This window comes from Paralichthys olivaceus, chromosome 4 (genome assembly GCF_024713975.1).
Source record: "Paralichthys olivaceus isolate ysfri-2021 chromosome 4, ASM2471397v2, whole genome shotgun sequence".
NCBI classification, from domain to species: Eukaryota; Metazoa; Chordata; class Actinopteri; order Pleuronectiformes; family Paralichthyidae; genus Paralichthys; species Paralichthys olivaceus.
The window spans coordinates 22,286,706-22,430,884 of NC_091096.1; the positions used below are offsets into that span (position 1 = coordinate 22,286,706).

At 41.2% G+C, this 144,179-nt stretch overlaps 2 protein-coding genes and 1 long non-coding RNA gene across 5 annotated transcripts; all 3 read left to right on the forward strand.

The window, feature by feature from the left end:
* Nucleotides 1-20,241: 20,241 nt before the first annotated feature.
* Nucleotides 20,242-115,662, forward strand: sema4c (sema domain, immunoglobulin domain (Ig), transmembrane domain (TM) and short cytoplasmic domain, (semaphorin) 4C). Its single transcript, XM_020094056.2, has 17 exons — nucleotides 20,242-20,765; nucleotides 50,807-50,938; nucleotides 68,287-68,486; nucleotides 85,399-85,553; nucleotides 90,093-90,155; nucleotides 92,044-92,142; nucleotides 92,547-92,643; nucleotides 93,128-93,247; nucleotides 95,438-95,589; nucleotides 98,616-98,791; nucleotides 102,280-102,424; nucleotides 102,954-103,167; nucleotides 107,149-107,264; nucleotides 108,787-108,944; nucleotides 109,519-109,610; nucleotides 109,823-112,299; nucleotides 114,395-115,662. Exons 3-16 carry the CDS (start codon nucleotides 68,372-68,374, stop codon nucleotides 110,716-110,718), a joined length of 2,598 nt encoding a protein of 865 aa, XP_019949615.2. The 5' UTR covers nucleotides 20,242-20,765; nucleotides 50,807-50,938; nucleotides 68,287-68,371; the 3' UTR covers nucleotides 110,719-112,299; nucleotides 114,395-115,662.
* A 1,842-nt stretch (nucleotides 115,663-117,504) lies between these two features.
* LOC138407510 (uncharacterized) lies at nucleotides 117,505-118,378 on the forward strand. The gene is made up of 2 exons (XR_011240945.1): nucleotides 117,505-117,617; nucleotides 117,732-118,378. It is a non-coding gene; the product is annotated as an uncharacterized lncRNA (long non-coding RNA).
* Nucleotides 118,379-119,309: 931 nt separating this feature from the next.
* Nucleotides 119,310-136,139, forward strand: cdca2 (cell division cycle associated 2). 3 transcript variants are annotated; one of them, XM_069524238.1, is made up of 15 exons: nucleotides 119,310-119,693; nucleotides 120,124-120,347; nucleotides 120,703-120,839; nucleotides 124,568-124,733; nucleotides 125,107-125,249; nucleotides 126,343-126,474; nucleotides 128,428-128,527; nucleotides 128,825-129,147; nucleotides 129,554-129,605; nucleotides 129,715-129,789; nucleotides 130,070-130,191; nucleotides 130,395-130,460; nucleotides 130,700-130,771; nucleotides 134,178-134,352; nucleotides 134,514-136,139. In XM_069524238.1, exons 2-15 carry the CDS (start codon nucleotides 120,161-120,163, stop codon nucleotides 135,455-135,457), a joined length of 2,694 nt encoding a protein of 897 aa, XP_069380339.1. In that variant the 5' UTR covers nucleotides 119,310-119,693; nucleotides 120,124-120,160; the 3' UTR covers nucleotides 135,458-136,139. The 3 variants fall into 3 exon arrangements, with proteins under 3 accessions (XP_069380339.1, XP_069380337.1, XP_069380338.1); XM_069524236.1 differs by having other exon boundaries at nucleotides 119,479-119,693; nucleotides 125,107-125,258; XM_069524237.1 differs by having other exon boundaries at nucleotides 119,479-119,693; nucleotides 125,107-125,258; nucleotides 130,398-130,460.
* The last annotated feature ends 8,040 nt before the right edge of the window (nucleotides 136,140-144,179 follow it).

The following is a 144,179-nucleotide window of genomic DNA, read 5'->3' on the forward strand; positions in this document are numbered from 1 at the left end:
GTTTCTATCTTCCATCTTTCATTCAGCCTTTTCTCTTTCTCTACCTCTTGAGCTTTTTTCCTCCTCGTATCTCCTTCTCTAAGCCTTCTTCCCATTTCTCATTCACTTTCCATCTTTCTCTCTCTCTCCTGTGGCCCCCAGTTCTCTCTCTCCATCTCACTCTGCAGACCTCAGATTCTTTTTCCTTTCTCCCTCCCTCCCTCCCTCCCTCCCTCCCTCCCTCCCTCCCTCCCTCCACACTGGATGTTTTATTCTTCCTCTCTGCGCCCTCTCTTTTCATCCCTTGTTCTCTCATTCTCTCTGTCTCTGTATCTTATATGCTCTTTCTATCTCGCTCTGCTCCCTCCGGTGTACCAGAACAGGTGGAGGACAAGCTGATAAGTCTCAGTCTGGCACTTTCTCACCGGCAGCCATCGCTTGCTCTCTAAACCTGTGTTACTTGACACACACAATTGCTGTTATCAGTGCGTGTATGTGGATCAGACCACATCTATGTATATATATGGCTGCATTACTGCACCCGCGAGAGATATATCCATCGCCTTTGAACTGTTCACACTAAGGCAGTTCTTCCTCGCCCGCCACACCAAAGGAGCAATTCAAGTCGATTTCATCCAATCCTGTCTTGGTAATTTGCATCCTTTTTCTCAGCCGCTCTCCATTTTTTCCTCCATCTTTTTCTTTCTCTCAGCTTACTGTCTTTCATCAGTGCTCATAATACCCACGCATACACAGAACTCGTGTCACAGAGACATGCTCAAGCACACACATCACACCCTCGTATCTCTGATTGCCTCGGCTGGAAAAGGTTGAGCAAGACTCGGGTAAGATCATTTAACATATTAGCGGCTCTCAGGGGTTCCTGTTTATGCCAGTTCACTCCAGAGCAGATGAGGAGGATTCCACTAGCTGCTGCGCATTAAGCAGATCTGTGTAGCTCCGGAGGGCCCCTGAGGACCTCCGCATAGAACAAATGCTCCTAGATTGAAAAATATATTGAAGATATTCACAAGTTTAGGCTGCGATGTAGACTTGCAGACTCAAGCACACTTGTGAAGGCCTGAGGCACACAAACAGAAATAAAACATGCTCATAAGTCAAAGAAACTTCCTTGGGAGGGGTAATTAAGCATAAAATCAGACCTAAATCATTAAGATTCACTTTGTGGATCAGAACTGAACCCAAAAACAATTCCATCCATTCAAAAGCTGCAGTCAATTCAAGTCAGAAACAGACATACACTTTACACTTTAACAATAAACACCATCACTGATCACATACAGGACTGATGTTTACTTTGTGTTTGTTTGAGTCGCTATAGATTTTATGAGACACATAAAATGTAACGTGACGCACAAAGTCAGGACATCAGTGTTAAAGTGAGCGGAACGATCCGGAGTCATGATCCGACAAAACCATTAACTTAATACAAGTGATTATCAGTTTGTGTGAAGAGAAACAGTGACGAGCACACATGCACTCCTGCAGACAGAAGTTCTTCCCACAGATTATGATGTAACGCTGTGTTTTTTACTACATTGAAGCAACACCCCCTTTATCCAGGAACATACAGCAGTTTTTTTATAAAGATCCATTCTATCTGTGAAAACCAGTGTGGAGAGCAGTGACCACTTCTTAGACTTACTGTTGTTCTCTGATTTTTAAATTGAAAACCTTATTTTGTAAATTACGGCACAATTATAACAGTAACAGTCAATAATATTTTAAAGCACTTTCGAAATAAAAACAGAGTTCATGTTTGTCTGACTGATTGTATTAATTGATGAAAAAGCACCCGTGTGCAGTAATATAGAAAATTGTGGTTGTGATACATTCGGACTGCTGAATCATGATCAAATCATGAGGCTAGTGAAGATGTTCACCTCTACAAAGGCCTATTTATTGTTTTGAGATCAATGACTGTGCACTTTGGTTCAGATTGTCTGACTGCTTCCTTCCTCATTTGTGTATCTTCTGTACTTTATTTCTGTCCAGTGGCTTGTGTAGATATAGAGACTGACACACATGCATACATATTTACTGCAGCGTAAGTAATATGTACATGCCTGTCTGTGCGCAAACACACACACACACACACACACACACATACACACATACAGAAACTCAGCATAGCCCCAACTTGTTACAGTAACAAGTCACATTGCTCACCACACTCGAGTCAGCAGTGCGTTCACATGCTCCTCAGTACAACAAGGTCTCTATGCTTCTGCGTCCGTTGGGAGCCAGGGTTCAAAATGTATCCAAAGGGCCCTGGCTGAGACAACAGAGTCCCGTGTTCTCCTTCTGCTGCCGCTCTGCTCCTGGCCTGGTGGAGGGGGAGTGTGCAGGGGCCGCTGATGGAGAAGAGTTTCAGGTTTCAAAAGGATTTTTTTTTTTTTTCTTCCCTTTTCTACCCAACTAGATCTGGGCAAACACAACACAAGGGTGTGTGTGCATGTGTGTGCTGGTGTGTATTTATTATAGCATTTGGAACAGAAGCTGAATTGCCCACAAAGCGCCCAGTGTGTGCGTGTTGCTCATATGCAGGTCGCCGGTGGAGAGTCGCATGCTCTGTTCTGATCACCACCTGATCCCACCAGAGTCTGTGTGAAAGCACAGCAAAGCGCTGCGTGTGTGTCTGTATCTGAACACGTGTGCTTGTGTGTACACTCTATAACGTGTATATGAGTGGAAAAAAGTCACATTGAGCCGTTATGTCACGGTTGCGGACCCGATTCGTCCCATGTGTGCCGTGTTATTCAGTCTCAACTCACTCAGCTCCGAGAGCAGCCCTCTTTTTTAAAACACCAGCACAATGTCAGTCCGTCACGTGGTGAAACTGAGTCCAGATAGGGGATACCACCCCAGGGAATGATGAAGGGGAGACTTTAGTTCAGAACCAGGAAGTGTTTCGATGAAAGCAGCACAGCCTTGGGAGGAGTTTCACTTCCCCTCCTCCTCTACTTTGCTTTCCCTGCCAGCTTAAACACATCTGTCCCTACCTGACACCCCCCCCCCCCCCCCCCCCCCCCCACCCCACCTCAGCCTCACAGCTGGAGCTGCTAGCCAATGCCCATTTTAAGTACTTGAACAGAAATGTTGAAATTGGAAGTCGAGCACACTGAGACGACACAAAGCGGTAATAAATGTGATTAGAAAATATAATGCAGAGTGCTCGGGAAAGAGTTGATGTAAGGAGGTGGAAAGCAAAGAAACCATGGCAACGACTGACAGTAAAAGTAATCTGATTCAATAGGTTCCACTAGATTCACTGTCTTAACCAAATAATTTCTGTTATTTTTCTTTATGAAGCAGAAATAAGCTGTGACCTCTGACCACTCGAAATCCACATAGGCCAAGTAAGGAGAAATTAGATTTGGCTCCAGCTCCGCCAAGAATCACAGTAACCCCACCATAGCCTCACCAATAGCTGACCAGATGTTCAACTCTGAAAATCCTGTCTGATTTTCATTCTGCTGTTTCTCCCACTGTGGTTGATGTGTCTGTAACTGCTCTGTGAAGCTGTAGCTGCTTTGACCTAAATGCTAAAGGAAGAATGCTAACCTGCTAACAACAGCCAGGCTTCCATCCAAACATAGGACACATTTTAACTTAATCTAGATTAAGATAGCTAAAGAGAATACAAATTTATATGTCATTTCATTTACTACTTTTATACAAATGTTAGACTGTGAGATGTGAAATAAAGAGTTTCACAGACCGGAATTGTCTTTGGGTCTTTAATAGAAAGCTCTGCAGAGGGTTTCACACTCAGCATGAATGCTCAGAGTGGAACAACCCCGAATAGGGAAAGAAGAAGGTTTTATACAGTCAGGTAAATAGGAAACATGAGAGACAACTGTTCCTGAGAAATAGCATGAAAAACTGAAGCCACCTGTAGACTAGTTGAAATAGGAAGCTGTCTGCTCCTACTTCTGCATGAAAGAAGAAGTTTGCTACTGCAAAGATCAGGGTCAACAAGAGGATAATCGTTAAGAAAGGACATGAAATCTGTGGTTACATCTGCCACGTGCAGTCATGGCATTGGATAGTTAAGGGTAAAAAAGTAAAAGGTGTCTGTCTGCACATACGCCAGACACTTCCTCTTATGCAAGCACAATTGTGTTTCGATTTGAGTTATTGTGGAACAAAGTTCAAGCAAAGATCATATGCAAGTTTTCCATTACAAGACACATCAAGATAAAGTTGGTGGTCCTAATTTTCTATTTGTGCCATTAAACCACTACAGAAGAAGAGGTTGCAACAACCAAACCACCATGAATACGCCTGTTTCCTCCACATTTAAGTTAGTTATGTGCAAAGCCAAAATAAAAAAATGAAAATCCACACAATGATGACTAACATGCCAGCATTTACCAGGCCCTGTTTATTTACCGAGCCAGTGTTAGCATGCTAGCATTGGGTAATTGGCATTAAAAATGTGTCTCCTGGTATTATAACAATATTTTATCTTTATCTCCTGGTGTAGATCCTACTTTGTATAAAGCCGATGTTGTTCATCCTCTGTTCACTCTTTCAAAATGTTCTGTCTGGCTTTCATATGCATCATAGTACAGAAACGGCACTTTGGAACATTTTAAATGATACAAGGATGAACTCAGATGCCGGCTTTTGTACAGTTCTTGTGCTGCTCGACTTCTCAGCTTCATTTGATTTGATTAATTAATCGGCTTGACAACTGAGTAAGCATGACTGGGACTGTGGTTTAAATCCTACTGTGTATCAATTGGGAATGCTTTCTCTAGCTTCTCAGACATCACATGCGGTGTTCCTCAAGGATTTGTTCTTGGTCCATTACTGTATTTGATATATGTGTAATCTGCAATCACAATATTTCCTTAAATTTTTATGATGACCATATATCTGTCTGTGAATCCATCAGACCTCTCCTTTCACCAAAATCACACCGATGAGTCCAGACACCTGCGAGTGGTCCTTGATTTGGACTTGAACTTCTCAAAACATTTTAGCAGTATCATCAAATCAGCTATTGGTCAAATTTGGAGTATTGCCAAAATTCTATCTTTTCTCTCATTCAGTGATGCAAAAACTTTTATTCATGCTCTTGTCTCCAGCCATCTGGATTATTGTAAATCATTATTTTCAGGACTGCCCCCAAAATCCATCAACTGCCTCCAACTTTTTCAAAATACCGCAGCTAGAGTAGAACTCGAAAGCATGAACATGTTACCCTCATACTCGCCTCATTGTACTGGTTAACTCTCATGTTCAGAACTGATTTAAAAATGTTATTTCTAGTTTTTAAATATCTTAGTGGCCTTGCCCCCTCTTATATTACTGACCTTCTAAACCCTTACATACTGCTTGTACTTTCAGATCTAGATCAGATTATGTCTTTTGTCACAGCAACACACCCTCAGGGATTTGATGCTTCCTAGACGTGGTTGCCTGAGCATACATAGATAAGCAATTTGTTCTTCAACTAGCACCAGCAAAATAATTCTCTAGCACCCTGTAGGACAATGTAGAAAACTTGAAGGCAACATAAACCTCTACAGTACCTTGCCACCTACTTACCAACTCCTACTTTCAAAATTATGCACAGCCCTCTGTTGAAAGTGGGACATTTATTTTTTAAGAGGGGGGAAATCTATCTTGAAGTGCTCCACATAAACCCGTCCTCACGGAATAACAGCTATAACAGATATAGTTTGATGAAAAGTACTATGTTTCTTCAGTTTAGAAATTGGTCAGTAGCATAGATGATAACATGTATCAAAAATGCTGTTGATCACATGCTACAAAATAGAAATAAAAATAAAAAAGTAGCAACATATGGTACTGAAAAAGATTTGAAGAAATGAAAAAAAAAGATCATTCACATTGGCCAGTACGTATTAGCACTACTTCCCTGCTTTATCTTCCCTAAAGATTACATCGCTGCACTTTAGGCTACCCCATAATTTTTGCTCATACGCACTAGGCTTAAAATCACAATATTCCTACCAGATTTGAATGCAGCATAAGTAGAGTGTCGCTGCCCAACTCCCCAAACCCCCGTCTACCCACTGCCCACCCCTCTCAGGGTCTTACTGGGAGGGTTGTTAGAGCGCTGGTAGTGTTTTCTTTGTGCGGCCAGGCTTTGCTATCACATTACTGCACACATGCTGATGCAGCAGCTCCTGCAGCCCTCGCTCCATCCCTCCACCCCGAGCCTGTCCCATGCAGCCCTTTTCATTGAGCCACCCAACAATGGAGTGAAACAAATTAGTATTTCAATTTAACTAATGCCACATTAGGGTTTCCAATCAGAGAAATAAGTTGTCACTTTAGCTATTGGCACTTCAAAATATAAGATTAAAGTTGAATTATCCAAGAAATACATCAAAACCCTCCTACTGCTCCCCCACCCCCCAAGTGACCCTGATTAATTTTCATAGAATTAGTCATCATCCCCTCGCACATCTCAGAGAGCTCAGATGAGAAATGGCAGAAAAGTTGGCTTTGCCTCCAGGAAAATTTCCCTCGACTTTGATTTTATCAAGGAACATAGAGAGGAAGGGAAATTAAGTTGAGCCCCAATGTAAGAGGATAAGGATGCAACTGACAATTTTACGGCTTTAACAGCAAGGTCATTTAGTAAAAACTACATTTCCAAAAGAGTAATGAGAAAGGTTTTCTGTTTAGCTTGAACAGAGTCCAACAAATTCTGAGTTGCATTACCTGGCATATTAATCATATTCCTCTTTGGCAGTTGCTTGGTCTTTCACAGTTAAAATCTCCAATAACTCAAGTACCTCCCTTGTCAGTGAACATTGAAAACAAACAGAGCTGGCAACCAATGTTCACTCAACAAAATTAAAGACAAAACTTATTGGTGGTGCAGAACCTGTCCCCTGGAAATTATATTTCTATACAAAAAACACAAAATATGTTTTGTAGGAAATGTAACCGTCACCTTGATTATGTATAGAAGCACTGTATTTTTTGGATTAGGAAAGCACAACATTTCTCAATGAAAGCAGCATCACCAGGATGTGGTTGGGGTGGATTCAGAACACATGACTGTCACACCAGAGGCCAGGGTTCAGATAAATAGTCCTGTGGTTAGGTAATTAAAAAAAAGCACCAAACACACTTTGGGTAAGGTTCGAGAAAGAAGTCACTGTGACCTGTTTACTTGAATAAATCAAAGGATGATCTCTTCACTATCCTTTACTTAATTCTGAGAGAAACATCACAAAGGCTGTCGTCACTACAAGTGGAAATTCCTCAAGATCAGATGTTTTGGTGGAAAACAAATAACCTTTTGTGAGTATTTTGCTGTAACCCTCATGCTCAACACATACATAAATTAACAATATATCATTACAGGAATGACAAACTGAACTCAGTTGCAATTTTGTTTGATGTAAGACATGTCTAATGTTTCAGTTTAGCTGAATTGAAACATATTTCAGGGTTGGGTGGAGAGGGTGGCTGAATCTCATGTCTAAAAAAGGTTTAATAACATTTTCTTTGGACCCAAGGAATGACTTCAGAAAAATCCTTCCTCCTAAAATATTGAAACAGTATTGACTTAATATGATTAAAGTAACTAAATGAGAAAATTTTTTTATTTCAAATGGTTATCAATAATTTGCATTACTTTTTGCAGCAACTGTCCGCTTTTTAAACAAGAGCCACTTAACACTACACCACTGGTAACTTCTCATTTAACACAAAAGTGGTTGTCTATTATGTAAAATGATTTAAAGGACATACAGGGTATAAACTGATCTTGTTAGTAACAATCCAGCCTGTTAATGGCCTAACAGCCTTTTTCTTTTTTATTTCCCCACACTGATTAATTTAGCAGTTTGCAACATGTGAAGCTGAAGTTGCATCATAGACTTTATTTGACACATTTAAATAACAGTATCTGGGCTTCCTGTCATGATGCAGAAGGGAGTAAAGGCAAAGGGGGTAAATGAATTATGCTTTGCCAGAGATAAATCTCAATCACAGATATGATCCATGTCTTTTGTTATTCAAAAGTGGCATATTGATCAAACTGGCCATTGATTTTCAGGGGAAATAAAGCTCAGTTAGAAAGTGCTCTGCAAATGGAAAAACAATCATTTTTGAACAGCCCCTGAGTACTTGGAAATGTTCTCATACAGAGTAGGTAAACTTTTCTACTTAGTGTAGAGACGCTGGATTTGCGGCAAGCTGTGAAAAAGATACCAAAGGTCTTTGCCACCTTCTGTAGTCGCAGACAAGGAAGAGCTGTTTAACTGTACAAACACATCTGAACTTGACCTTTCCACAAGATAAAGATGATGAAAGTGGATGGGACAGGAAAGCCACCAGCCCCAGTCTGGAACTGTGGCTACAGTAATGCCCTCTGTAGCACCAGACCGAAGCAAAAGCAAAAGGAAAAGACTCAGTCAGAGTGTTTATTTTTCCTCCCAGCAGTAAAGGCCTTCATTGATGGTTTTGGATATGCTGCCCCTTTGGAGACAGAGCGGTTTTGACCTGGCTTTTATTTCCTCCCCCCCTCCCCCCCCTCTCACACAGGAGCAGGAAGGGGGCTTGTAAAGTCAGCCTCCATACATTGTGCTATAAAAATAATCCAGATTTTATTGGGATGGAATTGGAGGGTGGCATGGGGGGAGTGAGGGTTAAGTGGTTATACAGCACAATTCACCTCTCTTACCAGAGAAAACTGCACTGTGCTGACTGCTCCGTGTGCACACACTGGGAGACAGAGGAGCTCTTGGAAATAACAGTGGATATTTCTTGGAGATATAGCACAAAGGCAGGAGTGTTGATGTGTGTGCGTGTGTTTCCGTGTGCGTGTGATGAAGGAGCATGTGTGAATCACTGTGTGGGGGTATTAACAACATGCTGGTATTTAAACTGCTCCTCTAACAATGGGTCTTAAGTCTCCAGCCAGTGCCCCCAGTCTGTCTGCTAACAGTACCAGTCCACTCACTTACCCAGCAGGATGGAGACACTCCAGTGACTCTACGCAGTGCCAGGAAATGCTAAATATCACTAAACAATCCTATGGAGCCCCATGTAAATGCCACATCTGCCTGTAAAGGTTTAATTTTTGTTCTCATGCTGAGTGTTTAAAAGAGATTTTCTGCAACCTGACAAGCCTTTTCTGCAGATATGCCAGATTGAACTTTGGGAACATCTCAGTCAAGGTGGTTTTGGCTAAAGGTCACCAAACAAAACGTGTCTGAGCAAGTTCAAACACTGTCCAAGGCATTTTGAGGGTGATACAATTCCAGCTGTGCACAGTTAGGCTCATATGTAGCACTCAGCTTGAAGGACAAAAGGCTCTAGAAGAAATTGATAGATTAGAAAAGGCCGCAGTCAGTCATTTGTCTTTTGTTTTGCCTATCAGTGGCCTTCAGTGTTGCTGCGTTACTGGGGACAACATTATAAAGCATGAAAGATTGCCTAGCTTATGGGCATTTATGGCAAGTGTAAGTATTTTCACTGTTTTTCACGGCTGAGCGAATTGCCCTTTAGGATTGCAAAGATGCCTTGCACAGGCATTCTGACGCCCAGACTCCAGAGAATGCGAGCTGTGGCTAGGCGTAAGGCAGTGGGCTTTGGCAGACAGAAAGAAGCTCAGTGTCTGTCATTGTCCGGACGTCTGAGGGGCCATCCGGGGCCGGAGGAGTGGAAAATTCTGTCAGTGGGATGGGCAAGGTGTGGAAGGCATTAGCGGCTGTCTCCAGAATTCAAACGCCGTCAACCCTTTAAATCTGTGTCATGCCTAACAAGATGAACCTGTAAAATTAGCCTGCTGAATGGGTAGTTGTTACAGTGACAGAGGGAGCGCCATGACAGGGGTATTTGTCAAGAATTGGATTAAAGCAGATGGCTTTCTGAAACATCAAACCAGTGTGATTAGATTTTCACCATTGAACACTGACTGAAGGATGATTGCATTAGATGACACAGGGGGGGGGTACACACACAAAAACAAACTCAATTTGAGCAATGTGGCAGGATGGTAATCCTGTCTGCCCTGTAGCAAGGCTTCTGTCAAGCCATTGTCCCCACTGATCAAGAATATTCATGCCGCATTTTATTTCATCCACTGTAAGGTGTTGTCTGCTATTGCAGCATTGCTCGAGAGATTCTAGTGTCTCTAGTCTGTCCATCACTTGAAATATTGAAGTATTTGACGGATTGCTGTGAAAACTTTTTCTTATTGGTTTATCATTTATTACATCAAGCATTAGATGTATTGTTATTTATGACACGATCATGACATCTCATATCTCAGCTCCTACTGATTTCGGTGATCCTCTGATTTTGTCTCCAGCACAATCATGGGGTTTACATTTGTGGCTTTAAATCTCAGATTGGATGAAATGTGGTTAACTGTCATAACCACTGACTGTATGTCAAGATGGCCGACATGAAGGCTCCCCTAAATGTGAAGCCAAATCATTTTGATTGCTGGTTGATGTGAATGGCATTAACCCCACCTCCTCTATAACAGCAGATGGGACAAACTAAACATTTATGTCAAAAGATGGCAGCACCCATAGCCAGGATATCTGGGCTTCATATTTGTTCAAGGTAAATGAGTCTTCCATCTTTATATACAGTATATGCTTAAAACTAATGACATAGCCACTGGCCTCAGTTTTACTTTATGTTTAGCACGAATTGGTAGCATGCTACCTCTGGCTAAGATGATGTATGTGAGCATGTTAGCACACTGATGCTAACATTTAGCTCAAGTGCAGTTTCAAAGAGCTGTCAGCGGAGCAGGAGGAATGTATAATCTGTGTCCAACTTTCGTACTGAAGTTGTGTACAGGAAACTTGAGTTGATATACAAAAGTATCTACATACTTAAACATTTTAAATAAACAATGTACACTGATACATAAGTCAAAGTGCCACTTTATAACAGCACTGCCTATTAAAAGTTAAAAGTTGACATGAAATGCTGCTGGTTTTATATTATGATTTTATTGTAGTTGTGTTTTATTGAGTATTTTGTGTACATGTATCAATCACATTTGTGTGTTTTTTCATTTAAATACTAACATTTTTGTGTATATTTAATTCTGAGACTTTTCCAGTGATCACTGTGAAACCTAAATCGATTTAGCATGTTTGGATTTGCGGCACAGCTTTAATCTTGTTGAAACTGATCGTGCATTCAATGTAAAATCCAGCCGTGAATACAAAAATTACATTCACAGCAACATATTCTGAGTACTGGTGTTTGTGGGGCTCACTGTATTCAACATTCGCCGCAGCTTTCCGCAAGCAAACAAGTGGATACGAATGATGTGCATTCATGGCTAATACCAACAAGCCCGAGGCAGAAAGTGGCCTTTAAAAAAATGTCTCCATTTTGTTGAACCGAGGATTGTTTTTATTCAGACGTTGGCCGATCTTTTGGCATCACAAATGAGAGTATCAAACTGCAGGCGAAACCAGCGCATATTCTCATATATCTTCCTGCAAGAGAACAGAAGAGTGTGGGAGTTTAGCTGCCCATGTATAATTTCTCTCGTGTTTGCCAGTGTGTTTACATATGCATAGCTGCTGAAGAAGATTCATCAGGCAGACTTTGCAGCAAGGAGAGTGATGGAGCTCAGGGGAAGTGAGGGCACTTGCTTGCTGTTTATTATTGTAAGGCAGCCAGGGGCCAGGGGTGCAGCAGGAGATGGAGAGGAGAAGAGAGGAGAGGAGAGGAGAGTTACAGGGGTCCCGGGGGCCCCAACCCTGCCTCCCACAGCAGTTTTTCCCTCTGCGCTGACAGGCGACACACGCTCACTTGGGGACTAAAGAAATCCCACTCATGCAGTTTCCAGTGGAATTTAATAAAACCCCTGAAACTGTTCCTCTTTACATAAGACAGTGGATTAGCATACTGTTATCCAATCAAGAGAGACAGAGCTGCAGAGAGGCAAACTATGCAGATATCCAAATTAAGTAAAGATCCAACGTTGATTTATCAGCTTGCAGACGTTGTGAAATTAAGTAAAAGGAACCCAAGGCTGAACCAGTGGTTTATCTCTGTCATCTAGCTGATCTATCACCCAGACTTTTAAGAAAATTAACTCCCTTCTAGTGTTGGAAAAAACGCACTCATAAAGCGAACTACCTCACCTCTGATGAAAGCAAGCCCTTCTCTTTTCTTTTCTAATCAAACAGAACAGTCCCAACTGCAGGTCAGATCAAGATCAAGATGAGGCATGTTTATAAAGCGCTAATGAAAAGCAATTCTTAGAAGATTCTCTTTTCTCCCTCCCAAAAAACCCTCTGATTAAAATCTCACTTCTCTTTTCCCATCTCCCTTTAATGAATATACAAGTTAGATGAAATAACGTCCTGTTGAGCTGTAATTTCCTTCTTTGGTGGTGGTGGGAGGAGGCAGCCACTCAAAATATGGGATATGCTTTAATACTGTCATCTCAATAGATATTAACCACCAGGTGACTGCAGAGGCAGCGAGATGTTTGGGCTATTCGTTTCCAATGAAGACAGGAGATTTCTCCACTTGGTTCCACAAATGTTTACCCATGAAACTGCAATCAGATGAAATGTGACAGATCAGCAGCGGCGTAAAGCGGTTTTCTGTCAAGAAGCTAACGTTGCGAAAAGACCTTTAGATTGATTATGACAACGTTGGTTCTTCGCCATTTAGAATCAAACTGCCACCGCTGGGCGTTGGAGCCATTCATTACTTTTCATTTCAATCTCTTGACATTCCAGATGATAGTTTGAGTATCCTAATTCTTTATAGGGTTGGTTCTGTCCACTTTAATTGTACTGATGTCTGTCAAGTAATATGATATGTATCTATTAAATGAACTGGGTAGTAACGATTGTAAGTAAGATGTAGCAGGTTCCTTCAATGTGCTGCATGTTCTGTGTCATCCACAGGTGCTAACAGACAGCCTACATTAACACACGTATCATCCACATGTTGCTAAAGCTATACATTTCTCTGTACTATTTAAAAACTCCAGCTGACAATGAAAAGGTAAGGTTAGGTAAATGAGCCAATGGCCCAGAATATCCGTTTTCCCAGTTCTAACTATTCCCCAGAATATAACTCCCAGCCAAACCAAACTTAAAGTCTCATTGCGATGGAAAAGTCCAAGTGGAGCGATGCAAAGAGAGCAGGGGCTCGTGGGAGATGACCCGTGCTCTGCCTCGTAATGAGCCTTTACCCCACTTTCTCACTGCCTGGCCTGCTTTCTACATCTGCCAGACATTTGCTAAATAATGCTCCTGTTGCTGCTTGTCTCTCACTCACATGCTTCTGGGACATGTGAGGTCTGCAGAGAGAATTTGCGGAGTCCACCAGTTGAAGATATAGCAAAGCAGTTTTTCTCTTTGTCTGTCGTGCCACAAAGCTGAAGCTCTTTAGGGTTTAGTTCCTATCAATACAGGAAAATCTCTTTCTCTGTTGTTGCCGGGGGAAGATTGACCTGAATTGTGAGTCACTGCAGTTAATCCCTCCTACGTTCACTATACGAAGAGCTGGATTTCCCGAGCCAGCCTCATACAGACCGTCGTGGATTAATCTGCATTCTGCATCAGTCTGCTTACACGCTGTGGATATTTTATGTCCTTACTTTGAGTCTGTCCTGTTGCCAAATTAAACTGTTACATGGAACAGGAACACTCAGATACACAGATGCAATGCTCTTAAAGGGTTATCTGGAGAAGTTAAGCATGAAAAAAAAGACTGAAATAAAACAGTAAATAGTACACGGACATAAATAGAAACTATAAAGTGTAATTAGACAAATAAAGTCACAAATAAAGTGAGGAGGCAATAAAGTTGCAATTAAAGTTAAATTCAAAAATTGTCCCATTGAGAATGAGAGTGGGTGTTGAGTGAAATGTTTTTGTCTGCTTAACGCGCAGTTGTTACATTGGTGGAAGCAAAGCCAACCTGTTTGAAGTGTGTGTGTCTGGTTTAGCAGAGGTTTGTCTGTGTGTGACTGACAAAGTCCAGCACATGTTTCAGTCTGACAGCAGCAGAGATAGAGACTTGTAGAAGCGCTCTTTTATACACCACTAGTGGAGGAAGTAAAACACGCTGCTAACCAGTTAGCCAGTCAGATGTTTTTCCTTCCACTGTCTCTATCGGTCACTTTTATGGATCATTGCCATTTACTGGGTAACGTGAATAAAACTTACATGACCTCATCTCTCAACATGATTTGTGCATGAGTTGCATCAGTTAGATTTTCATCAGCATTGGTGAAGACAACTCCCATGATCCCACGCTGCTCCGTAATGCCATCGAAATAGGTCATTTGATTACTGTTTTGATTGAGAGACAAAAGTTAAATATTGTACATTTATACAATATTGTACACTTTGGACGACTGTAAAAAACATGGCGGCCTCTGTAGAGGGGACCCGCACCCGATGTAAATATAAAGTATTTAAATATAAAGAGCCCCTCTAAGATAAAGAAAACAACAATTCATACATGAAACACACCAGTGAAAACATCACTAGGATTAGTTTATATTCAGTTTCTGCCAATAGATCCTTTCACCTAAATCTTACACACTGAACCTTTAAGTAAAAGTACAAATAAACAAAAACCATCCCCAATTAAAGTAGCACCATGAAGTTATTTCTAGTTGTAAAAGTAAGTACTTGCCAATTGTAGCCCATTGATATAATGGAAATACTTCATAATTATGGCTGAGTCTCGCTTCTTCCGAATCCATTTTTGTTCTTCTCTGAGCGTGCGGTGCATTTATGGTGTGGGAGCAAACAGAGAGGATTTATGTGACAGAAATGTGGGTAAAGTCTAATTTAATCCAACTGCTGAAAGTGACCTGTTTAGGATGCAATAATAAAATCTGTACATATTTATATTCAGCAGACATGTCGACATGTATGCTGAAGAATCAGTAATAGACATGTACACACAGGTAAATCAGTCACCGAGGTGTCCGTGTGTATTACTGATTCTTCAGTAATCCACAACCCCCCCACCTTCAGTAATTCCCCTCTTTTTTATCCTCTCTCAATTATTTATAATATGGTGGATTTTCAGTCTAATTATGTTAGTAATGCTAATAATCAGTTCTCTGTGAGCTCTTTATTACACCAGAGAATGTAAATTTCCTTGTAAAAAGCATTTAAGTGCTGTCAGTCACCAGAAGTTGATTCTTACATGTGGGTCCTGATGATGCAGGATGACAGCTGCCAAAATTTTCTAGTCAGTGAGTTACTGTAGCTGTCAGTTTGAACGAAGAAACGATGAGAGTGCACATGAACTGGATGTGAAAATGCACACGTTTCATTTTATTTCCCCTTGTTCCAGAGCGAGTGAACCAAACTACTACAGTACAAACCTTTGTGCACGGGCCATCTGTGTGGTTCGCACCAGTTTTACTGTTGTTGAGGTGGAAATCCGGGGATTGCATGTCTGTGCAACATGTAACTAGCGTGATTAGGGAACATTTAGTCAGCAGCAGTGGTGGAGGAAGTAGTCTAATACCTATTTTACACCAAAACTAGAATGCATATGTTTTTTTCCCATGGTGAGTCATGTTTAACGTCACAGATGCACCAGAAACCAATTCATTGGAAACCTCGCTGACTTGCCAACGTTTCATCTTGCACGATATGTGGATAAAAATGATATTGTTCCCAAGATGTAAAAAACAGTACAAGTACAAGTACACAAACGTTCGTGACATTTTACAAACCATTACCCTGAAGTTCAGTTCGCTTCATAACGTTCCAAAGAAGGTGCAGCATCAGCACAACTGCCAAAGTAAAGAAGAAGACAAAATTAACACTTTCACCTGGGTGTCATGTTTCTCTGCGGATCGGAGCCAGAGCCAATAAAAATCTATCTCCTGCAGAGCCATTTGATCCGGGAGTAAATCCTGATTCTATCTATTCCCATTGCAGACAAAAGCCAGATGTTAGTGGGTGTTATGGGTTTTTTGACCAGTGGAAAAAATTACCACATTAACTTTTCTACTTCAGTAAAAGTGAGTATAATTAGGTAAGCATTTGCTTTGAAATATACTTTAAAGTAATGAAAGTAAAAGTACTTGCTGAGTGTATCCTGTTCCCTATTGCAATGGTCTATTACGTCATGGTCTATTACATCATGGTAGATGTTACCTGCCCACTCTGATTGGATCAGCGGACCTCTCTCATTATTGATTACCTTCAAAAATATAAAAAGCAATATGTACATGTATCACAATGCTTTGTAAAAAGGTTGAAGTGGAGTAAAAGTACCCAAAATGCATATACACACAAAATTAGCTTAAGTACAGCAACTAAGTAAATGTAGTTTTTTATATCCCATCACTGGTCAGCAGCTCCTTGTTTGCATTCATTTAAAACTGTCTACTGTATCAGTGATGCACCAAACAGTGTCTGAGTCATCAGGGAAAATGGTTTCCTGTGATGTAGCTGATGTGTAGAAGTTGAGAGGAAATAGAGCATGGATGGTCCCCTGTGCTACAGACCACTGTGTTCTGCTGCTGAGGAAATAAATAGATGCACATACTAAAGAAATGTGTGATTATTTAAAGACTTTACAATCTTAAGAGGATCTTTTGAAAATAAAATGCAAATCTGTATCTTTTTATCCGCTCATATTAATTTCTGTGGTTGAAAAAAATCATACTGCTGCAATGCTGTAATTACGTGCATATCCTTGTTATTGTTTATCAGATGCTGTGAAAACCGGAGTAAGCGACAGCTCTGAGCTGCTACCTTTCTTTCCCACGCTATCAACCATTAGCCTGTAATTCATGCTTATACACTCTCAAGGCATCGCGCTCCGAGCAGTGACATGGCTGTACGGCATGAACGTTTTTGCTTTCAGTCTGTTGACAGCTGAACATTGACTAATAAACAGAAATGACGGCAAATGGAGCTCGCTCTCACGGCCACTGCAGGTGTTTGAACAATAATAAAAAGATTGCATTTTTTAAAAAGGAAGTCAAAAAGATTATTTTAGAGAGGAGTTGAAAATAAAACTCCAGCACAGTGTTGCATGAAACATGATGCATTTTGATTTTTCAGCTTTAAAAAAAAGAGTGAGACAGACTTTGACTATGCTCTCATACCCAGGATCAAAATCGGCACCAGACCATTTGGATAATTTGATCATTTTTATTTGGTGATTTATCTCTCTCATGGCAACATCATAGAATCACTTCCTCTTTAGCAATGGTCTGTAAAGTAAAAGTAAAAGCACAACATTTGCTTTGTTGACTTAATGCTTTATGTTGAGCTGAATTACAGAGCTTTCAATTGTTGGGAACTTGCGTCTGAAGATTGTGCTGGTTGCTTTGGCGACCTAGGAAAAACAATGACTACAAAACCTTGATTATAGATAAACCAGGTAGGATGAACAAAAGGTTTTCTATTTTCACTCAGCATCATTAACTGTATATGAAAAGCTCTGCACACAAACAATAAAAAGTGAAAATATATGGGCGAACAGCTGAGAATGACTCAGTAATGATAAGGAAATATTCTGAAGTAGCTCCAGAGCATCAATACAGCTAAAAAAGCTGAAGCTAAAGAATAAATTCATGGTGATATATGATCATGAAAAGACGCTGCTGCTTCTTGGAAGGATTGAAGGATTTCCAGCGTAGCAGAGTGTATAGCAGTATGGATTTGTGAATGGCTTTTAAAGGCCCGGGGGCAGTGAAAATGGCTAAGCATATAGGAAATTGACTAAAAGAGCAAGTAAAAACATCATATAAAATTGTTTGGGATCCTGAAAGTCTTATTTATTCCACGCCATCTGCTGAATGGGCGTCACAGTACATCAATAACAAACTGAACTCGAGGTCAGGCATGGAGCTTCAAACATGATTGTCTCCTCACATAATACATCTGAAGTCTATTTTATTCAACCTTGGGCGCAAATAATCCCTGCATATTAATTTTCATCACAGTCGTTTTCATAATGAAGCCTTCTTGACTGGAATAGATACTGAATATATATATATATATGGAGGGACGGTCAAGGTTTATGTGGGATTTCTTGTTCACTCTGTGTTTTATTTAAATTCCTAGACGGCCATATTTACCACACTCAGCATAAATTTCAAGCACACTTTCTCGGCAGCGTCTCTTGATGTGGCCTGAGGCCGTGCTACTTCTCCTTTTCATCCCTGAGCTGTTTCTGACACACAGCAGAATGATAGGCCGACTCCAAATTAGTGTCCTAAATCCACTCTCATTAACTCCCAAAGCAAATAAATCTGTGCCAGAGCGTCTGCAGCCTGATGTGTTCCTCAGATTATGAGCGTTATAATTCAGCCTTGTTTACTTGGTAATCTTTCTGTGCGAGGATTTAGAAAACTATCTTCACCATGGTAGGTGTGTAAATTCAGAATAGATACAGTCAGGCCAGGCTGAGAGTTGCTGGATAAATAGTCACAGTTAGGATAGTAAATAGTAGTTTAAGTACTGGGTGTAATCCTGCAATGACAGACATTACAGGTCATACATAGATGTAGATGTTTTCTTTGGGAAACAGCCGTGTGTCAGTGAATTGATTGTTGCTGGGGTTAAAAGACCCCATGGTGTCTGCAGCTTCATCAACTGAGACAAACATAATTTGTAATATTCTCTGTGCTAATGCATAGAGATTATCATTCAAATATTTGCCTTATAATCTGTGAACTTAATCTTCGGATCATAATCCACAGTCTTGTGTGTTATTACATGTTTTTGTCCTCTCTGCTCTGCTCAGGATTATGTTTCTTACTTAGCCACTATTGTAAATTCACGATCCATAAACAACCAGTTTAAAAAAAACCATTATAACGATGTTGTTGTTAGCTTTGGGTATTTTGTATTCCAGCAGTCACAGCTTCTTTATTTATTCCTTTAGAGTAAGTCGAGTTAAAATGGGTCATTTATGAGTTTATACGCGGAGGCATCGAGAGGAAAGCAGCTTTGAGAGCAATCAATGAAGTTATATCCCAGGAACAGGGAGATCCTGGTGCAGACTGCTGTCATGTTAAAAAAGATGCTTCAGGCCTCAAACCCTGCATTTAATAAAATCAGATTATTGATCTTTTCATGAGAGAAAGAAACAAAAGGAGATGAAAAGAATGGATACAAGTTACATTTAGTTAAAGTCTCCCTGAGAAAATGGATCAAAGACTTAGAAACAACAGATCATTTTTTATCCTTGGCTGCATTTTCCTCTGTTCAGTGAAATAAGAGTGAAGCTAAATGATAAAATGGATTTATTAATGCTGTATTGATCCCTTATGGAATATTCTTCTCTGCTACAGAGGGACAACATAAGGCCACTTCCATATTACTACATTTTTGTTTGATAACAGATTAACTCTGTCACAAATAGGCTACGCCTGCCGGCAACACCACTGCAGCATTTCAGTCTGTGCGGCTGAGATGTTTGGAAACAGTGACATAGACACTAACAACCACTTGCTGGCTGGGTCTTTTCGGTCACGACTTAGCCTTTGCTGATTTTTCAAGCTCCCATCGCATTGGCCTCGGCTGCCAGTGTAGAACGTAACTTAGATAATCAATTACAAACATTGCTGACCCTGTTGTGCAGGACGATTCTGCATTTTACAATGACACAACTGTTTACACATGCAGGAGACGAGCTCTTTTTTGAGCAATGTGCAACAATTCCCTTAAACGTGTCCACTGTACGCGAGTGGTCCTGATGTCTTTAGGCGTGTTTGTATGGACTGGGATCAACATTGATATGGAGCCAGAATGTTCGTCTGAACAGAGATAGTTTTATGTTGAAAATGCGCATTTTGGAACGAAAATGTTGTAGAATGGATTTAGCCTTAGTTGAGGTCTGGAGCTGGTGCCTTGCTAATTGGTAGTTCAGTAGGGCAGGAAGTGGAGGAGAACCAGACTCTCCAGTGTAACAATGGTCTCTTCCCAGGCCACCCTGCTCCACAATGTGCCTGTGGGTGCCTGTTAAAAACGACCCCTGGGTGTCTCGAGGTCAGACCCCAGGTTGGGAGGCACTTTGTTTGAAAACAGACCTCAGTTCTCTGCAGAATGAAGCTGTCTTAATCAGGCAGGGTTGTGGTGGCTGCTGGGGGCCCCTGCTCTGTCTTTGCCGGGGCCCCTTGTTCGGAGAGGCTAATGGGCGGAGACCTGTGTGTGTGCCTTTTTTGAAATCCTCCCTGGTGCCTGCTGTGATGCGTGCTGCAGGAGTAGTAGGCTGGGGGCGCACACACACACACACACGCACGCTCACATCATTTCCAGTGGAGATTGGCACAGAGACGCAGCTCCACGGCCGCTCCGCTGTGTGTGTTTGGTGCGGACCGCTGAAACTTCCTCTGCGCAGGGACACGGAGAGGCGGACAGATCCGTCCAGCTCGTCCCACATAGAGGATCGAATTCACGCTTTTTATTTTCCTTCTTTCTCTCTTCGCTTTCTCCCCCCTCTTTTCTCTCCTCCCTCCTCCTCCGGTTTCGTGTTACAAAGCCTTGGGAGGGAGTTGCGCGGAGAGCCAGTTTCTCTGTGTGGAAACTGAATGACAGGATCATATGGCTCGATTCGCCTCACAGCCGAAAAACCCGAGAAAATCATAACAGAGGCGAGAAGTGAGACACCGAGGGAGACTTAAGGAGAGACTGATGAGGATGTGGAATAATTTCTAACTCCGACTAACAGAGAACCAGCCCGAGATAACGGACAGAAGAGAAGGGTAGTGGATGTGTCGGAGAGGAGAGCGCAGGACGCTGCAATCATCACCACATCACAGTAATAATAAGGTAAGTTTGCAGCCGTCCTTTGTGCTAATGGTGCCTGCGGTGCTGCGAGGATTAAAAGTGGACTGAAGGCAGCTCGCAGACATCCTCACCCCCAGAGTCCACATCTCCAACTGTTGCCACGAAGCCGCCGGGTTTTTCTTGGAAATACACGACGCGTCGCGCTACGACGCTTTCGTCTCATCAGGGGATCCAGGTGCTGTGTGGGTTACTTCGTGTTTGTGGCGCAACTTTATCTGCGATTTAAGCGCAGTGTAAACACAGCGCAGTGCGGCCAGGAGCTGCTGGACTGGGATCAAGTCTGTGGATCTACTCCAGACTGCTGCTCCACAGTCCACTCATGATCCTGTGTTAGTGCTGCAGCCACTTCACATTTCATTATTATCCTGCATTATGTCTGTGTGTGTGTGTGTGTGCGTGTGTGTGTGTGTGTGTGTGGTGCCCTGTGGTGAACTTTAAGGCTCCTCTCTTTGTTTGATAGTGTGATATATGTGTAATATTACATGTAACTCTATACTAATTGTCTGCTCCATATAACAAGACTGTAGTACTAAGGAAATCATTCAAGCTGCATCAGACAGTGATTTAAAATGTCAGTTTAACTTCACAGGCATCAACATCAACATATTCCTAAATAACAATATAAAATATAAAAACACAAAACATAATAAGATAAGATAAACTTGATTAATGCCACCCTGGGGAAGCTCACTTGTTAGAGCAGCAGAGATCAGTTAGAACCGATAAATGGTAGAGAGCATGTGAAAGTGTAAAATATACTAAAATAGGCAGTGAAATAAAAAATAGTCCATAACTCATTCCAATATTGCATATCTTACTGTATCACTGCCAAGAGTTGATAGTTCATTCAGATGATGTGGTGACAGTATTCTGCACAAAACATTTTTTCTACAGCATATTTATGAAAACCTGTGCAGATGTTTCAAAATGTCACTTTCATATAAGTGGTTATAGATTTGAAATATAATCAAGCCATCACATCCATTTCCTGTTTCCTCAGATGACACTCAAAACTGACGCTCTTCCTCTGACAGACTTGACATATTACTTCAGAGTACGTTTCCTCCGTATCCTCTACCCCCTTTCCTTCCTTCTTTCTTTTCTCTTTTTTTGCTTTAATGAAGTAAGTATTAGCTTCAGTTGAGTGATTATTGTAATTACTGGGGAGGGAGGGAGGGGGCAGGCGTCCACACTGGACAGTGAGCACTGGCTTGTGTGAAGACGTGGTAGTTTTCGGAAGAGGAGGAGGAGTGGAGGAGGGCTGGAGGGGGTCCGGCCTGTTTTTCCTTTCCTGTGTTTTTTTTACAAGCTGGATGGTGCCACTGCCAGTTAAATAACAGACAGTACGGGGGGGAGCGTGGCCCTGCGAACTACAGTAAAGGATGTGGGTGAGATAGTGGAGGAGTCATGTTATTGCCATGTGGGGTGGAGGAGGAGGGAGGATGACTTCATATGAGAGTTGTTGCACTTAAGGATCAACTCTGTCTCTTTAGTTTGTCATAGGATTTCTGTCTCATAACTTTGTGTGTGTGTGTGTGTGTGCATGCGTGCGTGCATCACTGTGTCCTTTGCGAAGATTAATGAAAGTAATATTCTAGTAAAATTCAGCTTTAGAACTGAGCCGCAGGTTGACATTTTGCAGAGTGCTGGGGACGCAGTGGAGAAGGATCCTAATTAAGTTCAACGATACACCTTTTAATCTGTGTAGTTCACAGACCCTTAAGAATACAAACACTGCTTCACATAGACGCACAAAGTAGATTGTACAAGGATGAAGCAGGTTCCGAGGATATATGTTGTAAAAGCAATGTGTTTGTTCGGAGGAGTTATTCTGACATCTGCATTAATACAAGGCTGGAAAAAAGCCTTTAAAATCCAGGACATTTGCAACAAAGACACACACACACACACACACACACACACACACACACACACACACACACACACACTGCAGCCCTCTGGCCCCAGATGTTAATACCTCCATTGAGAGAGCCACAGGACTCCTGTCGACTCGATCTCTTTATTGTCGGACACACAATGGATTCCACATCCTGATGGCCAGCCTCCTTTCCATCCTCCCTCACACACTCCTCATGCTCCTCACGCACACGCACAATTAAGCAGCACGCAGTCAGACAGACAAAGAACTCAATGCAAACAGGCATGCTTTTACAGTCAGGCTCAGTCATACGTGTGCAGGTTCACTGTATTTTTGAGGACAAGTTAGACAGATGTCCCCTCTGGGCGTCTTGTTGTACATGTGCTCCTGCAGCTGCACACGTCACTGCAGGGCTCCGACTTGACAGCTGGATTCATAACTGATAATCTGCAGATATTTTTTTCCATCAGTCGATTCATTGTTTTTTCTAAATTCCAGAAAATATTGATAATGAAGATTCCAATATTCAAATGCCTTGTTTTTGTCCAAAGAAAGGCAGAAAATCATTATATTAAATAAGCAAAAAAAATGTATCATTATTTGAAAAATGACTCAAACAAAGAAGCAGTCATCAAAATAACTGCATTAATTATCTGATGAACTAATTCCTTCACTGTTGGTGTCAGTGTGTGTGTGTTATTGTGTGTCTGTGTGCACAAACTGTCTGTGACACGAGCTGTGCGTTTTTGACACTAAAAGGCCAACATTGCGTCATAGCTGTTACATCGTCGCTGCACCAGGTGTCTCCTGTCTGCACGGTGTGTGTGTTTGTGTGTGTGTGTGTGTGTGTGTGTGTGTGTTTGTTTAATTGACATCTTGGTGTCACATACATCACGTCAATGCAACAAACAGATCCTGTAGCCCACATGGCCAGCAGCTGAATGCGCAGTCAACTCCTGTGATAGCGGGGACGATTATGTAACTCAAAGGCTTCACATACAAGAACGCACATTTGAACCGTTCAGCCCATGTTCACGCTGGTGACGATGCTGTCAGAGCATGAAGATCTCAGAGCATGAAGATCTCAGAGCATGAAGATCTCAGAGCATGAAGATCTCAGAGCATGAAGATCTAAGTACGATTATGTGTTTTTGATGGTGGGAGAAGATTTTTCTTTTCACATCCTCCACTGAGCACCAGCTGATGTGCCAGCTTCCCACAAAAGGTTTTATTTTTCTTCAAAAACATCCTCTTCATCCCACCAACGATTTAATTCCTGTCTTTCCTTTCTTTAAAAAAAAAATCTCTTTCAGAAGCCGATTTGCTTTTGCATTAGTTTTTGTTGTTTCAAACTGGTGTGTGTGTGCTGAGGAGAGTTTTCTCTCACCGTGACCACTGTGTTCTGGCGCTGAGTGAACAAAATCGTGTTTTTTAATTTTTAATACTCCAGTGTGTGTGTGTGTGTGTGCACGTACTGAGTGCAGATATGGTTCATGGCAGGCCAGATGCAAGGTCAGAGGAGTAGAGGCAGATGGGTGTTTTGTGAGTGTGTGTGTGTGTGTGTGTGTGTGTGTCTGTGTGCTGGAGGGCGACAGCAGGAGGCAGGGCTGGGCTGCTCAGGCTGATGTTTAGGAAAGGAAGAAGCTTGTTTATAAGAACATCATGGTGAATGAATGGGCTTTGGTCGGGTGCAGGGTCAAAGTGATAGAAACCTTATGTTTTCATGCTTTCAGTTTGTACGAGCCCGCCTCAACGATGCTATTGGCTCGTTATCTGGGACAAGACAATGTGTGTGTGTTGAGAAAGACGTTGATATGTGCACAGCTGTGGACTAAAAATGACACAGCAAAACTAAATCACACACACATGTTGAACACAGAAATGTTAAGGAGTGTTACACATTAGCATGTCACTGTCACATTAGTTATGATATCTTGTGTAATTACCACAGATGACTGAGACAACTTGGTCAAATTAAAACCATAAACCTTGCTTCTTGCTCCAACCAGGATGTTGCTTCTCTTCCTTCCTCCCTCTCGTCCTGTGATGTGCCTTTATTTATCTTTTCCTTTTCCTGAAGAGGATGCGTGTGTCTGAAACCAATCCCCAACCAGCCTTTTTTTGGTTGTTTCATTGACCTTTCACCCTTTGTGCCCTACAGCACGATTTCTTTGTGCTCTAAACCAGTGCAGCAGGAAGTGGCCACGAAATGATGGGACATTTAAACACCTTATAAAGTAATACTCTTTAATTTGAAATGCATAATCAAGAGAGACATGTCGTGAGATAAAGTTGACCACGTGTCAGTAATAATGTTGGAAAGCAAGCGATTTTAATGCTATAACTCTGAAATTAGTGGCTGTGGCTCTCAGTCTACTGTTTAGTAAAAGAGACTTTAGTACGGAGGAAATGACTCAGACACTGATTTAAGATGTCACTGTCAGTTTATTATTATTATTATTTCTAGTTGCGATGAGCACCTCCATTTCCTTTGTGTGTTGCATTGTGCGACATCAACGGCTCAAAAATAGACTATTTTATAATGTACATTTGACTTAAGTAGGTTACAAACAGTGTAAAAACCTGTTCAGAGTTATGACTTATAATTTGCAGTGTTTCTGTATTTGACTGTGTTGCTGTATTTGCAGTGTGTTTCTTTAGGCTGTGTACATGTAGTAAAGTTTGTGAACATGTTTCCCAAGTTGCCCATATTCTGTTTGTCTTTGTTCTTTGGCAGCGTTGATGATGTTAGATGATGTTCCCTCATTTGCTTGTGTTTTCTTTATTTACATTTGGATTATATAAGCAGAACAAACTCCTCATATTGAACACACACATGCACACTCACACCAATCGCACACACACCACTGCACATCCTCCAGTAACCCCCCACCACCACACACACACACACACACACACACACACACACACACATACATACACATACACAGTGGCTTTAAGGCCTGTTGAGAAGTTTCCGTCAGCCTCTGAGGATGGATCCAGAGGGTTTTGGCAGCAGCTGTGATTGCAGTCATTCCGAGAGGAGAGGCTTTTGCTCTTCTGCAACTTAGCCTTCCTTTTGAGCTCTCTCTCTTTGCTTCTCTCCCTCTCATCATGTATCCGTCTCACCCGCTTTTACACACATCTTTTTTCTCCTCCGCCTCCTCCTCTCTCTCGCTCGTTTCGGCTCAATTCGACCAGCATAATGAGGTCATTTTTGCATCGCCAAAGAGTACGAACTCACCACTTATACAGCTCAACGTTAATTGAACAGACAACTGCACATTCAGCTTATTGTGAATGAAAACTCTGCCAGGATAGAGGAAAGTATAGTATAATCCTTTTGGTGGCTTTAATGCCACTACCCCAGGAGCAGCCAATACTAATCATAGTCTCAATTAATTTCAGTCAAATAAATTCTTATCAGTGTTATTGTAAAAAAAATTATATTATTGCCAATAAATGCAACACACTCAGAATATAGACTACAAAGCAGTAATATGTATTTGTCATCCTCTATGAATAATACAGCTCCCCTTTGGGGCAATCAATAAATTAATAAGCCCTGAGGGGGGAGAAGTGTTTCCAGGAAAATCAGTGATGGAAAATCCAATATGGTGCATACTGATGTTCATGGAGGCAGATCTGTGGAGCAAGAGTAACTGATTGACTAAAACCCTTTCACTCTAACAACACGGAGGAGGGTTTTGACCAGTAATTTCCCTCCTGTCGGATTGATCAGTGCATTTTCAGAATATGTCAGATTGTGGTGTTGAGAGGCTTCACCCGAATTTAATTACAGTTGTCTGAAACAAATGAATGAGCAGATGGGAAGTTTAATCCGTGCTCCCCGCCATGACGTGAAGGTGTGTTTGCTTTCTTCAGCTGCACCATCTTTCTCTGTGTGCCTTGATGAGACCCACTCGGAGAGTTGGAGGCCTTTAGAAGGAGCCTGGTGGAGCTGCTCGGGGTGACTTCAGTCCTTCTGCATTATTTATGAGTGGTAGAACAGAGGTGGAGGAGGCCACTGACCTGCTTGTTTGTTACCAGCTGACCACTTTTGTCCATCTGCTGCCTGCCGGCCTCTCTGTCTCTGCCTCTCTGTCTCTATGTCTCACACACACACACACACACACACACACTCTGCTGTCTGTATAACTGTATCTATCAATAACAGCATCCCCATCCATGTTGTATAATGCAAAACAGGTCACATGTAGAGTTAGAAAGGTTAAATTGATTTTTTGCAGGCAGAGTAGGGTTCAGTAAAACAATGTCATAAAATCCGATGACAGCCACGGCATCTCAGAATCCAGTGGGCTTGACATTAAACAGCGAGCAACTGAAAAGGTGCTGGCCTGTGTCTTTATGTTTTCATTTTTATTACTCAGTCAAGGAAAAACTATAAAGTTATTATGCTTAGGAGTTACAAAACTGTTAGCTTAGCTTAGTTTAGAATGATGCCCTGTCCACACTAATGCAGATATTTTGCAAAGCAAACTTACAATTGGGACTTGTCACAAAATGCAGCATTTTACAGCATTTAAGAAACAATGACATCACAGCTTACTTCGCCCACTGTTGCTATGTATATTGATATATCATGTGGCAACATCATCTAACATCAATGTAATATTGGCCGCTATATACTGGTTTCTTTATGTTTGGTTAGCACTGCTGGCTCTAATTACAAGTTTCCTGCTGAATTTAGCACCACTGCACCACATTGAGCCAATATTGATTTGGTTTTTAAGTTACTAATGCCAAATGAGAATCAGCTCACGGAGCATGCTCACAATGTTCTCTGGTAAGTCGTTTTTGTGTGTTCGTTCAGATGAAAATATTTTGAAAAAGAAGGTTGTGTGGACAGTAAGCAGACAAAAAAACATGTAGCTGATAGCGAGCTAACTAGTTGGAGTCATTGCTGGTCACAGATAGGTGATTGCCCTACATTGAACAGACAGTTATGAGAGTGGTGTCAGGAGTTTATCCCACATTGTTCACTAAGAGCTGAAACAATTGATTAGCTAGACCACAAATAGCTGGAGTTATTTTGATAATCAGCTAATCGTTGCCATGTTTTTTTCTGGAACAGTCTAAATGCGAAATGTCATTGACTTGAGCTCCTCAATTGTGATTATTTACTACCTTTGCTGTGTTTCACTGTTAAAGTGAATCATTTGGGGTTTTAAGCTGCTGATCAGACAGACAAGTTGGGCTTGGGGAAATTCTGAGGAATTTTCCGATGTGCATTCCCTGTCCCTTGCCAAGTGTCAGCTGGGAGTTTTTGTATGGGTAATGGATTGATGAATAGATTAAAGTCATTTTTCACTATTTTACGACATTGTGTAGCTCAAACATCAATCAGCTACTTGAGAAAAGAATTGTGAAATTGATCAATTATTAAAAAACCATGAGCCTTAAATCTGTGTGGAGATATTCCCTTAAACGATGCATAATGTGTTAATTAATGATCTTGTTGCGGTGCTGGCAGCTACATTTTTGTTATCTTTGTGCAATGAGAGATTACCGGGTCTCTCCCTGCATTCAGTCTTTATGCTAAGCTAAGATAATCACTGCTGGCTCCAGCGTATTTAATATACCACTGTTGTATGGGAGTGGTATCGATCTGCTATCTGACTCTTGGCAAGCAAAAAGAATAAGCATATTTCCTAAAATATGAAACCATGCCCTTAATGAGTTTTCACTGCAATGTAATTTTTACTGATGGATCATAAAATGTTATAGTATCTGCCTTTTCACAGTAGTATCCATCTATGTATTGTGTCTTTGGCCGTGCAATGCATCTTTCTAATTGTCAATTCAAATACAGACTCAGGGGGAGAAATCTTCATTATAACTGATACGTGTCCAGTAATTTCCTCCTCTGATAGCATCTTGACTCATCCCTCCCATTTCATCCTGTTTCCTGAACCAGCCCATCTCTCGCTTTGGTTGAAATTGTAAAGCTGGATTGGAGAGAGACGGCAATATGCTCGGCCAAAAACCTTGTCAGCAGGCCAACTGTGTTTCGGGGGCACCGTAAGGTATTTAGTATGTATTCTGAGGCCCCCCGACGTGCCTGTTCATTGGCAGCGTGTTGTTTGTTGCGACTCAGCAGATGTTTTCAGGCTCAGTTGTCCGCACTGTGTTTTGTGTACAGAGGACTGCTGGAATTGTTCTCTTATTTTTTTTTTCCTGGTTTTGATGACATGTCAAAGCTGTTTGGAGTGAAAGCAAAGGTTCCTATTCGTTACTGTCAGTGGCAACATTGCTTTGTGTGTATGTACTTTGCATAGAGTAGATGCATAGTCAGCTCTTGCTTCTTACTGTTTTCAGGCTTTGTCTCTCAAATAGTATGCAAATGGCCTAGCAACAAAAGATAAGGGTAAAAAATACTGGAACATGGACTGGATATGTGAAATAGTGTGTTTTAATGTGTGTGTGTGAATAATGATGCAGATAAAGTGGGCAGTGGGTGGGTGTGGAGGAAAGTATGCCCCTACCCTCCTCTTCCCTGTGCTAACCAGAGCATGGTAGTTTGTTTTTATGACAGCCTTTTTCTGGCATTGTTCTGGTCCGATAGAGCTCACCCTCCCCACCGTGGGATTTGCCTTTAGCGGGCAGGAAGTGCTGGAAGCCTGCTGCTTGAACACACAAACATGCATGCATGCGCACACACACACACATACTATGTTGCAGACTCCATCACATAAAGCCCCTCCCACGCTGATGCCCCGCACTCGCACATAAAGTTTGGAAAGGACAATAAAAAGTTGCCCCTCGGCTTGCAAGACTGGTAAGCTACAGCTTATCCAGGAAGGAGCTGCAGCCGGGCTAATGGCCTCTCTCCGGGGTTGGCACTACAGAGGGGCCCATGAAGGATTATCAGCAGCAGGAGGGCCCCCACAATGGCTGCTCTCTGAGAGCTGCGTTGAGCTAGTGTGTGGGAGTAGCTTAGCTTTCGTAGCTGTTAGGAGGCTGAGCGCTGTCCGGCCTATTTCCTGCTGTGTTTGTCTAGTGTTATCTTGGCCTGCAGGAAAATCAGAGTTCATTGTCAGCCCCTCCTAAATGAAAATATAGATGTTCTCCCAGTGCAGCACCTCTAATTGGAAATTCAAAGTGAACTTAGTGCTGCACTACCTAATGGAAGCTAAACCCATCAAGTCTTACTGGGAAGTCAGTGCTTGCCTTTAAAAATCAATGGTAGACCTGCAGATACTTGCTGGTACAGGGACCTTTTGGCCAGTGTGAAGAGGATGGCAAACAGTGTGTGAAACACTGTTTAAATATACCCAGAGCTAATATGTATATTTTATCCTAATTGAAGATGTCCAAGCAAAGATGATGTGCAGAAAATGATTTCAGTTGCGATGAAGGGGGAATGACTCTTCTTGCCTCCTGACCGGCTAATCAGATTTTGCCTCACGGATCCCGGTATGATGACTCCAGCATGATCTGATCCCATGAGTCACTGCACCCTGTCTTCATCTGTAGCAAAGGAAGAACGGAGGCAGCGTACACAGCAGCTGCAAACTCCACTGCAGCGAGGAAACCTGTCACTGTTATTGTTTTCTCTCTTGAAAAGATTTGTCTAACACAGCAATTTTTTGCCTTGAATGAAAGACAAATTCTGGCTGTACAGAATCATGCAGACATATCCACAATACCCTCCTCCTCACCTTCTCGTCTGGTCGCCTTATTGTCCACGATTGATGCTTACAGGCAGAAATAATACCTCAGTAAACTCTGAATGTAATCAGATGATGTAGCTGAATATTTGATCCTGATATGGAGAAATTAAACACATTGCAAATCAACATGCAGTCTACCTGCACACTACCCAGTTACTTCAGCATCGTTATGGAGGTTATACACACACAGCCAGGCTGGGTTTGCCATTAACTTTATGAAAAGATAGAAATATTCTGATAACTGAGACTGACCAATGATTGGTCAAGTGCATGTATTGGCTGGACCTCACAACATAACCCATGTTGCTACTGCGCAGACTGGCTATGTGCAAGATGGCAGAATTCATATCCTGGTAATTCTGGCTACATTTCTGGATATGGGATGAAAGTTGAGACATGCGCTCCATCTTTATATTTAATCTATGAGCTATGCCGTAGTGATTCCTCATCCAAGTGAAGACAACATTACAGGAGCTGAAGGCTCAGTCGTCATCTTCTTCTTCTCAGTAAACCGAACGAAGATGTCTCAGCTGCAAACCCTCAGCTCCCTTCACTCTCTGTCACACTGAATAGATAAAATAATGTGTTCATGAATCAAAGAAAGCAAAGTGGAAGATAGATGATTTTAAGTCCAGGTCCTTAAGTACATATGTAGAACACACAGTTGCTCTGTATCATGAAGCAAAGTAAAGAAAATGAACACAAACAGTGGAGTATGATTTAATTACAATACAGTCTCATCACATGCAATCGCCGTCGTGTTATCAACAGGTCAAATCTGACATTTAAATCAAACTAACACTTGTACTTTAAGCTTTCATGCAAGGGCTTTTGTTAACCCTTTGTGTCAAGTATTAATCCATCTCACTTTCTTTAGTCCTACCACTTCTCTTTACTTTGCAAATCACCTCTAAGCTTTCTATTCAAACATCACTGCTAGCTTAGCGAGGCTTATGGTTATCAGTGATTACTCTGGTTAGCACCTCTGAGCTCAGCTGCAGCTGTGAGAGTTGTGCTGCTCCCCCACTGTCCTGCTGCAGACTCACCTTTGACCCCCCGATGGCTGCAGTCCCCCTTCTCCCTGCTGCTCCTTTCCAGTCCACTGCTCTCTGCATGATGTCTGACCGTCTCGATAAAGGGATGGCTACAGAAAAAAAAAGAGAATGGTGCTTAATGGGATGAAGCTGCTATAATATGACTGCAGGGAGATATAAGAGGAGAAAGACAGAGATTGTGAAAAAAATCCAAGGCCTTGGAGAGAGGGGGAAAAAATGGAGAAAAGTATGCAGGTTGCCAGGTTTGGTCCACTCCAAGATTGGAGAGAGAGAGCGAAACAAGGCTGCCCAGACAACAGCCCTGAGAAACCAAGATAAGAGCTGACCAGCAGTCAACAATTACACCATCAATTTCCAACCTGGATTTCACCTTTTCCTAACTCTCTTCCGTCTTTCACATCTTTTGCTTCTTGCTTATTCACTTGTCTCCCCTTTAGTCCCCACTGCTATTTTCCTGTGTGTTTTTGTAATAGACGGTTCTACACACACACAAAGACATAAATAAAGACAGTGTGTATCAGAAGGGAAACGACCAAACATAACTTGGTTGTTGTGTTTTAATGAGGCTTCGCAAGCAAACATTTGTACAAGCAACTTGTATGAAAGTTGCAACAGACTCAGGCTGACATTTTCTCCATGTGAATTCATACATGTGGATTCAAAGAAGTTATTATCTTTTCTCTCATGATTTTGTAGATCAGGGCGAGGTTATTTTGCTGAGCAGATGTTATACATACTCTGCTCTGACTGGACAATGGTTTTCTGATGTGTCCACCACCACATATTCAAATTGAAGAAGACACTGTCAAGAACTGGGAAGCAAAGATCCTCCATGTTTAAAAAGTTTACAGTTCTTTCTTGTAGTGGACTATTGTATCAAACAACTCTCACTGGAATCAAGGTGACTCTCGACGGACCGGTCTGACTTTATCCGAGGATATTTCAAGGATATTTTCAAAAGGTGGAACCTTTCTCAACTTTGTCCTTTTAACTACAGTAGTTGTGCAGCTTTTGAATCTGTCAATCTCAGGCGGGGGTGCAGGGCTCTAAAACTAGATCTCATTCCCAATGAATAACAGCTGTCGCTTTCCCCGGTTTTTAAATCTGAATGTGCAAACAGCCCATTTGGAATACATATTTGATAACTGAGGGGAGCAACCAACTGTTTCAAAGTGCATGTGGCATGTGTACATTGTAGAAACATGTGAGGGAATATAAATGCAAACATATAGCAAGAGTACAAAAAAATAATACGTGGACACAATTATTAGAGACGGAGCAGAGTTGCTTGCTGCTTTTACTTGAGGAAACAATCTGGATACTTCTTCCACAGACACACAAACTATCGCAGCCTCTCAAACACACATCATAACTTTAGACAAATATAGACCATGTGTATTTTCTCAGGCACACACACTCACCTGTACTAACACATTCGCACATTTCTTGCCAAACACGCACAGTTGCACGAGCACGTTCCCTCTCACTCTCACACATATAGACCCGTGGCATATGGAACAGTTTATCTTGCAGTGTTATTATTCTTTTTTTTTCTTCGGGCCTATTAGGCAAAATCTTTTTTAGGAACACCAGGGAGAGGAGAGAAAGTCAAACTCTTTATCATGATTTTTTTGCCCGAGGTTAGACCAGCCATGGAGAAAACACATACACAGTGTGAGAACACTCATTGGCATAATGTATTCCCTAGCCCCTTACTCTAACCTTAACCATCACAACTAAATGTCTAAGCCTAGTTATTAAATCAAGTCTGAACCCTCAAACAGCCCTTTGAATTTGTGAGGAACAGCCAAAATATCCTCACAACGTCAAAATGTCCTCACAATGATAGTATTGAACCAAAATTGTCCATCATAAGTAACTAGAGAAAGACACACGCACACACACAGTCATACACACACATTGTATTCTCTGAGCCCTCCTCTGCGTCAACACGTCAAAAAATCAATAACATGTCTCTTAAAAAAGTCTGAAAACTAAGAGAAAGAGACAGTGAGTAAGTGAGAGAGGGAAGCTGATAAACACACACACAAACTGACAAAAGGCTATTTTCTTTCCTATGATAGATAGAAAGATAGATAGATAGATAGATAGATAGATAGATAGATAGATAGATAGATAGATAGATAGATAGATGGAAGCATTACAGGGATGCAGGATAAGCAAGAGGAGTCGTGTCAAATCAAGACGACTGAGTTAAATTGCCTACCCTATTTAAAATTCATTGACCATCCCTCCATCCATCCTGTCCTCTCATATCACTGCAGCCGAATAGCTCTGATTTGTGTACCATGATTAAATTACTCAAATTTGTCGTTCACTCCCTGTGGGAGAAGACTATGCTTTTTAATTAATTGATTTTGAAATTAAGTTAGCTGCTGGGCGTGTGTGTAGTTGTCGTTCTATAGATGTGTGTATAATTTGGGTTGTGAGGACATTTAGTCTATTCCTCAAACCTCCAAAGGGCTGTTGGGTAGAATTAGGTTTAGGGTGAGAGAGATAGTGTTTGGGTTTGATCATTAGCGGTGATGGTTATTGGTTAAGGGGCAATATGAAGGCAACTATAGAAGGAACAGTGTGTTTGTGTGTGTGTGTGTGTGTGTGTGTGTGTGTGTGTGTGTGTGTGTGTGTGTGTGTGTGTGTATGTGCGCGTGCGTGCGTGAGTGTGTCTGTGGTTGAGCCGGTGTGTGTGTTCATGGCAGAGTGTTTGTGTCTGTTCACTGAGCTGTCTAACAGAGGGGTGGGGTTGTGTGTTTTGCTGAGCGTGTGCCTGTGTTTGTATCTGTGCCTTTGTGATAATCTATTGTTACAGAAGCCAAACAAATGGATGACGCTGAATCTGAATCAGAAGTGTGATGTGTGGTGTAACAGTGGGTTGTATACAAATGTGTTGGTCAGTCCAGCACAAGACCCTATCACTGCAAATTGTTATTTTCACTTTTTTTGTGTACAAAAAAGATGTAATATGTAAATGAGGCAGCTGTAGAGTTACTGGGAGGTGACTTGGGTTAGCTTTAAACAGAAACCTTATGTTACACTGCCAATGCTAATAGCAATTATTGGTATATATCAGCCAATACGTTCAAAAATAAATTGGCAATCATTTCTAAGATGTCATTATCAAACCCTCATGAGAAATAAAGCCATACGTGTATTTAAAGGTCTAGTAAATAAACACAATTTGTGATGCAAACGTAGAATAAACACTGATACTAATGTTTCTGTGGAATGCTTATATTGTCAGGTTTTTATCACAGAATCAATATATTGGTTGGGCTATTATAGACAGACAGATACCGACTTTAAGTTGACATCCGAAATTGGTGTGTACAGCAATTTAGATATTTAAGATTAAATGAAATATGGCTAGATGGCGGAAGGTTTTCTGCAAAGACGCGTTCACAACAGCAACAAATCCTCTGCATTATTCAGGCGAGAAGAGGAGCAGCCGGGTGCAGCAGACAGAGGCAGGAAGTGACGTATTAACTCTGCTGCGGAGATCACGTGATTTTTACTTACAACACACTGACTCTGTCATCAGCTCTCTTCACCTCAAACTCTCTTTAAAGAAACTGCAGAGCCCTACACATGCACCTCCTCCAGTGAAAATATGAGGATTTGCGTTCAGCATGTCTGAAAGCAGCTTTACAGTGCTAACAGAGCTGTTGTGGTAAATGGAATCAGAGTCGACATGAGGAAAAGCTTCTCTCAGTGTAACTGAGCAACACATCACCTGTGTTTTCAAGACCAAACGCAACCTGCTAAAGAACGCATTCACCCCAAGTGTTTTTTTTACTCCTGTTGCTTAATTGCGCTGTTATTGATTGTCAGTCCTCGTTTGTATCTCAATGTTCGTCCACAAGGGATGTTTGATGAAAGCTGAGGCAGCTTCAGGACAAAAACATTTACCAGCTGGATGAATCTATTATTCCTATTCAGATTAAATTTCTGTCATTTAATAATAAGAAAAATAAGCTGGCAAGTCTCAGTCATTTAAATGTGAGGCTTGAGTGTGTGTACACACTCTCTTTCAGAAAGCTGCTATGTTGTTGAAAGTCTCCCATGTTGGGTAGCGCACAAAACTGTCCTCTCTCGAGCTACGTTTGGTATCGCAGCGTGTCGCCTCGAAACTTGTAGCGTGTGAAGACTGTTGCCGATCAGCGGGCCGCTGTGTACGTCGCAGCTCTAGTGGTGCTGCGGCATGCTGTCAGGTCCATGCCGTCTGTCGCAGTCTGTGTGTTTCTGTTTCTTTGTGTCTGCGCCTTTGTCTTTGTTTCTGTGAGTTTGTGTGGCTGGTTCTTTGTGTCTGAGTCAATGTGTCTACATTAACCTGTGTTTTTTTTTTATCTCTTTGTGTCTGAATGTGTGGGTTGTACCTGTGCCAGTGTGTCTTTTGCGTGTTTGTGTCCTTGACTTTGTGTGTGTGTGTGTGTAAAAGAGAGAGAGAGAGAGAGGTAGGCTGTGCCTTTGTCTGAGTGCTTTGTGTCTGTATCTTCTTTTGCCTTATTAATTATATATATATCTGCACATTTTGGATGTCTGTGTTTGTCTGTGTGCGTCTGTCCATGTGTGTGTGTGTGTGTATGTGTACCCGTTACCACAGTTATATGATGGAGAGACCTCCCACTAGACGTTATTAACAACATTTACTAGAATCTCTGCTGGGTTAGTCTGAGATGAGACACACACACACACACACACACACACACACACACAAACACACACACACACACACACACAAACACACACACACTTTTTTAATGCTCTCCCAAACCCCTGGTGTCTTTGTGAGTCAGTCTTATCAGATCAGTGTGTGTCATGTCTGTGTGTATGTTTGTAATTGTTTTTATATGCCAGTGGAGACATGGGTTGAGTCTGCTTTTTGAGGGTTTTAGGTGTGTGTGTGTTTTAATTAACAAACATGCTGCAGGATAGCATCCAAACATATTAGTACATTATTATTATTATATCATTCAGCTGACGCTTTTATCCAAAGCAACTTCCAATAAATGCATTCAACCATGAAGGTAAACACATTCATACACACATTCATATATTCTGTTCTCACAGACACACACCCATGGAGACCTGTTTGTACTATAGGGAGGACACTCTTTGGCATAATACTTTCCCTAGCCCCTTACCTTAACCTTCAACTAAACCTAATTCTAACCCTAACCCTAAACAGCCCATTAAAAGTGGGTCAGAAATTGAGGACCGGACAAAATGTCCTCACTCTGTAGCTTGCAGGCTCTAAGTACAAAGTACACACATACACACATGTCTGAAATTATTATGGAGGCATCAGATGCTTGTAGTTAGGATTTATGTGTGTCTCAACTGGGCTGTAGCAGTAAAACATTTTACGTTATTAACTCACACATAAACTCTCAAACTGCTGAGAGAGTGCACTAGGGTGCTGTCACCAAACCATGAAGACATCAGTGTATCTGTGTCACTGTGAGGGTGTTTGCAGTAGCAGCAGTTAGTGTGGGTTTACTGATTCGTTGGTTCTCGTAGACAGAACATGAGATGGGTCAATTCCTCATCAGTCATTTAAATCTTGGAACTGCTCAAGGAGTCATAGAAAGAGAGAAGAGAGAGAGAGAGAGAGAGAGAGAGAAAGAGAGAGAGAGAGAACGAAAACAAAGTCTGTCCTCACCAACTTCATACATCTATACCCAGAGATTCTGCACTAAAGTCCTGCTATGTACAGTTTGAGGTGAAATCATAAGCAATAATGTTACTGTTCGGATTAAACAAACTAAATATAACATTAATTAGTAAGATATGACAGACAAAACCTTAAAATCTTGTTTTTGCATTTGGTCTTTGTATGGATCACATAAGTCACTGGCTTTTTCCCTTTGCATGCATGTCTTTATGCCAAGTGACCCCTGGCTTTAGATTTATACCCAGTGTACGCACATGAACATTTTATTTGAGTCTTTGAAGTGTTTTTCCCAATGTGTTGTATAATTTTGCCAAAGAGATGGGAATAAAAACAGACAGAGCTTCATTGTCAAGCGGCTGAATAGACGGGAAATGGGAGAAATGAGAGAGAGAGAGAGAGTCAAACAGACCATAAAGCAAAAGTCAGAAAGAAGCGAGTAAAAAAGAGAAAATGGAGGCTGAAATAAATGAAAGAAAACTGAAATCGAGAGAATGGGAGGTTGCAAAGTGGCTGAGGCCATGAAAGAGAGAGTGAGGTAGAGTGATGCAGACGAGAATAGGAAAGTGGCAAATGCTGCAGATAAAAAACAGAACCGACAGAGTCAGAGCTTGTGACTGTTGTCGTCAGCAGCTCTCTGACTTTGGCTCTGTGACCACAGGCCTCCTCTGCACTTCATTTATTGTCAGTCTTTATTCGATTTCTTTGTACCACTCTCATTTTCCCCCTCTGTGTTTGCCACCCAGACACCATAACCTTTTTTCCATTGCAGTAACAAAATGGTGCAGTTCTTTCCACGAAACTTGGCTTAAAGGGCCAGGGAGCACTTGTCTCCAATATTTTTAGTAACTTTAGTAACTCAGCACGTTGTTGAAGAGTTAGTAACTCTTCAACAATGTGCTTTGGTTCTTTTTAACCCATTAAAATCTAAGGTGCCGCATAGAAACGCTCACTTAAACCTAAACCCACCAGGGTTTTCTGAAGAGATGACAGAATTGCCTTCTGTCACCTTTACAAAATTTGAAATTTTCTCCATCTGATGCAAAGAGACATAGAATAAAAGAATTTATCTTATCTTAAATCTTAAACATTTTGCTTTCATTGTAAATCATTCCCTGTTCCGCGAACTTCAGCAAACTGGCCAAGATCCCTCCTCAAGCACGTCTCTTACGCAACAAACCTTTTGGGAGGTTAAGAGCGCTAAACAAAAATTAAACAACATTTTTGCCTTCCCGTTTTTCAGCAGATCATGAAGTCTTGAAAAAGGACACGCGTCTCATCCAGCTTTAAAGGGAAAAGCATGCAGATGTTGTCTTACAGCTATATACACTCATTCACTGCAGCAGGTCTTTACGGGTTAAACATTTTGGTTTTCCGTTGAATGTGTCAGTATGTGTCCTAATTTCTATATATTGTGACAAAAAAGATAGAGAGTTGAAGATAGACGTGTTGAATTTGACGCAGTTTGTTTCAGCCAGTCTGTACTATAACAACCAGCTGACAATCACTGTCTTTGGTTCTGTGCAGATGTGGCTTCCATTCAGCAGACTGAAGACGTGTTTCCATTTTAAACTCACTTTTGATTCAAGGTTCGACAGCGTGTGTCAGCTACCAGGGAGCTCCACATTTATTCAGAGGCAGGTTTGTTTATGTTGAAATTATTCAAAATGGTCTACAATTTGTGATGGCTGATGGAAAGTTGAAAAAAAAGCGACAAAGCTGCATGTGATGACAGTTTTTATGAATAAATCAGAGGTTCCAAGGGCTGATCTTTATGTTTTGGTTAGAATAATATCAAGCTGATTTCATCGCGTCTCTGTCTGTGATTGTGATGTAGATGAAGTAATGATTTTCCTCTGTCGTGTCTGGGCTGTCAGCATGTAAAGCCCTGCGAACTCCCCTAAATGAGCTGCTAACCCACCTCGCAGAATTTCGTTTTGTACGGTAGTTATTGGCTGTCACATGACGCTAAAAGCAGCTTTGGAGAGTTTTCCACCCTTTAGAGATAAACTGCGCAGGCAGCACCCAATTGTAGTTCTTCTTTTGCAATTTAACAGTCAAAGTAAAGAAAATTCTTATGATCTACTGATCTACCTTTAAATATCTGAATTAGCTCCATCTCTCATCTCAAACCTCTCCCATCCTACTTGAAGGAGGGAATTTGTCCTTACAACATTACACAGGCAAGCAATACATCCGCATCAAATGACCAGCAACTGCATTTAACAGGTTGCATTACACTTTAACACAGTTTCTCATTGTCCATTACTGCACCATTGATTCCAGTTAGGCTCACATTGGAAATGGATAAAATGTAAGTGAGCCCAGAATTTGAGTGGAGAGTTTAATCTCGTCTCTGCCACTCCTGACAGTTGAAAGCACGTTGAGCAACTGGCTCCAGGCCCGCTGTGATCTCATGACGAGGTGATATAATCCTCATTGGTCATGGGCTGCCAGTTGTTTACTGTTTAGGAAGCAGCCCAAGAGTGAGATGAATGTAAATGACTGACATCTCTCCACATATTTCTAAACAATCATTGAATTTACATCTAAATATAAGGACCAGGGGTAAATATAGTGTTCCTCAAGAGTGCGAGAACACGTCAGTTCTTTTGTCCCGTGATGATGCACCAAAAAATGGAGCCACAATGTAGACATAGTTTTTTGGCCGTCTCACAGCTTCAGAGGTCTGAGCTGTATAACTCCTACCAACAACACAGTACACGCAGACCAGCCAGCAACATCTGACTGTCTCTGCCATCTAAAAGAATCACAGATATCATAGAAAAAAACCTCCACTGAGGTGGAAAAAGAAATTGCTGTTCAACCAAATGTTAAATGCAGCTTAACCAGAACGAATGGTGAGATTCACCAGCTGTTCTGCATTTACTGAGCAAGACGATCCACTGAGGTTGAAATCTGTCACATGCTCTGTCCCCGAGCTGCCTTCGAAGATCCGGCATGACTCATGCCTAACCCTATCTTGTGACAGAATGTACATCATGAAACATCTTACTGCAGTTAAGTTTGTTTCACGGTAAGATTCGTCAATCTGATCATCTGCTGCACCTTTTGCTCCTCTAGCCTCTGCGCCATTAAATACAGAGCGTCAGTACATAAAGCTTTTATTAGTGTGGTTTACGTGAGCCTTGTTGTAGTAAACTTAAAATAAACACTCTGAGTTATGTAAGTGATTCCCATGAAGGATCCTCTGAAACAAGTAGTATCATGGGAACTAATGTGTCTTGTATTTGGCAGCAGCAACAGTAGTTTGTTGGGAAGAAATCGAAGAAGATGCATCGTGTGAAGCGTGATCGTGACAGCCAGTGTGGCTGTAAAGGGAGACGAGTTCCACCTACGGATACCCTGCCTCCCAAAGGAAGACATTACACAATGATTTTACCACATATGATCCAGGCTCGGTGCAGAATTAGAAATGCATGAAACAATAATACTGCCGGATCAAGTTCCCCTCATCTTCCTTCATGTCCGCCTCGCCTGGGAGTACAAGACACTGAAATGAACACACTCTGTTCTGTTGATAATGCACAGTGTGTCTGTGTGGTACACGCAGTCGTAAATATTGTTGCTCTTGATTTACAGGTCAAGCTATGTTGCAGTACAAACAGTTGAATATCAGGTGCAATAATTAGTTTACATCAGATCATCCAAAGTGACATAACTATTGTTTCAGTGTCTGCCTGCATGGACCTGGTTCATACAAGTCACAAATTTTAGGCTGCAAATTGTCAGTTAACGTGGACACAGATGGACATAGAAGACAAAATGTAGGCTATATAAATGGACCATTTAGTTGAGGTAGGGATCAGATGAGGACGCCCCCTGGACACTTCCCTCTGGAGATGTTCTGGCCGTGTCCAACTGTTGAGACCTGCAGGCCAGACCAAGAACATGCTGGAGGGATTATACTGTGCATCCCATATGGTGTGAGAACACCTCAGGGTTGGTTCACTAGAAGTATGCCGCTACCACGACCTCGATCTGAAGCAGCAGCAGAGAATAGATGAGTGAATGAATGAATGAGAGGGATGAATGGAAGAGATTCAAACTCATTCAGTATATAACTACATTGATTTTAATTCTTTTACTTCACTGGTGTTGGGATAACTTCCCGCAGGTTAAGACTTGTCTGTGCAGTGTATTGAGATTTGATCAAACCTTCCTTGATCTTGACTACCTGTAGCAACACATCCTCAAAAACACAGCCCCTTGTATTATGGTATTATTTATAATCTGCTGTTTTCACACTGTGCACCTACCTGGCAAATTAGAGTATTCAGCTCTTCTGATGCTGTTCCATAGAGTTTTATTGCTCAGAGGCACTTAAGCAGGCCACATGGTCAGGTCCTAGTGTTTCATCATAAATAGCACGGATACAGTCACCCTCTCACTGAGCAAACACCTCATGCAAATCCTGAGATATAAACCTACCTAAGAATAAACACACACACACAGTCACTGGCACAAAAACCCAAACACACATTCTTAGGCTTTGATGCAAATTTTAGCTACACACTCAACACACGCCTGTCTACCTCCCCCCTCAGGCACATCTTGTAGAGAACCATCCCTCTCCTCACCTGTCAGTGGGAACAAATGAGCCGGAGCATGTTTCTTAGTGTGTGTCTGAGCGTGTGTGCAGGGCAAACTTCCTGTCTGTCCGGCCTTCTCTTCTGCTTCCCCCCAAACACACACACACACAAACACACTCTCTGCTCCACACTGTTACCCTCTGACAGATCACTGACATGCTGTCTCTAGGCCATCCTGCACCATGCATGTGTGTGTGATTGTGTGTGTGCGTGTGTGTGGATACAGACAACCCCCCCCCCCACTGTGTTAGTCTGGCAATTGCCATCTCTCAAGGAGCTAAAGGAGGGAGGGAGTGAGGAGTAAGAATGGAGGGAGGGCGAGGGCCTTGATGTGAGTGTGTTTGTTGTCAGAGGGTTTATTAATAAAGATGACCTCAGACAGAGCTGCTCAGGGTGTGTGTGTGTGTGGGTGTTTTCCTCCCTCCTCTCTTTCATCTCTCTATGTGACTCCTCACTTTAGTCAAATAATAATTATTTTGAGATGAGGAATTCCATTCTTCTGTCTTATCTCCTTCTCCTTTATCATTTTGTAGCAACAGTCTGAAGTTGTTGCGCTTATTTGCGCTGGCTCCTAATGCGTCTTTGCGTGCATCCAAGTAATCTGTGTGAGTGTGTTTTGTGTGTGTGAGTGTGTTTTGTGTGTGTGCGTGTGCGTGTGATGGGGATAATCCGTCTTGATATAACTCCTTTGTGTCTCAGCATCGGTGGATGTGATTATGTGCTTCATTATGTCAGGCTGAACAGGTTGAGTCCACTGTGTGCATGTGTGTGCAGACGCCAGTCACCTGCTGTGTGTGTTAGGAGGAGCAGATGTCCTCACAAGAACAGAAAGATGAGTAATTTACTCCAAAGTGCAGGGCATATCTGTCCGTCTGCGTCACAAGTCAAATGACATCACTTGGTTAACAGTTAATGGGTCAGATTACTCAAATTGCAAAAGGTCAAATGTTCTCTTTTCTAGTGGTTTGTATCTATGGAGTCACTCCATGTAGTTGTCAGACTCTTGTTTGTGACAAGCAACAAACTCTAAATTGCCAGTAGCTGTGCATCAGGGGGAATAGGTAGGATTTGATTACCGTTCACATTTGAATGGATGCAGTATCATTTCTGGGTACCTGGAATATTGGTACCCAACTGTACTTTTTTTCATCTCTTTGCTCTCGGTAATACCTGAAGTTGTAGTTTCACCTCCCGCTGTAAAACGTGTGTTGGGAAAACATGAACAGTTGGAACAGTTTAACGTCTTCAGCACTGGCTGCAGGTTTTCTGCAAACGTTATCTGTTCATTGGCCCTGTGATAGATCGGAGACCTGCCTCTCGGACCAGTGTTAGCAGGGGTTGGCCACAGCTGCCTGTAACCCTTAAAGGTCCAGTGTGTAAGATTTAGGTGAAAGGGAACTATTGGCAGAACTTCAATGTAGAATTATCCTCATGATGTTTTCATTAGTTCATTTCACCTAAATTGTATGAATTGTAGTTTTCTTTATTCTAGAAAAGGCCCTTTATATTTAAATACTTTATATTTACATCGAGGGGACCCTCTCTACGGGGGCCGCCATGTTTTTCAGAGTAGTCCAGACTGGATAAATTAACACCTTTTGAGTTTTTAAGACAACTGAAGGCTTCTACAGTTTCTTTTTCATGTTTTGAAGGGGAGGGTGAGGGGTGTTCAGCTGCAACATGCAATTTCAACACTAGATATCACAAAATTCTACACACTATATCTTTAAAGCATTCGCAGTATATGTAGCTAATGGATGGGTGGTTACATTTGCAGGCATTGATAAACTGTATGGTGTCAGGTAAGTTTGAGACAGACATCAGTGAGGGGAGATGATCTCATTTGTTAAATCCTCCTCTGTATATGTCCCCAAGGGCTGGAGCTGGAGCCTGAGTGGGACAGCCAGCCAAGCATTGAGCCCCCACGGGTCCAGAAGTTACCATGGAGGGGGACGGCAGCTTTTATTTTGCCCTCTATCTACCTCGCAATAATGAACATAGAGGCCATCGGGGACAGGGTCCTCCCGCTGCCTGGGAGAGCCACATAATGAGATAATGCACCGACATCATGCTGTTACTGTCACCTACACACACACACATGCGCGCAGGGGCAGGATACACACACAAATGAAGTTACACATACACAACGCCTAGTCTAGCATAATGCGGTGCACGTATGAAACACACACACTGGAGTAGATGCATGAATTGATACACGCTCACATATATTACTCTTTAACCTTCCTCTGTCAATAATCTTCCACTCATGTAGGGTTCCCTGGCTATTTGCTATTTCAGCCGCAGCTCCGACCCTCAGCCAGTTACATTTTGTTGGACAGACGGCAGCAGCAGTCAGATGAAAGCTAATGAAACAGGATATCCCTGCCTCTGGTTATAGCGCAGGAGAAGAAAAATCACATTTCCTATGACCTTGAAAGATAAACAAAATCACAGCTTACGCAGAGAAGAGGCCCTGTGATTCGCTGGTGATCTGTATGTACCCCACCTCTCGACCAGATAGGGATTGGCTCCAGCTGACCCATGATCCTCTAAGGATAAGCAGTATAGATGATGGACAGATCCAAAACATCACAAACTCTTCAAAACTGTTTTTGCAACAGAATCAGAATCATGTATCACCTATCGGAAAAGCACAAAGTCCTCAACATAGAGAGTTGTGACACTACACAGTGACACTCTGCAATACACGGCTGGATAAACAATATCCCATACAGTTATTTAAAGTGCATGTTCATCCTGATAATAGCAGAGCCCTGATAGATGTGGGGATGAAAATGCTTTTGAAAAGGGACAAGGATCTGTAGCACCTCTTAGTTCTGACCCTTTAAATCACTAGCTTTCAGTGAAAGAAAAGAGAAGAACACCTACTTTCTTTTGACTAATATCCAAATATACGTACAAGGTAGCACTTTACCTTGGATCTGGAATATCACTAACTGAAATTCCTGTTACTAACTTCAAGACTTTTTAATTAATTGTATTCAATTTGATTGTAAATCACACTCTTGACATATTAGTCAGTTTGGATGATAAGTGGCTCAGTCATATAAAAATGATATAACAAGCAAAGTGATGTCGAGTTTTTCACAGTGATCGACCATGGCATTGAAACAACCTATTTTCTCACTGGCTTTCATTTTGCAACAGCAGTTTCACATTCACACCCTTCCTGGACATCTGACTGGATGGAAAAGTTGACACCTTTGAAACACGTGTGGTGAGAAAAGCAGAGAACAGAAGTGAGAGAGGTCCAGTGAAAAGCTGTGCATGGAACGTAGCAGGTTTTATTGAGGGCGCCTCAGCAGGAGGGATTTGTCAGGCTTTACTCCTGTATGAGGCAAATATTAGGATAAATCTCCTCACAGCCCTGGGCCTTGTTGTGAAAAGGGCCAAGCCAGTGCTTTACCATCACATCCTCCTACTTATGTAAACAGATGTCTCATACAACACACGTGCACGCACACACACACAAACCTCCCAACCCATACACTCACCCCACTCATTTTGCAGGGCTTTCCTCTTGTCATGCACCTCGATGCTCAAAAACACACTCACACACAGTTCAGGTGAATGGACTCTCTGCCTTGTGGAGAACTGAATGTGCCGCTGGTACATATGTTGAGGATATATTGACAAGTGTGAGTGTTTTTCTTGCTGCATATGTCTCTCGCTCAGTTCAGCTCACACACCAGGTGCTGCTCCTGTGTGTTCTGGCATAGTGAGAATAATAATCACGACTCCTCAGCTCAAATCAATATCAGCTGCCAAAAGCACCGACGCAGGCTCTGCTCCTCACTCAGGAAATGAGTGGATGATAGTGGAAAGGTCCCACTTCACCGAGAAAAAATATAAATCACAATCACTTTATCTGTCAACACCAACAAATGCAGAGGATTCTTTTTGTTTCGTCACAGTGTGGAGACAATAGGACTTCAAACTGCTCATTCACTCTGCCAGAAACTTGGAAGATGTGTTTTTCTGACTGACTGTGTTGCCAGAGGCTTTGATAGCATCTGTGCTGCGGGCTGCAGTAACAACGTTCAGAGCTGGCAAACAGGTCTTTGTCTCTGGCACTGGAAATGTTAGGGCATTCATGAAGTATTGCAAAAAGTTTACCATCCATCTTACCAAAGGGTGTAACCATTACTTTAAAGTAGTTTTTTTTCAAGGGCCGGTCCATGAGGCAGGACTTCCTTTATAGCATGTGTTTCTTTACAGATAATCAACACTGGCGTTGGTTCTATGTGTACGGCTCCTTTTTCATCCAGAAATATTTGCATACTTTTTGTCGTTGTTCAGTTTTGCGTCTCTCACTCGTGGTGAAACCTCCGGCTGTTTTCTCACATTGGCTCACTCGGATATTATCTGGAGTTTTTACCAGGGGGCCGTCAGGAGAAACTCTAGAGAAGATTTACCAATCAATAAATAAATGCTTAATAAGAGGTCATATAGTCCAACTGGCTGAAAGGATTTTTTACAAATTAGCAATTCAGTTATTCTTATTAATGGATTTTGATCTGTAAAGCTTTAGCTAATCATCTATTAACATTTATGAAGCCATTAGTTTGTACTTAAAAAAAAGTACAAACTGCAAGTGCAGCCATCACTGTTAAAATGTCAGTATCTTCTCAAAAGTTCATGACATGAATAGTAGCACGGAACAGATGCAATATTTCACATCCAGGCTTCAGCATGAAGAATACAAATGCCACACCGTCAGCTATATATCAGTCATTTCTGTGGTACACTGAATAATCGATCCTTCAGTTGAGAGCGGATTGACGACTCTCATGAGGGATCACAGTGAGAATTGACTCTGTCATGCCGTGGCGCTGATAATGGGCCCTGCGAATGGCGGCCTCCTCTAATTTTAACTTGTAAATCACAACCCGCCAGTAATGGGCTGCACTTAGAAGGGTCAGAGTTTACGAGTAAATCACTCTGGAGGACAAAGACTGTAAAGTCAAGCTTTCCAGCTCAACCTTTTTGGTTTTTGAAAGGGGTACGTGGGGTGGGTGTGTTAGTGGTGTGGGTGGAGTGATATAGGGGCTGGCAGTTGCCGTTCATTCCTAACATCCAGCTCTGACCTTGGCCAGATGTCCAGCAAGATGGAGTGTGTGTGCGTTTATATAAATGTGTGTGCGTCGTCGGCCAGGTTTTCGTGAATGCTCGCCTCTAATAGGGACTGGCAGGCATTTTGTTGGGCTTTATTGCCACATGCCTCTTCCAATCCTGCCGCTGATTAGAGCTGCCATTACTGGCACACACACACACACACACACACGCACACATGCACATGCTCTTACGAGACAGACCAACACACTTTGGCACAGGCTCAAAGCTCGGGCCTTTGCATGTGATTAGCATCCTATTGGGTTGTCTTGTGCAGAGATCAAACGGAGCATGGAGTTGTGCTCTTGTCGAGGCCGATTGGAGGAAGTGACGGTTACATCGTTGCTCCACTTTTCTTCGGCTCATCAGGGTGCTGTCAGCTTAGACAATGTCAAATTTGGTGAAAAGCAATTAAAGGCCTGGGTTGCCACAATTGGGCCTGATGGGGAAGGCTCATAAAGAGACAGCGTGCATCAACACACACTCAGTCATCAGGACACAGTCTGCCGTGCTCACACACGTGGGTGTACATCCGCCCACACACACATACATTTACAATAGGCATGCAGGCGATTAGCTCAGAGAGTGTAGGTTTAAACTGTTAGTCATTGCTGACTCACAAGCATCTGGCTGGCGTCCACACAGCCACTCACTGTGCTGCCTGTCAAACAAGCAACGCAGGCAGCCAGCAGCTGGAGTTGTGTGTGTGTGCATGTATGAGTGTGTATTTGTGTGTGCAGGTGTTTTTGAAATCCTGCTTTTTGAACAAGATACCCCCTCGCCCCTTTTCCTCCTCATCCACACCTCTTCTGCCTTTTGGCCTTGTGTGTCTTGTGTGTGTAGCTCGAGTGTATATGTATTGAGTATATCTGTGTGCACTAAGCTGTCTGCAGACATCCATTTTGGTGTGTGTGCGTGTGTGTGTGTGTGTGTGCGTGTGTGTGTGGCGCCTTGCAGGGATTTGGATGCTGTGTTCTCCTTGATGAAGCCAATGGAAAGCTGAGGTCTGGATGACTTACTTATTTAGGAAAATTCTACCAGAGATGGCCAGTAAGCTGCCGTGCTGTCACATAGTTGCACATGTGTGCGTGAGTGTGTGTGTGTGTGTGTGTGTGTGTGTGTGTGTGCGAGAGTGAGTGTGTGTGTGTGCATATCCTGGCCAGTGGCCTCAGTAGCAGCAGAATATTTCATTTCGGAGAGAGACATTTTTCCTAACAGCCTTTAAAGTTATTCGGCTGATGTTCAGGCTTCAGTAGACGTGCGGCTGGTTCAGTCCCAGGTGGAGACGCACACTGTCGGGTTAAGTGCTCTACCAGAAGAATTTTACACACTTACACACATGCGCTCGCTCATATGGGCAGTTAGCTATGGCCACGAGGTTCTTGATTAGGTCTAAAATTCACTTTCCAGCACATTTAATTAAAGTAACTCAATTTTAGAGACCCAGCCATCAAATAGTTTCAGATGTTTACGTAACCTGCTTTTTATATTTTCTTGCAGCAGGATTTATCCGGGCTTAGGGTGTTGTCTCCTTTTAGAAAAACAAGTCAACGGTAGGTTTCATATGGTGCTGCCAAATGAAAACCATGAAGGATTAAATTATCCTTTATGGGTCATTTTGCTACTTCTTAGGTTAAATAAACTGTTTAAAATGTGTTGGTTTGTTTAAAAACTGCCTTGTCACTAAAATAAAACAAGTATTTTCCTCTACTTTAATTGCTACAGGACATTGGAGGGGTTCTACACAATGTTTGTGTGTGTGTATTAGCATTGAATCAATACAGTCTGATGAACATCACAGCTTTTCCAGTCGATATCGTGCAGTGCTGTGCGCACAGAGTGTAACTGAGTTTCCAGCTTCTAGTTTATTGACAGCAGTGAATGAACTGTGATGGTGTCAGAGGTTCTGGTTTTGCCTTTGTATGCTCCCTGTGTGTAACACTAGCCAGCCCATATATTACTGACAGTACCCGCTTGGCCCTCGGCACTCTCAGTGTGATTAGTGAGCCACTGATGCTGACATGAATCTTAGCCTCCAGACACAAACTTGAACATAACACACACACACACACACACATTGGCTCGGACTTGGCAGTTAGTTATGTGATCTGCAGTGTGAACCATGGAATCCAATGAACATGAGCCTGGAGCACTGAGGTGTGTGATTGCAATGAGATATGTGAGGCCTGGTATGTCAGAGAGTGTGTTTTCGTGTGTATAATTCCACAGTAAACACAGGCACATTTTTCACATTCGGTTTAGTTCTGGTAAACTTAACTGTGTTAATGCCATAGCAACAGAAAACCTTCAGCACTGACCTCTGAGCAAACAGAGCTGCAGAGTCAAACGTGGAGGAAGATATCGTAGCTTGTTAGCCATGTTGCATCAGCATGTGTTGAATTCCGCTTCACAAATGAGGAATGTTTTTTCACACAGATGTGGTTGAGAATCGTGTTTAGAGGAAACTTTTTGAACTGTTAACTAATGGGTTTGCCTGCAGAGTTAGCTCCCCCAGAGAGCTGATTTCTCTCTTTGGCAACTCTTTGAATGAATGTACAGTCTGAAAACAAAATGCTATAGGGGAGTAAGATCACAGAAGATTAAAATAAGTTTTCTGATAAACTACACATTTGGATCATTTAAATTGAGTGAAGAGCATAACATTTTAAACTTAATTACCTCCACCAAGGCGGTTATGTCTTCACCTCTGTCCATTTGTTCGTTTGTTAGCAAGATTACACAAAAACAACTGAACAGATTTTAATAAAACTTGGTGAAGGGATGTGGTATAGATCAGGGAGGAACCCATCAAATTTTGGTGCCAATCCAGATCAGGGGGCGATCCGAGAATTGTGAGATACATTGTTTTTCAACATATTCACAGATTTCCCAGGCATATTCAGGGAACTGACATCTACGAGTCTGATTCATTTTGTGCAGCTTGTCTGAATTTCTGGGAAATATGTTTGAGTTTTTATTAGCACATAAATAAGACGGTAGATCATGAGGAAGTGAAGACGTAACACCAGATACTGGTGAAAGCTCATTTGCCTTCTTAAGCAGAGGAGCACTTAATGCAACTCATTCTTATGAACGTCATGTGATTTGGCGTGGTAAAAGTCATGACGTCAGGTTCTCCATGCAGCTCATTTCACCACTTTATTGTGCATGTTGTTGGAAAAGCTGGTGTCAGCTGCAGCACTTACTTTAACATTTTTTGAATTTTGAATTTTAACTTGGTAGCTACAGTAGTTTACTAACTAGTCAGCTGAGAGGGTTTGTAGAGCCACATATTTTCTTCTACATTGTGGTTTGATCAGGATTGTAACTTTTCTGTATATGTATGTGATTTAGTCTGTGAACGATTGCATTTTATTGAAGGGATAGTTCACCCAAAAATGAAAATTCACTCATTATCTACTCACCACGATGCCGATAGAGGGGTGGGTGAAGTGTTTGAGCCCTAAAAACAACTTTGGAGTTTCAAGGGTAAACAGCGTTGCAGCCAAAACCAATACAATTGAAGTAAATGGTGACCATGTCTTTGAACGTAAAAAAACGTGCCTCCATACTGCTCCTGTGGTGTCAACATTCAAATTTGCATTATTTACACTGTGTTTGTAGCCTAAATGTCCTCTGTTATCCTCCTCCGAGTTACTGCTGCAGCTCTAACTCTTTACCCAACACTTAATTGGCATAGTGGTGAGACGATAATGAGTGAATTGTAATATCGGGTGAATAAACGTGTAAATTATTTAGTATGTAAATGGTTGTGCTTATGTGATTTATGTTTGGATATGTGTGCAGGTGTTGTCTGCGATAGACATTACAATTACTGAAGCAGCCAATCTCATATGCGCATAGACATGCACAAATACACACACACACACACACACACACATTATCACACAAACTTCCACCCCCATCACTCATCACCCCTCTCTTCTTCTCCTCCTTTAGCCCAATGTGACCTTCATCTGAGCTGCGTGCCTCCATTCAACATTCACGAGGAAGACAGAAGCGAAAAAAAACAACTGAAGAGGAGATTAAGAAGAAAGCACAGAGACGCGCGAGGGAGGAGAAGAAAAACAAGTAAGAAAGTGAAAACAGAACAGAGGGTGGAGAAGAAAAACAGAGCAGCATCTTTTCTGCCTCGTCTGAAACCTTCTGCAAACAGCCCGAATGGCAGAGCGAATTAGAGAGCAGAACAGAAGAGAGAAGGGAATGGTTTTGTTGAGGCATGTAAAATGTGAGAAGCATCAAAAGAAATAAGAAAGTGAATATAAGGGGGAAAAGGGAAACCTCTCATGAGGGGCGGTGCTTGTCAAAACAGGATGTGGAAATTGCAGATATTTTCAGGTGCTCCCAAAAAGAAATGTGCAAGGGAAGGAGCAGAGAGACACATGAGCTGAGAGTTTTGAAAAAAGCAAACAAAAGGAGGGAAAATGAGAGAAGAGGTTGAATTTGGCTAGGATATTGGATTTCAGATATCAAGGCATTTTGTAAAGAAAGATGCTGAAGGTGTGAGAGTGTGTGTGTGTGTAGTGTTTACGTGGGTTGATCACACCCTTTACCGATTGTGCATGTGTGAGTTCAAGTGAGGTGGCCAGAGTTCGCCTGAAGCATAAAAGTGGAACACAAACAAGAAAGAAGGAGAAGGAGAAATGGGAAATGACCGCGCATATAATTTCAAGTTTAGGTTTACAGAAAATTAAGCTTGTGATTTTCGCCAAAGTACAAGGCTGTAATTTCTGCTTTTATAGTTTCGGTTTGATTTATTCACTAAAATCTATGTAACCAACTTACCATCTGCCTCAATCCAGATGAGAGAAGTTGATAAAAGTTATTCTTCAGTTATTACTGCGTGCTCTCAACACATTTTATAAGTAGCATTAAGTGGTATATACAGAAGCCTGCCCTTGGTTTTACCTCTTGAGTGCACACAGGCTGCACTTATCCTGAATGGTGGTGTCTGAGGTTGTTTACAGTCAGGTCCAAACGGTATGGCCAAGGGGAAGGTACGACAGAGAAATCAGCGGGGCCTATATCCTTGCAAATGCCAGTGTCTGATCTTGCCAGTGATAAGTCAGAGGAGCGAGAGAGCGTTAGAGAGGAGGTTATATGGATTATATGGACGAAAGGCTCAAATTTAAGAATGAGGAGAAAAAGTGAGCGGCAACAAGCCGAGGAGGGATAATTAGCTGCTGCACAATTGAGAGTGAGACATCTCGTCTCTTATCAAAGACCCAGGATAACAATTAGAGCCTTTTATTAGTGAAAAATATAACTTTTAGTTGACATTTCGTGGACTGTCGCAGTTGCCCCATAATTTTACATGGTAGCCACTGCCATCAAGTACCATTCAGTTGATAATGAGTAGGTGTTCATCTTTTGTTTGAAGTCTGTGATGAGGGACTTTCTCATTTATAATCAGTTGTCTGTTTGATCAAGCCGCCAGGAGCATCATCAAACTTTAGTAAATTGCCACGGATGAGAAAAGTCATTTGTATCTCAACTTTCACCCACAGAATACAGAGACGTGGGCAGGAGGGGGTTGCACACACACACTCACACACATACACACACACACAGACGCAAACAGAAAGGCTCGAAAGAACTGCCTCAGGCAACACTGCTCTTCTCCTCAATCTGTTTTTTTTTTCTTCATGTGTGTTTGTCTCTCTCGTCACAATTCAGTCATCCCTCGTTCTCTTTAAAAATTCTCCCCCACTGTCTCGCACACTTTCTATCTGTGTTTTTCACAGTGCGTGTTTATCTCTGCAAGGATATTGGTTGCCGATCATAAATAGCTTTTCTTTGACAGGCTGCCATCACAGACACCAGGAAGGTTTGGGGGATGTGGGGGTGGGGGATATGACAGTGCGAGGAGAGAGATGGAGAGAACCATAGGGAGAGGGAGGAAGAGGAAAAGCAAGATAGATAGAGGTTGAGGTTATGCACACAGATGAAGCGTGACATGCTTCAGGTATTCAGAGATAAATGGGCGGCACTTTACAAGCATGTCCCCCGTACACACAACCACATACACACACACACACACACACACATGAAGCAAGAATTGTTATGTTCATACACACTAACACAAAGGTACACATTTTGATTATATTTCAATGACCATCTCACTGTCATCTCATTTTCTGTGTGCTGTAATGCAAACATAATTCCTCCTCCAGGTTTACCTGTGGTCCTCATATACTGTATATATATATATATATATATATATATATATGTTTACACAACAGAAATTCCATAAGAACAACAGCAGACTGCCCACTCTTAGTATTCCTGATTTGGATTTTTACATTTACTGTCTATCTGTGCAGCGAGGATAATTTGTGCCATTGTTCTGAAATCGATATCTCAGGAACACCTCCATGAAATCCTTTCAGATTTGGTACAAATGTTCATTAGACTCATGGATTGAGTGTTTTGAATTTGGTTTCCAAAGCGCAAGGTCATTGTGACCTCACAAAACATGTGTTTTGCCTTGTGAACGCGACACCTCAGGAACTCCTCTAGGGAAGCCTTTCAAATTTGCAACAAAAATTCACTTGGACTCAAAGACGACCTGATTAGCCTTTGTTGGTCACAGTTCAAGGCCGAAATTACCTTATAAATCCTCTTTGTTTTCCTCATGACCATTTTATCTTAATTGAAATAATCTTTTGTATATTTGGCACAAATGTTTACTTAGGCTCATAGACTAACTGGTTTGATTTGTTTTTGGTCTCTTGAACCTCCACCTCAGCCTCAAGTCTAGATTTAGAGAGCTTCTTCAGATTCTGGCCAGTATATAACCTTTTGAATGTCATACACATCGAAACCCTGTGACTTTCACAAACACATATACACAGGTTCCCCGACATCAGCTCTGATGAGATGAACTTATTGGAACCATCTGCTTCTTGCATTCCTCCACGCAGCAGCAGCCCTTGACTCTCAATCGATCCCAGCTTATCTTCCCGTAAACCTGGACCCCTTTTCTCTCCTCCTCGCCTCACCACCACCTACCCTCCTTTCCTTCCTCCTCATTGCTATCGATCAGCCCGTGTGTTCAACAAAGTAGAGAGCAGGCAGTGGTTAATGTAGAGCGGGGCCGAAGGATCGCTGCTCGCGGTTTGCGTATCACCTTTCCCGTCTAATGGGCCCTATCAGGCTCTAATAGACCCTTGGTTAGTGCACTCTCGTCTCACTGCTCTCACCTTTCACTTCTCCTCTGTCTTTAACTAATATCTGATTGCATTGTAAGACTGCCAGGAGCATTTTTAGCTGATGATTGTTGATTTTGCCAACTGAACCGCTGTCGTTTGCAAAACATTTTTATACATTTATTCATCCAGAAAAGGATTTATCTCTGCTGAGTGTGCACACACTCTGTCTTTGCACTTGTTACAGTAATACACATTCATACCTGGGATCGGTCCAGTAGAACCACAGTATTTTGCTGTTGGCCACTGGGAACTGCCCAACACCGGAGGATCAACTCTTCTGTTGTCTCCTGACCCCTCTCAATCTCTGGGATGTTGAATGTAGCTGGGTTAAGTGCCTTGCTTACTGGCACCTTCTTTGTTAGGGTGTCTTGCAATTTTCCTAGGGCTTCTGAATAAAAAGTCAAATAATAAAAAGTGGTATTGAGAGAGATGAACAGGAATGCAGAGTTCAGTGCCATTACCTGCCTGACATTTTTGAGAGGAGTTCAATCATTGTTTTTTCTTGCAAATGAAAAGTTAAATTCATCAGCAGAGCTTGTGATGCTGTGGCTTTGGATGGTCCCATGTGACTAGAAGTGTATGTTTGTTAATACAGCAAACGTTAAGGAATATATTGCTTTATAACAGACAGTACTCAGTTTGTTAACTTGACTGTCACTGTTAAATGTATAACATTTTACTAAATGCTAAATTGTAACTTTATCTAATATTTGTTATATTTAACAAAACATACACACAGTGTCACTTTGATGGACAACTTATTAAATTTGGTCTAATTTTCACAGATTTAGCCATATCAAAGTCTGGTTGGATTAAAAAACATGACCAATCGTTGTAAACAGGTTCACCCAGAGTATCGACATGTTTCCCAATTTATAAGATGAATCACAAGTAAAACTTGATGAAAACAATTTTTGATTGAACTTCTTGGTTTAAAGGAGTTGTGAGCTAAATCTAAATGAGCTTTATTGGCTTTTCATATGTGCACATACAGAGAATCGGAATCTGGCATTGCTCTCAATGTACTTGCGTAGTACATGAACATTCAGCGAAGATTAAGATGAGGCTCAAAAAGATGGAGAGAAAAGATCTCATTTGGATGTAGATAATAATGAGAACGTGACTACCTTTAAAATTTCTATGATGAGCCCTTATACTGTGCAGGAAATATATAGCTACACTAAGTTAAAGTTGAACCACTAGACTGGCTTGCAGCTTGGATGGTTTACAACAGACACTTTGGATAAAAATGTTGTATATATATATTTTTTTTTTTTCTTTCCATTAGTTTGGATCGTTTGGTTTTTTATCTTCATATTCTCACCTGATTTGTAAATAGTGATTCTCACTTGCTCCATCTTACATGGAGAGATTCACAAAATGACCCAACCTGTAAAAAACTGAAATTATGCTTCAGTACAATACAACCCGTACTTGTTTTTGTGCACACGTTCAAGGTTACTAACAATAAAGTCAAGTTTTAGTCATTTACTTAATACAATACTAAACCTCTGAAGAACATGAGGGACTTAGTGAGAGAAGCATTCTGAAGTCCTATAAATCTAAATGGTGAGGGTGGTTGGGGTATTGGGGTGATGCATTCATAAGAGTATTAATATGGACCAGTGGTGCAGATGGGTTGTTCCATATCTTCTGATAGCTATTAGACATGAGACTATAAAACAACTTTTGACTCCTGCAGGCTCCTTGAAAAGACATAAAACTAGAAAAAAAGAGATGAATATACATTATAACATCAGTTTTTTATATTCCTGAATAAAAGACCATGAAAGCTTCAGCCCACAAAGTCTCTCAGACCCTTAACATTTACACTACAGTCGGCTGTCTCTCTCTTCCTTTCAGTCCTGTTTTTCCTCCGTTGCTTCTGACATTCTTTTCATCTCTGTCAGTGTAACCTCCTCCTCTCTCCCCACCTTCCTGCCACTGAGGTGTGTGGGCTGTTTCTTCAGGTGTCCAGCTAGGTGTAACCTTTCTGCCCTGTGGCACCTTACTGGGATCCAGGGCTCTGGGCTCAGCGTGAACTCCTGAACTTGTCCCAAAAGAAATGCTCGTAAAGCGGAGAGGGGAGAGGACAGAGAGAGGGGGAGGTTAAAGCGAAAGACCACTATAGTGGACAATTAGCCCCCCAAGGAGCATAGTAGGCGGTCTCCTCAAGCCAGAATACACTGCGAGTGCTTCAGTGACTGGCAGCCGAGGAGAAAAAGGAAGTGTGTGCGTGGGCGTGTGTGTGTGGCATAGTGTTTTGCATTCACACACCCAGTGGTTGTTGTTCCAAAGTGAGACAGTGCATCGAGTGCCTGTAGGCATCAATACGACCGTTTCTATTATTCAGAGCTGATTACAGCGCTAAAACATACAGTGGTGAATAATTTTTAATGAGCTCTGAAATGCAACAGAGAAAGTTTGTCTGCTTTTTTGTTTGTCTGGATGTGGCTGGCGGAGCAAAACAGCATATTTGATCCATGCACTGTTAGTGAGGAGGTTTCAACATATACGTGTTGAGATTGACGATGTGTGCACAAAACATGTGATCAAACATTCCTTTAATGCTTTGTGTGTGTGCACAGTGTATGTGCCTGTATGATGATCATACATATATGTCTGTGTGTGTGTTTGTACAAAGTGCATGCATTGCATTGTGTGTGTAGCGTCTATATTAAGTCAGTGAATGTGTACAAAGGATAGCCTTAGTCTGAATGGATTTGTGTTTCTAAGTTCAGAAGCCAGTTTGTTGCCTTTAGCCAGGCTGATCGACTCATGACTACATGGTGATTATGGACTAGTGCCCTCACACACACACACGTGCACTCATATATGTGCACCGATAACATGTCGGAGTGCTATCCCAGCATCCCTGGGCCTGCACACAGGGGCATGCAAGTCAAGGCAGCTAGTGTGCACGTGAGTTTTCCATTTTTAAAAGGAAGAGGGAGACCTAGATAGAGAAAAACACAGTGTATCTGCACATCCAGTAAGTAACCTGCCCAGAGTGTTGACTTTCTGCAGTAAGCACATTTCTTTAATGTCACATAAATGAATACACTGATATCCCCTATCAGGTTAAAGGATCAAGCAGCTATAGACTAATAAACTCTAACAGACCTGAATGTCTTCACAGTGCCTGTTTTCAATCATGTGTATGCCATGTAATAAAAGAGAATAACCACATATAACCAATAACATGTAAGCAGATGTTCAACCGACCAATCAGCCCAAAGTCCAGTCCAGATGTCTGTGATCTTAAAATGGCAACTGACATTTCTGTGTTCATTTTATCATTTGACTATTTCGACGGAACAGTAATTGAGGGCAATTATAAAGGAGCTTGAGAGCAGAGAGAGTGAACCAAAACATTCAAGTTACACACTGTCAAATTAAAACATTTGCACAAAGATGATAAAACGCTGCATAGCTGAGGCTAAGATAACGTGTTTCTCGCTACGAGCCAGCCCTTTCAAATTACATGCAGTCATTTGAAACCATTGTTAATATTAATCTTTTGTTGGTGCAGCTTTAATATCTGTAATATCACAGACTTGTTAAAATTCTTAGGTCATCATTTCATCCTTGGATTTTGTCCAAGCTGTTCCTGGTAGCTGCATCAAATATATTCATCCTAGTCAAATTGAGACTCGATGATGCTTTTGTCTCAGATTGGTTGTGAAATACTGTTACTCCATATCACACCCACCCCCCAAATGTTTCAGCTTGATTCGCTTCCATCAGGCGCGCGTCCACCACTACAAATCCCAAAGCACAGATGATCTCGCCATCTCATTAACTGGACGTCAGTCTCTCCGGTTTCATCTCGCCCTCGCCTCCCCTTCTACAGCTTCCTCAGGTCTGAGCAGGTGTTTGGCTCCCAGTCAAAGTCCAAATCAGATCCATTTCATCTGTAATCAGCTGGCGCCCCCTGGCACAGATAGGAGAGATCAGAGTGCCGATCAAAGAATTAGAAGCCGACCACGCCTGGACAGCCGACATGGACAGGGCGGTGGTGTGTGGGTTGGTTGGTGGGGGATGGGGGTGAGCGAGAGCTACAATAGGGATGAAAGCAGAGAAGATGGAGATTTGAAGGCCTGCACAGTGTCCCAGGGGAGAGACATGAAAGAGCAGGGTACTGCTAGGGGAGGCCGCAGGGAGGGAGGCTAAGATGTTACACTGCAAGCTCTCATGGGAGTTTTTTTTTTTTGACATTTCCATTAATTTGCAGTAGGTTGTTTAAAGTCAAATGCTGTGCTCAGTTCCGCTTCAGTTTGAGGTAATTATGACGGGAAGCGAATTCCAATCACCATGTGAAAGGAAAGTCAGTGACATTAACTTGATGCATTTGAATAGCTTGATGCGCTGCCGCTGGTTAGCAAATCATTAATTGTATGCAAATAAAGGAAATCATGCGCTCAGGTGCATGAATGTTGATGAGTGGTTTCTCGTAACATCTTTAAAGGGGGATTTCAAACACTCTTTTTTTTCGAGGACTTGAACATTGTGTCGGGTGTTTTCAGAAGGACACAACACAAAGCACGATCACAGTCTTTCGCATTCATCTTCTACAGTCACACGTTCACACTCTGCATGCAGCTGATCAAACCGCTCTTTGATTATCAGTCTTTCATCTGTGCTAACTCAACACAAACAGATTGCACATAGTGTGCCAGCACCCACCCCCCTACACACACGCAGCTCCATAATGTGAGGTGGTCAGCATAAGCACATCTGTAGCATCTGTATTCACAGATATGCGTCATGCTATCTTTTCGATGCAGACTCACTCAGGCTTGATAGTCCTTCAAACCTAACAGACTATCAAACACTACCACATACTCTACCCGCTCTTAGTGCTCTCCTGTGTGTTAAAGCCAACACTCTCAGACGCTGAGAGAAAATATATACTTACTTTTTTAAATCAATGCAGGAGGCATACAGAGGCTGTGTAATCTAATCTTTAGACAATGTATTACAGGAAATAAGGGACACCATAGCCACAGCTCAGGGGACGATGTAACCTGATGTCTTCTCTCCTTTCTGTGTTGCACTAATTTGAGTGTAAAGCTGCTTTCAGACATGCTCTGAAGTGCGGACATTTTCCTGGAATGTTCCAGAGGGGCTGTGTTTGAGAACGCAAATGTCCGAGCCAGTTGCTCAAGACCATTTTTCTGCCAGCACCCTTGAAAATGTCCTGAAAATATCAGAGAAAGCCCATTTTTTGAATACAGCAGGAAGTTCGTGTGAGCGAGTGGACATGTTGAAGATGTTTCTGACACAACAAATGCAAATTTAACAAAACTTAATACAATTATCTGAGGATGAAAAAGAGATGCCATACACATAGAAGGCAAGGGGCAATTCAGGGTTCAGTGTCTTGCCCAAGGAAACTTTGGCATGCAGATGGGGAAGACTGGGATCAAACCACCAACATTCTGATTAGAGGAGGACCACTCTACCTCCTCATCCACAGTCTTGTGAAAGACAAACTCCACACATTTTTTCACATATTTTCCAGAGTTCATGTCTGAAACAGCTTTAGAAAGTGTTGTTAAATATTTGTTTGCTGCAAATCATCATGATACTTTCAGTTTCATTCGCCAACTAGCATTTTGGTAACAGACACAGTATGAAAGCCCACATCAGCGTGGGACACTTGACCAGTGACGTTGGCTCTGGGTCGATCCTCCATAAAACATGAACCAGGCATGAGTGTGCATGATGTGGGAGAATGTGTGCGTGTTTCACTGTGTCCATATCTGCTACATTAGCCCCACTCTCTGAATAAAAGCAATGCATCAGCTCTGTTGCCGTCGTCTTTCCTGTCAATACTTAAGAAAGAGCTTCTCAGTGAAATGAGAGCAGTTTTATGTGTTAATCCAGCCCTGTAGGATGCATGGTTCCAAAGCACAGTGTGAATAAGTAAGAGGAAATAGCAACAAAAAGAGTCCACGTTGACTTTCCTCACTTCACATCCCACAAGTCATCAATTTTGCAGGGAGTGCTGTAACATGATATTGTTTTCACTCCGATTTCAGAGCCGTTTTGCTCTGGACTTGAACCTTGAAATATTGTCTTTGATGCATCGCCACAACTGGAGCCATTGTGTGTTTTTACATTTATAGTCCAGGCGTTTAGCTAAAGCTGTCACACACAGCAATTTTCAGTGTGTGTGCTTGGATTCAAATCACCTTAAATGTTTTTAAGGAACCTCCTTGTTTTTGAAGCTGATCTCTCATCTAAATTGGTGAAATTATCATATCAAACATCTTCTTCCAAGTCTCTGTGGTGGGTTCATAGACTCCCCTAGTTAAGTTTGTGAAGCCTTCAGGAAGTGTTAGATTTACAACAATGAAACAAGGTGAACTTGGGTCCCAGATTATCATTTGGCAATGAATCTTGGAGAAATATCATGTTATGAATATGTTTTCACTTCATAAATGAAATAAAAACTATGACAAACTGGGTTCTGCCTTTGGGAACCAGATTTGTATTTCTCAGTGACATCTGATATGAGGGTGATTCCTCTGAGAACACAGGTAGAAAATGCCTTGATGTCTTTACAGTGCAGTGGACCTGCGTGATTCTGTTGTTTTCTCAGTTGTTAAAACACAGTCTACATGGAGCCGAACAAAGCTGCTGCATTTTAGCAGGTAGTGTTTACCATGTTCGCCATCTTAGTTTGGCATGTTAGCATATTAACATTTGCTAATCAGCACTAAAGGGCAGCTACGATTTGGAGGTTTTGGTTCTATTGTGCTGGATGAGAACAAATAATAGGGTTTTAAGTTCAATGGATCTTAAATATTTGAAGCACATTTCCTGGTTATCTATCACTTGGTGTTTTAAGATATTATGTGGCTGGACTTAAATGCAATTTTCTGTCCAAACCCGACCCATCTCCCATGTTTTCCCCGATCAGTCACATGCAGCATAAAATATAATCTACCGTGGCTGAACTGAACCTGTATATCATCTGAAAAGGCCTGGCCTGTAAACACTCGTGAATTTACTATGAACTAACTCTCAGGACTTAGATGCATATTTTTGATTTTATGTATTATTTTATACCTACTATTAATTTTACATCCATACCAGTTCTGAAGTATTACTGGTGTTGGCTTCACTACTGAGTTTCAGTATCCCATAATGTTCTTAATGCCTTTGACTGTCTACTATGTGAAGAACCACCACCTTGAATTTCTCTAATGATTCATTGTTTAGAATCAGCTATAACTATTAAATTGTACTCAACTATTAATACACCAGCGCTGCTCCAACTTCTCACCATGGTGATTTCCTAGGGAGGTTAAGACAGTATAAAAGCTTGGAACCGCTGTCATCCTCCTGTCCACAAGGTGTGAAATCGTTTGATCCAGCTTGTTCTATTTAGGTGAAAGGGCCTTTGTGTTTGTCAGAGACTACACTTGTGTGTGTTTGTGTTTGTTTATTTTAAATGCTGCTGGTGCAATAAAAGGTAGAGGGATAGGGGAGGGTACGGGGCTGCAGGCAGGAAGGAAGGAAGGAAGGAAGAGAGCTGACGGTAGCTGCTGTGTTTGTTTTGCAGGGAGGCGAGAGAGGAGATGAAGGGTGGGGGGCTGTCCGGTGGTCCAACCATACATAAGTGTATGTGTGTTTGTGTGTGTAGTGGGGTGTGGGGCAGTTACGGGTTAATGGACATTAAGTCTGTCCCACTGTGATAGTCGTCTGGGTGGAGGGTGGTGGATGATGTGCCCCGGCTCCCTTTAACTTACAAAGGGGGCAGGGGTTGAGGTCAAACAATGCCTGTGAGGACTAGCAATCAGCTGGGACAGCAGCAGAGGTCAGTGTGTGTGTGTGTGTGTGTGTGTGTGTAGTGATATAGGAGGATGGGAAGGATAAGGCTTCCAGGAAAGGAGAGGTGCAGAAAATGAAGGGCAGGAAGAGGACAGTGGAAAACAGAGATGCAGAGGTGAAGAGAAGTGGGCAGACAGATGGGGTTTGAAAATGTTCTTACTCTCTCCTTTTTTCCTCCCCAACATCCGCTCTCTTCGAAGAAGCTACTCCGCTTTGCTTCTCTCTTCAGGGACTCATCTCACCTCCAAATACACTCATCACGACAAAACATGCGCGGTGAACACGCGCAGACGAAAAAGACGCACGTGCACGTGAAACAACACAAATCCACAGGCGCAGCCATGACACACCTCTCAGCAACCTAATCAGGACATGTGGCCTACTTCTCCGCATGTTTTATTGAGCTCTCCATTGTGTGAGTGCTGACTGATATTATTAGGCTGCAGTGTCTCAGCTCATTAGCTAAACCAGGCTCAACAACACCAGCAGCTAAAAGATGATTTGATACCGCCCGCAGAGTTATGTGACACGGCAGGACCTTAAAGAGGACGTGGTGAGAGACAGAGCAAGCAAGTTAATTTGTTCGTCAGCGGAGAGTGAGGCCGAACCTTGCTTCTTACGGCACAGCGTGAAGCCGTAAGAGTCGCTTTGATAGAAAGAAAAGTAAAAAGTAAAACAAAAATACATTATAGACTGACTCCAACCATATCCCCCAGAGTTCATACAGTTCCCTGAAGATGTAGCCTGAAGATTCAGAGTGCAATATTATCAGCAGAGTGGTGTCAAGCTAAGAGACATATTCAGCAACACTGGATGACAAACAATACTGCAGCAAGCCAGTCTGTCCTTGATTGTTATTGCTCTAAAGTGACTGACTGGATTTTATAAATTGGCACTGTATATAATCCCTCTGCTATATGCTATTAAAGCCGCTAAATGAATCACACTGACTGAACTGAGGAGTGTGCCTTTCCTGGTTAGTAGAAGGTTTGCACAGCTACTGCACATGCTAGTGGGGTAATCTGTTACCATGAATACTGACCACTATGTAATATTACAGATAATAGTGGGATGTAGTGCTTTTAGTCAATTAATGTATCTCGCTGCACTTTGATGCAACTTAAACTGACTTGGCTTCGATTATTTTCTGTTTCAAGAGATAACATATAAAAGTTCATACTGCATGATAAGTGCATGTGTTGTGTTACTTCTGTAGTACTAAACTACATTTAGTAAACTATAGCAGGCCTCCATGCATTTAGCTATTTTTCTACTTGTTTGACAAAAAACTCACTAACATCCCCGATTTGAGTGAATTCATTTGGCATTCTCTTCCGGGTCAAATGACTCTGCAGTAGAAACATGTTTTTATCGCTGCTGAAAAATAGGTCCATTTGTTTTTATTGACTAGTAATGTCAGTGTGTCCTCAGAGTCAGTGCAGACAGTGTGTGTCACACTAAAGCTCGTTATAGAGGCTACATCATGTGATTGACTGAAACGTTTCATCTCTCATCCAAGAGGCTTCTTCAGTTCAGTTTGACAGGCCTTGTTAGTAAAGAACAGATTCACATCTCGTGGTCCCGAGTCTTTCATTTCGTTCCTACATGTTATTATGTTGTGGTCACGCAATATATTTTTTTCCCAAATGTCACCAGGGGGCTCCATAACTTACACTTTACAGTTTGCTCCTTGTTTGTGAAATATGCGGCTGTGCTTTTAGTTTACTTGTCCATGTCTGTGATTGGTCATATGCAGTAAACTCCACCCCTTTCGTGTGCACACGCTCACATCTTGAAGAGGAAAACCTGGGTTGATTTACCAAATTGATGTTTTAAGCTTTTGTTCTTTTGACAGAAGCCTTGAATCTCCATCTCCTCCACCATCCTTTTCATCCTCATCTTTCCCTGTCGTGTTTACACGCTGCCTCTTCACTTAATCTGGCCTTTAGGATGCACACTTCACTTTGTTACCTCTCTGCACAGACTTAGAAGAGTATATGTTGAGGAAGGGGGAAAAAAGATATATTGCAAACCACGCAACATCCAAACTCCAGACGTGTTTTTTCTTATATTTTCCATAACTCACCTTCCTTTTTTTCTTCATCCTTTCAGCCCTTCATTCCTCACTCCCTCCCTCGCTCCTTCCATCTCAATCTCTTCTCGGCTCACTCATGCGTTGGCTGGCAAGGCCTCCAGCATCGATCCAATAAAGCTGGTAGTCGGCATTGCAAGGCTTGGAGAGCTTTCATCCAAACCCAGCATTTAAGCACGCTCATTTAACAGCACACCGCTATGATCTGATCTAGGGGTGGAGGGTGATTTGGGAGAAGCTGGGGATGGGGGAGGCTAAAAGAGAGAGAGAGAGTTTTTTTTCCCCTCTTTTAGCCTCTTCTTATTTTCCTCTCAAAAGTGTTGTCAACATCATTTGGGTTCAATATGGGCACACAGACATGAATAAAGCACACACACACACACCTCCAAATCTCAATTTACTCCCCTGCCAATCTGCCAAATAGAACAAATGTTTATTTTTTGATTTTTTGCCAGCGCACAAAATTATTATTCACAAGTGGGAAAAGATGAGAGGACGAAGTAGGACAAATACATTGTGCTACATATCACAAAGGTATTTTTCTTTGTTTTGCTGTGATAAAGTAAACACAGCTTGACATTTACAAGTCAATGGGTTCCCCTCTCCTGTGAGCATGCCAAAAAACGACAGTCATCAAGACCATCTTAAAGGTCCAGTGTGTAAGGTTTAGGTGAAAGGGATCTATTGGCAGAAATTGATTATAAAATAATCCTAGTGATGTTTTCCACTAGAGTGTTTCATCTAAATTGTACAAATTGTTGTTTTCTTTACCCTAGAATGGGTCCTTTATATTGAAATACTTATATTTACATCAGGAGCAGGTCCTCTCTACAGAGGCCCCCATGTTTTTTTATAGTTGTTCAAACTAAATCATAAAACCAGGGGGCTATGATCCCATACAAGCTCTGAGCAAGTGCAATAAACAAATCAACAATTGGATGTGCCAGACTTTTCTTCAATTACACAAAAATAAACCTCATTTAGAATTCTGGAGAATAGAAAACAAAACAATTGTTTTAATCAGCTTGAATCAGTTGAGATAAAAAATGCAGACAAAGCCAGAAATCTTGATGTAGTCAAGAACTTAGATCTTAATTTTAACAGCCAAAATTAGAAAATTACAACACCGGCCTACTATCACCTTAAGAGCATATTGATTATTAGAGGACTTATGCTTTAGCAGAATTTCAAAAACCCTTTCCATATATAATCAGTCAATATGACCACTCTAATAGTCTCTTTAAAAAATTAGCAATCATTTGCAACTCATTCACATCATGGATAATATCCTTTCTAGTTCTCAGGTCTTTACATTGTCTTCCTGTCTGTCGAAGGACCCATTTTAAAATACAGATATTTGTTGATAAATCACTGGCTGGATTTGGGCCCGAATACATTTCTGATCTGCTGTTATGTTAGGCAGACTATCCAGATCATCTGGGACAGGTCTGCTTTGTGTCCCCAGAGTCAAAACTAAACATGGAGAACCAGGGTTCAGTTTTACTTCTGTGTGCAGTTTCTATGCCCCACAGATATGGAACAAACTCCTAGAGAAGTACAGGTCTGCTGCAACTCTCAGTTCTTTTAAATTAAGGCTGAATGCATTTCCTTTTGCCACAGGCTTTAATAAATCAAATATGTAGTACTTTCTTGTACTGAATTGGAACTTTTTTGATCATTTTTATTTTCTATTCGATTCTATTTTCTATGGTCTTATTTTGGTTTTACATCTTTAATTGATGCTGTTCATGTTTAATGTAAAGTAATGGCCTTGTTGTTAAAATGTACTTCACAAATAAACTTGCAGTGCCTTGCATCATCAAAGGCATCATTTCCCTCACTGATATGCAGCAGCAGAGGGTGGGAAAGCTTACTTACTGCATTTATTTATATTTATTTGCATTTTTATTTGATTCTTATGAAGATAGACGTCCTGATAAGAATACCAACGTTAAGAAAGATCCATCATTTCTAAAATCTGGAGCAGTTAGATTGAATTATTAAGGTTATACTTAGTGAGTTGGAATTGCACTGTGGGTGACCTTAAAGTTGAAATTAAAGGGTCAGTTCACCAAATTACAAAAGAATATGGTGGTGCTTAGCCATGAGGATATATTTTGTTTTGTGCTGGGGTTTAATGAAATCCATCCCTGGGACTTCTGCTGCCATTTGAATAGAACAAAACAGAAATGAACGGAAATTCTTACATGAAGAACTAATTACAATAAAAAAATGACATTTTAACTTTAACCATGTCCCCACTTTCTATGCAGTGTTTCGCAGACCATGCCATAGAGAGTTATTAAAATAACTACTTTCTACTGAAAATAGTCCCAATATTAAAACAGTGGAGAGAATATTTATATATTTTGTTGATGATTCTTAAGACCTTAGTATGCTTCAAACAATTAGATTATATAAGTGCATTAAATCCCCTTTCAAGTTACATTATCAGTCATCTTTCTTAATTCTTCACACAACTTCTTTACATGTGTTTAACCCAGTTGAACACCATGGATGCTGTTGATAAGAGGCAGCTTGAATTGCTCAGCATGTGTACAATTAATTGCATTAAGATCAGGGATGCTGCCTGGTCACATAAAACAGTAAAAAAACTTTTAACATAAGGCACATCATAAAACCAAGTTTGTTTGAAGCATAATGAGGCCTTTGGTAAAAGAGATTGTTTCTGGATTTCGAATCCTAACCGCCTTGAGCAAAACTAACTAATTCCCATCAACCTCTTCTGTTTTCAAAAGGCAGCAGAGATCTCACATATCCTGAAGCCTGGGCAAATGAAATCATCTGCAGGGTTAGACTGAAGTAGGAAAATACAAGAATTTATGATTTTGGTGTATCAATCCTTTAACAAACTAGAATGGCACTCTACCCTTGAATTCAATCAAGTTGCACCAAATGTGCTCACACCCATAGATATCAGTCCCCTAAATATGTCTTTGTCATCAAGACCCATGAACTACTCCCTGAGAAATATGTGGAAATGTCAAAAAACTCTCCATCTTGTGATGTTTATGGAAGACATAAATATATATCCTAGATTATCCCCCTGATCTGGATCAGCATCAAAAATAAATGGGTTCTTTCCTGACTCATACTGCATCTTTCCACCAGGTTTCGTGGTAATCTGTCCAAGTGTTTTTAGCATCATCTTGCAAACTAACAAATAAACAAACAGGCCAGTGAAAACATTACCAGTGGAGGCAATAAAACTGTCTAGATTTCCTGAAATATGACCATCTGAAGGGTTTATAGAAGACCAAGCAAACAAACCACTTTGCATCATTGGGCATGGAGGTTTGTCTGCACAGGTGGCTGACAAACAAATCCACTCATAACAGCTGTCCAATATGCTAGTCGCCTTAAGGATGCATGTTCATGCTTTTTTAACGCCACTTATTGATGACACGGAGTTCATACTTAATGAGGATATGACATAACACAAAGGATTGAGAGCTAGCAGGTCCTCCCGAGCATACAAAAACCAACTTAGTTTGATTGTGTGTGTGTGTAGGCACTATTTTAATGTGAAGTTCTTCTTCTGGCCCTGTGCATCAGTGTCACCTGCAGCACAGTATCAAGTCAATCATCCTGTGCTGTTATTGGACTGTAATGCCACTGCAGCTGCACACTTGACATGTTCATTAGGTATGAACCACTTCATTTACAACACAGTACTATTGGATTGTCCTTGACTCGACATTCATTTCCCAACACATTGGTGTTTGATGCATTGCCAGCGCCAATTAACTTTGATAACTCCAGCTTAATATACTGCTGCTGAATTGGCTTGACAAGAGTGCAGAGATAAGCTATTTCCGAGCTTTTTGACTGGCGATAGCTGGATTATCAGTCAGTGTGGGGGAGGGACAGCAGAAACTTTCCTGTATAACCCCCAAGGCTAAAAGTCATTAAAATGTTTGGTTTGTTTTTGTTGGCATAAACTCACATACAGAAGCACAAACACAGATTATAACTATGTCCTTGTTGGCTTTAATGATTTGCAGCACTCATTTCTGTTTCGTGGATTTCAATGACCATGTTCAATTTAAAATACACGTTTTCAGAGTGAGGAATTTATCTTTCTCTGCAGCTTGAACGTGTAAACGTGTGAACTGTTATGTGTGGCTCTTTGAAAAGTGTGCATGTTGTAAATACTGTTGTGACAAAATTGTCTCTGATAAACAACCAAGTCAATAAAGGAAGTGAATTGCTGCTTTCAGCTGATGTGTTGCTTTTTTCTCTCTGTGTGGCAGGCTTCCAGGACCCCCACTACTCTCTCCAGTCGCTCTGATCAACTGATTGATCCCTTGATCCATCACTCCACGCCAGTTCCAACAAATGGGAACTGACATGGGAGGGACGAAGGTCTTGCTTGTGGTGATTCTGGTCGGATGGGAGAAGGCGATGGGTCTCAACTGGAACCCAATGCCGCGCAAGACTGTTCGATACCAAGGTGAGTTAGCATTTTGTTTCCCATTGATAAAGGGTTCAAACTTAGTGGCAATTGAAACTTTCCAGTGAAAGTAGGTTCTTAAAATCACAGTAAAATCAAAACTTTATTTTCCAAGCTCCGATCTTATCACACTGTGTTGATTGTACTTTTAACCCACTAAATATGTATCAACATATTCAAATATTCAAATTCCCCAGTTTTCTTCTCATGTAAAACATTCACTGTATATTTGTAGGTCAACTAGCTAATCACACCCTGGTTAGCTAGTTCTTTACATGTGTTTAATCCAGTTGAACGCACCATGAATGCTGCTGATAAGAGTCAGCTTGGCATGTACAGCATTTGTATAATCAATGGCATCCTCACTTCTGTGACTCTGCTATGCTAACTACAAACTATCTGCTATTCAAGCGTGGTTTTATTTGACATAATACTTCATGTTATAGCCCCCGAGAGAACGGTCATCAACATTTATGGACATATTTGTGTAATTGAATAATTAGCACAGGGCGGTTTCTCAGAGCTTGGCAGAGGAGTGACTATATGCTAGCATTAACTCTGCAAACATTTCTCTGTGGTTTATGTAAAAGGTCTCATTATCGTGGTTTCTGAAAGACAGTCACAGAGTTCTTTCGAGTGGCTTATTTGTATTACTAATATGTGATATCTTTTTCCACTTTGGACTCATCTCTTCCATTAAATGTCAACACTGTCACAAGGGGTTGTTATTGATGAAGATTTTAAACTGCATGTCAAAGTTGAATTTGAAACTTAGGTGTGGATTTACTCTGCTAATGTTTCCATTGATTACAGCACTTCTATTTGATATTATTGATTGTCTTGGGATGACCAAACCTGAAAGGTCAACCAATATATCAGTGGAGCCTTTGATCTGGTCCGACATTTAATACAAAACCAATAATTATTTAAAACGTGCATTCCATTACATCAATCAGGAATGATTTCTTATGATTTCAGAGGTGGATGATTCGGTTAAGAGGCCCACATCGACCCTCAGTAAAACAATACATCAGTCTAATCCTAGCGCTCAACTGTCTTTGCCCTCTTTATCTTGGCCCTCCTCTGCAGCCAGGCCCAGCTTTCTTTACTGAACAATGGCAATTGTTGCAGGCTGAGAAACAGTCTCTTTTTAATCCCTCAAAGGGGAAGTGCTGCATTTTCTCTCTTGGGGATTATGGAAATACTATAAAGAGAGTGAAAACCTATGGGGGGGAAGCTATATTTTCTCACCTCTCTGTACCACCTATCCCACCTTTCATTCCTTATCTATCTTTCCTTTACCTTTTTTTTATCCTCTTTCTTTTTGCCTTTTATCCCTCCTCTCCCCTTTTTTCTTTGTATGCTGCAGCTCATCGTATGAACCAGAAATGCTCTTATGGTGTATTCACAAAGAGCTCGGATTTCAGCCACTCTCGAGGAGAATGGCGTGTTGTGGTGTGTGGGGATATTTCAAAAGCTGCTTTCTCATACCGCTATCACCCATCCCCCACTCTTCCCCATTTCCCCATTTACCATACGGCCCTCTTTCGTCCTCTCTTCCCTCCATGCTACAGGAATCACTTACATTGTGGTGGGGTGTTAGGACAGAGACTGAGGGGGAAAACTATTGATAGGACATCAATAGTTTTTGGTGACATGCTCCAGTGTGACAATGCGAAGCCAGCATTGGCCGAGAGCAGTCCTTATCTGGGCTGCGCTTTGGCTGGCACACAGCTGTGGTACAAACATATCAGACAGGGCAAACGGGGACAACCGACACACATGGTCTTATATGGAAAGAAAAAAAACTTTTGCACCACCAAAAAGAATCTCATTTTCAGTATTTTGCTGAAAAAAATGGGTAAATAAATTTGCCTGTAGAGACAAGATAACATCCCCTCGCTTTGAGTGCAGCCATAGCGTTGCAGGGTTTTTTTTCAGCCTCAGAAATAAAAGCCTTATGAAACACAGGAGAAGGCAGATCACCTCACTTGTATCATATTGATTTGAGTGTGGCACTTGAATGCAGAACCATTCTTGACGCAAATTGATTTGCATTGGAAACAAGTGGGATTATCTTACCTGTTGACAGATTTCTCCACTTGGTTAAAGAGAAATGAGATTTTCAGGCTCAGCACTGGGTAAAATGACTTATATGGATGGATTCTTGCTACGGTGCTGAGGAGGAGATAGGAACCAGACGAAATGGAAAAACAAAGCTGCAGAAAGAGGGATGGACAGAGTGGAGGCAAGAAGTACAATGAAAAGAGAGAGAGAGAGAGTAGATAGAGAGTGGAAAGCAAGAAAGAGAGAAAGGTAGAGAGACATAAGGAGAGAGGCCATTCACTAACTACCTTAAAAGGACAGAAAGTAACTTCAGACAAACGACAGAGAGAAAGGAAAACACACACAGACTCCCACACACGCACACACTGCAGGCTGTTAACCATGTCTTTCATTTTGCATGGAATCATCTCACAGACACTCAAGATTCATACTATCATGTGTGTGTTCTTGTTTCTGTGTGTAAACTCCTGTTTGCATGCAGCGTGAGTTTTCAATACACAGGAGACAAGACGAAAAGGAAATAAAAATCACAAGAGTAAAAGAAAATGTGGGGGCACAGAGGGCGTGTATGTTTATACCTGTTTGTGTAGAGAGGGAGTGAGTATGTGTGTAGCTGTGAGTCTGTCTATCTAATCCCCCTTTGTTTATATATGTGTGTGTGAGTGTGTGTAGTGCTTAGGCTGGCAGTCTGAGGGATTTAGCATATAGGGGTGTGTGTGTGTGTGTGTGTGTGTGAGAGAGAGAGAGCAAGAGGCGAGAGAGTTGGGTGGGTGATGTCGGTCAGAGATGACTGAAGAGATAATATCCTCCATCCAGCAGCAGCAGCGCATGAGGCCTACATGAGGCTGCAGAGGAAAACAAACACAAACAAACTGTCTCTCTCATTCTCTTACAAGTTATTCACTTCTTCTTCTCTTTCTTTTTTAAAGCCTCTTGTTGACTTTTTAAATTGCAGGCTGTTGTTATTCTCCTCACTGCCACCTCATCACATTTATGTTGGGAGATGAAAAAAAAAATCACGGTTGGCTCCTAATGAGACATTTTTTGCACATGCTTTATGTATGGCGCTCGTAGCGCTGCTAATGAGCGTTGTAAATGTACATACTTTCTAGTTTTCTCTTGTGTTCTCCTATTCTAATCACTGAGACGGTGCGTGTATCTTGATTTCTTTTGCACCTTTATGTAGGTCATATTTCATATAAATGTTCATATTGTACAAGTCTCTCTTTCATAGCTTGTTTGCTAAAGGTCTTCTCATCTAGACCTTTTTAGTAAATGTTAAAGGATGAGGCTGATGTTGCTTGGTATTTCTCTTACTGTCAACAAATCCCATGTACCTACTAAAATTAGCATCGTGTTGGTCTGTAAGTACTTTGTGACTTATCTACCTTCTGTGGCACTCAGCCCCAAAACCCTGGTTTCTACTGGAGACATAAATCTTTAACTGCGGCTCATAAACACATCTTTTCTCTTCTTTCCATCTCTCTCTCTATCTCTCCCCCCTCAGCTTGGTGTTGCCACGTGTCTCCACTTCCTGTATCTGTCATTTCAAATTAAAAGCCCACTGCAGAGCTGTGTAGTTGCGACTTGATAATATTGCAGAGGTTGCAATAATTTTGCAGCAGTGTGTGTTAATAGAAACAACCCAGCTCTGTTATATAAAGGAATAAGTTATATCTCCAGGGACAGTCATTGTTTTGCAAGCAAGTCTAAAGATTTGGTATAAATTAAGGTATTAGGGTTGAAATCCATGAAAATTTGAAAACTCATCAGTTTTGCTTTGTTTTTATCTGTTGTCCACATTAATCTGGAGTTTTCAAAGGGTAGTTTTCAAAAACATTGAAAACGAAACAAGCCCTGTCTCACAGTTCTGTGGGGAGGGAGACACCAGAGTTATGCTATGGGTTTAAAGGGAAAGGGATGTTAGAGGAAGTGTTTGGATGGGCACAAACATTGCGATTTTCAAAAAGCTGCAGGAACGTCAGACTTTTAACATAACATAAGAGTCATAATCAGACTATGCTCTGCAACATGTAAACAGTTTACAATTTTAATGGAATATTTTATTATTAACTCATTAAAACACCATAATATAAATAATGTCTCATTCTGAATTAGGGCAGTAGTGGGGTAATTGGTCTCTCAAGTTCAATTCTTGACTGGGTCATATCACCTATGACGTAACTTTACCTGATGTGTCACATTATCATTGTCACGTCACTATTTCCAGAAGAAGACATATGGCAGCAGCCTCAGCTAACAGGGCTGAATGCAGTGGATAACAAATTACCAGTGGTGCTGACCTTGTGGAATTTGCAAGCAACTGTTTAACTGCAGTTAAATTCTGCATTTTAAACTGCATACGTGCGCAGGGTTTCTCTCCTCTCGGATTCACACACAGACACACACACACACACACACACACACACACACACACACACACACACGCCTTAGCCCAGCCCAATGACAGAGACCAGTAAGCCAAAACTATGACAAAATGCAGCAGCTGTGGTTAAACAAAGACTGAAAGAATGGAGCAAGAGAAAAAGAGAGGAGGTAAAGAGAGAGGAAGAAATAGAGCCTTTAGAAACTTGATACTTCTTTTTGAAAATCTTGCCAGCTTATATGAGGCAAATGAGCCCTGCATTTTTAAAGAAAAGCCAAAGCAAATGTATGCCTCTTGATTTGGAAGAAGAAAGATAGAAGGAGAGATGGCGGGAAAAGAAAACAGAGTAAAGGGAGTGTAGAAAAGGGCTGGGCCTCTGACCTCCAGCAACCTCTCTCTCTCTCTCTCACTCACTCTAAACCTTTCTCTCTTTTTTTCGTCCTTCTTTCTTCTCTCTGCCGTATCTCCTCAAACCCTCCAATTACAGTAATGAGTGGTTGAGAGCGAGGCAGAGCAGGAGGCAGAGAGAGGCTGTACGTGACTGGGAGGATAGATGCGCGGGGGGGGGGGGGGGGGGGGGGGGGGGGGGGGGGGGGGAGATTCATGACCAACTGTTTATCTGCATTGAGTGTCACTCGTCCCCTGACCCCGTGCTGATTGGTCAGTGAAGATTAACAGCTTGGACCAGATGTCGGGACCTGGAGTGCTCTCCATTGCCATACTGTGGCTGCTGATGTGTGGGCTAGTGGGCATGTGGATTAAAATGAAATCACGACGTGAAAGGCTGTATTTATCCAGAGCACCTTCATGTGGCAGCAGCACCGTGGCTGAAACGATGTTTATTGCTTTCTACGCTGTGTTAAAAAACACTGCCATCCTTCATCCTTATCCTTAAATCAATAGGCATGTGGGGTTTTGTACAGTTCACTTGATAAATTCATCACTTCCAGATATTTCACAACACAAAAGGTAAGACGTCAACATAACCTCACAAGTAATGGATTCACATATACGGCTATTTGTTCATTTCACATGATGAATCCTGATAACGCCACATTCAGTTCATCACCGCGTGAAAATGCTTTTTAAATATGATTAATCCAAATACATTTATGGACATTTAACAGGACACAAGCATGCTTGGACGTCACATGACACATATGTTTCAGGTTTCCAGGTAAATTAAGAATAAGAAATATGTGTTTTCCCTCCGTAATGATGCATCTTGACTTCATATCCTGTTGCTCAGGAGGTAGAGCAGGTCGTCCACTTACCATAGGATCGGTGGTTTGATCCCCCGGCTCCTCCAGTCCTCGATGCCCAGTGTCCTTGGGCAAGATTCTGAACCCCAAACTGCCCCTGACAGTTGTACCAACAGAGTGTGAATGTTGTGTGAATACAAATCACTGCATATAGAAGCACTGTATGAATGTGTGTGTGAATGAGTGACTGCGACTTGTAAAATGAAGTGGTTGATGAAACTAGAAAATTGCTATACAGCCAATTAAGCACATCAATTATACATTAGATTGACAGGAAAATAATCAGTGAAGTAATTATTTGAATCATGTACATGAAGGGGAAATCATTGCCTGTGTCGCTGATGTCAGGATTTGCTGATCTTCTCCATTTTACACTGAACTTCAAATCAGTCCCATTTTAAATAAGGATTCATTTTGTGCCAGTACACAGAATGTTTTTGAACACTGGCATATCCAACAAATGATTGACAGATTCATCAGATATGAAAACAACAGTATTTGTCACTACACTGGCTTGTAGTATCACATTATAACTATTATTCCAGTTGTGCATGTGGTGTTATGTGGTCTTAATGGCTTTTCAAACAGTGCACCACTGAGCTCTGCAGGCTCCTGTCTCTCTGTCTCTCTCTTTGTGTGTCATCAACACCACAGCAGAGTAGAAAGGGGCCTAACCCTCCGCAGCTGGTGTCCATCACAGCACCAGTCATACATGCCCGACCATGAAGCTGGAATGGAAAAGCCTCACTTGTGGCATCAACCAGCTCTTGATTTGTTCTGCTTCATGTTTATTGCAAGGGTGACCCCCCCCCGCCGCTTTCATTGCCCCTTCCCTCCTGCTTTCATCTCCCCCTCGTCACCCCGTCCTTGAAAACCACCAGCCCCCCATGGGTTCACCCGTTCACTTGTTGTTTTAATCCACTTTTACCACTTCCTCTCCTCCCACTCTTCCCTTCCCTTCATCGAGCTCTCATCCAATTTTGCTGAATTCAAATCGCTCTATTGCCATGACTGTTTGTCAGACACAACAATGATGAAGCTGTATAGGAAATACAAAGAGCACAAAACCAACAAACCAGGGCTTACACATTTGAGCCATGCAAAGGCGAGCAATTATTCAGCTAAAAACCTTTAATTATGTATTCATCAACATACTCTTATTCTTCAGAGCATATTGATTGAGCCATGAATGAGTTAAGCACATGGCTTTTTGTGTTACAGTCTGAATAATCCTATGACTATCATTCATTCCTAAATTATAACTGAATTGCAATATGTTAACCTAAATTCTGCACACAATTGGAAAAGGTATTTTTGTGGCTGCAGCTGTGTAGTCATGTATATCTTTCTCCTTCTTGTCTCTCTCTATCTTCATGCTCTCATTCTGTCGTACACCTGACTCTCTTTTGAACTTGTCGTCTGCTCGGCAGACAAAGCTTGTGCATCCACTTGGGAGTGTGTGTGTGTCTTTGTGCGCTCCGTGTTGTTTTTCTCCCTCCTCAAAGAGGGTACCTGTTCAGATGAAGGTCTGGCGCAGCTCTGCCTGCACACTCGGGTATATCTGCATATTTGTGTGGGCGCTGCACAATGTCTCTCCCTCCTCCGTCTGTCTGTCCGTCTGTCTGACTCTGCCTCTCATTCAGTGTTTGTCGCTGCTTCAAAGCTCTTCCTAAAATAGGCCCTTAATCATAGTTTGGTGTGTAAGTGGTTCGGTGGTTAGGAGCTATAAGCAGAGGCCGGGTGTATTTATAGCAGGCAGGGAGGGGAAGGCTGGAGCACCACTGGAAGGCCGATGGGGCCAGATCACAGAGGCGAGGCCCGCTTTGAGACCTTTTCAGCCGGCCATGAAACAACTTTGTCCCTCTGTCCACCTCTCGCTTTTCCTCCATGCCACAGTGGAGCTCTGCTTGTCCTGCTTGGTTTGGCTCCATTTACTGGTTTGGATGATGAAGCTGCAACAGGACCTTTAGTCTCTCTACAAAGACGTGTGTGTACATGTTCATCGAAAACACATTCGCCATTTTCAGACATGACGTCTAGAGGCTGTCCAGAGAATTGGGTGTGGAGTTTGCCTTTCACACATGAACAACGCAGCAGGAGATTCTCCGATCAGTCACATTCACAACAAGATTTCTCTGGAGTGGTCAGGTGAGGGGTGGTGCAGCAGGCGGAGGAAGGATCTAACGTATTAATTCTGCCGCAGAGATCACATGTTTTTATTCACAGCACATGGACACCGGCTTTGGCCCTTATCACCAAAGGCTCCCTTGATGTCTTTGTCGGTGTCCTCTACTTGTGTAGCTCAGCTTTTTCATCTGGAGATATTTCTTTTCTTTTAAATTTTGCCTCTGTTGCATGTTAGAAACCCCATCAACACTACTATTTGTTCGTGGTGAATCCTGCAGAGGATCTCTGGAGTTCAGTGCATGTCTGCAAACATCAATACAAGCACAGACATAGATGATGCCTAGTCTGACAGTAATAGTCCTACAAATTGTCATAAGCGACTATCTGCTACAAGTTTTAGCAAAAACTGTTAAAACAGTAAATTACCAGACTTGTTTTGGTTCTGTGGTGAGTGTTTTAGCCCATTAACCACGTTGGTACATAGTTCTCATTATTTCTGACAGTGAGAGAATCACATCACAGCTTGATTTCCTTTCATTGAACCTTTAGTTTTAGTTCATCAACTTGCACAGCCTTGAAAATTGCCAGAGACAGCTCATCCATCAAAGTGAACTTTTTTTGTCCTTGTTGCTTAATTCTAAGACGATATAGCATTCACTGCATTAGAGTTGGCTCCTGAACTGCCTGCTTTTATCGCAGCACTGAAAAGAATTCACATAATTCTTTTCATAAAAACAAGGTTCCCTTCTACATGGCATCATCCTCTTGATAATGTTTTGTTTCACTGAGTTTGGATGACACTGCAGTTTCTGTAGAGGAACTTTGTGAAAACTCTCCCCAGTGAGGCATTGAAGTTTACATCCACATGTCGCCTGGCAAATATCAAACACCAAACACATACAATAAGTAAAAAAAAATGTAAGTCTTAGATGTTACAGCCTCCGGCAATGCACCCAAAAAGCCTACATTTTCTAAACTGTACTGATCGCAGTACACAGCAGTTATCAAAGCTGAACAAATTACATTTCAACATCAAGTACTGCAGTTTAGCACATTTTTTTGATGTACCTGTACTTTACCAGAGTACTTTCATTTCATGGTAATTTATGCTTCAATAATAACAATGTATTTCAGAAGGAAACCTTGTACTTTGCACCACATGATATTTATTCAACAGCTTTAGTTAATAGTCACTCTGAAGATTAATATGATAAGTTTATGAAAAGCCAAGGCGTTGCTCTAGAATTAACTGCTCAACACTATAGAGGTAATATTAACTTCCCCCTCTGCTGTGTCAGCACTCCATAATGGTTTTGGCTGCTCACATTATCACTCTGCTACAGGGGAAGAAACTGGATTGTTTGTATTTCTCTAACCAGTTTTCTTGAATGGCACGAAGCCCAGGATGCTGCGACAGTGCTCCTGAAAAGTAGCGTCAGAGGGGAACTTGCTCTGGTGGAACATTTAGACTTGGGTAGGCGACAGCTGTCATTAAAATGACTCGTTCCATGCCAAGAAGATGCCACAAATAATCGCATAATCCAGATATTCGTGAAATCTCACCATTAATCAGTATGGTAGTTGCAGGCAGGGGGTGCTGTTGTTTCCCGTATTGAAGGGGCTTTTGAAAGCATCAACAGAAGTTAAAGGGGAGGAGAGTGTAGCATGAGACATGGAGGTTTAGGGCTCGGTCACACACGCCAATGTAGGAGTAGTAAACCCTCGTCTCCCATTCACTTCCAATCTGTGTGAGCGAGAGGGCGAATAAGACATTCACTTCCTGAGGAGAAGCATATCTGTTGCGTGGCTTTGCGTTGAGTTCAACTTTGGTGAACTCTGACCTGCGACATTTGCCTACATTGACATGTGTGACCGGACCTCATACCCACAGTTTACACCTGTGGAGTCGGACCAGTTTTCTCTAGTCTGCAACTGACCACACATTATATCAACAATAATTAAAGTAATTAAGTAATATAATATAATCTGTGGTTTACGGGGGCTTTTTTCTAATAAACATTGACCTCATTATTAAATTATTCATTAAAAAAGACAGTTACAATTTGAAATGACTGTGAAATGGTTTGCAGTTAAGTTAATGGTCCACCCCCTTTTCCCTTGTTACCCTTAAAAATGAAGCAATATCTCATTTACAGCAAAGAAAATAAAATGAAAGTGTCAGAAATATTTGATATTTGTGTCACAGGTTTAATATTTATTATTCATCAACTAATTTAGTGACCTTTTTAAATGTATCTTTGCCCCACAATGTTGTAAAATAGAACCTACACATATTATATAAAATTTACAAAAGCGCTTATGTGGCTCTTTAAAAGTCCATATATCAAATATTAATATTATCTGGATCAGCTAAAATGATACAAGTGTGCATAATTTACTTCATGTTTCTTCTAATAAATCCCCAATATCTCTGCATTTAATCCTGGTTCCACTCCAGTGATATATCATCCACCCACACAAATACACACCCAACTGCCTGCCACACTGTCTCGGTCTCTTTCTATTAGCCTCCTTTATCACAGCCTCACACCCATCAGAAAACTAACATCAACACACACACACACACACACACACGCACACGTGTAATCTCTGATCATCTGTTTCTGACCTCGGTCAAGCCCTCAGAGTCTTTTCTCTTCTGCCTTTCTCTCTTCCTCCTATTCCTCTCATCATCTGTTACATACATTTTACTCATTGGGCCCCTACTTTTAATTCTACAGTTGTATAATAAGATTTTAATTAACATAATACTATTTTTATCTTAAAAAAGACAGACAAGTTTCAGTGCACATTATACATTTTTTAAACACATGGAAATGTTGAAGAGGAGAAAAGACACTGGATATTTGGTCTATACTGCAAAAGATAACACTTTTTAAACACATGAACATGTTGAAGAGGAGAATATTTAGTCACAAAAATAGTCTCTCATCTTTGGGTTTTACTCACTGGTGTGTACATATTGAATGTCTATGGTTTTACAGCTTTTAGTTCAAATATTTCATCCAAGTGCAGCCTGTTAATTCTGAAAACCGAGATGACTCAGGAGATGCAACCGCACCAAACGCTGCACACTGCACCTATGTCTGTGGATGCAGAGCATCTTGTGTGGGCACTGTGCACCGAGTGGGACCTGAACCCGAATATGATTCAAAACATTTTGTCTGAACCTGGTCCGGCGTGTCTGGTCCTGATGGATCCCGACAGGCTCAGTTCGAGTATCCACAGATACTCAGCTGAGGGTTCACCTGCAGTTCTGTGCTTCTAATGATGTGCAGCTCCAGCTCAGATAACTCTTTTCTTTTCCCTTCCTTCTCTCTCTTCTGTGTTTGACAATTTTTATTTTGACTTTGAAAATCTGAGATCTGGTATTTTTTTACTTTAATTATGCAACTTTTTCCCGATACAGCTTTCACTAAATGTGTAACTGCACTGTATCGTATTTTGTGGTTTGAGTCTGGTGCGGCAATGATTCTTGTTCAATCATTCCTGGCTTGTTACATGTTCTTTTCAGTCTCTGTTATCATGTGTGCAGACGGGTCTCCAGTCCCATGCCCTTTTATGGGCAGTGGAAGGGTATTTACCTATGCTAATTAGTAAAAACTAAAATGCATTTTCAACTTACGAACACATGACATTCAACAATATAAGAACACAGATGCACAACAACTCTGCAGTTTCAGAATGTGTCATGAATGTGAGGTAGAAAACCTTTTCAGAACAAACTAAAGAGAATTCTTAAAAAGATGTTGAGTGAAGCCCCTTGTTTCTTCTCACTCATTTAAAATCACCATTTAAACTGTTGTCTCTAAGCATTAAAGTAAGTTAGCCCAAACCACCCCTACACACACATACACCCAGCATGTACAATTGTACAATATAACTGGTGTAAAGGTTTAACCAGTTTAAGGTGTCTGAAAGTTTTCAGCTAACAGTACAATTGCAGGATTCTGTGTACTGCATTTCAATAGACACTTTCAGAACAAGGTTACTTATGCAATGTGCTTCCTTTCTATTTTGTCTTTTTCATTTTTTGCTTAAAATTTGCTTAAATTTAATTCCACCCAGCTGTAAAAACATCTTCAAAATTATTTTTTCCAAATTCAAACTCTGTCTTTTAAATATATACACACTTGTTCTTCTGCACACAAACTCTGATGAAGCACATGTGTGGACGGCCTTGTTTCTGTTCAGAAACCTACACCCAAGCAGGTTACACTCTCACACTCACACACACAGACACACACAACATGTAGCCTCGGGGCTGCCACAGTGTGGTGGCAGATGGTAAGTGCGTCCGCCTGCTTTCATAATGACAGAGCCACTGATCACTTCAAACAAGCCACGCAGAGCAAAACTTTCCCTGTGTCAGTGCAGACGTCGAGTCACTGAGCAGGTACCCTAAGAACTGTGTGTGTGTTTGTGTGTGTGTCTGTGTGTGTGTGCAAAGTGTGCGTGAATGCATGTGTGTGCAAATAAAAATATGTCCTTTAGCTTATACATAGAATGTGTATATTCTGATTTGTTTGTAGCCATGTACTTTAACACAAGTGTGAGATTTTGTTTGTGCATATCTGTGTGTGTCAGTGTGTGTTTCTGGAGTGTTTTTTTGCCTGGCTGCGTGGAACATGGCAGATGTGCTCCGTTCTCCCCTGAGGATGCTGTCTCTCTCTCTCTTTCTCTCTCTCTCTCTCTCTCCCTCCCTCTTTTCACTCACTCTCATCATACCCTCCAATGTTTATACACCGCTGCTCTTCAGATAATAAGCTGACTTCAGTACTTATCCCCCTTCCTTCCTTTGGTTACTAATTCCCTGCCCTCTTCTATCTCTCCTTCTCTTTCCTCTCATCTCTAACAACATGTCGCTTCTCAGGTTTTTTAACCTTCACTTGTCCAGTTTTTCTGTAATGCCTGCTGAATGCACACACAGAGAGAAGGTGGTTAGCATTTGGGAATCTGCTCAAGGTTTTATTGCCCCTGGAAGTTAGAAATGTTTGTTTCAGGATTGTTTCACCTGAAAATATGTTTTTTTATATAATATATTGACCACGTTGGTCGAAGCGGGCCTCTGTAGACTCTCTCAGGGTTAAGCAATAAATATTTTCCTCCCAGTTGTCAGGGTGAGTTTGGTCATATATGACAACTTTGGCAGTTACAAGCTCACTAATTCTTCATGTAAAATAAAAGACAGTTGTTATGGTTTGATTCTGCAGCTTGTCCAGAAAATTAAATAATTGATTTCTGAAATAAAAGACTGAGGGAAAATCTAATTTTGAAAAAAATAAAACAGTAATGATCATAATTTCAGGCCTCATGAAATTGTCTCAATTGACAGATCTGTTCATGCCGCCAGACTGAAAATTAATAATGTCAAGGATTCCTGTTCGTCTTTATTTTGTTGTCATGAAATTATCAGAACAGAAACTGTGTTCAAACCTACAATTATTCTGGGCACTTTTAACACACTTTTTAAATGTTGGCGCCCCCTTTGGTGCAAAATGGTAAATGATTCAGCTGAAAGCAATGTTGATTTTGAAAGAGGTTTTGGAGGAAATCACCTTGCATTAAAAGTTAAAGACTTAAAGATGCCTTTAAATTAAATGACTTTGCACTTCAGTGGCATCATGGGTATTTAAACAGTTACACCATCAGACCTTAGAGAACAAGTCTTATTTTTCTATGCTTCCTTTCTTTTGTCTCTCTCCCACACGCACCAGTATAGCTCCTTCATCTTGTACAAGCTCCACCACGTATATGTCTTATTTAGTCCCAACTAGGCCACAACGTCACATGAGCGTTTAGTCACACCATAAATCTCACCAGTTCCTGATGTTCCCTCCCTGGATTTCAGCTTCTATTTTCAGACAGGAAGACACGGAGAAAGATGTGAAAAATATTCATGCCGAAAACCAAAAAAAGAGAAATATTCTTATTCGGTTTATGAGATCACATTTCCTGCAGTGCGGTCTGTCGTCAGCTCGGGTTTTGCACACATTCTATCAGCCTAGATAGAGTGAGAGAGACAGAGGGAGAACAAGGTGACATTACAACCAACACGAGTATGGATAATGAAAACTAAACACCATCCTTTCTCTTTCATTCTATCTCTGTCTTGCTTTCTTTTCTGCTCTGCACTAATAGTCTGTCTATATGCTAGTCAGGGGTTTTGAAGTGTGTGTGTGTGCATGCATGCTCTTGTACAGCTATCTTTTTGAGAACCACTTTGAGCCTTTGAGCGGTTCTCACTTTCTGAACCCCCTTTAATGGGCTGTTTGGGGGTGAAGACATGGTTTGAGGGTTATGGTTAGAATTAGGTTAAGGTTTGGATTAGGGTTAGGCACTTAGTGTGAATGGTCAGTGTTTGGGTAAGAGGCTAGGGAATGCATTATGCCAATGTGTGTCCTCACTAAGATAGAAATACAAACACGTGTGTGTGTGTGGGGGGGGGGGGGGGGGGGGAGTAAAACAGCAGGTGCATCTTTTTAAAATTTTGATGGAAAAAAAGTCAGCTCTGGTTTTCCAACAAATGCAGATGGGACCGTGGAGAGAACATTTTGTGATTTTCTCATAATCTTTTCGAGATTGCTTGTGTCGGACTTGTAGCTGCAAAAATGACCCCAAAAAATAAAACCCTGAGATAAATCACATCACTTCTGCTCGACGATGTCAAAGGATCAATAAGTGGGTTTACAGGGGGCTAATATTCCGTTAACACCCTGAGTGATAGCCTAATCACAGTAATAGGTCTCATTTGGGCCTTGTATTAATATGCGATCTGCATCTGGACCTGCACCCCAGATAATGAACAATCTAATCACAGCCACAGATTTATACCCATTATTAGTGTGCTTTTATAAGCATTCTTATGCTCTGCATTCTGCACACGTGGACACTTGGATCACATTTTCCATTTGCAATAATGCTCCCAGATCCAACTCTAAATCCCTGTATTGTTGTGTATAGGTGTTCTTTCTAGCCTGGATTAAGCTGCTCCTGTTCCATAGAAGGTTTTATTTAATGCTGAAATGCTGAGTTTATGTCTTCTAAAAATCTTTTGCTCAAAAACACTGTGATGAATGGAACCAAGACATAAGAATATTGATTGATTTTGTCAATTTGATCATTTTTCTTTGCATGATTACAAACATGCATGATCTTGCTCAACCTAAAACTCACATTAAAGCACAGACTGATGGAAGCTTTTGAGGATTTGTTGATAACATGGATCAAATGACTGGAATTGTGCAGCTTACACAGCCTCTCTACAATTCCCAGAATATGGTGATATTATCTGTATTCATTAATATACTGCTCTTTAAAGCTCTAGATGCTTTTCGATTCATGGCTGGTGACTGTAATGCTGCACAACACCGCACCCCTCATCAAAACAAGGGCTGGTCTCAGAGAGCATCATTGCTTCTTGTTTATTTGCACAGATTTTCTAAATAGATGACCACCTTATCTCGCTTCTGACATGCAGATCTGGAACTTATCAGACTTGTCCCGGAAGACGTGGCTCTGCTCCAGGTTCTTAAAGTAAATACAGAGCTTAGGAGGCTTTCAGTGCAGCGTTCCATCCTGCAGCAATGATTTACAACAGATCGCTGACACAGATATTGTGGGAAACTTTCAACAACTCATTAGGACCTGACGAGGTTTAACTGCTCACATCTCTGTTGTGATTTAGATACTTTTCTTAAAAAAGGAGGACTCCTGTTCCTCAGTGTGTATTAATGAGGTCAAACTGAATCTTGTAGACACTTAATTGCAATGAGAGGGCAGATGTTTAACTGTCTGTTCCACTGGAAATCACTAAGAGCCTTTTGGCTATGAAAAAACATTCATGTTTAAACTTGCATTCATTAAATTTTTTTTAACCACCTAGGGGCAGTGCAACAACCTGTGATCACATTATGACATTATCACCATATGGCAAAGATGGCAGCAAAAGTCTAGTGACATGCATCATTAATAAAACATTACTATTCTGTGGAGTCATGTTTCTGTCCACCTGGCTAAAGTAGTTTAATATTGTCTTCCTCCTTTTAGCCCAATGTTTCTGCCTCCATGTTTGCGTCTGCTCCTGCATCATATTTTGGGTTGTTTATCCATCTGTCAGTCTGTATGTAGGTGCATACCTCAGTCTGTCTAACTGTTTATACAAATCTGGCACAAACACTTTATTCACTGAGGAATTCGGTTAGATTAGATTAGAAATGGCGGTCAAGTTTTTGCAATAACTCCCACGCCCATTATGACAAATTTAACATGAATTTGATGCAGCAGGGACATTTTATATCCACAGGGATCTAAGGTCAATTTCACTATGACATCATAATGTTCTGGTCATTTTTCTGGCCACTTTGGTTGGATGAGAGATGAATTCTATTTTTACCCATAAACTCTTTAAGACTCCTGGGTCTTTACCTGCTAAATGCTATATTCACCAGCAAGCTGCTAACTTTGTCCTACATTCCAGGGCGGCTAGTGTACCACTGGTTTATCAGAGCTTTTTTCCCTGAAAACAGCTGCTTGATGATGTTGAACCAATACACTAAAGTTGTGGATGTAAAACCCAAAGATTGGTTGGGAAACTCAAGTGGGTGTCAGTTAATTTATAATTTGTACTTCGCTTTAACGATTACAGAAAGGACAAGAAACCAGGTGACGTTTGCAGAAATCTGGGCGAGTAAATGCAATCCTCTAAGAGCAGATAAGCTGACCACAGAGTTTGACTGTTCAAGGGATCTGAGAGGTTGTGACTGTGTAAGGTAGCATCTGATCGCTCTGTGATTCAACACACTGTGCTTAATGAGGAGAAGAAATGTGGGAGAGATGAGGATGAATGACATGTGGCTATGGGCGGTGAGCGAGGCTCGGTGGTGTGAATAAGCAGAGACATCGACAAATTTCAGCAAGTGAAGTGTGAAATGTTCTTCAAGGGTCTGCCGTTTTTCACCAGACCAGCTGAGCGACGGAAAGATTAGATGTTTTGCACGTCATGTGTTATCAGTAACGTCATTTTGCATCTGTGTGTCTTTTTTATCAGATGTGCTGGACAGCATGGCGAGGTTCAGCGTCCAGGGAGTGTCCAACTACAGCATGCTGACTCTGTCCGACCATGAGAGGGTCCTGTACGTGGGAGCTCGGGAGGCATTGTTTGCCCTGGACCCCAACGACATTAGTAGGCAGCTACGGCCACAGGTAACACACACACACACACACACACACACACACACACACACACACACACACACATGCTTTATTTTCGACCAGTGTGGAGGATTAAAATGTACAAGAATTCAATATGGACAAGGGAGAAAAAACAATTATATCCGTGACACTGCCTGACTGCCGCTGCAAACACCCACTCACTATGAAAGGCTTTTATAGAAATGCAAGAAATCTGCTCACATGAGAATGACTATCACAGAGCTTCATGATGGGCAGCTCAGGCTGACCTTGTTTCTTTTTTGGCTCAGTTAAGGACTCAAGGCAGTTTGAGAACTCACCAAAAAATCTGGCAGATAATGAAAGAAATGCTACAGTACCATAATAAAGTCGACTGAGTCCGTCTAGTTGTTGGGACTTTTATTGGCCTGATCTGTTTCTTTGTTTGATCTTCAGGCTTTGTAGAAGCTAAAAAAGTCCAAACCAGTCGGGTAAATCTTTTTAGTGTTGTGAAGGTTAAAAAAAAAATGATACTGCTAGCTAAGAGCTTTATTTCTTCCAACATACAAGCAGAAAACAGATCCAAGTATGGTTTTATATCTGATTAATAAATTGTTTTAAAAGGATGAACCAAACTGTAAAAGCATATTTCAGCCCACAGACACAAATCTCGCCCCAAATAATAGTAGGTCATTGAATAAGTCAAAAGAAGAATACAGTTTTGTGAAGATGTAATAAAAAAAAAAAGATTGAAGCCGGAAGTCTTAGAACTAGAAGTCTTGTATTGATTTTAAAAAGTAAAGCTCCATATGTCAATGCATAATATTTTATATGGATGATTTGGAAAGTTACCTTCAGCTAAGTAGCTAAACTAGCTGAAAGGGCTAATTGGACTTTCAAACCATCACTCTTTTGAGCTAGCTACCCAAGCTTTTTCTACTAAGAATATGAATTATGCCTGTTTCCAGTTATATTTGTAAATCAGGATTTATATTAAATCATGGTATTTGGAATCTGTTCACTTTTCTCCTGACACTTTGCCAGGTCATTACATAATTTGGAGGTTAGTTGTGTTATCAGGTGCTAAAAGCCTCCAACAGTAACAGTGTGAGTAAGCTGCCAAGTATTAAGATCGTAATATGTTTAGCTATAGGCTCCAATATTTCACCTCTACCAGAGCAAACACATCCACTGTGAATGTGTGGCAGTTCACATGCACTCACTCACATATAAAACAGACCATTTTCTCCAAGTTTATGATGCACTTATTCAATCATGTTTTTTTTATTGTCCTTGTTTTAATTTGTGGATGTTGTGTTATTCTGCGAAGCACTCAAGGGCGAAACTGTTTGTTAAAAAGCACCTTGACTTGTGTATACACATACACTTGCACACATACAGAGACGCCGGAGCCTCAGAGACTCAATCTCCTTTCGCCTTGTTCCTTCTGTAATTGGTCCATATTGCAATCAATACAATTACAGCAGTCCAATTGAGACGTAGAGAGCAGCCTACAGCGGTTTGGGGATCGTTGTCTGATTTCCCAATGTAATGAGCAGTTATTAGATGCACGCACACACACACACACACACACACACACACACACATGCGGAGGCTGTTTGAGTGAGGGTTATGAGTCTTACAGTAATGATAAGGCCACCTGTTGTCGGCCCCCAGTGTGTGATGTAGAGTAAAGGAGCCAACACAGAGAAATGACGGAAGGAGGACGAGGGAATAGTCCATCCCCTCTGTCACCATCTGCCCATCACTTTCTCAGCCCTCCTCCTCCCTCTAACTGCTTCTTTCTGTCTTCTCCGCTGCCATGCTCACTGTCTGTCTTCATTCATTTCGTGTCTGTCTTTCTTTTATGTTTTCCAGCAATGTTTTTTTCCCAGGATTTCAATTTTTTTCAGCCACAGCTCCCATTTGTGACTGAAGTGATTTTTTCATTTAGTTCCACTCTGTCCCATGTTGATTGTCCATTGTTCAGTTGTCTCATCTATTTATTTTGTTCATTGATTCCACGTGACAACTCAGACACCACTGATAGAATCCTTACAAGCTCTGCAACATTAGTGCAGTGTTTTATCGCGGTAAAGCATTTACACCGTGGAACACAAATGTTTCACGGATCACGTGTCCTTCACTGCAAGTTCAAATGACATGTCTGCTTTCCTTGCTCTACAGATCATAATACATTTCCAGTCTGCACATTGAGTTACTTGAGAACTCGTGTTCAGCTCAAGGTCTTTTTTTATTTATATGCTGTTGGCCAAAGCTGCAGTGAGATATAAATTATCAGAGATTAGCATGTGCTTTCCAAAATGCAGCCGTATAATTTCACCAACTTCTTTTCCAAGTAAAATGTTTCCACTTCAATTTTAATGTTGGAGAACTTTTCACATTAAATACTGTTATTAACCAAACATTCTTACTTTCTACAATCTAACTGTCACACAAAGACTCGAAGATGAAGAGTTGAGACGTTTGCCCTCGGGTGTGTAGCTCATTATTAGTTCCATGTGTTAAATTGAGAGAGAGATTTTTTTTATTTTGGAGAAGATGTCTCTCTGTAGGATGTTTGCACAACAATGAAAGCTACTGCTACTTGTTGATATGTGTGGAACAAATTAATTTTCTTGGACTCACTGTGTCATAATGTTGAGAGACAGACCAGGGACAAATAAGAATCCCTTGGGAAAAAATTATAAGTAACAATAAAATGTTGGTGGTGCTGTGCTTAATATATTCTTACATTTATTCAAAAGCCAAAGTCTATAAATAAATCCACAGATCCTGAAGATAATATTTCACAGCCACTGATCCTAATGATTAATTTAGTTATTAAATCCTAACCATTATAATGCCTTCACTTCCTCAGTGAACATGTGTGAAAATTAAATGTGCATGTTCAGTGGACAGTACGAAGGAGGTTAAGTGAATTTTCGTATGACTTGCCAGTAATATATAAGAAATCGCAACTAATTCTTATTTAGCTTTAAAAAAAAAAAAGAAGACATATTCTATCTGGAAACATTTTTATTCTCCTGAATTTGTGCAGATATTGGATTAGAGCAAAGTTAATTTTCATGGTCGACCAGGTGCTTCATCATTTCCTATTTCCGACTATTAAAAGTCACTATTATTATACCACATAAAATTAAGTATTACTCAAGTTTACGACTACTGGTATGTGGCAATAATCCATTGTTTGATTGCTGTTGGTTGAAATCCAGTCAAGTAAATCAAGAGTTTAATTGTGAAATTACAGCAGCTCTCAGCCTCTAACGGCCAGTGTAATTATTCCTAATGGTTTGGAAACGCCTCAGTAAATACAGTTCATATTTTAGAGCTCTGTCAATAGAGCAAATTTAAGCCGTGTGTCACAATCATTAAAAAACAGCTAGCTAGATAGCAATGGTCATCAGTAAAAAGTGGTACATGGAGAGAATGTGCACCTGTCATCTTTATTTTCTTCTTACTTAAATTTTTCAGCAGAACTGATTACTCATTTCTCCTTCATTTCCATCCTGTTGACAATAGTGTGACCATTAGGGACTTTCACTGCAGAGAGGACCTCACACTTTCCTACTAATAATCATTGATGGGGCTGACTCAGTAGCACCATTGCCAGGGACTGAACCTGGGTCTCTGCAGTGCTGCTTTGTCCCAGAACTACCTGGGCAGCTCAGTCCACGGAGTATTTTCACTGATTTAACTGTATCATTAGTTCAGGGTGAACTAGTACAACTTGTGCTCCAGTCTTAACCACTTTACTCCTACTTGATTGATCAAAACCTATGCACGCTCGCATCTTTGTCTGCTATAGTGAATTTATCATCAATTTGTACTGTGCATGTCTATAATTACTGAATGAGTCTGTGGTTGTTGCCAAAGTTATGGGAGCTATAGTGATCAGAAAGAAACGATGTGATGTCATTTTAGTCTGTTTACTGTGTGCATTATTTTTTATGGTGTACTTCATAGACTTCATACAATGATGGACAATGTGTATCCACTTCCTCCCACTAAGCTAAAAATGAAGCCAAAAAATGTTGCATATTAACAGCGGCATCTTGCGCAAGCAAAACCAAATTGTTCATTGTGGCTATCAGGGTATAGACATGTTAGTGACGTCCCTCTGATGTATGCATTTGACTAATCACAAGTCAGACATACGTAGATGCCAATCATGACATTTTGTCACAATTTTATAAAACGAAAGATACTGTAAGAATGGACTCTTGAACATGCATCAGTGTGAGAAGAACTACCTAAAATGAGAGAAACCATCTTTGAGAAAAATTTACTTTTGAGTCCCATCCAATAACATAGAGGAGGAAGGGTGTATGATCTGTACTGCAGCCAGCCACCAGGGGGCATTTGAGACACTTTGGCTTTACTTTTTTGGAGCTGACATGTCGTCCATCTTCATACAAAGTCTGTCGTCTACACCAACAAATGGAAATGATGCTCTGATACATAATATGCTTGTGGATTTTATTACTTATGGGTCAAAGGCAGACATCGTCTTTGCTGGATGCATCACATCTGTCTCTGTCATTTCTCCAGATCGACTGGCCGGCTCCGCAGGATAAGAAGAGAGAGTGTGTTGCCAAGGGGAAGAACAACCAGGTAATGTGGATTTTTGCTGACAGAGTTGCTGCGGTTACCTGTGGGGTTTTTAAGACAAGAGTTTATTAGAGAAACATTCCTTAAATTTTTCCCAAAAGAATTACATCTATGAAGTCAGTGTGGGGTTTCTAACTGGAAACCTTCCAGTCATTACATCAGCTCACAGTGAAGTGCATCTCCAACACAAAATCATCTTTTTAGGCGGCTTGATACAGGAAGTGTTTTGTCATGAACAAGAGAAGGTATATGGAGGTCTCGTTCCAAAGAATATTGAGCATGTGATTAAGAATTAAAGATCCTTTACACAATACCAGTCAATACAATATATTCTTAAACTATGCCACATTATATAACACACCATATAACTGCTTTGTGGCTACTCAAGTGTTGATTTATCTTTTCATCTAAGAGGCTGTTACTTTAGTGTATAGAAATGAGTACACAATATGTACCACACAGAGAAGCAGTCCTCAATCAGTTTAATACAAAGATGTAACAAAGTTCATCATGATTTTCCATCTTATAATGATATTAAAAGAGAAGTAATTCAGCCTTAATTCATGTTCAGAGATTGACTCGGCCCCAGCTCCATACTTAAGTCTCAGCAAGAGCCTCCCGCCGCTCAGGCTGCATAAAGTGCATTTGCAAGAAGTCTCTTTAAATATTTTATAGAATCACGCAGAGCTTTTTGAAATGGAGATAAAACGTCTCTCGTTGCACAACAGCAAATTTTGATGTGGTTTTAAACAGAAGGGGAAATGGTTCCGTTTCGTGCTGCAGCAGCAGCAACTTTAACAGAAATTGACTCCAACTGGAGTAAAAAATACATGTGGAGGAATCCGATTAACGCAGCTTTAAAAATGCTCTGATGCAAAGTCAAACCTCACTTTCAGAAAATTGACAGTTTTCGTGTTTGTGGTTGATAAAAATCATGCATGATGGAGATGGTTGTACAGACCCATAATATCTGTGAATGCCAAGATACATATGGTAACAGGCATTTAGTCCACGTGCAAGAACAACCATATGGTGTTTACACAGCCCATCATTATGGTTAATGATCAATCTTTTAATATGATGTTGTTGTGGGCTTGAAACCGGCCCGTCTGCCTGACACAGCACATCTTGATTATCCCCAGTGATTGCAGGAGCTGTAAAAATTAATTTAAAAAAATCATATCGCTTGTATTACAGCCACGATACTGATATTGTTTTGCCGCTGCAGAGGCAACATCAACGGGACACACTGAATAATTCATTCTTCCAGTAGAAATCGTGTGAGAGCATCTGTTCCCAATTCCATTCAAAGAGCTTTATTGTTCATCACAGTGCCAGCATTAAAGGGCACTTCCCATAAAACAGTGCATATATTATACTGCTAATTGCTCACATATCTTTTGAATGGAAACAATCTGTCGCTTTTTTGTTCGGTGTAAATGTGTAATGTGGCTGTATCACTACAATATCTATTAAGATTCTGTTCTCGACAGCATATGAACTCTTGTATAACAATGTTTAAGTTGACTGACGTCATCCAGCAAACCCCAAAACAACAAAATCTTGGATGCCGCCAGGGTTCAGTGTCTTTAACTGTACAATTTTTTTTGCCCGGAAAATAAAAAATATATCCACATCTTCTGGCCGGCCAGTCCCGACTGGCCGATTAATTTCACACATTTTTAATAAGGAGACGTTATCACAAACATTTAGTTTCAAGGTTATTGAGGCATTTCAGGTGAATTAGGATTTAAATGAAGTCACAATGGAGGTAAACAGTAAACCTAAATCTCTGAGGACATGTTACTGTACTTAATGGAAGACTTCACCTCAGCAGAGGACAGAATAGCACTGTGCTTATTTGACAACCATTCTAAAAATTCCTTCACAGACCGAGTGCTTCAACTACATCCGCTTCCTGCAGAGCTACAACCACACACACCTCTACACCTGTGGCACGTACGCCTTCCAGCCTAAATGTACCTACGTGGTGAGTATGCATGAATATCCACGTGTGTGTGTATGTGTGAACGCGTGTGTGCGCGTTCTGTAATATATATGCTTTTCCCCAGGTAGTGAGCCATAGCAACCCAGTGCTGACAGGTGTCAAACACCGACAAAATAATAATAAATGGAATGGAAATAGTTTCTCATGCTGTGTCAGCTGATTGTGTGAATGCTAGTGTGTTAAGGTGTATGTGTGTGTGTGTGTGCGTGCATACATTTGACACTGATGTGACAGGACAACATGGCGAATAGGAGGAAGCTATGGTCTTTGTTACTGACAGACAGAGCTTGCTGCTGTGTCATGTGGGTCAAAATACATACTGGCCACAAACCAACCATGTCCTCAATTTTGTGTTTGTGTGTGTCTGTGAATGTGTGCACTTGCAGAATGCAGACTATTTCACCCTCAAAATTGCAGCTCTGGAAGATGGGAAGGGTAAATGCCCATATGACCCTGCCAAGGGGCACACTGGCCTGATAGTGGGTGAGTATGTGTGTATGTACATATACAGTATATTAGTGTGAACACGATGCATATACAAAACTTCATATGCACACATTTATTAAAATGCTCCTCAGACAAGAAAAACATTCCAAACTTTTTATTATATAGGCAAGTATCATTTGGATCATTTCACCACAAGAACTATGAATATAATGAAGAGCCCCATCTTTTTACACCACCAGCAGAATCACAAGTTTCCCATTAAATATCCACACACTCCTGCAACATTTCCCATCTGTTTCGTAGTTATACGATTGCATTGAGAGTCCACAAGTCTATTATAACTCTGCATGCTGCATTTGCTTCAGTGTGGACAGCTTCAGTGAATCTACTGGCAACGATTATACATTCTTACTTTGGGGCCTCCCTGCTGAATCACCGACCTTCTCTCATTGTGAGCCTGTACAATAGTGTTTTGAAAAAGAAACAGTATTAAACTAAAGCTTGTATTTTGTTGGTACAGATAGGGAACTCTACTCTGCAACGCTGAACAACTTCCTGGGTACAGAGCCAGTCATTCTGAGGAACCTGGGCCAGCAGCACTACAGCATGAAGAGCGAGTACTTACCTGCCTGGCTCAATGGTAAGTTACACAAGGGACATACAGAGAAAGCAATGGTAGGACAGAAAAAAGTTCGCGATAAAAAGAAAAAATGCAAACAATGGATATGACTAAAATAAAATAAAAGTATGTGGGGCAATGCTCATATTAAGTGCCAAAAGCCCCAATTTACGCATCTTTGTGATTTCTTCCAGAATTCATAGTTCACTAAGTAACGATCATTTGCTAACTGTTGCTACACCTGTTGAGTTTTCAGTGAGTTTTTGATTTCACATAGAAGTAAACAACAGCAGGTTTTTCATTTCAAGTCAACCGTCACTCCGTATTTAACAACAGGGCAGAAAAACGCATCTCCAGCTGTCTTATAAATTTAAAACGTCATCCATATAAAATGGTTTTAAATAGGCTGCATTCATGTTAGGATGCTATCAGTTAATGTTGCAGGTAGAAGAAGTAACAGCTTTCTTCTGTTATTGCAGATGAGACAGTGATATAGATCAAAATCAATCTCAACATCAGCTCTTACCCAACCCTGTTTGGTTGCTTTCTATAGAATGTAGATAGTTCAGTCTCATTCTTTGTATCTTCCAACAAAACAGTTTCATAAATGCAAGTTAAAGACATTAAGAAGAAGAACTAAACCATGAATATTGTAACTGTAATGTGATCTTGTGCAGTAAGTTATGATTTTGAAACCTATGCTTCTTGCTACTCGCTACATTATTTGAAATAGCTAGTTGCAGTGTTTGGACTTCTAGCTAGTAGTGGATAATGTGTGTTTGATAGCTAGTATCATGTGTGGATTGTGCAGTGTGTTTTTAGTCACAATGACCCATCGCTGCTCCAAATATGGGCTTCTGGTTTCAAAAAACCTATAGAGCTGGACAAAATGCCAAACAGGCATCAAGAGTGAATCTCACATACGAGTGTTTTCACTTTTTTGTGAGCAATAGACTGTTTAATGATTTTCTTTAGCTCTGTGTGTGTGTGTGTGCGCACGCATTTCTGGGAGTGTTGGTTTTGTGATAAAAGAAGACACCAGACAACAGTACAAAGAAACCCATTATCACCTTGTCCAGTGCAGTGTGCTGGGAAAGGGTTTAGCAACTTATCACGTTTATTATTGAAAAATTATACTCGAAAGAAAATTTAAATTGATGGGAAAAATATGCAGGAGTGTTAGGTTGTTTTGTTTTTTTCAAGATACCATGACACTGACAAATTACATTAGTATTCAAATCATAGAAATCACATTAGGCTTGATAATGATGGACTTTTTAAACAGGCTTTCATTTTTTTTAAAGTCTCATAAAAGTGCAAAAGAACAAGAGACTGAGTTGCAGGAAATTAAATGCAGGTCTGCGTCAGCAGAGGATCCTTATCTTTTGTGTGTGTGTGCCCCTGTGTGTGTGTGTGTGTGTGTGCTGGTAGAAGTTGCGGCAGGAAAATGGGTGTTGAAAGAGCGTTAGCATCGGCAATGAAAAGATAGAGGTGAGGAGACTGAATGGAGAGGAAGGAAGAACGCAGACGAGGCGAGGTTTGCATGTTTGATGTGCAAGTTTTTCATTCATGCTGATGCAGAGATTTTAATAACAACTCGACCTGCAATTAAACCAGCCTTGCTTTAAATTAAGCTTCTTCTGCCCAGTTTTAAATCATTTAATTGGCCTGTTTTTTGAGTCATAGTGTCCCATGATGGTTCAGAGGCCTTTAGACTGAAAACATAAGCTCATCTAAGGAAACAATGTATCCTTGTAAAAACAAAAAAAAAATGCTTTTGCCTAAAAATGGTTAAAGCCTCCAGCTGCCTCAGTTCAAAAAAAGTCCATATCTGCCTTCGGACTTAATGAAGACCAGATAAAGAGAGAATCTGAAGCAGACGGGAGCAAAGGAGGACATGAGATAAAGTGAGAAAGACAAAATGGACTGCACACAGGGAGCACTGGAGAGACAGAGCGAGAAATGACTGGAGGAGAGATGAAGGAAGAAGAGGGTGATGATAGAAAAGAGACAGAGAGGTGAGAGTAGGTGGCAGGGAATGAGATGGAGGTGTCAAGCTTGTATGTCTTTATGTGTGTGTGTGTGTGTGAATCAATCCACATGCATCCTACAGGCTGTCTTTTTATCCTACTCTGACTTATATATGTCTTGTGACACCTCTCTCTCTCTCTCTCTCTCTATCTATCTATCTTTGTGTGTGTGTGTGCACAGAGCCAGACTTTGTGGGTTCAGCCCTGGTGAGGGAGAGCAGCGGCAGTAAAGAGGGCGACGACGACAAGATCTACTTTTTCTTCAGTGAGCGAGCGTTGGAGCTGGACTGCGACACGGAGCTCACCGTGGCAAGAGTGGCCCGTGTCTGCTCGGTAACACACACTAATCACAACTGATCTCTGAGCAGATTCAATTAGGAATCCCTTAAAAAAACACCTTATCCTCACTCTCAGTGCCGTGTACCTGTGGAAGTTTATTAATGAGGGAAGCAAGCGAAAAGTACAAACTAATTCAAGCAGTAATCAATCTGCGAGTGACTATTCAAGAGTAAGCAGGGATAGATCTGTAAGCACAAAACGAGATCTGACTGTAAAGTAGTAGTTTCATGCATGCGTCATTTGAAATCAGCTGATTTCTGCTTCCTCCAGCTGTTTGGACAGATGTTTCTGAACACTTCATATTGTTAGACAGCACTTGCTACAGTTGATGACCCACAGAACTGATAGACTTACTTCTACAGCTGAATGTAGATACAGAAAATAAATGATTATTTGAATATGTAGTCATTAAATATTACAAACTGCCAGAGCTGAGAGCACAACATTTTCTTAAACGTGAAATACAACCATTGTGTTCACATAATACAACTAAAACAAACTCAAATTCATTCATTCATTTGGGTAATCTGGGACATTTTTTGCAACTTAAACTTCTGCTACTTATTCTGATATCTAGTATACATATTATACCTTTCTTTAATCATTAAGATGACAAATAATGGATATATTCTATTAAGAGGAGACGTGACAGCTATTAATGTTCATTGTGCCAAAAAAGAAAATTCTGCCTGAATTTGATAATCTGGGACACTTGTATTAATCTTTAAAAAAGCCTAAATCACCTTGCTTTATGCATGCCAAGATCAATATTGCCCATTTTTTTTATAAGCATTATGAAATAAGGACTAAGAAAATGAAAATGTATTCAGTCATTAATTCACACTGACATATAAAAGTCCTATTTCTTTCATAAAGAACCTTTTCTTAAATTAAGAAACTATAAAATTATGTCATTTAAAATGAAAAAGGTGTATTACATACAAAAAAATCAATCAACAGTTAAAACAGACAGGGACGGACTGTATTTACTGTTAACTCTATGCTATGCTACTTTTTTTTTGTCTTTGTTTTTAACTTCAGGGAGTCACTAAATGCATATCTCCCCCATTTAGAGAACATAAAGGGATAGTTCACCCAAAAATGAAAATTCACTCATTATCTACTCACCACTATGCCGATGGACGGGTGGAGGAAGTGTTTGAGTCTGCAAAACATTAAAGGCCTCCATACTGCTCCTGTGGTGTCGTCCAAGTGTCTCGAAGCCCCGACAATCAAATCCGACTCAAAAGGAGAACATTTATGTTTAGGCTACAAACATGGTGTCTATTATACAGTTTCGAGTGTGCATGCTAAACCTATAGAAAAGTCTTGTTGACTATATTTTGTTGGAACAGGAAATAAAGAGACTGCAGCTTGAGGTCCCAGATTACCCCAATTCATCCTACATTTAAATAAATCACAAACAAATGGCTGCATTAACACCAGCATTATGTGAAGACAATTGCATTGACATAGATTTATTTGGTAATGAACACATTAATTTGCTTAATGAATGGCCTTGTTAGGATTATTGATTAGGTTCAATATATCATGGTGATCATGCCCAGACATTTGAGGTGCTTCTGGTTGTGCAGAATCAGTCAGTGAGACTTTAGAGACTTTCTTTTTGTTATGTATTATTCCAGTGACCTTTTTTTGGTGATGCCAGCAAGAGTTTGGTGTCATGTTACAGCTACTACCAACCGTACAATCCCAGTACCCTTTAAACTGACTCAAATAGAGACAGATTGTCAGCAGTCTGCGGAGATGTGTGCAATTGAGTGTACAATATATGCAGTGTTTTATGGGAAGTTCCCTTTCATGTCGGAGCTGTGATGAACAAAAAAGCTCTTTGGATCAAATTAGAAACAGATGCTCACATATGATCTGTACTGGAGGCTGGAGCGATGAATAATACAGGGCTTCATGCTGATATTGCTGCACAATGTCTATATCTCACTGCTAAAATATGAGTATTTGCATTTATAATTCCTGTTTTTTTATGGCTTTCATCACTGAGGAAAATCTGGTGTATGGGCTTCTTTTGAATCCAAAGAATAAGCTGCATTTCAGCAGTAATTTAAAACATCTCAGGGTCCAGATGCTATTTCAGGGGGTTTTTCCAACATGACAATAACTCAGACAGGCTAATCATTTGGAACAAATTCATACTTGTTTGTTATTCAGATGCAAAGAACAAACAATGTGATGCATTCATGAGGTGAATGTCAGGCTAATGAAATGTAACATTACCAGCAGCAGCAAAACAGAGTACAAAAGTGAAAAGACGGTCAGGATAAAAGTGAATACCAGGTTTATATATATATATATATATATATATATATATATATATATATATATATATGGACATGTGTGTTTGAGTGCTCTGGGATGACTTTAGTTGCACCTCATAGAGATGTGTTCCCAATAGTACCCAATAGTCTTCAGACATATATGGATGTTGAGCCATGAGGAATGACCCTACATGTGTAAGTAAGACACGGAGTTGGGTCGCTCCACACAGTTTGTCATCTCTCTTCTCCTCGATATAGGGTCATCTGTGTCTCCAGATCCTTCTTCCAGCAGTCACAAGATTTCCATTATGCCCTCCAGACAGACAAAAATTCAAGGCTTTAGTTAATAATGTGCCTGATATGGTTCTTTCACAGACATGTTACATCTAGTTAGTGCTGGACAAGATGTCTCCTGCGTCACTGTAATGTCCCTTCTCACTCTATTTGACCCTGAGGTCTCAAGTTTCCACATCACACTTGCGTAAGCTGAATACTGGGCCATGACTGGCTGCTAATCTGGTTAGCACAATATAAAATCACTGAGAAATAGGATTTTCCTCAGTACAACGGATGGATCTGTAAACATAACTTGTCCAACTCTGCACAATGAAGCTTAAACATTCAAATAAAAAGACAATAAACATATTTTTGAGTGAAGAGGGCCCAAAAGGAACTTACATATAATATTTCCATTTCATTGATAACACCTAATGTGTCCTTTCTCAGGGGGATCTGGGTGGTACCAGGACCCTGCAGAAGAAGTGGACCACCTTCCAGAAAGCCCGGCTGGAGTGCTCCCTCCCAGAGCGCCACGTCTCCTTCAACAACCTGAGGGCCGTCTTCACGCTGCCGGGGCAGGACTGGCGAGGAACCACCTTCTACGGCATCTTCCACGCACAATGGTGAGTTTGAGATGTGGCAGTAACTCCTCTGCAGTAACCTCGGGTAAATGTGAGTTAATTACTATGTCTGCAATCTGCTGTCAGGGCAAGACACAACATCGCCATGCCGACATGTCAGATACTTGGCTTTTAATAAAATCATGAGTCAGACTTGATGGCTCCAATTATGCTCTTCGTACAATTAGGAAGTCTAGTTGCTGTGTCATTAGGCTTTTAATGAAAACAGAGTCTGACTAATCTTTTTGAGTTTAGCACCCATACCACTGTAATGCAGATATTTAGCAAAACAAACTTTTATGTTAAACTCTTGTTCAAACGCAAACATTTTTTTAAGTAAATTTTTAATTGAACCACAGAATTATTCTGTGACTTTATCGCCATCCACTGGTTTGGCACGCTTGTATGAGCGTTTGTTGTTATTTTTGTGTTCTCGTCTGGACGGAATTTTTATTTTTTTTAAACTGAGGGGCAAATATCCACAGTAGTGTAAACAAGGTGTAGGGCTTCTACTATAGAACAGGAAGCAGACAAAATCCCATGGGAAAATTCAGTCAATTGCTGGTTAAATTAGCCCAATTGATTCACAAAGTTAACTCATTGATCGAATAATAATTGATATCATCTCTCACTATGCATTTCAATTTGACTTTTGAATATTTACCTCCTTGTAAGAGCAGACATTCAGGTCACTGGTTATTTCAGAACAATTACTCCTGATGAATATTTGTGGGACTGATCACAGAAAACGAAACGTTATTCTGCACAAGTAAAGATTAATTTAATTATTATTATGCAACATAGATTGTACAATGAAATTACAGATGTACCTCTGTGATACTCATAATATGACATCAACAAATCCTATTCATGTAACAACTGATGTCCTGAATTTTCATCTGGACGAATGTAAACAGGAGCAACAAACACATAATTCTCTGGACAGATAACATGCTCGACATCTTGACATTAAAAACTCTACATTTGGTAAACACTGTCCATCATTGATGCAAACACAAAGTCAGCCTCCATCGGCCTCCATAGAGTGCAACTGCTCAATCTTGTTTGTTGGAACGGAGCCAGGTCTCTGCAAAGATGTGGGCATTACAGTCCCCAATCTCCCGTTGAGGAGTGAGCCTGAGTCCCACCTCATCCATTTTATTTTCCTGCGACCTGATGTCAGCCAGAAGTAGGCTGACTAAAGGAACAGCCTTAGGTCCAAGCTGACTTAGCTTTACTCTTATCCTGGCTCTCTTCGCTTCACTTTCTGTGATGTTTAGTCTGGCAGCTCTGGCTGGTCGAAGGATCCAGAGGGCGGAATGTTCTGAAGATCTTCTGCACCTTATCCACAATCCTGCAATTATTTTTCCAGTATCTGTTATATATGTAATCATAACTCATAAATAATCATTATTTAAAATGAATGATGGAGAGCATTTTATTATATATGATATTTAGGGGTTGCATGATAACACAAACATCATCAACAATGGTGTAATTAGAAGAGCTAATAACAATAACTTAGTTTTAGTTGGGTGTCATCTCATTATTAGAGAAATAAAGGTTGGCATTCGTTGGGCCACTACATAACATTAATGTGTTAATGAGTTATTTCAACAGAGAAGAAGGAACGAGGGCACAAGGTTTTCTTCGGAAGGAAAGTTGGAGACTTACCCTCGTCTTTCTGCGGGCAATGCCCTTTGATGTGTGTCTTTTGTGTTCTTCAATAAGATATCATATCACAAAGTGAACCAGCTTTGAACTTCAAGCTTTGTTTCTTCATTCAGAGCTCCTCTACTGCTGTGCCGGAAAAAAGGCCTAATCATTTTTCTCTGTATGAGTCGCTGGGGATTCTTTAAAGCCCCCTGGCTTTGATAGAGATAACATTAAGATAATTGGACATTATGTAAATGATGACTCACAGTTCGAGTTGCAATCTGAGGGGAAACTGAGAGCTTTTTAACTCCCTAACACACCAGCGCTGTCCTTTGGATTTGACATTCACCCTTTAAAACCCATGGCTCTTCTGCACAGTAGCAGGACCTGACAGATTATAAAAGCACTTTCCTCACTGGACAAAATACATTGTATGAATTAATTAACACAAACTTCTTTCCTGTGTACAGCTTTCCCCTTTTTGCAGCCGCACTTGTAAAATGTCTGAATTCAGCATGACCTCAACGAATGTCCCACCAAAAACAATAAACTGTGGGACATGGCTACTTCCTGAGTAATTGACATCCCACTCAAAGAGCCAATCCAGAATTTATTAAGCTTGTTTAAGGGCATAAAGCTTTGATTAAATATACTTTATGCCTTTGTGTCAACATGTGAGTCACCTAAGCTGCTTTTCAGATACAGTATGCACTGAACCTTAAATAATCTCTTGACCTTCTCTGAAGAGCCTGTATATGAGAACACAAATGTCCAAGTGAGAGGTTTCTCAAACTAGCCCCCCAGTAAAAAACAAGTAAAAACTTCTGAGAATGTCCAAATGAGCCCATGTGAGAACAGCAGGAGCAGATCTGGAGGATTCACTGCGAGTATGTGGGCGTGTTGATGATATTTCTAATGTGTGGCAGAAGCAAAATGAAAACAAACATCTCAGGATGAAAAAGCAGTGCCACATGTGCAAAAGACACTAATGAAGATGTCAAAAAAGCTTTTGCTGATCAACAAAAACATGATTTCCACAGCAGAATTATTAAATCACATCCTGGCTCTGGCCTGCTGTACCCCGCCTCACCTGAACAGAGACCTTTGTTTTGAACTTATCTGAGCAAAGAATGCTGCTGTTCATATGTGAAAGGCAAACTCCAGAGAATGGCCGGACCCAATTGTGTGGACATTGTCCAGAGTTCATGTCGGAAAACGGCTTTAGTTTGAGAGCTAAGTAAAGAGATGTTTTGATTCCAGGAAATGAGCTTGGAAATCAAACGTATGAGTGAGATGAGGATGGGGGCTTACAAGTATGATTCAATGAGTCTGGTTCATGTGTCAATACCCAATTTTAGCCCCACTTGGGCTCTGAAATTGGGTTAGAAAAAACAAAAGCTCCCATGACCTTAACTTTACCATTAAATAGAACGTGTTTCATGAATCATAGCACCAGCCGATTGATTCCACTGGCCTATGAAGGAGGTGTATCACATGAATACAGTTTATACAGCATTTTGCTTCCCTGCAGAAAGAGAGGAGATGTCGACACATTTAATCATTTACGCTCGATCAATAGTGGCCAGTTCAGGCTTCAGGGTTCATATTAATTTACTGCACTGTGATTCCTAAGTGTTTCAAAACATGTTCATTTTAACTTTATATTTTATGCTTTTGACCTGCAACCAATACGGAAAAAACAGTCTTCCATTTTTGCACTTTCATCCTGCTGCCATTGAGAAGTCAAATTTTCCATAAGGAAGTGAAAGCTAATCTGTTGCACAGTATTTACAGCCACTTCACTACTAATTCTCTGCCTTGCTGCCATGTTTCAGGGGAGACGTGGATGTGTCGGCTGTGTGCCAGTACCAGGTCGGCGATGTGAAGAAAGTGTTTGAAGGATCCTACAAGGAGTACAGGGAGGCATCTCAGAGGTGGGGACGCTACACCGGTGCTGTCCCTGTCCCACGGCCTGGATCGGTAAGAAACTGGGAACGCTGTTTTGGCACATGCAGATATTCAGGAAGCAAGAAAGGATGATTATAAGCTGAAGAAAAATGCATTTTTATATAATGATTTGGTGCATCTGCTTTTTGATCTATAACTGCATCATAAAAGGAGGGATGAGTCGGCAGGAAAAGGATGGAAGTGAAATAAATGTGAGAGCAAGGGAAGTAAGGGCAGAATGGCAATGGAAGTGAAAAACAGCAAAAGCTGGCAAGACATAAAAAGCTAAGAATGTAATGATCCAGGACGAAAGGAAAAGAGGCAGAGGAAGGGTAGTAACGGCAGGCGGAGGTGAGAGCAAGAGCAAAGAAAGATGGAGAGGGGGGCAGTCACAGCTCAGCCAGCTAACCATGCCAGCCTACGCCAGCTGCAGCTAAGAAGTTTCCTCCTCTTTCTCCTTCTTGGCCTCTCTCACTCTTCCTTTCGTCCTGTCCCTCCGTTCTTTCTCTGCTCGCTCCATTTCCCTCCCCTGTCTCTCCGTCCTGCTCTGTCTGTGCTGCAGTGTGTAACTAACTCAGACAGGGAGAACGGCTACAACAGCTCACTGCAGCTGCCCGACGCCACGCTCAACTTTGCCAAGAAGCACCCGCTGATGGACGACAAAGCTCTGGCGCGCCCCCTGCTGCTCACCAAGGGCGTCAACTTCACCAGGCTGGCAGTAGATCGTGTTAGCGCCCTGGACCAGCGGGCGTACAACATGCTATTCATTGGCACAGGTACAAATCGCACTGGGGATTACGTTATTGGCAAAAACACAATAGCCTATTAAAAATATCAGGTATTGTTCAAGGTTCTGAGCATCCATCAACTCTTCACACTTATTCATACTTTCACCTACAACTTCCTCAACCATATTAGCTCATCCTTTTCAGAGCTTTTTAGTTCAACTTCAGGTTTCGTGCTCTTTTCTGACTTCAAAGTTTTATGTTGGCGTGTGATGCGTGGAATCTTCAGATCTGGAGGGCAGTGATGTCACCTCCTCTTCAGCCCATGAACATACTGACATTTCAGTGCTAATTTAAAAATATCATAATGTGTTTACAGGGTTTTCACTTGCAGTTTATAACAAAACCAAATATACAGAAATGTTCTCCAGTTAATTTAGCCTTTATAAAGTTGTTTGAGACAAAGCCTCTTTAATAAACACAGCAGGCCAAGAGAATCCCACACTCTCCAGCCTACAGCTTTAAAGATGACATTAGTGTTGAATCATCACCCACGTAATCCAGTATATACATACATAAACTGAACACACATATATACACACACTCACACATGTTTGTGAAAAAGTCCTTACAACATATATTTCATAATAATGTCCCAATACAGAGCATTTGACCTTATGACTACAGAATCTATAGAATGTTTTTTTTTGTCAATGTGGAATTGATAATAAATTCTAGCTACTTACTTACTTCTTAGTCTCCCTCCCTATTTCGCTATTACCTTATAGTGTGGGGGTGGGGGTTTGGGGGGAGGTACAGACAGCATGTGTTGTAGGGATGAAAGTGTACAGTCCATGGCAGCAGACAGGAACAGGTACTGGCATTAGGAATGGTGACACAAACAACACCAGCCATCTGGCCACACTTCAGATGGGTTTCAATTAACAGCTTGATTTGCATGGTGAGATCCGTCTTCATGCATCAAATGAAACATCGACGTCTGCACGACTTAATTATTAACTCTGTTCAGTGGCCACCGGGCCCATATGCAGGTGTCCTGTTGTGGCATGGACCTGAAATCAGAACCTGAAAGTTGAATAACACAGATCTGACAGTGGATTCCAGGGGATGTGAGTTTGAATGTAGCCAGTCTCATGAATGGAGAGATTCAACTACTTACCATTCAGGCCACTGCAGCAGCAGGGTGACTGTGGCAACTCACAGTGTGACAACAGCGGACTCATGGCTACTCTGCTGGCAAGCAGAGCGGCCAACCCGAACACACTAATACACACACACACACAGACTCACAAAGGTACCACACACACAAACTGATACGCACACATACATGCGCAGATTCACACACTCACACTCTCTGAGCCAAGGGCAGTCGTCCCCTCTTGTCGTGCTTCACAGCACAAACTCAACAGGGCCCCTGGCAGACGTACGCTCATGGTGCCAATTGGGCTGTGGGCTTGATTAGCTATTAGCTGCAGCGTAGCGACAGCTGATGTGGAAAAAAGAGAGAGAGGTGGCGCCTGTCTAGGCAGCTTTTCAGAAAAAGCAGGACCTAGACAAACCAGGAGAAAAACCTGGATTGAGGGATTAAATGACACAGGTCCCTGAAGCCGCGAGAGGCGAGCGTGGTGATATGTCTGCTGCTGGTTATGCAGTGTGTGTGTGTGTGTGTGTGTGTGTGTGTGTGTGTGTGTGTGTGTGTGTGTGTGTGTGTGTGTGTGTGTGTGTGTGTGTGTGTGTGTGTGTGTGTGTGTGTGTGTGTGTATTTCCTCTTCTTAAGCCTCCTGTTGGCTACAGGGTCCACGCTCATATTATCTGTGACAGTCTCTTAATCGAGAGGACCACACGGGAAAAGCCCGAGTCACGTTGACAGATCAAGGTCACCCCGGCAGCTGTGCCTGAAACGCCTTTTATCACAGGGGGAGCTAAACTTGTTCACAATGCCCTATATGAAAGAAACACAGGATCTCCTCTTCCTTCTCCTGCAGCACCAGCTCCCCATACACACCCTTTGAAAAAAGTCTTCAAGTGTCTTTGATAATATTTCCTTTACCCGAGGTGCTAAAAGGCCTCTAACAGCGTCTCCACTCTTAAATTTGCCTTTAAATTGTTCTTCGCTGAGATGGACTCGCAAATGCAGCTGCAGGTTCTGGCAGCAGAAGTTGTTTCCTCCCTCATTTTCCGTCTTGCTCGGTTTCAGGGTGGCATGACATTTCAGTGCGGCTGGTGTGAAGAGTTTGACAAATTGAAGCTGATGAAAGTTGCAGACAACTTGATGACACGAGTTTCATGAATTCACAAAGAGAATCTGACATTTCCTAAGAGCACTTTTTTCTTGTGTAACACAAAGATATCAAAAAATCATTACAATTGATAAGTAGACAAGGATTAGAACATACAGACTTTTCTCCCAGTTTATTATTAGCTAGCTACTACTATTAACTTGTGCTCATTAATAACATTATTGCATCTATAAGTATCACTACTATTATCTTGATTACAACAACCAGTCTGACAGTGGTTGTCCCTGCTCTCTCTCTCTCTCTCTCTCTCTTTCTCTCTCTCTCTCTCTCTCTCTCTCTCTCTGTATTCCACTTTGTTGCTGCCTACTCACTGTCTGTCATGATTTACTGGAGCAGCTAAATATCTTTAAACCGGCTGCTCGGTTGTTAACAAACACAACAAGAAAAGATCACATCCCCCTGTCTTAGCCTCTCCTCACTGCTCACCAGTCAGTTTAAAATGGATCTTCCTGATCACCTATAAAACACTCCATGATTCAGTCTCCAGTATACATCGCTGATTTACTGCTCCTGTGTGCCTCAGATACTCAGGCATAGCTCTGCTGGCTGCTCATCAGTCCCAGCTCAGGACTAAAGGTGACCAGGCTTTTTTACTCAAGGCCCCTGAGCTCTGGAACTCTCTGCCCCAGGATCTGAAGCTTGTGACATCTTTTAAATCACTCCTTAAACTAGAGTGGCTCTCAGTAGAGCCCACACCTCCACCAAGGCCCAACAGTACCCTTCAATTTAATCAAGCCACATAATTGCAGAAACCCATCAGTTCTCTAAATATGTATGTGAAAATTTGTCAAGATTTATAAATGTTCTCTGGCAAATTCCTGGAGAAAAAAAACATCTCATCCATGTCTCATCCTTCCACCAAGATTTATGGAAATCAGCTCAGTAGTTTTTGCATAATCATGCTGACTAATAAAAACACACAACCAACGAACAAACAAACCAACAGACAGGGGCAAAAAATTATTTTAACAAAAAGCCTTTTAGTGATCCTAGTACATCCCTAATCTCATTTGCCTAAGTGATGAAATATATAATATATATAAAGAAAGTTAATTATTATATTATTATTATTATTATTAAGCATTAAACCTTTAGCACTGCATTCACTTGATTGGGCATTGGGCAGTCACTATAGTTTACGAGCAGCAGCTAAAGAAAGTGTTTGTTAGCAATGCACGATGAGTTTGTTCTTAAATATTTAAACACATTGTCACAGCATCTGAGGTGTGTGTTTGTGTATCATAATATATCATCATGCATATTTAAATGAGCTGCTCGGCACTCACGGTGTGAGTTGCTGAATATTTTAGGAAATCATCAATATTTAAGTGAAATCCTGTGCACTCACAGATGTTTGTTTACACATCTTTAATATTCAAATTGAGTGGTGCACTGTCATAGGTGTGTGTGTGTGTGTGTGTGTTAATTTATTATAGAATGTCTTTATTATTCAAGTGAATTGTGTTTGTGTAGTTTTTGATATAATATCAATGATATTTAAATGAGCTGCTCGGCTGTGTTTTTTGTTTGTAGTTGGATTCATCTGAGTTTTCGAGCTATTAGTTTGAAAATACATGTTTTTATGCATGTCGTGAAAAATTGCCCTGAAGGGATGGGGAAAGTCCATTACACTGAAGTGAACTTGAATTGAGAGTTTGATTGAGCACAACAGATGTGAAGTGAGCTGAATCTCTCTGTCTCTGTGCTGCAGCGGAGGGCTGGCTGCAGAGAGTGGTGATCATCGGCTCTGAGGCCCATGTGATCGAGGAGATCCAGCTGTTTGAGACAGGACAGCCGGTGGACAGCCTGACCATCTCCCACTCCAAGGTAAGGAAACGGGGAGAGTATGTCCCTCAGTCATTTCAAGCAATAGCTAGAGACTTTGAGATGAACATACCAGTGGGACTCATGAAAACATGGGTATAATGTCTGCCCTGCGGGGGCACTTTCAAGTCAAGGACATTCTCTCTTGATAGTTTTAGCAGGGTTAGCTTGAATTGGGCTAGGACACTTAAAATCTTTTCTAAAAAATCCTGCATTACAATGACTGACTGGAGGCATGGGGTTTTTAAAAATATGAGGGTATGCCACACAGAGAGTGTCTAAAACATTCCAGTTTTAGGTGAGCCAAGCAGCTAGTAAAAAAATTCAGAAAGCTTGACTTTGTTGAAATTTGACAAATTAACATCTTTCTTGTGTTTCCCTCAATCCTATGGTTCTAAACTAGTGGAAAGTGTACTATCCAACCTCATTGCAAGGAAAATATATGTTTCAAACATGCTGCAGTAGGAGTCCAAGTGAAAAGGACGTCATAGACTGGAGGAAGATGTGACTGAGTCCACACAAAACAAGCATTAAAATGCAAAAGGTTTTTCAAAATTGTGTAGGTTTTATTTGTCCAGTATGTTACACTGATTAAATGACTTGGCTTTTTGTTTAAAAAAAATGTTAGAGCTTTCATTAGCAGCAATTCTATTTGTTTTTGTATTGACCAGTTAACAAAGCAGTATGTGAACAGATCACTGGGTGTAAATACACCATGTCAGCATTCACTGTTAAAAATGAGCTGATTTGCTCAAGTTTTGTAAATTTAACACTGTTCTTCCTGTTCCTTCCCGACTGACCAGTACATGTGGTTCTACTCTTCATTTGACCAAATTCCTCAAAAGCAGCTCACATTTCTGTTGCATCACTAATTTATTGGTATTCTGTGATATCCGCCGAACTTTGTCTGTTGTGTGTTGACACACTTACAATCATGGCTAGGTCGGGTGGCACTCAGCAGATGTTTTTTATCAACACTGCCTTTTTTCAGATCAAGTGTTACCTCGCTTCATGAATTCAAAACTCTCTTCACAATAACAGTAATTACAATCCTTCACCATGGTGGGGGAATTGAACCTCTGCCCCTGTTGTTTTCTCGATCTCCTGGCCCTGTCAACTGAGCCTGAGTGTTGATTCCGGCCGTGTCCCTGTGGCTCCCCAATGGCGTGTCTGCAGATCGATGCAATTTTGATGGGGTTTGCCCCGCCCGAAAGCCTACTGCTTATCTCATTAATACTGGCTTAGCTGCGACCAGACATTTTATAACAGCTTTTGCGAAAAAGAGCGCAAGCCAGATTGGATTGGAAGAGGGTCGAGGGAGTGAATGTTATTGTAATTGAGAGTCATTATCCCATTATCTCCTCTAACCCCAAACTAAGTCACTCTCCCTGTCTTCCTCTCTGTTTATCTTTCCTTTTTTTTTTTTTTTTTTTTTCATCTCTCTCTGGTTTCTGTTTCTGGATGGCTGGATCTGTTCTTTGTCTTCCTTCTTCTCACTTCTTCTTCTCTCTCTGTTTCTCTGTAGAAGTACTTGTATATCGGCTCTCGGTCTGAAGTTCTCCAGCTGCCCTTGGCCAACTGCAGCCGCTATCAGTCACAGCCAGACTGTCTTCTCGCCCGGGATCCTTACTGCGCCTGGGACAGTGAGGGTCGGGCCTGCGTCCGCATTGACCTCCACCGCAGGTTAGACCCAAGTGTATCCATTCGTACCAAGATATATAGATTCAAACCAGTAAAGCTGTTATTGATATTATTAAGGAAGCTGCTGAGCACAAATAGTAGATAGACCTTTGAAAGTCTTTAGATATGATGTGTCCTCTGTATGTTTGTAATGAATGCATATAAGCAGCTCCTAACTTATAACAGACTTTCACTCTGAAGCTATTCAGTAAAATCCTCACTGCTTCACACTTTGCTGTGATTTCTCCTCTCGGCTTTGTGAAATAAATGTTAGAATGAAAACCACACAATCTGTGGTGAGGGAGGAAATGTCTGCATATCAAGGAGGGATTTCTGAGTCATGCGACTGCCTTTAGAGTGAGACTGATTTTTGTCTTCCTTGTGAGTCGTTGGATATTATCTTCTGTAAGATTTGGTTTGAAGAGTTTTTCTATAGATTGAGGTTATTTGGAGTTATGAGTATTAGCTTGACACACATACATATATTGGTGTAGTCTTGGCTGCAGCACTCACGATGGAAACATCCCTGAGGTCCATTATTAATGTTCCGCTCTGCTCTCTGCTGTTTCCACTCCAGCTCCCCCTCCTCCTTGTCACAGGACCTCACGCTGGAAAGGTTCAGCCGGGGAAAAGCCAAGTTCGATAAGCCCGTCTCCATTCCTAGCCCCGGTGAGTATGGGGCCACATCTCAGTAGTGGCCCCTTGTGGGAATTGTCTGTCAGTGCTGAATACAAGTTTGTAGCAAAAAAGAGGACATTGAATATATTTGAATTGAGCTGAAGAAGTTGAATTAATTTGCTGCCGTAGAATATGATATGGGGATATGATAATTCTTAACGCTCTTCTCTGCTCTTCCCTCTACTTCTCCTTTCCCTCTGCAGAGCACTCCCGTCTGAGGAACGTTACAGTGGTGGTGGGCTCTGACATGGTGCTGCCCTGCCAACTGGTCTCCAACCTGGCGCAGCCCTACTGGGTTCTCAATGACCGTGAGCTCCAGTTGGGAGACCCAGAGGCTGGAGGGCCACGCTTTGACCGTACCCTCAAAGCCCTCGTAATCCCCGAAGCGGGCCAGATGCAAGCCGGCCGCTACATCTGCTACTCTGAGGAGCAGGGGGTCAAGTTTCAGACAGAGCGCTACCAGGTGGCCGTCGTTGCCAGTGCCCCGGTCTTCATGGAGGCACGGGCTCCAGACAGCAGCATGGGGCTATTCTGGGTGCTGGTCATCACCCTCGGAGTGGCGTGCCTGCTGCTCCTCGTAGCAGCTCTTTACCTGCGTAGGAGGCTGAAGCTGGCGCTAGGAAAAGGTGCAGACATGAAGCCTCTTGAGAGCACCCTGGTGTATCCCATCACTCTGCCCAAGGAGCCACCCACCTTTGTTCCAAGCAAGATGCCCAGTGACGAGGACCGCTTCTGGGAAACAGGCGCCAACTACTACTACTCGGATGGCTCACTGAAGATCGTTCCCGGTCACGCCCTGGGGCCAAACAGTGTCAGCAGCACGGCGTCACCCAGCGCCATTCCCGGCCAGCCCATTCACTCCCCCAGCCGTCTCAGCCTTACCAATATCCGAGGCTCCGGTAGCAACGGCTACATCCGCCTCAACCTGAGCACAGCAGGGGAGGAGAGGGCTAGCGGAGCTGGCGCTGGGGCCGGCGGGCTGGGAGGCCTCGGCATGGGCGGGAACGACTACTCCAGCCCCTTCAAGGAAGAGCTGAGACGCACCCTGCAACAGAGAAGCGTGCTGCCCGACGCAAACCCAGAGGAGTCGTCCGTCTAGGCCCATCCTCCTCTGTCTTCATTCCCTGAGTTGGAAAAACAAATCAACCAACCTACCTCCATCCTTGTGAGGATGCCTGCTCTCTCTCTATTTCATTGACAAGCTGTCAATTCCCCATGCACTCTTTCTCTCTCTCGCTCCGCCGATGCCCGTTTGGTTCACTGTAGACTTTTAGAGCACACAGCATGTTAATTATAAACACTCATACATCGTGTTCGCCAACACTCTCCTGTAATTATTGTGTTCTGGGCAGCATCACCACTTGTGTAAATTGTGTATTTAAAAAGCCTGAACGCAAAAGAGAGCACCTCACGAATGGAAATCAAACAAATGGCGTTCCGTGTTTTCTGAAGGGCACATTTCTTTTTACGCCGAGTGGACCAAGTGAAGCTTTTAGTCCCCAGCTGATGAACAGCAAACGCAGCTGACTGGAAACATTAAACTGATTCTCTTTCCCTCTTTTCCTTTGAGACTTTTTCAGCTTACTGCACTTAAAAACTGGAAGCACGTTTTCCGTTTTTGTATTTGTGAGCCATGAGTGTGAGAGCGGTATAAAAAGACTAATTAATCTCGAAGCAAGTCGACAATCATGAGCCCTGCACGGGACGGAGAGGAGAGAGAGCAAGAGACAAAGAGAGAGGAAATTAAATGGAAAATTAAGTGAATCGGAGCGAAAGGCGCAATGGGTTTTTTTTTTTCAAATGAAAGACAATCTCTCAAGACTTTCTTTGCTCAATTTGTGTCCTTTCTCCCGCATTGTATTTACCAACGGAGGAAGTGCTCGATCCCTTCCACTTTAATTTGTTGTGATGGTTGGTTTGAACAAAGACTTTTCTTGTTGTTCTTTACTTGTTCCTTTTCTATGTCTTATGGACTACACCAGTGTTCAGATGATTGTCAAGTGACTGATGCCCCCCTCCCCTGTGATTGACTATGTGAGGGCAAGCACTTACATTCCTTGTTCGGCCCTGCACGGTGACCCCCTACTGCACGTTCAAGTCCAACATACTACAAGTTCCCTCAAAATTACATTTGCACACTGTACAACTGTGTTTAGGTTGTGGACTGTTTTGGATGTTTACTCATCACCTTAAAAAAGAAGAAGAGGCTGTTTGCATTGGGCTCTTAGCAGCGGAACAATAATTGCACACTTAATTTCAAATTGAAGTTGACATGAAGACATGACGCATGGAGAATGTAGTTGAACCCTCACTGTTGTGACCGCTGTGGATGTTTCAATAAGTGCTTTATATCTTCTGTGTTTGGTGAGGGTGGTAATTTACACTGCCAAGAAGGAAACTACCCCTCCCACACACACGTTTTTCAGTTCTATAAATGCCAACCATCCTGGACTACAGTGTGTTTGTGATGCCCCCCCTCATGAAACCCCTCCCTCTTACCGATGCCCAGAGACTGACCCAGGGCCACTGTGGACTCATACAGAGGAAGAGCACTGTAAAACACAGCAACACAAAGGAACACATACACACAGTGTCAATGGAAGAGTGGACAGACAGACAGAATGCTGCTGCGCTGAAAACTACTGGCTCCAGGCGGAAAGCAGCCATTTCCCAGTGACAGGTATGTTCCACTTAATTAAATTCTTGCAAAAAGATTTGGGCAGAGTCCTAACCTTTAACGATTTCCAATTGAAATTTTTCGGATTTAGTGCTGCTCAGTGTTGTGTTAAGAATTATTCTGTTTATTTATCTGGCTTTCACTTTGTTCAATGTATCCCTGAAAGGAATAATACATGTTGGAAAATATGAGAACATAGACTTTATCTAAAGTTGGACGAGGGGTCTCCACTTTCAGAGAGGAAGACAAAATATCCAGGCTGCCATCTTGCGCCGATGACATAATTTGTCGACAGCGTAGGCAAATGACATCATCGCCACAGTAGATAGGTGGGTGGAGCTGTGGATTTAAGTTTCCTACATTACCTGCAGTCGACCAATCACCAGTCAGTCTCAGTTGTCAGTCATGACTTTTCACTCAATTTCTATTGACTATTTCCAAAAGTAAAAAAGCTGAATAAATAACATGTTGTTTGTTTCATCCAACTAAAAGCCAAAGTGTAAAATCACCAACAAGTCACAGACTCCAGTCACTGCTCCAAGCCAAGAGATTATACAGCACATAATCGCATGTCACACTGAAAACCGTTGTTTTACATTTAGGTTTTGTGCAGATTAAAGAAACAAGACATAATGTGTTAATTAGGGAGCTGCAGGGTTCTGATGGGTATTTGCTCTACTTTCGACAGAGCCAGGTTTGCTGTTTCCAGTCTTTAAGCTAAATTAACCATCTCCTGGCTCTATACAAAAGACCTGAGATACATATGAATATTTTCATCTAAATCTCAGCGAGAAAGAGGACATGGCGACTTCCCAGAATGTCATATTTTATTCATCATAATTGGCTGATTACAACTGTTATTGCTAATTTTAACACGAAAACTGGCCTGATAGGTAATATAGAGCAGTGCCGTTACAGAATTTGGCCTCTGAACACAATACGTTCATGTAGCCTGGTTTAACTGTGGAAGAATGTCAGATCAGTATCTCTATTAGGCTGAAGGCAGTACCATCTACTGTTAGCATGTGTTTTATAATGTTAGCCGTGGTAGTGGTGCAGCTCTTGGTCAGTTGGTCCTGATTCTGTCCTGACTGTACTTGTTTTAATGGATTGCCATGAAATGTGGTTGAGACATTCATGGTCGCCTCAGGATGAATTGTTGTAAGTTTCATTGAGCCACAGCACCAGGTCAAATTCATTTCATTATCTTGTTTTATGAGCAGATACCTGTAAAACCCCTGATACTCCCATCAGCCTTGGCTATACTTTATGTAAGGAGCTAATTAGCTAATGTAACCTTGCATAACCTTGTGACGTGACAAACCTTAGATCTTCTGAGGTTAGCAGGTTAGCACGCTTATAATAGTTTTTAAGTCATAGCCCCACTGTGCTCCCGTACAGTCACACACTTCCTAGCATGGATGTAAACTTCAAGTCTTTTTATAGCACATGTTCTGCCCCATATGACCGGTCTCCTTCACATCTTCACAACGTTCTCCTTGTGTGCTCTTTTATTAAAGTTTTGAGGGACGGGTGCATCAGAAAATCTTTCATGGCTGGCAAGAGATAAGAAAAGGGTCGGCACACTGCCTGAAGCTCCCAGCCAGAACATTTTATCAAAAAGAGAATATTTCAATCTGCCAAAGATCAAAATGGGTTGACCCTGGGAAGACCTTTGTCGGACTGAAACATCTGTTTAATTACAATTTTATTCTTGAAAGATTCAGGCAGGATATTGGACCTTGTTGTACCAAAACTAGCAGACTGTGATGACATTAGTTTCACAGTTGCTGAAAAATATACCCATAGATATTTTTTCATATTTTCTATTAATCTACAATGAATCATCAGGTATAATGATGTGTTAGAATGAGGCACCACACTAAATTCTTTAATAAACAAACAGGCTTATCTCCTCAAAAATATACCATGGTAATAAAATCATGTCCTAAAACATTACAACATTGTTTCTGATGTAATTTCGATAAAAATATTGAAATACAGCCCAAACTACATTTGAAAGTGATAAAGTCATATCGGGCCGAGCTGTTACTAACTTGGCATCATTTTGTCTTCTTTCTGTGCTTTGTCCGTCAAGGGTGGCTAATGTGTATTTTGGGACGTGTCTGTTGGGACCAGAGGAGCACAGCAAGAAGGAAGGAGAGGACAAAACTACTCTGTTTTTTCCCACTGTGTACAGATCGGCGAGAAAGATGTAGAATATCAAACAAGATCCCAATGTCGAGGAGGTACTCAGCCATCCGCTCTCCATCCTTGCGTTGCATGATCCTCTGCAAGTTGACTGTACATCTTTGATATGATCATCCTTGTACAAGTGCATCATTTTGACCGATCATTTTTGGACTTTTACAGACACTAATGTTGTGGAACACTAATGCTCTCTTTGAAAAAAAAGACAAATGAAATCTGTCTGATTTTAATGGTTCAAGGGTTGTACAGGAATATTCATGGCTGCATTTCAACTTGTTTACTTTTTCTGTGCCTCTTCACCTTTTGAAATAAGCCAAAGTAGACTGCAGTTGCTTTTGTTCTCGTTGAAATACTTTAAATTAATCTTATTTGATTCCCGATTGATATTTAAATCTCAGCAGTCCGTCCACTTTGCTACACTGAGCTTATCTCCGCAATGTTTTCTTCACATTTTTTTGAGCAGCAAATTTCCCCCTCAAGCAAAACACAAAGAAGGCGTGATGCTGACTGACCTCCTGTTTGTTTCTGTTTACAATGCAGTGAGTAGTGATCTGCTGGATCTGATTCTTGATACCTTCACTTTATCAAAGGCTGAATAATGTACCAAAACTTACCCATTATTTAATTTGTCAGCTCCTGTAAAACCAAATAAGTAGATGCTGATCAGTGTTTAACTGTGCCCACTTTATAGTATTAATTTCCCTGAGGCAGAAAGCTAAAAACACATTAGCTCTTTACACTGGTAGTTATGTCTTAATAGATTCTTCTTTTACGATTGGGCTTGAACTTTAATTTAACATGTTGCTAAAACTAAAGAAAATGAAAACAGGCATCAAGCTTGAAAAAAAAGTGCTTATATAATGCACCTTATGTGCATTTCCTCAATTCTTGCTCATTTGTTTGCTCATAACATTTCTCTCACATGAGGCTTTAATGTCTGCTGTTTTTCTCACATTATTATTTGTATTTTTCTATTATCACCCCGGTTTGATTTTGCCCCATTTTTGCTGGTCTGTTAGTGATCTTTTATGTTTGTTTTTAAACTATGTTAAGTAACTTATTTCACTTGTACAAACATGTTGATATTTATTATCATTGTACATATGTCCTTATTTTTTATATGTGTATATATACACAAATAAAAATAGAGATATACTTGAGGTGTGCGAGTTTGTTTGTTAAAGTGGGGGTTTGCCAATTTTTTCACATCAAGGTCAGTCGCAGGCTGGACTGGGTTGATGATAACAGCTGCACCATGTTTTCTGTTGCTCTAGAGGAGCTTCGTAAGTCTGAGATGTCAGAGATAGCACAGTTATCTTCTCATGGTTATCAGAGCTGTGCTGACCAAGTCATGGGGTGGGGTAGATGGGAAATGGGAGATAGGGTTTAGTGTTTTTGATGGCTCTTACACAGAACCTCAAAGTCAGTGCTTATTGAAGTTTGGTTTTGCATGGAGTTCAACATCAGAGAACTTTGACACAAATCACATCCACATATGCGTCGTGAGTATAGTTGTTGACATGCTTCCTTTGCTTTATGCCTGTTACTGAAGTTTTCTACTCAGGGGTCCACCATGGAACTCAGACTGTAAAGAACTATCAAATTTGCATTTAGTAAATAAAAGTTGGTCTTAGTCTTGTACTACCCCTACATTGCCCCCTGCCGTTCCTGTGCATATTGCATCTTGTGGACGCGTCACGTCAATTTCGGAAAATGTCTAGAGCAGACGCACCCAACGCAGCACATTGGAAGCAGCCATTGATGTGTATATGTATAAATAGGTAAAAGCATAGAGCTCCGGCCTTAAAGGTTCAGTGTGTAAGATTTAGGTGAAAGGGATTTTTGGAAGAAATTGAAAATAAAATAATCCTAGTGATGTTTTCACTGGTGTGTTTCATTTAAATTGTATGAATTGTTGTTTTCTTTACCATAGCATGGTCCCTTTATATTTATAAACTTGGAGGGGGGTCCTCTCTGTGGAGGCCGCCATGTCTTTTACTGGTGGCTAAAACCAAAACCATTTGCATTTTCATGACAATTGAATTTCACCCCAGGTTCTCTTTCATGTTGGGAAGGGGAGGGTGAGATGAGGAGTATTCAGCCGCAACTTTACCTCTAGATATCACTAAATTCTACTCACTGAACATTTAAAGTCACACATGACAACTATGCCTATGACTCGCCAACGACTTTTCAACAACAACAGCACCCCCTGCTGCATATCTGTTGTAGATGTATTACTACATCGTGCTAAAACCACACATGAATGACTGGTCAACAACAATGTACAGCGTCATCAAGTGGTTTTGATTGTCTGACTAGTCAAGTAGACGAGTAGTATGTGAAACCCATAAGATGAAAATGATTTCAACAGTTTCAGTCAGTGATTTCCAACCAGGGTTTTTGTACTTCAGGGAAATTAATTTATATTTGTGATGAAAATATGAATAGTAATCCCCCAGATTTGTGTTTTGACGTAAGATAATCAAAAATAAAAATGCACGAAACTATGTCAAGTTTATCTTACTAGAGCTTCAGAATAACCAATAAACCTCCAGCTATGATGGCAGATACATCTCTGACAAACCTGCTTCCACTGTCACAATTATCTGTAAGTGTTGAGAATGGTGTCGCAGAGAAACCAGTCAGCAGGCGACCAGATATGTGGAAATTGCTAATGTGTTGGATAGATGGTTTAAATGTCCTCTGTCAGTCATAGTCAGTATTATGTTAAGAAAAAAGAGGAAGGACCAAGAACACTGGCAGCTCCACACATCTCTTGTGTCTTATATAAAAAATATTGTAACAAAAAACACTTGGAAGGGAACTGGGAGGCAAAGGTTTGCCGTTCATGTATGAGTAACTGGGCCAAACTCCTGTTTTTACATTGACTTTGCATGTAATCACATTGCTTGCAAAAGATTTGCTTCACATTTGGTGTGAATGCAGCATTAGGGTGTGGTCACACATATCATTTCCTGTGTGAGCAAGAGGAGTGAACATTTGCTTCCTGTTGCAAAAGAACTTGGCAGCGTGGCTTTGAGTTGAACTTTGGTGAACTCTGACCTGGGATATTTACTTCACATATGCACCTGTGTGACGGTACCTTTGTAAGAAATCCAAACTCACAACCTAAAATGTTTTTATTGTTGTGGCAGGATCATACAGATACAGATTCAGTGTTACATCACTGGTGAACATCTCAAGCTGTTTCATTTCCCCAGTGAGTACTGCCTGATAACAACAACAACAACAACAGTGGAGCTTCCTTCCCCTGACTCGCACAGCCTCGCCTGGTGTCAACAGAAGAAGTCACATGCTTGATGCGGTCGACAGTCCCAGCTGTGGAGAGAGGCTCGCTGTTGCATCTGATCTCCGTGTAGTCAGCTGCGCCACAGGCTCTCAAACCTCACAAAAGGAGGAACTCTGTGTGAGTGTGTGTCTGTGTGGGTACAAGGTTCACTGAGCTTTTCAACACTTCACCCACCTGTTGGGGCTTATTGATTTTCAGCTGCACAGAGGAGACTGCAAGTGATGTAAACCAGTGCAATACACATCAAAATATGATGTTTTTGATTGAATACATTTACAAGAGGCAGTGGCTAGGGGAGTACAGCGGAAGGGCTGCGGTTCAATCCCAGTCTTCCCCATCTGCATGGTGAAGTGTCCTTTGGCAAGTTACCGAAGCCCAAATTGACTGTTATAGAAAATAAAAATGCTGCCCATAGATGCAATGGATAAATGGATGTGTGAATGGGTGAATGGCAAAAAACAAACTGTACTGTAATGTGATTCATTTCATTCAGTCATCAATACTAGAAAATGCTATATAAATACAGACCATTTACCATAATAAAGTTCTGCACTTGCACATAAGTCCATGTGAGATCTTTTGACACCATGTGCCCGGGTGTAACCTGAGTTCCTCAGCGAAGGCCCTGCTGCCATTTCACAGCCTCGGCTGAGGAACACAGTGACCAGGCTTCTTCTGTCAGGGCTCCCACTCTTTGGAACAAACTCCCTGAGATCTGTTTGGCAAACTCCTTATCCTCTCAACTAAAGTCACATTTTTATAGGAGTGCTTTCTCAGGACCTGTCATCTAAAATCACTTTTAGCTTTTTATTTGTATGTTTTTATTTACTATTTACAATCTAGCACTGATCTTACTGACTGTTAAATCAATTTATAAAGTTTAATTTTTTGTCCTCTTTTCACATCTGTAACCTTTGTGCTAACATTTTTTCTGATCTAATCTCTAGTCTTATGTAAGTTATTGAAAAATGCTATAATTATCATTATCATTATTATTAGTAGTATATAGCAAATTTTCATGAGCAGGAAGAGGAAGATTGACCAGAGAGAAGGGCAGGAAGCGACGGCAGTGTGGACGACAAACCTCAGGGCAAGACTCCGGCTCGAGTTCAGGTTTTACAAACACGTCTCTGATCTCGAGTCTTTTAAAGAACGATGGTTTTTTAAAAACATACTGTGCGAGGTCATAAATGATCAGCTGTCCTTTCCACACTTTTTGACTGACTGATATATTTTAAAATAATAATAATAATAATTTCATTGTATTTATTTATTATATAAACACTAAACCCTGTGGTGTCAAAATGAAAAATGTTGTATGTAAAGTGTTTTTGTAAAAATCAAAAGTCTCTCTCCATCCATCTCTCTCTCTCTCTCTCTCTCTCTCTCTCTCTCGCTCATCTGTTTATTTGACCTTTGACTTTAACAGAGCACGCGCTATCCTGTCTTGTCTTCCTATTGGCCAGTTCATATTAAACGAGTTCCGGCCATTGGTCCCGGTCCTTCTCGGAGCCCTGAAATATACGGAAGTTAGTTCCCCTGAGCGATAAAGTTTCACAGTCGTCATCGACGTTTTTAATAACGAGATTATTTTTTTATGGATTCTACACATTTCAAAGAACACTTGATTGCACGCAGAGTGTTTTGAAGTTGAATAAGTGTGCACTAGATAGGCAGAGTTCTCCGCGGAAGGATCCACACTCCGCCGGGCTCGAGCGTGGAGCGAGATTTGAATCGCTCTCTGCGGCTCCTGTTTAAAAGTGTTTTATTTGTAGGAGCATGTGTGGAGACATTAATTAACTTTTTATGACGCACGATAGTTTTTTATAGTTTTTAGCAGCAGACCCTCTATCGTTTATCTTGGATTTTGAAGGTAAGTGTTCTATTTGCTGTCACTTCTTTCTCTTCCACGCCAGTGTTGATGCTGTTAGCTAACGTCTCGTATGAGGCTACTGTTAGCTTAAGTGACTTTTTCTAGTCGGTCAGAAATAGTAACGCCTCCGTCCTTTGTTTACTCTTTGTTAAACTATCGCTGGGCCATTTAGGTCACCGGTCAAACCATGAACACGTTCACTGTGAAGCAGACTGATGTTTCCCCCTATGTTAACGATGGTTGTCAGTTATCACCACCCAGCTAAAGATATGGGAACACTACCACCTGTAACGTCACGGATGTTAGCATGGAGTTCAGTTCATGCTAGATGTTGTATTGGAACAATAAATAATGGATTAACATGTGACTGACTGCTCCTCTGTTGTGATCCATCCTAACGTGGTCACTACTGTTGACTCTTGTGCTTCAGCTGCTCTTGAATCCCAAGATCTCTGCAAACTGTGCAGATGGAAACCACAGAGATGAACACAGCTGGCCCAGAAGGGTCTCAGAAGGAGGACATGTTGTCCCCCTCAGAAGAGAACACCCCTCCTGATGTAACAGACACTTCAGGCTCCCTGAATTTCTCCGTGCTTGGTCGGTTTGGTATCTCTGTCCAGAGCTTCACCCCAGCAGCCTCATCGGACCGCAAAGGTGAGAGCACCAGTCCTTACTCCATGCTGAACAGCATGGTCCAGAGACTTTCGATTTGGTTTGATTCTGCTGCTGTGCTCAGCCACCACTGGCCTCACAGCAGGCCACAAGAAAAGCTGTAGAAACGCTGTAGGATGTGTATTGTCTTATTTAGTCTATTCAAAACGAAATGTGATCAAATTAAATCAAAGTGCATAGTTGTCATAATTAAACCACATTCAGAGTTGTGACCAAACCAGCACCACTTGTGCATATAATCAGAGTCCAGAGAAGTCAAGGGGTAGTTTATATTTCTCATATATATTGCATTAGGTGAGTCTTACTAAAGTTTCGTTCTTCTCCATCTTGCTTTTAGATAAGTCTCGTCTAGCACAAATAAAGGCAAGGAGGCGTTCCAGCATTGGTGTGCGTGGTTCACCAGAGACAAACTCCCTCATCCGCTTCATGGCACAACAGAGACTGAAGACTCCGACAAACTTACAAACTCCACAGGTAAGAGGCTCAAGTACTAGCTCAGGAGTCAGTTGAGCTAATCTTGCACCCATCTCACACCATATCAGAGTGTCAGCTGTGTGATCAATATTGAAACTGACATATATTGGGGATACTACATATTACAATGTGGGCACTCTAGTACAGAACTTGCTTTCAACAAAAAACGGTCTGTTCTCTACAGCCTCACCAGGGGCCTCATTTATAAAACAGTGCGCAGGATTCATACTAAAAGTGTAACTAGTGCAAACTAGCCGAAAATGGCGTACGCAACAAAATATTCAGATTTATAAAACCATGTGCATTGCGCACGCACACCTGAAGAAAGACAGATGGTTGGTGACCACAGCAGTGATATTATTAATAGAGAAAATACACTGATATGCTGCTGCTGAGTAGTGACAGTGAGTTTTGTATCTACTGAACGTATTTTAATCATCCAAAACTGCAGGATTATTAAATTCAGAGACAGCTGTGATATCCCCTATCTATACAATTCAACAGAATTATATATTTAAAATGATTAAAAGAGGCTCTACATAGAAGGGTAAATATTCTACAGTGTTAATCATATCATACACAGACCTGTCCGCTAATAAACCAGAGTGGTAAGTACTTGTGTTTGTACTAGGATGATTCGGTTCTGCCGGGTTGGTCTGTGTAATACTGGACTCAGTTCAGCGCAAAGATCACAGATCTATAGAATCTATAGCTGATTAGTTATAGTCATGGGACCAAAAATCTTTGTGATCGCACTTGTTCCCCCGCATCCTAAGTTGTTTTATATCTTTTTCAATTAAAGGTTGTTATGGAACAGTTATGTAGCGCGGGCACAAATAACACTGTTGGTTTTAATATTAATGATGAAGTGGACAAATAATCTGGCTTCAGTTCACCACCTCACGTCTGCATCCTCATTTTCCTGTCTCAAAAATGTTCACAAGCATGGGTCACAGTTAGCGTACAAGTGCGCACATTCTCCCGTCAAGTTTGTTTTTAAAGATCCCAACGTTTACGTTTCAAGTTGCTTACGGATCTTTCAGGCCCCCTTTTTTGCATACGGTTATAAATGAGGTCCAAGGTGATCACAGATGCGTTAATATCAGATCAGCCAACTGAATCAACACCATTTTTGTTTGCATTGGCACACAGTGAGGTATTCAAATTCTTAAATCCTATTCAACGTAATAATGAATAAATATTGACAATCAAACATGCACTGGTTACCTGTCTGTCTGCTATGCATTTTTGATAGAAATATATAAAAAGACAAATTTAAAACAAACCCCCTATAAAGACATAATATAGTCCTTCACACCAGCTTAAATAAAATTCTCAGCATTAGTGCACTGTCCATTCAAAATGTGGTTGTTATAGTAATAATTTTTCAATCTATTATTCAATCGTCTAATTTCCACTGCACTGCTGTGTTATGAAATTGATAATTGACCCTATTTGTCAGAGACCTTTGTCAGAAAATACTGGACCACTTATTCAAATAAATTGCTGACACATACTGTAGAGTCACTAATCAAGTCATTAAGTACATCTAGATGAAATTTATACAAGTGGCCTGCAATAAATACTACATTCATGAGGATTTTAATGTTCAGGTTTTATGGAGAAATTAGGGACAACTCTCAATATAACCCTGAAAATGACTATTGCAATTAAAAACACCTCATTAAAATCTGATCATTATAATCCTCATAAAACAAGGCTTTATTTCATCTTTAACAAAATATGCAGTTAAAAAATACACGGGAAAATATATTTTTGCATCAGCAAAAATATTTGAAATGGTTGTCAGGTTGTAAAATTGTCTGGAATGTTAATTTAAACCATTTTCTTACTCATATGTGGTCACAACGAGGAAACATGTTACCATGACAGCAGCGGTGCAAAAATGACCTATTCCATGAACCACATTGTGAACAAAGTCTGTTCTCATGATCGACTGTGGCTTTAACATTTCTGTTCACTATTACTGTTTTTGTCACTGTGGGGATCCATCAAATGTGTTCATATCAGTCGATATCAATGATTATCTTTATCAAAAAGGTCACATTATTTATTTTAAGTTTGAAAAGACTAATTATTTCTCATGAGTGAAGGTTGTGGGTTCTCTTCACATTTTTTTATGAGAAAGACACTTGCCAAACAGCACAACATTTTACAAGTCTGAGGCAGATCGGTTGTGTTATACTTTCTTAGTGTGCTTACACAATGCATAAATATTATGTTTATATATTTTGGATTCTTTTCCTCACTAAGGTCGAAGTACAAGAATGTGTGTGTGTGCGCGCTATTAATGTCCAATACTAATGTGAGACATAAACATGTTGTCTTCCACAAAACAAGCCTTGACAAGATAAGTGTGAAGAGAAAGGTCACACAGTGTGAAGTGTAACACTTTGAAACCTTGTTTCCTCTGCCATGTCGAATTCATGAACGCTGAAGTGAATGGAAAGTAACAGAGAGTAGAGAACTCAAAGTGTTTCCTTATTTACCAATATTTGATTATCACACTCACCCTGAAGGTCTGAGGGGTTGCTATCACAAGTTATTTGTTTGCATGTCAGCAGAGAGGAGTCACAATAAATCCAATAGTAACCAGGCCTTTGGCATAAAAAGCATAATAACAGCTTTTTAAACCACTTCTGCACCCAAATCCTTCTCTGTTGTCCTTCGTTATTCTTAGTTTGCTCCAAACCATAAACTGTAGTTGTTTAAGATGTCTTTAGCTGCACTAGGGCGAGACAACATCTGAGTTTTTTTTTTCTGATGTTGTTGCTTTGTTAAAACATATTGTTTATACGCAGTAGCCTGGCAATCTATATTTTGATTTAAGATCTCTTGAGACACAATACTCTCAGATAGTGTTGTCAAAACATGGCGGAAGGAGTGGCTGGCAGTTGGGGGCTGTAATAGAAGGAGAACTGCCATAGCCCTAAAAAATGCTAACATGCACTTTTTCCAAATTGCGTGCGTTAAACAAACGCTGATATTTTGAGGTCGAAGTTGTCAACCATTGATAAGTAATGAAAATACTGTCATTTTTATTTATAATATATATCCTGTCAATATAAAACTTGAAATTACTATAGTTTGTGTATCAATAATTTCCTTTACAGCACATTAACAATACCATAATTAAATATTATAGTGATAAAAAAATCCTTACACCATTTAATGTCTAAAATACACAGCTTGCATAAGGAATCCGTCCTGACTCACTACATGTTGAAGATGACATATTTAGAACCAATAAATGTCAGGGGGCGGGCACTAAACAGTTTGAGTCAATGAAAGGTAGTACTCACAAGCTCATATGGCTTGTTCAGATTCAAATTTAAGTTGTGTATCTTTCTATTTGACAACAAAGCTCTTCATCTATGAAACATAGTGAGGCTATCGTGTTCAGCAGTGACCATGCTGTGGAAGTGGTTTAAGAAGTTTCTGTGGACCTTTTGTAGTTTCTTCCACCGTGAAAAGCAATTGTCCAATGTGCAGGAGGTGAGTGTGATACTGCAGAATTACTTTTTGGCTCATATTTCACTCAAAGGAAATTATTCTTTCACTGTTGGGTGGATGGTAATGACTTGGCAAACCCTCATATTTCTGCATTGTGTGTTTAAGTGATGTGATGTATGTGCTGCTTCTCAGTAATACCATGTCAGGCTGTATCACTGAGCAGGTATGTTTGTTTTTGCTGTCTCACCTCTCAGCCTGTCAGTCGTAGCCCCTTCCTTCCACGGGTGGCGTCCACACTCAGGCAGAAGATGGCCTCCTTCCAGAGCCTGATGGATGTGGAAGAGAGTGAGGTCTGTGATCCGATGCCAAGACAGGACGGCAACACTGGAGGATGCATCAAGACAAGAGATTATCTGTCTGGTGAGGCCGCCTCATTGCCACAGGATTAATAGTTTCATCTCTCAAAAAAGGATTTTTGCCAGCAGGACTTCTTCGTGATGTCTGGAGGCACTGTTAAGAAGCGGTGGATTAATGCATAGCACGGTTTAAGCACGACTCTGACAACATATCAGAGCACTTGTTTCATTTGAGCCTGGTCAGCCCCTAACTGCACCAGTTTCTGAGCTGTTTGTTGCCGAAGATAAACTTTATCTACATCCTTTTGATCAAGTTTTCTATTTACATTTGATGTGTGATATTTTTTATTTAACTGAGGTGTCCCGAATTCCCATTTGTTTTTGTTTATTTATGTAATGCTTCTTTTTGATAGGGTTATTTTTTTTCTCTCTTGCAGATGGAAGCAGCAAGGAGAACCACCCACCACTGATGATGCCCTCAGCCAAGAAGAGGAGGTGCATGGCCCCCCTTGAAAGCTGCGAGGTGGAGATTAGAGAGGCCAGCGCTCCTGTCCTCCAGTTCCAGTTGAAGGAGCAGGAGGTACGCTCAGTAAGACCATCATGTACCTAATTTGTCTTGAAGGGCTTTACCTCTCTGTACTTCCATTGAATCCTCTGATTATTTTTAACTCTATGAAAAGGTAGATTGCAGTGCTTCACAGGAATCCACCTATAATGATCCAAGAAGAGGAAAAAAAGAAATTCTATTCAAGCACTGGGTAATAGTCATTAGTATTATTCATGTATTATTATTGCATCTTCTTGGTCTTTGGTTTTTGAACGTTGAGCATTTACTTTTGCAGTTTTATGTATATATATATATATATATGGTAACACTTTATATTAGGGAACACACAAAGTGAACATATCCAAGCACTTGATTGTAATTCATGAACAACAACTTCCATACTTACCATCAATAAGCAGTAATTAGGAGGTTATTAAGGGAAAACTGTTAATCAATGGAGTAGTTGCAGAATAAGGCCATTAAGAATAAGGCATTAATAAGTGCTTTATAATGACTAATAAAGAGCCAATATGTGTCTAATATCCATGCTTATAAGAATCTAGTTTAATGGTTGATATGTGTTCCCTAATATAAAGTGTTACCAAATATATATATATATAACACTAAAAACTCAACGATAACTTTTAGCCCCTATAAGGAGTTTTTAACTGGTTGTGGAAGGGCCTTATTTTAATATTGCTGCCTCTTTATGGCCTACTACAGCCAATGAGACAATCAGGGACAAAATTGGCTTTTCCTATAAACTATTCTCAATGTCTGTCGCCAGGACAGATTACCCATGAGGTCAGAGCGGTGGTCTGAGAAGAGGATGTAAACAGATGCAGTCCTTATCATATCTTTACAGTAATAGCATTTTAAAGAGAGCTGTGGTGTCGCAATGTTTTCTTGGTATGTGTGCTGAACTTGCTACATATGTTTTTTTCCCTCCTTCCAAAACAAATGCACATGCTGTCTGGACCAACGTTTTAACAACAGTTGACAGTTGAAACCCAACCACTCAGACAGAGAGGCGCAAGTTCTTGACTTTCTGTGGCCATGTAGTTCTCTTCTTGTTGTGCGGTGCTGCAGAATGAAAACAGTGGGAATTCTTTAATCATGTCCACAGGAAGAGGAAGAAACGGCGACGCAGGTTTTGAAACAAGTGGCAACATCCAGTGAGACTGTGACAGAAACCCAGCCTGAGCTTATTTCCCCACCTCCACCACCAGCCACCTGTTCCCCTACCAAGATCCAACAGGTTTGGATCCACACACACACGAATAGGAAAAATTGCATAGAAATTAAAAGACAAAAAGTCAGCAAAAAAAAAACGACCAGACTCCGTAAGATTCAAGCAGAAATATTTAAATTGCCACAGTGAAGTGACTTGGATGCGATATGAGCACAGTAATCAAATGTGTCTCAACTGAGGCCACACAGCAGGTGATAACAAGACAGACCTGCTCGAGCCAAACTGCGGGTATGTCCTCCATTAACCAAGAGCTGTCTTCCCTGAAAGTTCTCAACATGTGTGGCCATGCCCAAGTGAGAGAGAGAGATTATTTTCCGTTACTACATTTAGGTAATTTAGATACTGTGTACTCGCTGTTGTTTTTTCTTTATTCTCTGTCTTAGTTTAATCTAAGATAGAGTGCGTTCAGAGAACATTTAATTTATGTCAACCTCCAGCAGCGACAGGAACAGGCTGCGTACACACTGATGCTTCAGGATTTATCATTTAATGATCTCTTATATAATAATGTATCAGTCAGATAACCAATACTTATACTTTAATACTTTCTCTACATCTTGCTATTAATACTCAATTAAATTAAATGTGTAAAAAAGGTTTTATATTTTGTTAAATTGTGTACTTATATTGGCTGAAATATTTTCAACAATGGTCAAACTCTGAGAAATCAAGTAAACTAGACATTTCATTGTGGTTAACTTATCAATTCTGTCATATCCACTTTACCTGTGGCTTTGTCGGTATCTGCTTTAACTTCTGGGGTTTAACAAAGGAAAAACACACTAGCCAGTCAGCTCTTTTTCTCTTATTGGATCATTACTATTCAATGCTGTTTACTGCTTAACATGAATACAACTCTTATTATATTTTATCTTGTCTGTGAAAGTGAACATAAGTTGTGTCAGGTACTTCTTAGTCAGCAGTGGTGGTGAAGACAACAAGTGTCATGACCCATCACGGCTTAATGGCGTCATTAAACTAGATCCTGTGTTATTGTTTTGGTTGAGAAACTCCAAGCGGCCAAAGTTACATATTGTAAATTTAAGTGGGATTTTCATGCAGCACTTTTGCTTACAATATATTTTAAGGGGCCTGATTAATTATGTGAAGTTAATATTAATTTCTTTTTTTAAATAAATGTGGAGACTTGTAGATTGATGGAGGGAAAAAACACAACATAACATGGGTCGGAATATAAACAGTATTAGCCTCAGTTTCCAACATTTCCTTCACACGATACATCATACAAACAAAGTTTTCCCCCACAGCACCACTGGTGAGTTTTTATTATGAAGCAGCTCTATTGAAAGCAGTTTATTAGTCACTGAAGTCAGCACTGACTGCTGCAGTAAAACACAACAAAATGTTTCAATAGGGACATGAACTTGTGATATGAGAAAGATGTGTTGGAATAAGCAACTATATTAGGCCCTGGTATTAAGAATTGGTGTTTTTGGACTACCACTATCTCAGTTCATAATGTATCTATCTATTTCTAACCAAGCTGACTAATTCACATATCATGTTTTGTTTGTTTAACTACATCCACTAACAGAAAAGTAAAAACAACATTAAGCAGATTTTAAAGAGGTTACATGAGAGAGCTTTTCTCGACCAATCACACTAATCTTTGGATTCCAGACTTGAGGAAGTCACTGCACATGGTTCAGATATAGGTCATGTATGTGAGATCAATTTTCTTATATAATTCCTCAGCATGAAAGTCTACAAGTGTATTTCCCCAACTGTTGAACCTTGCTTTTAAATATTGCAAAGAAAGGAAAGTAACAGGAACATCTACTGTGAGCTTCATTAGATGAAAAGACTGATCCCCATGTACAATGTTCTAATATAAGACATCTTTTATTAACACTTACTCTTACTTGACAAGCTGTATTGTAAAGTCCATCAGACTGCAGTCACACAGATTGGGGGATCTCATCTATTCTCTTTCAACAGAATGGTTTCTTTGAACTCCAAAGCCTCAGTCGACCACTGACTGCTGTCTCCCCTTTCCACCTCCCCTCTCTCCCTGGTCTGCTGGAGATGAAACCCACAGGTAAACACACACTATGCTCTGATGCTGTGTTAGAGGAAGTGGCCTTTTCTTTTGGTTTAGCCTGGCATTTTAAGCCAGGATGACAAGAAATGTGTTATTGAGCAGTGCGCTTCTATGAGCAAATTCAGCTTTCCCTATGTTGATACCAAAGAAATGACATAGCTGGTGTTTTTGAAGTTTGCTCAACTATTAACAAATAACAGAGCTTATAAGAGTTTATCATTGTTTAATAAAGAGCAAACGTCGAGGATTTGGTTGTAAATTCAAGGTTTTACTCTGCTCTCTGCATTGCAATAGACGATGACTCCACTGGGACGTCTGCTGTTAGGAAGACAAAGAGGGTGCGCTTTGGAGGTCTGCTCTCTCCAGAGTTATTTGATAAGAACCTGCCTCCCAGCACCCCGTTACAGAAGGGTGGCACGCCGGCCCGAGCACCCACACCAGGCGGGGGGTTACAGCTGCGCTCACTGCTGAAGACGCCGCAGAGGAGTGAACCCCAGACGCTTCAAGCTCAGTCAGACTTCTCCAGCCCTACTGTCTTTGGTGCCTCCCCTACACTCGCAATGCCTCGCAACTTCAGAAGGAAGTCTGTGGAAGAAGACAGTGAGGAGGATGGAAAGGTAAACTGGCTGCCAGGGTTGTCTTGATTGTGTGTGACATTGAATATTAATAACTCTGTTAAACAACCTGGATAATCCAGTCAAACTAGATCGTAGAAGTTCTATTGCATTCATTCTTCTTATGTATCGTGTACTAGGTATAGGAACAGGTCTAATAAACAGGTTACACTCAGCCACAAACCTCCAGGAAACTTGTTCAGCTTTAATTGTTGTTAGTCCTGACATGGCTACATGTGGTTTTTCCCTTGCCAAGGCTCAGTGTTTTTTACTTTCACGTTATAATTAGCCTTGTTGTTGTAGTAGTTGTGGTTCATAATTGTATATAACTTCCAGGATTATATTCACTATCTTGTTCCTATAAATTCATCCCTAAGCAACATTGTTTTTCTTTATTTTCTGATTTCAGATTGTTTTCCCTTCAATGGAGGAGATCGACTATGCAGTGACAAGTGATACAGGTTCATTATTACACATTGACCCCTGAGGATTTCATCTGGTTGTCTCAAGTAGAACTTAATTAAACTCTGTTTATATATTAACAGCTCTTCCTATGTGTTAATATTTCAGGATATCTGTTGGACTCCCAGCCACTGAACTTAAACTCTGCTTTCCATGAGGAGTCTCTGTCTCAGACAGTGACAGGTGAACTGACAACATACTCCATTTCTTTTCCTTTCATTGACACTTAATGTCTTCATTCCTCCGATCTCTGCCTTATCCTGACAAACCCAGCAGTGTCGTGCTACAATACAGCTCAGGATTCTCATCATAGAGAAACAGCTTAAGAAAAAAGCCATTTTCATAGTTTTCATAGAGCTCAAATGATAAACATGGTAAACAACAAAGGTATGGGACACATGTTTAGTTTGCTGTTGGTTATCATTTGCCATACTAATCCACAATCAATCCTTTGTCACTTTAGAGTCAGAGATTAAACCCAGCTCAACGTCTCAGATGGTCGTCCTGGATGAGCCTGCATCTTCACCAGAGAAGAAGAAACCTGAAACTCCAGCTCCGGTCAGGTCTAACAAACGGAGGAAAAAGGTCTGACATCATTGCAGCTTTAGTTGTTTTGTTTTGTTTTTTTAATTTTCTTACATAGGTCATTGTCGACATATTTTTTCAGGAAACGTGTTTGGCTTCACATTTACAGTTACTGTCTTAAAATTGCCAAAGTAATTTCCACTTTTCTTTCTAGAACCTCACACTGTTACATTTCATGTTATAAAAATACATTTGTGTCTTAGCAGCCAGAAGCAGTGTGTGAATCTACAAGTGAGGCTCCAGCTCTCTCCGGCAGTCGAAAGAGAAAGGTCTGCTATTATCACAAACTACACCCAGTTTGATCAAACTTCCAGAAATCTCCAGTTACTAGACTAGATTGTCTGTTTTAATAATTCAGGGGTCATAACATGCTCCATCTAATCCTCTATTTAATTCTACTGGTTCTGAACTAAATCAGATCTGAAGATCTTCACTTCATGTCTGTGAGAGAGTGTGGCAGCGACACTTTTATATAATGTATATCCTCATGCCAACTCTGCTCCCTCAGCAACCAGAGGAGAGCGAACCTGTGAAGAGGTCGACACGCTCTGCTGCCAAGACGGCCTCTGGGAAGATGAAGGTGAGCTGGCAGAGGCTGCTTCTTTGATTTCTCTTTACAACCCTTCACTGAGGGACCTGCAGATGTTTCTGTCTGGGAGGCAATCATGGAGCTGCACAATGTGACTACAGCTTACTCTGGCTGAGTTAAGGAAAAGATGTGTGTGTGTGTGAGAATGTGTGTGTGTGAGAATGTGTGTTTATACGCTTCTACACCACTGCAGATTTATCATGCTCACCACATGATCATAAATCATAAGATTTCTATTATGAAATCTTTAAAGTAATTCAAGTTGTGCCAAGAGTGGAGAAGCTGCTCTGCTCTCACAGATAATAGAACAAAGCCATTTGACAAGGCTCATAAGTTAAGAGTGTTTTTTTTTTTTTACAGCTTTATTATGACTCATGTAGCCATGTTAAAGCATAGGGTTGATCATATTTCTTACCCTGTATTTTAATGTTCTTACAGCTTGCATGGAAGCATTTTATTTTCTGGTTGTTTGTCCTTGTGTACGCCTGTCTATCTCATTCTCCTGATTGTCATATCTCAGAAACGCAACAAGGGAATGTTTTCAAATTTGGCCCATGGTTCCTTGAATGTACTTGAATTGATAGATTTTGGGCAAAAATAGAAGCTTGAAGTTATTCATTTTAGAGTAATTTTAGAAATGATGCTTTGTGTCTCCTGTCAGCTCGTCAACTTGTAAATATTATAAATCTGTCTCTTGTCAATAAACTTAGAGAAGTCAAGAGACCACATATTCGACCACATCACTGTAACACAGGACAGCAGTCAAGACCGCAGGTCCTGAGCAATGCAGCAAGCGAACAAATGCATTCACATACAGCTGCTCAAAAAATTAAGGGAACGGTTAAATCACAAACAGGATCTCAATGAACAAAATATTCATGTTGAAAACTTTGTTTGCTGATGTACATTCTGTTATTCATTGAGAACTAACATAAGAACCATTAATGGAAACCAAAATCATTAACCCCTTGAGGACTGGATTCAAAATCACACCAAAATCAAAGTGAAAAATTGAAATCCCAGGCTGATCCAACCTGTGTGAATTTTCATCACAACTCATAATGTGATGCAGTAGTGTGTATGGCCACCACGTGCCTGTGTGCAATCCTGACAGCATCTGGGCATGCTCCTGATGAGTCGGCGGATGATGTCCTGGGGGATCTCCTCCCAGAACTGGATCAGGGCATCAGTGAGCTCCTGGGCAGTCTGTGGTGCTACTTGGTGGCAATGGATACACCGATATATAACGTCCAAGACATTCTCAATCGGATTTAGGCCTGGGGAACGTGAGGGTGAATCAATGGCATCAATGCCTTCGTCATCCAGGAACTGCCTACACACTCTGGCCAATCCATCTCTGAGGATTTCATCCCAACACTGAACAGCATTCACATTACTATTAGTTCGCACATGGAGGTCTGTGGGACCCTCCAAGGATAAGCCTCCCCTGACCTTCGATGACCCACCACCAAACCTGTCATGCTGGATGATGGTACAGGCAGCATAACGTTCATCACAGCTTCTCCAGACTCTTTCACGCCTGTCACATGTGCTCAGTGAGAACCTTCTCTCATCTGTGAAGAGAACGGGGCACCAGTGGTGGACCTGCCAGTTGTGGTGTTCTCTGGCGAATGCCAATTGAGCTGCACGGTGCTGGGCTGTGAGCACAGGTCCCACTAGAGGACGACGAGCCCTCATTCCACCCTCAAGGAGTCTGTTTCTGACAGTTTGGTCAGAAACAAGCACACCTGTAGCCTGCTGGAAGTCATTTTGAACTGCTGGGTTGATGCCCTTCGACGGCCCTGTCCAGCTCCTTGTGTAACAGCCGGTCTCCTGGTATCTCCTCCATGCTTTTGAGACTGTGCTGGGAGACACAGCAAACATTCATGCAATGGCACGCTTAGATTTATCTGTGGAATCTGAGTGGGCTGCAGGGGCCTCATGGCCTCATGCCATCATAAGAATGGCACGAGCAAAATACAAAACTGGAGAAAAATCAAATAGGAAGGATATGGAGAGAGACATTATCTCACTTGCAAACCATTCCCTTTTTGGGGGATGTCTTGCTGTTAACTCCATTGCACCTGTGGTTACTTTCAATTTGAACCAAAGCAGGTAAAATTGATTGAAAATCGTTTACGCTTCCTAAATGGACAGTTTGCTGTCCCGGTGGGTTAATTGACTTGGTGTTATACAGTGATGGTCAAGTGTTCCTTTCATTTTTTTTCTCTCCTCTCATGCTGTGTCAGAGCTGTTTTCAGAGATAGCTGTCAATGTTGTTTCTCTTATCAGACTTTAGCTTTATTTTGCTGCCAATGTGTCAGAGGGTGAATTACCTTTGAGGTCTATTCAGTAAATATTTGTTAAAGCACCTTTGACATAATCATTAAGAAAAAACGAAACAGAATACTACTGAGAATTAAAATAGTCCTTAATTTGAGATCATTTAGGTTGCTTTTGAATTTGATAATTTATTCCTGTATAACAAGTACACCAGCTAATTTTGCTGTGATTATCTACCATGAGAACCTGTGTCTAACATGCACATGTGGTGCTGGAATGAGTTTCATTTATTCAACTAATCTCTTTCTTCTTATAATCCTTTCCTGTCCTGATCCACTCAGTTATTTACTGTTGCTGTAAAGTACCGTGTTTATGGGAAGAGCCTCCAGACCTCCAGCCTATTTATCTTCCAAGTTTGTCTCCCCATAACCAGGCACCAATGTTCGAGCCTTTCTCTTTTTAATTAATGTCTGTGAGCTTCTGTAGAGCCAGATTTTTTCCATAAAAATTCTTAATGTTGTAACAGTAATTAACCTTCTTCTCTGCGTCTCAAACTCTGATATGGGTCCTCAAATATGAGGCAAATGAGCCTGGAAAATTGGTAAGAAGTTGAATTTTATGTGAAGGATGTGTGGGAATAAGATGAATCAGTCTTTGAAAACCCACACACACAATACTTGGTTGTATGATACATTCAGTGCTGGTTATATTTTTATATTGTCAACTCTGAGAGAAAAAGAGAATCACCAGACTTAAGCACATTGAGACAAGAATAATATGTAGTAGTTGACATAACATTCCCGATGCATTGGGCCAGTTATCAAAACCAGTTATAAAAGTTGCAGTCTGGATAGCTGTAGATATTTTGACAGTGGTTCACATAACAACAACAACAACAACAGTCAATTTCCTGAGGTTGTAGTCGCTGCCTCTTTTAACAGATTTGTAGTTTTTGTGTCTCTTTTTTTTTCCTTTGCTTTGTACATACAGGTTCTCCATCAGGGCTATGTATCAGTCTAAGTGGGTTACTATTCATCAGTTTAACTAAACGTTTGAGACTAATTATGAGAGAAGGAGTAAAGACCTGCTCACGTTGCAGATTGTGTTTCCACAGATGACTTCTGCAGCAGCACGTCGTTGGAACAGGGACGTGGACCGCTCCCTGTACGGCTCTCGGGAATACGCCTCTAAGAACCCCACCCTGAGTCCCATTACTGAGAGACTGTCTTTCATCGGTCAGTCTCCGGCTGCACAGCAGGCTCCCTCTGCAAGCTGCACAAAACACGCAGGTAATAACAAACCTTGTTTGAGTTTAAGAAGCAGTAGTTAATTAAGCTTGTTTTCTTTTCTGTTGGCTGGAAAAAACATTTGTAATCCCAGTATTTTCTTTCTATTTACATTCTGCTCAAGCAAACAACCCTTTAAAATCCACTCCCATTTCTCCCAACAGCTCCAACCCCAGAGACCCACTCGAACCCGGAGACTGCTAACAGCAGGGAAGCAACAGACGAGCTCATTGTGACACACGACTTAGAAAATCCATCAGAAGAAACCGTCAAATCTCCATACCCCAGTAAAGAAAGCTGTGTGAGGAAAGGCAGGAGGCTGATGGGGCAGAGGTCCAGAGGGAGAGGAATGAAGAAAAGGAAGGTCAGTGTTGCTGTCTGCAACTTGCTCTGTGAGGAGCCTTGCGAGGAGACTGGAGGACCAACAAAGGAGCACTGTGAAGACCAAACCACTACAAAGCCTGAGGCATCAAGGGAAACCCCATTGTGCCACACAGCACCTTATCAGAGAGCGGAGGACATAGAACTTGAAGCCAAGACTCCTGCAGATATACCCAGCACTAACTCAGAAGGGAAGTCAGAGTGTCCCGCCAGTCTTAATGCTCTCCTTCCTTCAGATGAAGAACTGAACGACTTGAGTGCACCAGCAGAGTTCTCACAACGAAAAGCTGAGGGCAGGAGCAGCTCTGTAAACAGTTCAGTTGACCAGGAGCAGGGGAACCAGGTACAGGAGCACCAAATGAGCCATGAAGTGGAGGATAACCACCAGGGAGACCAAGCAGCGAACCGGCTTGAAAACTGCAGGTCGAGCTCAGGCAGTCAGGAAGAGGAGGGACCCTTTAATTCAGACCTGGCTCCTTGGCAGGCTGACTTTAATTTTGAAGATGTATTTAAATCTGTCACCAGTAGAGGGCAGCGCTCTGTACGCCGTAGCTTGAGGAACCAGAGAAATGAGGTCCAGAGCATCGGGGCAGGTCTCGCCTGGCTGCCTCGTACCTCACCCGACTCGAGTAAAAAGGCCCGAAGGAAAACGCGGGGCTGCCGGCTCAGCGCTGCTCTCCCTGCCCAACCTTCAGTCTCTGAGGAGACACAGGACAACTGTTCATAAGACTTTAAACTGACGACATCAGATTAAAGGGAATAATTGATATATTCATTCCACTGTGATACAAACCTCACCTCCCTGTTTCATTAGATGCAACAATTTTTCCAAAGAGCAACTTAATAGTTTTACATCTAGAATCTGAAATGTTTTCTCCCTGTGTGAATTATTAGAGCTGACCAGTTATTTGTTGCCAGATTCCTGCTGGTAACCAAACCAGTCAATATACAGAGTCCAGTCATGTCTACTGACCACTTCCCAATCAATAACTGCCTGCTCCTCAGCTGGTAATCAAAGTGCATCTTCAGTCTCCCTCTCCAAAGTCACTGGATCAAGCACGTCCAAGTCGATATCTATTCGTTGTGGATAGATGGCTTATTCCAGGAGGAGGGGGTGGATGGAATTCAATCTATAGATGGATAGAATGAAATAAATAGTAATGTAGGCAGTAAATGGGCCTTGCACACAGAAATTGAATCAATAGGCTCAGGTAATTCTGCGTTTGGCTGCTGGAATGTTTTTTTTTTCCTCTGTCATTCTGTTGACATGTCCAGAAGACGTCCCTGTTTCTCCCTGTTGTTTTCAAGCTGTTGGTCCGTTTTTAGACTGGTGATGATTTCCAGTCAAGTTGAATTTGTCTTGTACATTGCATCAAATTAAATGTGACCTGGTGTTTCTGCTCAAAGTCTACCTTGCTACTGTTAAAATACTTTGCCACCCCACTTTACCAAACTGCGGTAATTTAAACAGACTATTTAAGATGAATTTGGCAGCAGTTCGTCTGGATAAACGCCTATCTCCTCAAATGTGATGTTCCAGCTGTGTTCCAGCTTTCCCTTCACATTAACCAGAACCACCATCGTTATATAAATGACTATTCTGATCTTCATTTTGAACCCAGCCAAATATCTGGAAGTAAAATGACCTGTGACCTTAGATTCCACCAGCCAGAGATTCAAATCAGCTCCATCCATCTGTCAGAGAGGAACGAGCGCTAACAAATTGAATTTCAGACTCAGTTCACACAGGAAAATTGGCTGCTGGAATTATGCAACGATGTAATCTATCCATCACAGAGTAATTGACTCGTCCCTTCTACATCAAGTCAGAGTTACTTGGCTGAAGGACACCAGAGCATTCTGTGTGCTCCTGGTATGTGCCAAGGTCTCTGTATTCTCATGGAAGATGGATGGACACAATTGCAAACCAAGTCATGCAGTGCTGTGTCCACCCAGTGTGGCCACGCTGCCATCTGGTGGCGGCTTTCAGGACTTGCACATAACCAGTTGCTCTAAGACAGTCAACTTGGTCACCTGTGAGTAGATGAGAGAGTAGCTGACGTTATTATAAGGACAGGAGATATTGGAATAGATACTAAAGCGGTGCGTTGTTGGACGCCACTGCTGAGACCAGTGTGTGTGTGGTCTGTGGCATCATGTGCTCATTTAAAGACTCATCTGATTCTTAACTGGGAATATCTGAAGTGTGCAGTTATACTGGGGCACCTCTATACAAGTAGCTGAGGGATGTTTTTTCTGTGTGAGTGAGAGAGAGGGGTGTGAAGCTGAGTCCCCTGTCCCTGGCAGACGGGCATAGTGAAGACGGCTTAACACAGGAACAATGGGGTCCTTTGACCAAAACGACGCCCCCAAGACATGTGGCCTCCTATTACCGTGGCAACCCCCCATGGGACAGGGAGCGGGGCTGACAGCTGGAGAGGAGGACTCACAAAAATGGAGTCCATTTCTTTGCACTGAAGCTGCCCGACTCTATATCTTCTCCCTCTTCTCGCTGTCGTCCTCGACTCCTGGCCCTCATGAATGTGGTTACATCTCATTTTACTGCTTCATGTGATTGACTTTATGGACCTGATTCATCACCTACAATTCATCTAGACATAGAAAAGAAAAACCCACAGAGACAAAAAATAAATCAGCTCTTAATAGGCCGTGATCACTGTCAGTAATAATAGAACATTGATCGCATTGAAAAATATGGGCCTGAGCCCTGAGATTTCACACTCACTGTACATGTGATTTTACGGCTCATTTTACAACGGATGAGAACTTTCTCTGCCGACACAAAGAAGCATAATAAGTTATTTGTACTTCCAGATTTAGAGACTTTGGTCTTTCAATTAGTTAATTAGTGTCTGAATGGTATTAAGTTGTCCCGCTGCCTCTGCCCTTTCAGCGCTCTGAGCTGTGAGCCCTCTATTATTGATGCTGAGAGGCGTGCTCTCTAAGCCCTGCACTACTCTCCTACAGAGCTGAGGACAGCAGGAGCAGGCCAACTAAACAAAGGCAGGACAACAACAAGAGACCTTCCAGCTACTCTCACTTTGGTTTGCTGTCCTGGTGTGTCTGCATGTTACTGATCACTGGGGCTGCAGCCAACAACTCTTTTCCCCATCAGTTAATCTGCTGATTATTTGGTCTGAAGTCCAGAAAAGTGAAAAATGTGATCATTTTCATATGTTTTTGTTATCAAAATAGCTGCAGAGTCATTTTCTGTTGATTTATGAAGGGACATAATGTTGACCAATTGCAAGTCACACTCAGCTGTCAATCATGATGTCTCTGCCTACTTTTATATCATCAAATAACTAAATCAAACTTACTGGAAAAATAAACACTGTGACAACCATCAGTGTGATGAGGGCAACTTAAAATGACAGAAACTAATTTATTCAACAGGAACTTTGACTTTTTAGTTTGGTCCACGTCCCATCCACTAACATGGAGGTGGGGGGATTTTTGACCTATACTGCAGCCAGCCACCAGGTGGCAAACAAGGTGCTTTAGCTTCACTTTTGCAGAGCAGTCATGTCATCCATCTTAATATACAGTCTGTTGTGTTATGTTAGTGACATCACATGATGTCACTGACCCTCACTGTCATGTTGCATTGTGGGTAACATAGGTAGCAGGTTGTTAATAATGAAGAATGCTTCAGATAAAAAAACACCTTTCAATCTCAACTGTGATCCTTTCCCCCCTCTCTGAAGTCCCACACCTCTGTGAATGAATTTACTGTGATAAAATCAAACGGCTCAGAATAAAAGACAAACTACTGTTTTATTTATTTTTTTAGCTTGAGCCTCCAGAGCTCGATGCAGGGATCCTTCAAATGTCTGGAACTCTACTCCAGGGGTCAAAACCATTTCTACCTAAATGTATTCCTTCATTCACATTCAGTGACATATCCTACAGAGCAGTATCCTACTTTCTCTGTTTCTGCTTCTTCTGTAAACATGTGCAGAGTGAGGCCAGAGCAGGAAAAGCAGGTGTCATCCTGTTTCTGTCCGCAAGAAAACTGGATTCATGGTCAATTATTGGATTTTTTATTTTACTACATCACTGTTGGTGTTCTAGCTAAGAGCATTCTAAGTGTGAGAACACATCATTGTCATACTCCTTCAATGCAATATGATTAATTGGACAATTATGTATGATATCATTACATAAATGTAAGAGTGATCACATCATGTATCTCTCTCTCGCTCTCGTTGTCTCTCTCTCTGTGTGTGTGTGTTGCACACCTCACACTGAGCTGCCCAGTAACATACCTGTACACATCTTCATGCAAGTCTGAACTTGACTCACTCTTCACTGATACAATGTGAAGAACATGGTCTGCAGGTGGGGAACCGTAGTGTCTCTTTAAATGTTAACGACACATTTACTCATATACTGAAAACCTTTATTAGACCATCTGTCCAATTTCAGTGTTGTAGGAAACCTGAATTTATTACACTGGATTGTAGAATCCTAAAGACGTCGAAACCAACTGTAGAGAATATAACCATGAGAGTGATTTGTAATGATGATGTGTATCTTTCTTGTAGTGAAATGAAAAAAATGACACTCAGCGAAGGTGCTTCAAGTTCTCTGGGTCATTAACAATACAAATGCCAAAGTGAAGCCAATAACATTAATGCTTTTTTGAGATATGTGTTCCACATACAGAGAGACAGAGATTTATGGAATAGATAGAGAAATAGATGTAGTCAGGACTGATCATGTATTTTCCATCACTAATTTAATTATTTTATTTTATTGACCCATTTTATATCCACAGGGGCACTTTGGAAACTTCCTGAGATGTTGATGCATCTGTATCCAGGATGTCCTGCAGGGTTTGAATCTCTGGATTCATGTTCTCCCCACGTTCACATGAATTTCCTCCACACTCCAGAAACATGCAATCCCTCTGGACATGGATGTGAGCCGTTCCTTTCTGGCTCTGTGTAGTGGACTATGGACCTGTCCGGGGTGTATATTCCCTTCAGCCTGTTGCATGCTGGGAAATGTTCCAGACCCACTCCCTCTGTATGTTTTTAATAGAAACAGCTATGAGGAAATAATCAACTAAAAGTGCTGCAGTGCAGACCTGCATCAGAAATGCTCAATGATATTAAACTCTTTTCTACCTGACACATGCTGGTCCTGGGGGGTGAAGTCAGCTGAGGCAACATCATCAACATGGTGTCTACTGAGAAAGCAGCCAGTCTACCATAGCAACTGGAAGACTAGAACTGTTGCTATTTCTTGAAGAAATCCCTGAAGAGATGCTCCATCTCCAACTCTGCTCAACTGTGTGAGCATCGAGCTGAAGGCAGTTGCTACTTCTGCAAAGGGGCCTCAGAGATTTAGTTTAAGAAGTGTTGCAAACTCAGTGCTAGTAAATAAAAATATGTTGCACTCATAAACCAGGGCTCTTCACAAGACACATTTTAAAAACAAACAATACTAATAATAAATAAGCTGAATATGTTTTTAGACTTGATAACTATATGTCTTTGTCAGTCCGTCAGTCCTGTTATATTCCTGACTGAATATCTCAGCCATTGGATAGTCATGAGACATTCAGGGTCCCCAGAGGATGAAAGCCCTGATGTTTCCTGTAGTACCACCATAAAGGTGATATTTGCAGTTTTGAGTGAAATACCTTGACAACTATCACGGAATTGTGTGTCGACAATCATGTCTCTTATCTCCCGACTTTCTATTAGCGCCACCTGCTGGTCAGAGTTTTAATTTCTCCAATACTTTTGTTTATGATCAATTCTTGCAAAACTATAATAACTCCCATCAGCCTCAACTGTACTTTGTATACAACACTAAGTACAGTTGAAGCTGATGGGGAAGGTGGGAAAAGTAAAAACAATATTCTGATACTGAGTCATAATATCTCTTCTTAAAAATCTAATTTAGGTTAAACATTTGCATTTTAAATTAAAGTGTCAATAGACATCCACACTGAGGTCTATTATTGGTCAGCTCAGTTAGTTTACTGGTGACCATAAACTATAGGCTGTACAGAAAGATGGACGACATGACAGCTCCTCAAAAGTGAAGCCAAAATCTCATTCGCCACCTGGTGGCTGGCAGCAGTATAGCTCAGAAATCCTGCATCTTCCATGTTAATGAATCAGACACGGACCAAACAATAAAGTCAAAGAACACTTCAAATAATTTTCTCTCAAAGATGGTTTCTGTCATTTTAGGTAGTTCTTATCACACTCATGTTTTTCTGGTAAGTTTAGTTGTAATTAGTTATATGATATAAAAGAAACACACAGAAACATGACTGACCGCTAAATGTTTTCACTGAACTCTGTGTTTTCTGTGTATTAATCTCTTCACTAATAAAGCCCCCTTAGAGCCAAAGGTGACCTGATGAAGATCTGCAGTGGCTGGCTCCTCTGTGAGAAATGGGCCAGGCTGACACGTGTCAGCCATGATAAATGAGCAGGTGTTTGGGTTGGTGTTAAGTAAATGGAGTCATTATTGATGACCTCAGAGCTCCCTGTGTGTTGCCAGTATCACTGATGACTTCCAGGCCCCTGCTCCAGTAAGAGGGGATGTTATGACTCTGTGGGTCAGGGAAGGACTCACAGCCTCAGGGGCAGACTGGAGTGTCTGCCATGGTGGGGTTAAGTTGAATTTCTTGGACTGATGACCTCAGAGCGGGAAGTTCACTGGCACTGCAGGGCTGCGTGTTTCTCTGTGGACTCTCTGTGACTTGCTGCTGTCACGAAGATTCGAGCTGAAAGTTTCATTCATGTTTATTACATAGCTTTAGAGATGGCAGTCGTTTCAGACTGAAGTATCTGCACAACTCATGAATTGATTGTAAATGTGGAACAGATATTTATGGTGGCTAGAGGATACATCCTGATGAGGGGTTTTTTTTTCAGTTAAGTGGTGTGTGTCTTAACATTTGGCTGCCCAGACACCTGAACATGTCTGGTTTTAATTGAAACTAGTGCAGTGCCTGTTCTAAACCTGCCTGTTTGGAATGGGCTGTTTTCTCTGCCTATGTTAATGCTGGTTGCAGCTTTCTTCCTGAAACTGGAAAAGTGACCCTCAGTAATGGAAGGGATATGAGTATAAGCAAGTAAAGACAGCAGGCAGAAAAAGGATGTCCCAAAGAGCTGTTCACCTGTTTATTCAAAATTCACTGAAGCTTGACTCAGCATGCACACCTCTGAAATGAATGCGCTTTTGTTGTGATCAACAGCGTCACTTACATTGAGTCCCAGCTGCTGCTGCCACAGAGCACTGGTCATCTGTTAATTCAAAGTTTATCATGTGTCCAAATTGTACTAAATTCAACAGTGTACTTCTTTGGTTCCTTTGCAATACACACAGCAAGTGTGGAGCTGATAAGATGAATGTTTCTCAAGTTATGAATTTCACATACAGACGGAGATTTCTGGAATTGGTAGATAGATGGTGACCATGATATGTGTTAAACCTTCCATACGTGAGCATGTTAGCATTGTCATTGTGAGAAGGTTTGTATGATGACATTATCATTGAGCTCAAAGCACCACTATACTGAGGGGAGCCAATATACTCCATCTAAACTGCCTGTCAGATAAACATATATATGTCCTCTGAGAGGTATATTGTGTGCAGCACAGGGCATTTAAATAAACGTCAAATAAACAGGAACTACAATACAAATCATATATAACAGCCACCATAAATACCACCCTACTCCAGGCAACCATTTAAAGTGTATAACAATAACCGTATACCTGAACATACCCCAACAGTAAACCATTAAAAGAAACAGAAACCACAATGGTCCAGCAGCCATTGTTAATATCATCAGTGTCCAGGCAGACATTTAAAGTGCAAATCAATAACTACACCAATGATTATTATTAGAATAAATAGTGGGTAATACACTGCACATCCCAATGTATCCATGTAGTCACATCCACTAGTCCATTGTATGTCTCATCCCCCGCTCCATCCATTACCCCTCATTCGCCATGGCCACCACATCTTCTTTAATTGAGTTAGTGCCATGGGAATAAGTGAGTTTTGCTCCTTCTGTTATCAGGGTATCTATGTCTCTATCTATGCCGGAACTCTGCTGAAAGTGGATGGGACATATCTAAGCGAACCTCGTCTGTCCTCTCAGTCAGCCTGGTCCGGTACAGGAGGTACAGGTCAGCCTGCTGCTCCCATGGTTGACTCACAGGTCTGAACGTTTTTCTCCAATTTGTTCTTCTGAGCAATTTTGGGATGTCAATACCAGTGTTCAATAAAAGCTTTAAGGATACTCATACACAATAACAGATTTATAAAATAGAATGTTTCACCTTTAAAAAAGTTTACTTTCCTAAGAGAGCAGATGACAGTTAAGTTCAGAGACATGGTCAGACAACATGTTGCATGACCCTTTTCTTTTTTAACCTGGCCATCAGCATACCCTTACTGGGCTGCTAACATGACTATAGACCACTAGCCTTGTTCAATCCCAAACCTAGAAACGTGGCTTGGTTCAAACATTCATGGTCCCTACTTCGTTAAAGCTCCGCTTCCAAATATATGAATGTGCACTGCCTGACAACTGCTAGAAACCGACTGTTCCATGATTCCCTCACTGACTTCGGTCCAGAGTCTCTGCTTCAGCCAACACGGTAACGATTGGGAGAATCCATTGCTTTTTACTCAGTTTCTTTCATCATCCAGGTACTTGTAGTGCTGCATGTTGCCATGCCTGTGAATCCACATATGCAGTGTGAGATCACCAAAGTCACTACAGTTCATTCAAATTTCTTGACAATCCGTTTAACAATTCAAGACAGTTCAATGAAGCTGAAGGAAAAATCAGAGATCACCAAAGTCAGTGGGATTCATCCACAAGGGACCATGAATGTCCTTACAACATTTCTTGGAAATGTGGAGGAGGGACCAATTAATGAACAAATCTCATGATAAAAATATTATATAAATATGTGTTATAGGTATTCAAGTACTGACATGTACATTGGCCCAGTGTGCAGGTAGACTCTCATTTTTGAAAGGTATAAAAATGAAAAATGTATCTATGCAACACTGTTAAGCGGGCACCCAACCATCAATATAACTAAAAGTCAATTATATGATATTTCCCTCTTTAAGATTTATGTCGGACTGTAAAGTGGCTAATGAAAGTGGTTGGTCTGTACATAAATAGGCAGAAAATCTGATTTGACATGAGTTTACTCAATACTCCTCCCCTGTTCATGCCTGTTTCCAGGCAGAAAACAGTCTTGAGGAAAACGTGGATGGATGATACATGATATAATCATCACTCTCAGCAGCAGGTTCTGTTTTCTTTTTCCATATGAGAAACACAGCAAGCCCTCTGTCACTGTCACCTGGTCTATAGATACTGTTGTCCAAAAGCACTGCAGGTATTTATCACGTTCAGCCTGATGCAT

Excerpts from the sequence above, each read along its gene's own strand:
- sema4c (XM_020094056.2), top strand. The coding sequence starts at position 68,372 with ATGGGAACTGACATGGGAGGGACGAAGGTCTTGCTTGTGGTGATTCTG. Across the intron at positions 90,156-92,043 it reads CCAAGGGGAAGAACAACCAG|ACCGAGTGCTTCAACTACAT; the intron begins GTAATGTGGATT and ends ATTCCTTCACAG. Across the intron at positions 108,945-109,518 it reads CGCATTGACCTCCACCGCAG|CTCCCCCTCCTCCTTGTCAC; the intron begins GTTAGACCCAAG and ends TTTCCACTCCAG.
- cdca2 (XM_069524236.1), top strand. The coding sequence starts at position 120,161 with ATGGAAACCACAGAGATGAACACAGCTGGCCCAGAAGGGTCTCAGAAG. Across the intron at positions 126,475-128,427 it reads CCCCTACCAAGATCCAACAG|AATGGTTTCTTTGAACTCCA; the intron begins GTTTGGATCCAC and ends CTCTTTCAACAG. Across the intron at positions 129,148-129,553 it reads ACAGTGAGGAGGATGGAAAG|ATTGTTTTCCCTTCAATGGA; the intron begins GTAAACTGGCTG and ends TTCTGATTTCAG.